General features: G+C 43.7%; 1 protein-coding gene across 3 annotated transcripts; it reads left to right on the top strand.

Annotated features, from left to right (window-relative positions):
- The first annotated feature begins 36,224 nt into the window (after positions 1–36,224).
- LOC124793848 (UDP-glycosyltransferase UGT5-like) lies at positions 36,225–112,777 on the top strand. 3 transcript variants are annotated; one of them, XR_007016581.1, is made up of 6 exons: positions 36,225–36,359; positions 36,459–36,918; positions 62,798–63,020; positions 65,868–66,087; positions 111,504–112,492; positions 112,621–112,777. XR_007016581.1 is itself a non-coding variant. In XM_047258053.1 (5 exons), exons 1-5 carry the CDS (start codon positions 36,280–36,282, stop codon positions 111,760–111,762), a joined length of 1,242 nt encoding a protein of 413 aa, XP_047114009.1. In that variant the 5' UTR covers positions 36,225–36,279; the 3' UTR covers positions 111,763–112,777. The 3 variants fall into 3 exon arrangements, 2 of the variants coding, with proteins under 2 accessions (XP_047114009.1, XP_047114008.1); XM_047258053.1 differs by having other exon boundaries at positions 111,504–112,777; XM_047258052.1 differs by lacking the exons at positions 111,504–112,492; positions 112,621–112,777 and adding an exon at positions 78,470–79,105.
- Positions 112,778–144,179: the final 31,402 nt, after the last annotated feature.

Below are 144,179 nucleotides of genomic sequence, written 5' to 3'. Positions count from 1 at the left end.
GCAACAGTCCATTTATCATGCATTGGCGTCGTGTAATATAAACTATGGAATCAAAGTGTGGGAGCGAAAACACAGGCAAGACATTACAAACCTTTACTGTCACAGAAAAAGATTATTGCTATAATTTATGGTGCAAAACCAAGGATTTCGTATCGTGATTTTTTCCTTAAGACTATGATACTAACCATTACAACTATGTATATTTGTAAATCGATCATAAGGGTATAAAACTCAAAGTGTCAATTCTGACCTGCCCAAACGAGACGGGAAACTAAGATCAGTTTCATCACGTAAGCCATAGAAAACATATAAACCAACCATAAACAGGACAGATGCAGAATACTACACTGCCAAGTTCAATCACATCTCTTCCCACTGCAAAATTTTAAGCCAGAAAGGCTACTGATTACCAGCCGACAGTAACATTTCATATTGGCTACATATGTGTGCAGTAGAGTTACTTACTGTAACTACTTAACATACAGTTTGGTTCTGAATCACTTTTAAAATTAATAATCTTGAGTGTCTCAGTTGTAAAGGGGAAATGTTTATCCTTTCAAATCGAGTCTCTCATATAAGAAGTTAATAAAATAACGATTTCAGAGAAATTAGCTTTGTATCATCCGACGTTGCGTTAATTTAACAACGGGTTCGTTTACAAAATAACTTTCTGCTGCCCGTCACGATTTGCTCATTTGTTACTGGGAAATGAGTCCCTTCTTGTGATTTTTTATCGTGTGTGCCATTTATTTGAGATGGTGTGTATGTGTGAGCTGCTGCATCATTCAGTTGCTTTTACTGTAATATATAAACTGGTTAAATAAATAAATTGGCGGATTACAATGGAATTTGGCATTACCTATCTAAAGAGCTATCATTAATTACAATATTCCATGTTTATAGGCCTCAGAAAAGATAACAAAAGAATGCGGCACCTCACATGGAAAACATAACTAATGAATATCATAATATACAAAAAAGCACTTAAAAATGAGAATAAAATCCCGGAAACCGACGTAAAAATTACACAGAAAAATGAAATTGCAGTTGGCAGCATAAAAAAGTTAAACTTAGGTTATTTTTATTCGCTTGCTAACAGAGCACCAAGTTTGGTACATGGATAATATGGACACAGAGAAGTCAAGAAGATGGCAACCAACTTCTACCTAACTCGATTCGACCACGAAACTCGACAGCAGTTGACAAGAGTGCTAGGTTAACATGGCCGACTTGTATAAGTAATTTTGACATTACTTCCGGGGATACGGGCGTATGAGTGAAGCTAGTATTACGCGACACGTACAAGTCTGGTGTATATGACTTGCCGTCCAGCGGCAGAGAGGGTGAAGCTGCAGTTTCAGCAAGCGGTTCATCCGCTGGGGAGAAATACGAACAGTTCTATTCTGCCGTGGATCCAGGCACGTGCAGTAGACGATGTATATGCGTGCATCCGCAGAACGCAACGTTTGGAGACAGCTTTCTGCTTGTTGTTTTCACTTGTGGTCAGCAGAGGAGAAATACGTGAGCTCTTGAGGACGGTGAGCGAGATGTTCTACACATTTTTTCAATGAGTACTTTTTTTTACAAATGCAGTAATAAAACAATTGAAAATGCTGTTTTGTTTGTATTACCGTTAAGAAAACCTGTATATCTAATAATATTTTCTTACCGTCGAAATGGAATGAAACAAAGAAAGTATAAGCACGCTTGTCGAGGCATACAGCGAGGGAAGGTGCCGATCAGCCTCTTAACATGAGACTTCTGAAACCGGATTTCGTAAACAGATTTCCCAATACCGCTTGTGGTTGGCCTTGTAAACACTCCGAAATCGGTTCTGGAAATCCGGTTCTAGCTGCTGGTTTTCCACTTCAAAAAATGGTTCAAATGGCTCTGAGGACTATGGGATTTAACTTCTGAGGTCATCAGTTCCCTAGAACTTAGAACTACTTAAACCTAACTAACCTGAGGACATCACACACATCCATGCCCGAGGCAGGATTCGAACCTGCGACCGTAGCAGCCGCGTGATTCCCGACTGAAACGCCTAGAACCGCTCGGCCACTCCGGCCGGCTATTCCACTTCCACAAGCGATTTTTGCTCCCATGTAAATCCACAACTGGTTTTGAAACCTGCGTGGGTTGTCTTGTTGCGTCTAGTTAAAAATATTCGGCTGATATGGACTCAGTGACTTTTTGTGCAGTGAAGGAGAAATAGGAATATTAGACTGAGCGTGAATCTGTCTACCTCTAATGTTTAGCTGAAGAGAAATGGCGATTGTGCTGGATAAATCAGAAACTGGAACAGCTGCTTTCAGACACCATATTCAACTGGGCTGGCAAATCCGCTTCAAGCTTTAACACGTAAACACAACAGCCAGAAACAGTTTCTGAAATTCGGTTTCCGTCTTTCGGAAGATGTGTCACATGTAAGCGTAGTGCTTATGATTCCCTGTGTACGCTTACCATATAGTAAGGTACGTCTACAAATGTTTAATGCTGAGATTATATGTTTTACGTAAATGTGGATTTAGTGTTAGTTTAGATGTGTCACGTATCACTTTGTGACAGTATCGCATGTGTTTGATTTGATTGCATCTTTTGTATTATTTTTCTCTGCCTCGTGACGACTGGGTGTTGTGTGATGTCCTTAGTTAGGTTTAAGTAGTTCTAAGTTCTAGGGGACTGATAACCATAGCTGTTAAGTCCCATAGTGCTCAGAGCCATTTGAACCATTTTTTTTAAAAATTATTATTTCAGCATGTGGGGAACGACAGAGCAGGGAGAATAGCCGCAAAGAGTCAGTGCAGCTGTGTCGGCCGCTACCAGTGAGGACTGTAAAATCCGTTTTGCATCTTTGCGGTCGCACTATTGTCAAATAGCTTCCGTCATTACTGTGTCACTTGCTCGAACCATGTCATGTGCGATCGACAAGTCATATCCATTCCAACAAAGTTCATAAATTCCTGTGGATCTTTGGGCCTCAGTTCCTTCATTACAGTAAACACTTAGTATATGTCCCTGCCTTCGCCCCTCTTTCACATCCTGGCATTACGTCGTCGTCCTGCTCTTCTCCCAACGACTCAAGCGGATACTGTCACGGCAAATGCTACTCAGATAACTGCGTCCTCTGTCTCTAAAATACACTAAAACGTAAACATAGACAATTATTTGCTTGTACCAGCATCTCGTAAAACAATTTGGTCCATGATTCTGTATAATAAAAACATAATTTCATTATAGCTGCAAAAGATAACATTATGTAATTGCTTTACAAATGCGAAGCTAAAACTCTCAGAAGTTTCAGTATGAATAAATACCACATTTACAAAACTATCAAATTTCACACCCCACATTATAACCGACGTAAACAGGTCTGTGGTTCAGAAGATGTACTGTTGAGGCACTGGCGCAGACTTAACGTGTTATGTGTGTTGTGTAATAGGGCCAACAAAAAGATACCAGTTCGGACTTGTTCGCCTGGTGCTGGTGCAGACTTGTGTACGATAGGTGTGTGGTGTAAAATCGGCTTAGCACTACCTGTGGCTAGGTCGTGATCGCTGTTTATCTGACTTGTCACGCAATTATATCTCCTCTCGCCTTGCTGGGAGATATGGGTCACCTCTTTGTCAATAGAACATTGGCTCAGAATGCACGGTGACTTTAAGGTAATATTGTATGTATGATTACATGAAATCTGTCTCTTATTGTTGTGTGAGGTAACAGATTTCTTATTAATCTGTAAGTTATTAACGCTGTGTTCTTCGCTACTGATAAGGTTCATTGTTCTATATAGCTCTATTTGGATGTCAGGTAATCCTTGTAATCTTCGAATGCTGTTCTGTTCTTTAGAAAGCACTTCTTTATGCCCTTAGGCTCCCTGTTTCCTTCACAGTCGACACTGCCTACACAGATATCTCTCCCCGTAATTTCGTGAATACTGTGGTCACTTTACTCGGATATGTTTCATTATCTTTAGTACTCTCGTAGTTTATATGTTTTATCCTGAAGGCATTTATACAGACTCTTTGAACCATATCTTTCACACTTTTATAGATACAAATTGTTCATAATGATCTGCGTAGTTAATTTATTTGTACACAGATCGCTTGTTGTTGTTGTCGTTATGCCTGGTTTGATGCCGCTCGCCACGCTAATCGTCTTCTGCACGCCTCTTCATCTCTGCATAGCTGCAGTAACTTACACTAAAGTGATAAGTCATGGGATACCTCCTAATGTAGTGTCGGACCTTCTTTTGTCCGGCGTAGTGCAGGAGCTCGATGTGGCGTGGACACAATAAGTCGTTGGAAGTCCCCTGCAGAAATATTGAAACATGCTGCCTCCGTAGCCGTTCATAATTGCAAAAGAGTTGCCGGTGCAGTATTTTGTGCACGAACTGTTCTCTCGATTATGTCCCACAAATGTTCGATGGAATTCATGTAGGACCATCTGGGTGGCCAGATCATTTAGCTCGAATTGTCCAAAATGTTCTTCAGACCAATCGCGAACAACTGCGGCCCGATTACATGGTGCATTGTCATCCGTAAAAATTCCATCGTGGTTGGGGAGGTGAAGTCCATGAATGGCTGCAAATGGTTCCCAGGAGCTAGACATAACCGTTTCCAGTTAAAGACCGGTTCAGCTTAACCACCCAGTCCATTCCACGTAAACACAGTCCACACCATTACTGAGCCACCACCAGCTTGGATAGGGCATTGTTGACGGGTACATGGCTTCATGGCGTCTGCCCCACGCTCCAACAATCTGGCTCATCTGACCAGGATACTCGTCTAGGGTCCAACAGATATGGCCATGAGTCCAGGAGAAGCGCTGAGGCGATCTCGTGCTGTTAGCAAAGGCACTCAGGTCGGTCGTCTGTTGCCCCCATTAACGCCAAATTTCGCTGCGCTGTTTTAATGGATATCTTCATCGTACTTCCCACATTGATTTCTGCGGTCATTTCACTCAGTGTTGCTTGTCAGTTCTTGGCACTGTGGATCTCAGTATATTGAATTTACCAAGAATACACGAAATAGAATATCTTGCTCCAACTACCATTATGCATTCAAGCTCTATTAATCCCCCGTCGTGTGGCCATGGTAACGTCGGAAACTTTTGCAGGCAACAGTAGCCGGCCGACAAACAAGCAGCAACAGGGACGTAACCGATATTGTTACTTTTACGAGTTCCTAATCAGGAGTGAATTTTATAATAGCATCTTTCTGCTTTAATAATTTAGTTTCTTGAGTTTCTGCGTGTTAATGAAATATCTTATAGCCACAGTTCTCGAGTTTTCGTTTGCGTCGGAAAGTAAACTGATTTTCTGACATATTACCAGTTCCTAATCAATGCGAGATGCTTACAACAGTTTCCACAACGAAACTTTGTCTCGAAACTTGGCAGAAAACACAAAGAGATTTTGGTCGTATGTGGAGTATGTTAGCGGCAAGAAACAATTAATGCCTTCTCTGCGCAATAGCAATGGAGATACTATCGAAGACAGTGTTGCCAAAGCAGAGTTACTAAACACTGCCTTCCGAAATGCCTTCACAAAAGAAGATGAAGTAAATATTCCAGAATTTGAATCAAGAACAGCTGCCAATATGAGTAACGTAGAAGTAAATACCCTCGGAGTAGTGAATAAACTTAAATCACTTAATAAAAGCAAATCTTCAGGTCCAGGCTGTATACAAATTAGGTTCCTTTCAGAGAATGCTGATGCATTAGCTCCATACTTAACAATCATATAGAACCATTCGCTCGACGATAGATCCATACCTAAAGACTGGAAAGTTTCACAGGTCACACCATTATTTAAGAAAGGTGGTAGGAGTAATCCACTAAATTATAGGCCCATATTATTAACGTCGATTTACACCAGGATTTTGGAACAAATATTGTGTTCTAACATTATGAATCACCTCGAAGAAAACCGTCTATTGACACACAGTCAACATGGGTTTAGAAAACATCGTTCTTGTGAAACACAACTAGCTCTTCATTCGCAAGAAGTGTTGAATGCTATTGACAAGGGATTTCAGATCGATTCCGTATATCTGGATTTCCGGAAGGCTTTTGACGCTGTACCACAGAAGCGGCTTGTAATGAAATTGCGTGCTTGTGGAAAATCGTCTCATTTATGTGATTGGATTTGTGATTTTCTGTCAGAGAGGTCACAATTCTTAGTAATTGACGGAAAGTCATCGAGTAAAATAGAAGTGATTTCTGACGTTCCCCAAGGTAGTGTTATAGGCCCTTTGCTGTTCCTTATCTATATAAACGATTTGGGAAACATTCTGAGCAGCCGTCTTAGGTTGTTTGCAGATGACGCTGTGGTTTATCGACTAATAAAGTCATCAGAAAATCAGAACAAATTGCAAAACGATTTAGAAAAGATATCTGAATGGTACGAAAAGTGGCAGTTGACCCTAAATAACGAAAAGTGTGAGGTCATCCAAATGAGTGCTAAAAGGAATCCGTTAAACTTCGGCTACACGATAAATCAGTCAAATCTGAAGGCAATAAATTCAACTAAATACCTAGTATTTACAATTACTAACAACTTAAATTGGAAGGAACATGGAAAATATTATGGGGAAGGCTAACCAAACACCGCGTTTTATTGTCAGGACACTTAGAAAATTTAACAGATCTACTAAGGCCTAAACTACCCTTGTCCGTCCTCTTTTAGAATACTGCTGCGCAATGTCGGATCCTTACCAGATTGAATTGACGGAGTACACTGAAAAAGTTCAAAGAAGGGCAGCACGTTTCGTATTATCGCGAAATATGGGAGAGAGTTTCACTGAAATGATACAGGATTTGGGTTCAAATGGTTCAAATGGCTCTGAGCACTATGGGACTTAACATCAGTGGTCACCAGTCCCCTAGAACTTAGAACTACTTTAACCTAACTAACCTAAGGACATCACACACGTCCATGCCCGAGGCAGGATTCGAACCTGCAACCGTAGCGGTCACGCGGTTCGAGACTGAAGCGCCTAGAACCGCACGGCCACGCCGGCCGGCTCAGGATTTGGGCTGGACATCATTAAAAGAAAGGCGTTTTTCGTTGCAACGGAACCTTCTCACGAAATTCCAATTACTAACTTTGTGCTCCGAATGCGAAAATATTTTGTTGACACCGATCTACATAGCGAGAAACGATCAGAACGTTAAAATAAGGGAAACCAGAGCCCGTACGGAAAGATATAGGTGTTCGTTCTTTCCGCGCGCTATACGAGATTGGAATAATAGAAATTGTGAAGGTAGTTCGATGAACCCTCTGCCAGGCACTTAAATGTGATTTGTAGAGTATCCATGTGGATGTAGATGTAAATGTAGATGTAGATATGAATCAACTGAGTTCAAACAACTGCTCCGCCAATGCACTGCCCTTGTATACCTCGTGTGCGCGCTGCTACCGCCATGTGTATATGTGCACATCGCAATCCCACGTCTTTTATCACCTCAGAGTACATCCATGTGCGCCTGCGAACGGTAGTCAAGCCTAGATCTCCCTCTACAAATTTTAGCCAGCGGCCTTCCTTCCATTAACAAACTGACGATTTCCTGGTGTCTCAGGATTTTTCCTATCAAGTGATCCATTGTATTAGTCAAGCGATGCCATATTTTTTTTCCCTCTCGGTTAGATTCCTCTCTATAGGAGGCCAGAGTTCAGACAAAAATCCTAATACTTAAGTTTATATTCGATGTTAGCAAATTTCTCTGTTTCAGTAATGTTTTTGACCCTTATTGGCGCTCTGCATTTCATTTTCTCTCTACTTCGGCCATCGTCACTTACCATGCTATCTAAACAACAAAATTTATCTATTATTTTTACTGTCTTCTTTCCTATTGTGGTTCCCTCAGCAAAACTTGATTTATTTGAGCCATTCCATTACCGTTGTTTTATCTTTGTTCATGTTCATTTCACTGTCCATTTCGTTCAGCTGCTCTTCCAAGCCTTTGCCATCTCTGACTGTATTATAATATAAACTTCAAACGATAGAGCTCCAATTTTTTCCCCGACCTTTAATCCTAATGTAAATATGTCCTTAATTTCCTTCACAGGCTCTTCAAGGTACAGACTGAATAACATTTGGTGTAGGCTACAACACTGTCTCACTCCTTTCTCAACTACATTATCCCTTTCACGCCCTTCGACTCTTGTAACTGCAGTCTCGTTTCTATATAAGTTATAGATAATTTTTGCTCCATATATTTCCCCTTCGGTACCTTCAGAATTACGAAGAGTCTACCGGGTCAGCATCGTTAGAAGCGTTCTTTAAATCTGCAGATACGAGGAGAGTTCAATAAATAATGTCTACAGAGACCTGACAATGAACAAAAGCACGGTGTTCGGGCGAGGGTGTGTGTCATCATTGCAACGTGATCGCGCAAACCTCTCCGGTCTACCGTATGACGGCCGGTCGCACACAACTGTGACTCTTGCAATGTTGGAATGTGCCACGAAAATGCAAGCGAACTTCTCCTTCTACATGGCAACGCAAGGCCTCACACAAGTCTGCGCACCCGAGAGGTACTCAAAAAACTTCACTGGACGGTTCTTCCTCATCCATCCTACAGCCGATCTCGTACCTACCGCCTTCCATCTGTTTGGCTCAATGAAGGATACACTCCGCGGGAAGCAGTACGTGGATAGTGGGGAGGTTATTGATGCAGCGAGACGTTGGCTCCAACGTCGACCAGTAGAGTGGTACCATGAGGGCATAACAGCCTCAACCCCCCCCCCCCCCCCCCCCGCCCTCCAGTAAGGTGGCGTAAGGCCGGCGCATGGAACGGAGATGACGTTGAAATTAGGGTTTTGTAGCCAAAAGAGTGGGGGAATAACGTGGTGTTATTGGAATACTGAATTAAACCAATCTGTATTCAGAAAAAAAGTGTTACACCACTCATTGAACGCCTCTTGTTCTAAAAACGTAGGTTAACCTTTCTTCGATAAATCTAAGATAAGTCGCAGGATAAGTTTAGCTTTATGTGTTCCTACACTTCTTCCGAGCCCAAACCGTTCTTCCCTCTTGTCGGCTTCTACAAGTTTTTCAATACTTCTGCCAATAACTCGAGTCGGTATTTTGCAGCCACACTTATCGAAGTAACGGCTCGGTAATATTCACACATGTGAGCACCCACCCTGTTTTCAATCGAAATTATTACATTCCTCTTGAATTTTAAGGGCATTGCGCCTGTCCTACATATATGTAGCGCACCGTGTGGAAAACTTTTTCATGGCTCGCTTTCCCAAGGGTCTCAATATTTCTGACAGAATATCGTCTATTCCAGGGGTCTGATTTCAGCTTATGTCTTTCAGCACTATTCACACTAATTGCAGTATCGCATCTCTCTCTCCTCTTCATTTATTCCCACTTTCCTTTCTATAAAATTGTCTGTAAGTTCAGTCCCCTTCTACAGATTTTGGTATTCCTACTTATGTGTCTCTTTTTTCTAAAGGTCTCTAATAGTCCTATAAGCGAAATCTATGATCCCCTGTCACTCTCGCCCCCCTCTCCCCCCCACCCCCAAAAGTAAGGAAGATTAGAGTTAAATCTCGATGAGATCGAGGCCATTAGATACAGGCACAAGCTCGGACAGGTAAAAGATGGGGGAGGACATCGGCCACGCTCTTTCAAAGGAACCATCACAGCATTTGCCTGGAGCGATTAAGGGGAATCACGGAAAACCGATATCTCGATCGTCGGTCGCGGATTCTAACCGTCTTCTTGCCGAATGCGAATTCAGTGTGCTAACCAGTGTGCCAACTCACTCAGTCTATCATTGCCGTAGCCATACATACTCCTTCAGCTTTGCATATAGCCATTTCAGTTCTGTCATTTTGTACCTCCCATTAATATCGGTTTTTAGACACCTGTATTTCCTTTTGCCTGTATTTCCTTTTCTGTTATCAAAGAATATCTAATGAAACTTGCCTTTTGACTACTGGCATCTGTGCTACCTTCACATTTTCATGTCTCAAAGCTATCCAATCACCCTGCAGTGTATTCCTTTCTCCTGTTTCAGTTAATCGTAAGTTACTACTCCCTTTCTTTGAAACACGTAACAGCTTTTTTTCAACGACAAGGTCTTCTTAATTTTCTTACTTCTTAATTATGCGTTCATAACCAATAACTTAGGGTAAGACTACATCCGCACCTGGAAAAGTTTTGTAGTTTGAAATTTGGTTTTTAATCTGTGTTTTACCATTCTATAATCTATTTGCAACCTTACAATGTCTCTATGCCATTTCCACGTAGACTTACTTCTTTCATGGTTCTTTAACTAAGTATTTAATATGATTAAGTTGTGCTCTTTGCAAAATTTTATCAGGCAGCTTCTCCTTTGATTCCTTTTCCCCACTTCACGTTCTCCCACCAGTTCTGCTTCAATTAAAATTCCATCTCCCATAACTATACGACTCATTTCTTTTTCTTTTAATCCCCCCCCCCATCTGCAGAGCCAGTACTCCTAAGTTTACCAACTTACACTACTGTGCTGGGCGTTGAGTTTGTACGAGGGCTATCCACAAAGTACATTACGTTTTGGAATTAAAAATAAACAATTTATTGGAAATTTTTTTTATTATATACAGATGAAAGCCACACTTAAATACTACTTTGCTACATAGTTGCCATTTAAATGAAGGCACTTATCGTAGCGATGGACGAGCTTGGAAATTCCTTCGTCGTAAAATTCGGCCGCCTGCGCCTTCAACCAAGTGGTTACCTCTTCTTTTGGGACAGAAAAGGTGTGATTTTTGTGGATTTCCTGGAAAGAGGCACTATAATAAACTCTCAAAGGTATTGCCAAATTCGGCACAACCTCAGAAGAGCAATACAAAACAAGCGCAGGGGAAAGTTGGGCTCAAAGATCTTGCTAATTCACGACAACGCCTGGGCTCACACGGCAAATGCCACTCGTGAAGTTCTCGAATCTTTTAAGTGGGAGTTGTTTCCTCATCCGCCGTACAGTCCCGACCTGGCACCGAGCGACTTCCACTTATTCCCAGCAATGAAGTAGTGGTTGGCTATGCAGCGTTTTGATGACGACGCACAGCTTCAAGAAGAGGTAACCACGTGGTTGAAGGTGCAGGCGGCCGAATTTTACGACGAAGGAATTTCAAAGCTCGTCCATCGCTACGGTAAGTGCCTTCATTTAAATGGCAACTATGTAGAAAAGTAGTATTTAAGTGTGGCTTTCATCTGTATATAACAAAAAAATTTTCCAATACTTTATTTATTTTTACTTCCAAAACGTAATGTACTTTGTGGATAGCCCTCGTATATAGGATGTTTCCATAAAAGTGAGAAAAAATGTAACAGGACATGCAGAATGCTCCATGGAACAATCTGAGGTGGGAAGCCTGGGTTTGGAGAAGCCAGCTAAAGGATATATGCTTTGTCTAGCATTACTGTTTTCCAGCTTATTTACAACTAACATGTGTAAAAATTTACACGTATTGTGCCGTTTATTTACGTGTCATTCTTTGTTTCCTTGCTTGTCTGTAAGGTGGCTTTGTTGTATCGTATTTACATTGTCCTATGACAGAACGTGTTGTGAATCAACGACAGATCCATTCATTACTCAGAGCTGTTCAGAGACGTACAGTACAGTACGATGGAGCAGTACCAGTACAGTTTCGGAGAACTCACTTGTGTATGGGGAAATATAAGGCTGCATTGCTCACGCTGCCGAAAAGTTATAGAGGGAGCGATTTCCTAATAGGAACCATCCCTCACGACGAGTGTATTTCTCACGATCAACGAATGCAGGAGCTGATTCATTGGAAAGGAGAAACGAGGGACCCGGTTTAGAAGAGGAGGTGATGGAATGTGTTACAGCGGACACCACTACAAGTACTCCTCGTACTGAACGTGAACTCCACGAACAACAATTACATCCATATCACCCACAACGAGTCCATGCAATGCTTGTGACTGACTTTGCACCAAGGGTCGCATTGTGTCAGTGACTGCTTCAACAATGGATTGAGTGACCAGAGGGACCTGGCAACATGACGACCACTCGCACCCCCGGTTTTGAAGAGAAGGTGATGGAATGTGTTACAGCGGACCCCACTACACGTACTCGTCGTATTGCACGTGAAATGGATAATGGCGTGTGGTGAGAACTCCATGAACAAGAATTACATACATATCACCCACAACAAGTCCATGCAATGCTTGTGACTGAATTTGCACCAAGGATCGCATTGTGTCAGCGATTGCTTCAACAATGGATTGATCGACCAGATTTCCCTTGATACTGCTGTGTACTGACGAGGCCTCAGTTGATCTTGATGGTATTTCGAACAGCAGGAATGGCCATGTGCGGGATGATGAAAACCCTCACGCTGTGGTAGAGACATACCATCAGGCATCTTTTCTGTGAATATCTGGGCCTGCACTGTAGGCGACAAACTCATTGGGCCATATCTTCTACGGCCGTCTGAATGGCCACCTGTACTTGAGGTTCGTGCAAAGAGTTCTACTTCAGTTGTTGGAGAACGTGCCCTTGGCTTTTCGTGAGAGGATAACTATACAGCATTATGGTGCAGCGCCTCATTTCAGTGTGGATATCCGCAACCATTTCAGTACTGTATTTCCTGGTCTCTGGATTGGAAGGAGAGGTCCTACTCCATGGCCTGCGAGGTTCCCTGACCCGAATCCCCTTGATTATTTCCTATGGGGATATGTATAGTCATTGGCATATCAGATCCCAGTGGATATGGAGATGGAATTAGTTACTAGAGTTGTAGCTGCCTGTGATATTATTCGAAACAAACCAGGGATATCTCCCAGAGTGCTTCAGACTCTTATTCGCCGATGTCATGCTTGCATTGAGGTTGATGGCCGTCAGTTTCAGCACATTTTGTAAGATACAGTACAAATGCTACGTTCATAGTGTCAGTGATGGTATTTGCAGGTAACTGTAACTAATGTAAATAAAAAAGTACACTGTAATATCATTTTATTCCTATTATCTCTTTAAGCTGGCTTCTCCGACCCCAAGTTCCCTCCCTCAAATTATTCTGTGGAGGGTCCTTTATGTTCTGTTAAATTTTTGCACTCTCTTACGGAAACAACCTGTATATCTTGGCCAAAATCTGATCCCGTACATTTCATAGCAGCTTACTCACTTTGCTATTTTCTTACTCATTACTGCATCTACAACTGCATTACCAATACTTTATTTTGTGTTGACAACTCCATACTTCTATGCTCAGTAGTTCCAGTCCTTCTGTCACCGAACTACACTAATTCCCACAACATCTAAATTCAACCCATCCATGTCTCTTTTTATGCTTTCTAACCTACGTACCCGATGAAGTAATGTAACATCCCACGATCCGACCGGTAGAATCCCAGTTTTGTTTTTTCTGATGACGACGTCTTTCTAAGTAGTCGTCACCATGGGATACGAATGGGGGACTATTTCACATCCAGAACATTTTACCCACGAGGATGTCGTCGTCATTAACCCACACTGTAAAACTGAAAGACCTCAGGAAATATAACGGCTGTAGTTTCATATAGTTGACATTGCGTCAGTTTAGTGAGACCTATACGTATTTAGTCAGCAATTTGACCCAGTTCGCCGAAGAAAAAGGAAAGATCTGGAAGTTTCGTCAATAGTATGTCGTACTTACAGACAAGGTCTCAATGTATATGTGTGTCTATGTTTTAGTTGACTTCTCACTGGTGACAGTTATGTTAAGTATATAATATATAAATTAATTATAGACATGCCACCATTTAACGATTGATTGACCTTGCCCGCTATATGTAATCTTTCTTGGTCGACTTGAATGCTTCGACAGGGGTTTGTTTTGAATTTCCACGCTTGGCTTTCACATACGCGTAGGGAATCCAAGGTCGAAATTTTGTGCCTCTTTCGTTAGGAGAACAAATATAGGCTCTGTGAGCAGTGACAATGTGTGTCTAAACATTTCCAACTACAACAACGAGATATGTTGCTCGTTTAGGCGCGCAGCGCGGCAGTTGTGGTTGTAGTTGAGAGTCAGCCGGTCGTTAAGATAAACTGATGTGACAAAAGTAATGGGATACGATATGCACATATGCAGATGGCGGTATAATCGCGTACACTAAGTATAAAAGGGCGGTACTTTGGTGGAGCTGTCATTTGTACTCAGGTGATCCATATGAAAAGATTTCTAACTTGATTATGGACGCATGACGGGAATTAACATATTTTGAACGCGGAAAGGTAGTTGTAGGTAGATGCATGGGACACTCCCTTGCGGAAATCGTTGGGAATTCAGTATTTCGAGATCCACAGTGTGAAGACGGTGCCGAGAACATAAAATTTCAGGAATTACCTCTCACTATGGACAACGCAGTGGCCAACGGCCTTAATTTAACGAGCAACAGTAGCTGCGTTTGCTTATAGTTGTCAGTGCTAACAGACAAGCAACACTGCGTGAAATAACTGCAGAAATCAATGTGGGGCGTACGATGAACGTATCCGAGTGAAATCTGGCGTTAATAGGCTATGGCAACAGACAACCGACGCAACTGCCTTTGCTAACAGCTCGACATGATATACAGGGTTATTACAAATGATTGAAGCGATTTCACAGCTCTACAATAACTTTATTATTTGAGATATTTTCACAATGCTTTGCACACACATACAAAAACTCAAAAAGTTTTTTTAGGCATTCACAAATGTTCGATATGTGCCCCTTTAGTGATTCGGCAGACATCAAGCCGATAATCAAGTTCCTCCCACACTCGGCGCAGCATGTCCCCATCAATGAGTTCGAAAGCATCGTTGATGCGAGCTCGCAGTTCTGGCACGTTTCTTGGTAGAGGAGGTTTAAACACTGAATCTTTCACATAACCCCACAGAAAGAAATCGCATGGGGTTAAGTCGGGAGAGCGTGGAGGCCATGACATGAATTGCTGATCATGATCTCCACCACGATCGATCCATCGGTTTTCCAATCTCCTGTTTAAGAAATGCCGAACATCATGATGGAAGTGCGGTGGAGCACCATCCTGTTGAAAGATGAAGTCGGCGCTGTCGGTCTCCAGTTGTGGCATGAGCCAATTTTCCAACATGTCCAGATACACGTGTCCTGTAAGGTTTTTTTCGCAGAAGAAAAAGGGGCCGTAAACTTTAAACCGTGAGATTGCACAAAACACGTTAACTTTTGGTGAATTGCGAATTTGCTGCACGAATGCGTGAGGATTCTCTACCGCCCAGATTCGCACATTGTGTCTGTTCACTTCACCATTAAGAAAAAATGTTGCTTCATCACTGAAAACAAGTTTCGCACTGAACGCATCCTCTTCCATGAGCTGTTGCAACCGCGCCGAAAATACAAAGCGTTTCACTTTGTCATCGGGTGTCAGGGCTTGTAGCAATTGTAAACGGTAAGGCTTCTGCTTTAGCCTTTTCCGTAAGATTTTCCAAACCGTAGGCTGTGATACGTTTAGCTCCCTGCTTGCTTTATTCGTCGACTTCCGCGGGCTACGCGTGAAACTTGCCCGCACGCGTTCAACCGTTTTTTCGCTCACTGCAGGCCGACCCCTTGATTTCCCCTTACAGAGGCATCCAGAAGCTTTAAAGTGCGCATACCATCGCCGAATGGAGTTAGCAGTTGGTGGATCTTTGTTGAACTTCGTCCTGAAGTGTCGTTGCACTGTTATGACTGACTGATGTGAGCGCATTTCAAGCACAACATACGCTTTCTCGGCTCCTGTCGCCATTTTGTCTCACTGCGCTCTCGAGCGCTCTGGCGGCAGAAACCTGAAGTGCGGCTTCAGCCGAACAAAACTTTATGGGTTTTTCTACGTATCTGTAGTGTGTCGTGACCATATGTCGATGAATGGAGCTACAGTGAATTTATGAAATCGCTTCAATCATTTGTAATAGCCCTGTACATAGCCTCTCCTGGGGTCGTGACAATATCAGTTGGATCATAGACTACTCGAAAACCTGCTGGTCTGATGAGTCCCGATTTCAGTTGATAAGAGCTGATGGAGTGTTCGAGTGTGGCGCAAGTGTCAACGAGGCACTGTGTAAGGTGGTGATGGATCCATAATGGTGTGGGCTGTGTTTACGTGGAATGGACTAGGTACTCTGGTCCAACTGAACCGATCATTAACTGGATACGGTTATGTTCGGATCTTTGGGAACCATTTGCAGCCATTCATCAGTTCATGTTCCCAAACATAGATGTCATGTAACCGGGAAAGCGTTGTTCGTAGCTCGTTTGAAAGAACGTTCTGGACAATTCGGGCGAAAGATTTTACCACCCAGATCGCCTGATACGATTTCCATCGAACATTTATGGGACATAATTGAGAGGACATTTCGTGCACAAAATCATGAATCGGCAACACTTTCGAAATTATGGACGGCTATAGGGACAGCATGGCTCAATATTTCTTCAGTGGACTTCCAACGACTTGTCTATGCCACGTGGACCTGTTGTACTACGCCAGGCAAAAGTAGGTCCAGTGTAAAGTTGCCGTAATATGTCTTTAGCTGCGTGCCGGAATAATGTTTACGTTGTTGGTAGTGTATGAAATGTCGTCGCAGACGAACCATTTCAAAACGCAATGTGTTGTTAGAATCTCGTGCCACGAATTCATTAACTTAATTTCGTAACTGTCAGTTACAAAATCATTAATAAATCAGTAGTTTGAGTCTTTGTCTGTTGTACTTATTAACAGAGACGAAGAAGGAGAAAGTGGGGATCCCACAATATTGTGATGCTGATCCTCTTTCTATCGCTTCCCATGTATTTTAACACATCAGTAACTCCTATTTACTAAACATACTCTCAGTGACGAAAATTAGTTCCAATACCGCGAGGCAGACCTCTGTGGTACTGGATTACAGTTGATACTATGATATACATTTGTGAGTTCCTTTGGTGCAAATACTAATAAAGTATTTTAGTGTTTGTAGTACTTTTTAAATGTGGTCTTAGAGGTTTACACTCTCTGTGCACGGGTAAAAATGTAATAAACTGTATTCTGTTCAACTAACACTTGTTTATTACTAACTAACTTTCATTTTACCAGTAACAGGTCTAAGCCAGAGACCAGTAACAATAAACAACTATTAGTGTGACAAACTGTTGTTTAGTTTTGACACTTAAATGTCAAGTTATTGTAGCAAGTAGCGACAGAGGACTCCAATACGATTCCTTTTCCGTCACTTGCTGTTGTGTCTCGGTCACATAATCTGGATGAGTTGGAACGCCGTGTTCCATTTGTGTATTCAGGTACGGAGCTGCCATGAGACTGTGCACAGTGCTGGCAGTTGTTCTGGTGCTGGCAGCTGGTGCATCGCAAGCGGCCAGGATTCTGGGCATCATCCCGACGCCTTCCATCAGCCACCAAACGCCCTTCCGCCTCATTGCGCTCGAACTTGCCAGGCGGGGACACCAAGTTACAGTCGTCACTACAGACCCAATAAGGGTGAGTACTGGAAGTAACCTGTTAATACCCTCTCAATTAGTCTGGAAACGTAGTCCAGTGGAAAGTGCTGTGACTCACAGAGGTTTGTTGCTACATTTCCGAGAGTTTTCTCGCTAGAGGTTCGAGTCCTCCCGAGGGCATGTGCGTGTGTGCGTGTGTGTGTGTGTGTGTGTGTGTGTGTGTGTGTTGTTCTCAGCATAAGTTAGTTTAAGTAGTGCGTAAGTCTAGGGACCGATGACCTCAGTTTGGTCCCTTAGAATTTCACACACATTTGAACATTTGGATGATGACGATGATTATGATGATGATTGGTTTGTGGGGCGCTCAACTGCGCGGTCATCAGAGCCCGTACAAATTTACAATCTGTACACAGTCCAATCTAGACAGTTTCATAAATGGTAATGAAATGATGAAGACAACACAAACACACAGTCCCCGGGCAGAGAAAATCCCCAAACCGGCCGGGAATCGAACCTGTGACCCCATGATCCAGATGTAGCAATGCTAGCCACTAAACCACGAGCTGCGGACTAAACATTTGGAGTTATCTCACGAGGATCGAGGGTACGGTGGTATATCGACAGTCGTTTTTCTCGTACAACATTCGCAAATGGAAATAAAAGTGGGGTGTGACGGTACGAGTAGTCGTCTCGGAGACCCAGAGCTGGTGGAGGTTGCATAACTGTGTCAGTGGTCAGCGCTAGGGCCAAGCAGGGCTACCCGCACGTAAGCAGAGTGACCGGTGGGCACGATGTTTTCCTCGACGAGTTCATGCAGGCATGGATGACGTAGTTGAAGAATAGACTGAGTCTTGCCGACTCACCGGAGGAGAAACACCCCTTTGAAGATGTCCAGCGCAGCTCTGGACGAAACGTTAGGAGCTGAAGAGTTTCATGGACCACGACCTTACAACGCGGAAGGTTTACCAGAAAATGTACCGTGTGTTTGACCCAGTTGAAGAATCCCATGTGGTGTTAACTAACGGATAACTTCCAAGATGGCAGCAGGTTGTCTACTGGAGGTAGTAAGAATACTCGAAAAATGCCTCAAACAGTCCTAAGACTCAAGACTGATGAGAGTTTATTAATGATATTCTTTCTGCATATAGTTTTAATTATCTTTTAAATTAAGATTATTGACACTGACTCCAACAAAGACGGCGTAAGTGTTACTCAGAAGTGTTAAATTAAAGCATGAGAAGCATACTTCTCTCAATGCCTGACGCTGTTCTCCACGATACCGTCAGATGAAGACATAGCTGAAATCGGATTGGTACTCATAAACTATATTTCACACAACAGAAGATCAGTATGGTACATCACGGTTACTGTTGTAATCGAATCATTAGGGGTTGCCGAAATCGCGCCCACCCACCAGTTCATATCTCATCGCTACTGGGTGTAGTTGGTCATGTCCATCACTGCTGAATCGTCCAGGGACGATGACAGCTCTATTTGACATCCAGCGAGCTTCTCTCGTCATGGTGCACTGGTTTTAAAAATATTTGAAACATTATTGCTTATAAACCAGATTTCTCTTTTCCAGGCACTGCTGGCTATTGCCGGCCGGAGTGACCGAGCGGTTCTAGGTGCTACGGTATGGAGCCGCGCAACCGTTACGGTCGCAGGTTCGAATCCTGCCTCAGGCATGGATGTGTGTGATGTCCTTAGGTTGGTTAGGTTTAAGTAGTTCTAAGTCTAGGGGACTGATGACCTCAGAAGATAAGTCCCATAGTGCTCAGAGCCAGTTTTGAACTGCTGGATATTGCTCTTAAGTAAATTAGTGTGTTGTAGAACCCTATTTTTCCCCTCTCTCAGTCCGAAATGGATGGGTTGGTAGCGTGTTCGTCAGACATTTTACTGCCGGGGGTCTGTTGCACGATGTTGAATCAAGACTGGGAGACATGCTTGTTATTTACGGTTTCTAGCATCGTAAAATGCCTAGCCTTTCTCAGAGATTTTCACTGGTGTGTTAAGAATACTGGGAAAAAGCCTCGTGGGAGTAATTACGACAATGCAAAGGAGAGACCTAACTGGTGGTTGCACAGATGTCTAAGGCTGTAATGTATCGAGCAGGCGTATGTTAGATGTTTGAAAGGGTAGTTATCCTATATGACCGAAAGTGCTTCCATCTTTACCCAGATGTTGTTTTGTGTCATCAGTACGAGTAAATGCCATCCTATGCTTAGCACACGTATACAAAACATGACACATGTGAGAGAGAAGTAGTAAATGCTAAGACAGGTAGATGTGAGATCTAAAACACAACATGCAGGGGAGATATGGATGATGCGAAAAGAGTCACACATACTCCTGACAATCAGGTCGGATAATCGGTTATGGAACTATATCCCTATAGTTTATCATTATTTGTTGAGCAGACTTAGACTATTAACTATTAAAGTTTTTCGTATATGTATCCTTAAAATCATTCTGGAACTTGTCTACTGGGGAGTGAATATTGATACCGTCATACGGTACTGGTTATGACTCTTAAAATTGTAATACATTTTTAGCTGGATGTGTACATGTCGTGGAAGACTGTAGTTTTAATGGGTTATTTGGTAATGGCAGGATGTAACATCTCGATACTCTACTTTTTTAAAAAACAAAGACAATCAAGAACTGTAATAGTTTATAAAACCATGCGCCAGACATGTGGTATTCCATGCTGCACGTTCAGATGACTGTCTATTCGTCATAAGCAAACCAGTATGGGAAATTCTAGTGGAAGTAAACCTGAGAATGCAAAGAACAACTACACGTCTGCTCAGGAAGGTCTGGTTGGTTGCAATATAAAATAAATTATGCCTTCCTCGTATCTACGGGAGCCGTTGTTTGTCGAGCAGGCGTATTAAAATTACTGAATATGTAAGCATAAGACCGTTCCGCAGTTTGTCTATTGGAGATGAGTAATAGTAGCTCCGATGGAATAATCGTGATGTCTTTTCTGATTGTGACTTTTAAAATTCGAACAGATCTTATGCTTTTGACTGGATGTCTGCATGTTGTGTAACACTGTAGTTTTAATGGATTAGTCGGTAATGGTAAGTTGCAATACTTTGATACTCTACTTTAAAAAAGGCGATCAGGACCTATAACGATTTACAAAAAAATTGTTGTGTACCTTTCGTTTTAACGTAAGAATCATTTACACAAAGCATCTTACTGATAGCCGAACTTATGGTGGAATTCGGAGCTACACACCAGGATGATTGAAATGATCACATCTGCCCATGTTACTTCTTATAAGATCAAGACTAAGAGCCCAGCTTTCTTATGATCTCGTAGCTACTGTTGACAGAAGCGTTATCTTTCAAGATCCGTCATGACTTCACTACATAGTGCTAACGTCAGAATGGTGGTACCTACGATTCGTCTTCGAATCAGTAATTATTTAGCGCGTACATAAAATGTTCCATGGCGTGTTACAACAAAATATGAAATTTCATCAACAATCTGAGACCCTTACTAGTTGTTTTAATGGCTGTAGGCTACAGTTATAACAAGAGCTGCTTCCATAAAAGTCTATTTTTTACTGATCCAGTGCTTACATACGTATAATTCTGAAGAAATATTAGACATAGGAGAAGTCATTCGCTTAGTAAGGAGTGTGCTACAACGAAAAACGAATCACTGCTACGAAGTCGGTCAGCGACCTTTTAGAACCCATTGGTTGGTGATAAGTCTTTATCTTCTTCGTAGGAATCAGAGTCTGAGGCTGTATTGTGATACATCGATTGTAATGTAACACTACATACGTTGCCAGAAAGCTTTTCTTTAATGAGTCCCATCACGACTGTATACGTGACCAAAGTTACTGCGTATGGGTCTCACAACGTTTTTTTATCTTCTAGTAAAGTTGACTTTATAAAATATCATTGTGCACACAGACTCTGCAACCGTTCCTCTCAGAAGTGTTAAGCTTCGATATTACCGGATTTGTGATTCTGTCATCGACAATATTGTGATGTCGGAGCTCTAACGATATGTGAGGGGCAGATTCATGGTGGAATCTTAATGTGCAAAATATGCTGATGTTATTATAACGAGTACAAGTATGGAGTGGTTTTGCTACTAAACAATGCTCTCTTTATTAAGGAGATTGTATGCAACAGCTCACAGGTTGTAACATAAACGCTCCAGGCGCTGGTGGCTCATCAGCTGTGGTGAGAAAGAATAACGAAAATAAGTACAACGTGCCAGACATTGATTAAAGTCGCCTGCTGAAGTGAGAGAAACATATTATATGTACTATAAAATATTATTGTATGTACTATAAAAATAAAGAACAAGCTGGATGTGTATATAAATTAGATCTGTCGCACTGCCTCCACAATGAAACCGTATCCCTGAGGTCGTCAGGGATCGCTTCCACCCACTCTGGCATCTCCGACTCTAAAGACGGGGATTCACGGCTCGAATTAGGGTGACAATTGTTTAAATTGTGTCCGCAGCTCGTGGTCGTGCGGTAGCGTTCTCGCTTCCCGCGCCCGGATTCCCGGTTTCGATTCCCGGCGGGGTCAGGGATTTTCTCTGCCTCGTGATGACTGGGTGTTGTGTGATGTCCTTAGGTTAGTTAGGTTTAAGTAGTTCTAAGTTCTAGGGGACTGATGACCATAGATGTTAAGTCCCATAGTGCTCAGAGCCATTTGAACCATTTTGTTTAAATTGTGACGTCAGAGGGGGTGGAGTGAAAACTGAATGATGGTCAGCAGTGAATGACGCCATGTGGTGGTTTGTGGCAGATGATGTTCTATGTGGAATGATGGTCAATTTGGAATGATGGTCTTTGACAGTTGCACTAAGTACATCAGACGCCGCCCTGAACTTGTAGCACTCGGCATTTCCGCGCGTTCATCGGGATTACGCTTCGCAGGTAGCTCCACTGGGCATATAGCCCATGCACAAGTGTTTCTTATGTCTTGCGGCAGTGATGCGAGCCGGAAAAATTGTGTGGTATTTGGCAGAGTTGTCACTGCAGCTCACGCGTAAGACCTCGCAGCCATGACCAGCGCGCAAGAGAAATACGTCGGAAATAAGTACAAGACAGCAGGTTTAGGCTTATCACACGACAATCCGTTTGCAGTGAAAAGAATAAATTGGATAAATTTAAAGATATTTTCGAATGACGTGAAATGAAACACTTCATAAAATATGTTTATGTTGATGATCTGTGGGTATTCCAAGATCTATTTGCTTTGCGTGCTTGCAAAATGTGGCAACCCGATAGCAGTCCCTGCGCAGTGCAGTATCGGTGTTTCTGCTCGGAGCTGTCAGTGGACGGCATCTGTACAATACCCCGAGATCGTGGAGCAGCCTCCAGCGGCAATTCGGTCGACACAGCAGCCATGTAAATAACTGACATAACGAACTGTTACAAATCGATTACTTCGAGGACAGCACTGAGCCAGACGTCCTGTAGCATGCCATTTGCAGTACATAGGGTGTGTGTTTATGGTATCTAGATGAAGTTCAGACGAAGTTTCTCACGATATTTGCAATGTGTTTGGATTTTTAGCTGTGCTTATAGGTGTATGTGATTTCTTTTTATGATTTGTACATAATTATGGCATCCCCCAACAGGATAACACTTGGATCTTCCACACCACCAGCTCAGCTTTTCCCAGCAATTTTCTAGGGGCGGAAAATCCATGAATTCACAATTTCGAGACCCCTTAGGCGGCGGTATTGTGAAAGACAGGTTCTTCCACACACACACACACACACACACACACACACACACACACACACACACACACACACACATGATTGCAATCGCAAAAAAGTGGATGTGGGGCACGGTGGAAAGTGGAAGATGTGGGATGATTTGTGAATTCATCTTCTAACAGGATAACACCGTAGCTTCCCCAAAAATGATGAAATAAATAAAATTCCAACCTATGTCGTTTCACACCAGTTCCCAGGTGGTGGGGAGCTGGGAAGGGGATGGTGTTTTGGAAAATTGGAAATTTGTGGTAAGATCCTATGGGACCAAACTGCTGAGGTCATCGGTCCTTAGGCTTGCACACTACTTAATCTAACTTAAACCAACTTATACTAAGGACAACACACACACCCATGCCCAAGGGAGGACTCGAACCTCCGACGGAAGGAACCGCGTGAACCGTGGCAAGGCCCCTACACCGCGCGGCTACACCGCACGGTGGTGATGTTCTGGTAAGGGGAACAGGAGGGGGCGGTATTGCGAAGTAGGCCAGTCAGTCTAGAGATGTGGGAAAGGACAGATTTCTGCAACCCCATCTGGAGGGAGAATCATTATTAGTTCAGCATATTACTACTATCCGTGTGCTGTCCATCACACGCTGTAGCACCTAAGAATAATATTGACCAGCTAAGTCGGCGACAATCGTCTTTTGCACCGCCATGGCCCCGGCGATAATCGCAGGCCGCGGGCAGCCGTGCAGTGACTTGGTAGTGGTCCCGGCTCAGTGCCGTAACGGTGTTTCTAATCGAGTGTACTAACGGTGTTCTATAGCATCACGCATCTGCACAGAACTGTTAGCGGAGAGCGCAAGTGTACAGACTTCATTTTTGGTCCGCCTTAGCCGTTTTGGCTTACTGTTTTCAAGGTCTTTGTAGGTGGAATTTAGGCGAAGTTTTTAGTATCGTTTTTCACAATATGTTTGGATCTTTATAGACGATGTTTGCGGTACCTTTTTTGCAGTATGTTTGGATCTTTATAGGCGAGGATTGTTTTGCTGTTTCTTGAATATGTTATTGGATCTGTAGCTGTGCTTTTGATTTTTTTGTAGATTGATGAACTGTAGCAGTGTAATTACGTAATTAGGGAGTGTAGTTGCTGGTCATTGTGGTACTTGCACCTTCCTGAGCTTTTCATGGTAATTGTTGGCAGTGTTGAGAAATTGGAAGTTGTGGTAAGATCCTATGGGACCAAACTGCTGAGGTCATCGGTCCTTAGGCTTGCACACTACTTAATCTAACTTAAACTAAATTATACTAAGGACAACACACACACCCATGCCCGAAGGAGGACTCAAACCTCCGACGGGGGAAGCAGCGCGGACCGTGACAAGACGCCCTAGATGGCGCGGCTACCCCACGCCGCCGGTGGTGTTGGAAAACTCTTCCTACATAACAACCAAAATAAAGAAAGAACCCCCTCCCCCCACCCCACTACATCCTTCCACACCAACAGCTTAGCTCAGACTGAGTTTTTCCTGCCAATTTGTAGATGGAGGATGGGAGGGGTGTGGAGGAGGGAGGGGTGGGAATGGAAATGGGAGAGGTGTGGGGGCAAATGGAAGGAGAGGAGAGGGGAAAACGCCTGAGATCATCCAGTGGCGTTTTCTGTGCGACGTTGCCATATCTTGAAAAAATTTGGCGACGATGGAGACTGTCCTTGCTTCGGCTCTCGCCTCTATTTGATGCTTCAAGCTGTTAGGCCATCTCCTTGCAGGCCATGTACAGCTTACACCCTGACAGCACTGACTTCTTCAAGTATCATAATGACATCTGCAGCTGACGAACAATAAATGAATATTTTAACAATGATGTTTTCTTGTCAACACGTCGGATGCCTGCCAGGCCTCCACCCAATGCTCTACTGTATTCCCACCTCACTGTTCCACCATATCCCGGTGCAGTAGGTATCGCACACCTGTCCCCCCCCCTCCCCCCCTCCCATCCCGCCGAATTTTCAGTGGCTAACGTGGATTTAGTAGTGTGTGGTGCGTGGAAACCAGTTAAGGGCAAGCAGCGGTGCATCATCGTTGGAAGTTTTGTCTTCTATGAGTGCATTGCTGGATGAACTTGGTGGCAGTCAAGATAGTCCAGGTCGCAAAGCAACCATCCTAGTTAAATATTTGGGCTTTTTATGGTGCGTCCAGAGAAATTTGTTAACTGCGAGTATAGATTTAAGTGTCAGGAAGTCGTTTCTGAAAGTATTTGTATGGAGTGTAGCCATGTATGGAAGTGAAACATGGACGATAAGTAGTTTGGACAAGACGAGAATAGAAGCCTTTGAAAAGTGGTGCTACAGAAGAATGCTGAAGATTAGATGGGTAGATCACATAACTAATGAGGAGGTATTGAATAAAATTGGGGAGAAGAGGAGTTTGTGGCACAACTTGACAAGAAGAAGGGACCGATTGATAGGACATGTTCTGAGGCATCAAGGGATCACAAATTTAGCATTGGAGGGCAGCGTGAAGGGTAAAAATCGTAGAGGGAGACCAAGAGATGTATACACTAAACAGATACAGAAGGATGTAGGTTGCAGTAGGTAATGGGAGATGAAGAAGCTTGCACAGGATAGAGTAGCATGGAGAGCTGCATCAAACTGAAGACCACAACGACAACAACATGGTTCTTCCAAGGAAGTGATCCAATCCGACATGTCGAAACCTAACCTGAAATTTTTCATACAGGAAGAATACACCAAAAGAAGTAAACTGGCAAACTTTTTGCTGCTAAGTCGCACAGGAAGTATTTTAAAAAATGTTGAAGTTACTCATACTTGCAGCAGGGAGAGGTCTCTTCTAAAAGCGGTTTGTACTGGTCTTCCTGCGTAGTGAACAATTTGACGATGCAGCCGTGACAAGAGCGTGAAGTCCAAAGTGTACACACATGAATTTTAAGCGTTTAAACGTACCAAACGTACCTCGATTCATTAACTTTTTTTAATAACTTGCATTTCATATCGACAGCTAAACTATTGCAGATATAGTTTTAACTGAGGTGACTAGTACAAGAAACAAAATCAAGGCAATGTATGATGTTCTATTACAGACGACTTCCATTAATAGGGACTTTAATTTGTTTACACGAAATCTTGTATAGCAATTCCTGTAGCACAGTTCTTATATAACCTTTGAACAATGTATAGTTTGTTAACGATGGACCAGTTCCTCCTTTATTCCCTGTAGTCCTAATAAAAATGCGAAGCGTCTATTGGACGACGAAAACAAACATTTTCCTTACATCAGGCGCATATGATAAAAGGAGAAAGTATCTGCATTCAGGAACTTCATAGTAATTGCTAGTTTAATTTAGACACAATTGGGATAGAGGAAAACCATGGTCATGTACGAGGCATTCTTGATCAAATTCATAAAAATGTAGTGATGCAAACTGATAAGGCACAAATATCTGAAGTTTAACAATACTGTTCCGTTTTTAAACCTAAAATGACGAAAAGATATCGGTAATTGTATTGCACTGTAGAATAATTCTCTATTGAAAGGCATAATCTCACTATTGGTTCCGGTTGGTATCCGAATTATATTAACGGTCTTTTCGTCGTCCTCCTGAGGACGGGGATGTTGTTATGTTCCAGGCTACGAGTCCCACAACAGCACTGAATTACTTTCTGCTTCTGGTAAGCAGACGTTTCAGCTGTAATATCAAAACTATTTTCTACCACTTTTTCAGATTTTCCTCTGTCGATTAAAAGTTTTTCTTCTAATTTGCCTTGAGGTCCTGAGAAATATATACATCTGCGGAAACAGTAATCCACTGACCTTATCACTGGCATTGTTGTATACAGATGTGTCATAGCTTTCATGAACTACAAGCGCTTCGTCTTTTTTCGCTCATAATAATAGAGTATGTTTATCGCCCAGTCCAAGCACGAAGCCTGACGGTTTTTATACATAGCATTTTTAGGAGCAACAAGAAGCTTCGTCTTACATCTGCTTCGAATTTCTCTGTTGTACGAATATTAACCATTAATGACATCTCCTCTATATGTTCACTTGAATTAAAGTAGTTCACTTAAATCTTTCATCCATTTACACAATTCAATTTCGGATTTTACGAAACGAAACCAGCTTAGTAGATTGCTTAACTATAAGCGTTTTCTCCCTCCTTCATTTGGCTAAAACATTTACAGCCTTTTTCTTTGTCGTTTCAAGCTATAACGGTAATATTTTACTTGGACGAGCGAGGTACTATAGTTTTGTTCTGGACCTTAATTAGCACAACAATCATGGTTCAAACCACAGTTCACAGAATCGTCAGAGCTATTTCCTGTTTCTTCTAATGTTTCCACACCTTCTAACGAAATGCTGGCATCGTTAGAATGAATGTTTAAGGAATTAATTAATAAATAACACATATCTAGGTCTTCAAAAGAAGTAGGTGGCTTAGATTGTGTATCATGTTCTTCATATTTCATCTTTGGATGGCTGGAAACATTAATCGAATTACACATCACTGTGAAACTCTAGAACCTGCACAAAGACAGACGCTATTAGCAAACATATACAGAGAAAACAAAAAAAAAATTAATTCCGTTTTATCTCCATTGGTTACTCTTACCGACATCGCACAGGCAACTGATAATTATTATGGATATTATAAGGGTTGCAAATACGAGCGGATAGTAACTGCGGCAATTGGGTCAGAGGAACTATCTACGGACACTAACATTCTATCTATCTATCTATCTATCACTTGCGCCTTGTCCCGCAGTGACGCAGAGTCGGCCATGGTTAACCGGATTTGGCATGTTAATGTTGAGGGATGGCCGGATGCCCTTCCTGCCGCCAACCCATACCCTGCGGGACGGAATTAGTGTACTCCAGCTGTCTGCGTCTAGTGTAAATCGTGAAATAGCGTGAATGTGTTTCAAACGTCTGCGAGTCGTGTAACTGAGGCGGGACGTGGGGACCAGCCCTGTATTCACCAAGTAGGCTGTGGAAGACCGCCTAAAAAGCACATCCAGGTTGGCCAGCACACCGGCCGTCGTCGTTAATCCGCCGGGAGGATTCGATCCGGGGCCGGCGCGCCTACCCGGGTTCAGGAAGCACCGCGTTAGCGCTCTCGGCTACCCTGGCGGGTCTACGGATACTAACATTCGTCTTGAAAATTACAATTGCATTCTGTCATGTAATCAGTTTACCGATCTCCCGTCAGCCAAGGCTATGAACCTGTCGTGTTACCCATGCGCTGTCTGCTACAGCTATAGTAGTGATGAACATTTCTCCACACGTCTGGCGAAGTATGAATTTGGTAATTTTCAACATTTTTTAAAAATAATTGCAGTTTGTCTGGGCAGTTAAAATTTCAACATAGTGTTTCTTTTGGCGTAGTCGTCGTATATAAAATATTTCAGAGAGCGTTTCGACATGTCGGATTGAACTGTTCCCTTGTTAGGTCTGTTTTCTGTAAGTGTAAGCTCATATTTTACCCTTTCACTAGACACAGAATATTTGACAGTGGTTTTTGGTGACTGAGCTTGAGCGCCTATGTGAACTTTAATTTTGTTTGTGGGACTAGAGGTATTTGAAAACTTGAACTGTTTTGCTGCAGTTAATATGGAGAGTCGTATGTAATAGAGTTGTTTCCTGATTTTCGCAATGAATATTTAGAATAATCAACTTTAACATTAGGTCACCATTAATAGTGAGGAACTGTATTTCCAGGCTCTGAGTGTTTGTTTTAGAATGTCATCATTAATGAGCTGCTAAACAAAATTTGCCCATGTGTGTTTAATTTTCGTTCTTGTGCTCGTTATGTTTGTTGTAATTTGAATCCATATTTGTGTAAGACCATCAGTCTCAAATGTGTGGGTTATTTTCAACAAACCTTTGTTTGAATTATACAATAATTATTTAGTTTAGACGCCGTTATTATTATGCCATATACTCAATCTGCTCCACTGTAGGGGGATCTGTACATATGTAACCTTGAGTGAGAAATACACCATTGCATTGTACATCTAAGGCGTCATCATGGTGGCTTTCCGGGTGACCGATAGCTATACAGATGTGTCAAAACAGTAAGACCGGTACTTTACTACCCACTGTATTCAAATATACATTCCATTGCACCTTGCTTTCAAGTGCCTGGTGACACGCTAAATTGCGAAGTACAAGTACCAGCCCACTGAAATGAACATTCCATAACTGGGCATTAAGGGCCACTGTCAGGTGTATAATTTCATCTATCGATAGAAGAAGGGCCTCTGACACCCATATATAACATAATTACGGAATGTTTACTTCTCTCAGCTAGTACTTGTACGTCACTGCAGCAAGTTGCAGTAGAATAGATACTTGTGTACAGCGAGTACCAAAGTTACAAATCCAACTACTATAGAGCAGATTGTTTAAATGGCATAAGATAACTATTCTGTGTATTAAAAAGTGGTTACTTGTGATTGTAGTAACTATAAGTCTATCTTTGATGTTGTCACGGTGTCCTCCCAGAATAATGTTCACTCAGTTTTATAGTACTGGCTTTTACTTATATAAATACAATAGTTTACGTTTTGATAGGTGTTTTGCCCATCGTAAACATTCCTTGATTCCAAACGAAAAGTTAGTTGCCAGAAGTAGGTGATGGTGGTTAACATGTAAGGTAGAGGTAACTGCAGCATTGACATTTTCTTCTTTAACTATCCATACACCATTGGTAAAACAAGATAATTCTGGTGATTTTAGCAATTTTTACTTTATTATATGACATTATTATAGGAGAAAATTCACATAATTTCACAGTTTCATTATGTAGCTCCTGGGGCATAAAACAGTTTTTCAATATACACTCCTGGAAATTGAAATAAGAACACCGTGAATTCATTGTCCCAGGAAGGGGAAACTTTATTGACACATTCCTGGGGTCAGATACATCACATGATCACACTGACAGAACCACAGGCACATAGACACAGGCAACAGAGCATGCACAATGTCGGCACTAGTATAGTGTATATCCACCTTTCGCAGCAATGCAGGCTGCTATTCTCCCATGGAGACGATCGTAGAGATGCTGGATGTAGTCCTGTGGAACGGCTTGCCATGCCATTTCCACCTGGCGCCTCAGTTGGACCAGCGTTCGTGCTGGACGTGCAGACCGCGTGAGACGACGCTTCATCCAGTCCCAAACATGCTCAATGGGGGACAGATCCGGAGATCTTGCTGGCCAGGGTAGTTGACTTACACCTTCTAGAGCACGTTGGGTGGCACGGGATACATGCGGACGTGCATTGTCCTGTTGGAACAGCAAGTTCCCTTGCCGGTCTAGGAATGGGAGAACGATGGGTTCGATGACGGTTTGGATGTACAGTGCACTATTCAGTGTCCCCTCGACGATCACCAGTGGTGTACGGCCAGTGTAGGAGATCGCTCCCCACACCATGATGCCGAGTGTTGGCCCTGTGTGCCTCGGTCGTTTGCAGTCCTGATTGTGGCGCTCACCTGCACGGCGCCAAACACGCATACGACCATCATTGGCACCAAGGCAGAAGCGACTCTCATCGCTGAAGACGACACGTCTCCATTCGTCCCTCCATTCACGCCTGTCGCGACACCACTGGAGGCGGGCTGCACGATGTTGGGGCGTGAGCGGAAGACGGCCTAACAGTGTGCGGGACCGTAGCCCAGCTTCATGGAGACGGTTGCGAATGGTCCTCGCCGATACCCCAGGAGCAACAGTGTCCCTAATTTGCTGGGAAGTGGCGGTGCGGTCCCCTACGGCACTGCGTAGGATCCTACGGTCTTGGCGTGCATCCGTGCGTCGCTGCGGTCCGGTCCCAGATCGACGGGCACGTGCACCTTCCGCCGACCACTGGCGACAACATCGATGTACTGTGGAGACCTCACGCCCCACGTGTTGAGCAATTCGGCGGTACGTCCACCCGGCCTCCTGCATGCCCACTATACGCCCTCGCTCAAAGTCCGTCAACTGCACATACGGTTCACGTCCACGCTGTCGCGGTATGCTACCAGTGTTAAAGACTGCGATGGAGCTCCGTATGCCACGGCAAACTGGCTGACACTGACGGCGGCGGTGCACAATTGCTGCGCAGCTAGCGCCATTCGACGGCCAACACCGCGGTTCCTGGTGTGTCCGCTGTGCCGTGCGTGTGATCATTGCTTGTACAGCCCTCTCGCAGTGTCCGGAGCAAGTATGGTGGGTCTGACACACCGGTGTCAATGTGTTCTCTTTTCCATTTCCAGGAGTGTATGTCAGTATCCTTTGAGATTAATATTCACTCGTGTTCTGCTTAGGGATTTGTTGTCAATGCCATAAATTTTCATTGCTTGTAGAGAGTAGTTACAGACATCCACTACAACTGGTTATAATTCAACTGTAAACTGGTTACAGATAATATGTACTGTCATGACATTAACATTATGGAAACAGAAAATACGAGGGTGAGTCAAATGAAAACCTTAAATATTTTTTAAAATATTATTTATTGTGCAGAAGTGGTATAAAGCTGTATCACTTTTCAACATAATCTCCCCCACGCTCAATGCAAGTCCTCCAGCGCTTGCAAAGTGCATAAATTCCTTTAGAAAAATATTCTTTTGGTAGTCCGCTCAACCACTTATGAACCGCCTGTCGTACCTCTTCATCAGAACGGAACTTCTTTCCTCCCACTGCGTCTTTGAGTGGTCCAAACATATGGAAATCACTTGGGGCAAGGTCTGGGTTGCCCGCTCTCTTCGTTTCCGGTTGGTGGAAGTGAACCCAGGTTTCGTCCCCAGTAACGATTCTTGCAAGGAAGCCATCACCTTCTCGTTCAAAGCGCCGAAGAAGTTCTTCACAAGCATCAGCACGTCGTTCTCTCATTTCAGGAGTCATCTGCCTTGGCACCCATCTTGCAGACACTTTGTGAAACTGGAACACATCATGCCCAGTGTGGTGTGCTGACCCATGACTAATCTGTAAACATGCTGCAGTGTCAATCCGTGTCACTCGGCGGTTTTCCTTCACTATGGCTTCAACTGCTGCAGTGTTCTGTGGAGTCACAACTCGTTGTGCCTGACCTGGACGAGTAGCATCTTCCACTGAAGTCACACTATTTGCGAACTTCCTACTCCATTCGTAGACTTGCTGTTGTGACAAAAATGCATCACCGTACTGAACCTTCATTCGTCGATGAATTTCAATAGGTTTCACACCTTCACTACGCAAAAACCGAATAAAAGAACGCTGTTCTTCCCTGGTACAAGTCGCAAGTGGGGCGGCCATCTTTATTCTGATACTGCGACGGTATGCGTGCATCTGCACTATGCTCTCACCTACAGGCCATTCTGCACGCTGTTTGCAGCACGCTTACCAACTTACAGGATAACGAAATTTCGATTTGTTATTACAAATTTAAGGTTTTCATTTGACTCACCCTCGTATTATTGGCTTAACTTTTTGCTTGGTTTACGATAATTGTAATTCCATTTATACTGTGTCATAAGCACAAGAATTAAAACCTGATCAGATGCCCGGTATGAAATTTCAATGAAATCCAGACCATTAGGTGCTTACAGGCGTTGATAAATATCAGCAGGGACACAGAGGATAGTGCGACTGCAGGGTCTTATCTCTGGCACGCTCCCCGTGAGACCCACATTTCCAACTTACCGTCCACAGACTACATTCGTAATGCCCCTGTTCACTATACTCATTACTCGCGGCAGGCAATCTACCGATTCCCGTAAGAGTTCGAGCAATGTGACTGTATCCGCACTGAAGAAGATCGTTGTCCGGTAAGCCTTATCTGTATGAAAATGGTGTATGAAGATACCATCTTCATGTAGATGCCCGATAGGTTTGGCACCTTGTAACATATACGTTGCCAGAACTGCTGTTATGTTGTCTATGCATTGATGTAAAGTAATTTCTGGAATTTTTTTGCCATGTGCACAGGTGTATCTAGAGATGTTATTTATGTAACCATGCTGCACCCACAGGTTATTTTATTTGTAACTCCTGATCATATACAGGGTGGCGCACGAAATGTGTTACCAATTGTTTCTTTCACAATTTACGACGCACATTAGATATCCCGCTGGGATCTGGAGCACTACCAGCAGAGCTTGGAAAAACAAATGAGTTACGAAATGACGTGTAATTCACGATACTGCCGCTAGGAGACTAGTAAGCAGCAATGGCTGACAATGGAAGGCTGACGACACAGCAACGATCGGCAATTGTGTTACTTTTTCATGAAACGAAAAGCCTTGTTGTGACTCGAGGCGTTTTCGACAACAGTTTAACGCACGATGAGTCCCTTGCAAGAAGACCATCCACAGGTTGTACGATAAATTTGTACAGGAAGAAACAGTATTAGAAGCGAAGCGACCTCGGCCTAAGCCTGTTTGTTCGCCGGAGAATATTGAAGCGGTACGAGTTGCTGTACAGAGAAGTCCCGGGAAATCGTGTAGATAGGCGGCAGTGCAACTGAGAATATCCAGACACTCCTTCCAACGCATTCTTAAAAGTGACCTCCATATGTACCCATACAAGATGACCTATGCACAGAAGTTCACTGAAGAACACAAGCAGCAGAGACTACCGTTTGCACAGTGGGCGGAGGATAGGGAAGAAACTCTCAACAACGTTTGGTTTTCAGACGAGGCGCATTTTCATTTAGACGGTGTGATTAACAAACAAAATGTACACTTTCGGGGCACTGAAAACCCACAAGTGCTTCATGAACGATAACATTATGCTCCGAGGATTACAGCGTGGGCAGCAATTTCCAGTCACGGACTTACTGGACCCTTTTTATTTGAAGAAACTGTGAACAGCGAGCGTTATTTGGGCATGCTTCGCAACAGCTTCATTCCACAGCTTCTTGCTACTGCCTTGCCCTTCAACACGCAGTGGTTCATGCAAGATGGAGCAAGGCCACATATGCAAACACTGTGTTGGAGTTTTTACAAGAGCATTTCGACATGCGGATCATTTCATTCAGGTTTCCAGGTCGCTTCAATGACGGACAAAATTGCCCCTCCCCCCCTCCCCCCACAATAGTCCAGACCTCAATCCTTGTGACTTTTTTCGGGGGTACCTAAAGGAAAAAATTTTCGCGTAACGTCCACGTGATTTAATGAAGCTCAGAAGACTTATTCTTCAAGCTTGCAGTGAAATTACGGAAGACATATGCCGTAGGGTAATCACTAACTTTAGTGTTCGTTTGATGGAGGTTAGGAAACGAAATGGTGGACATATTGAGCATGTGCTGGGTTAGAACAGATCTCCATGGACGGCTCTTCTTTATAGTATATGTTCAAAAATGGTTTAAATGGCTCTGAGCACTATGGGACTTAACATCTGTGGTCATCAGTCCCCTAGAACTTAGAACTACTTAAACCTAACTAACCTAAGGACATCACACACATCCATGCCCGAGGCAGGATTCGAACCTGCGACCGTAGCAGTCGCGCTGTTCCGGACTGAGCGCCTAGAACCGCTAGACCACTGCGGCCGGCTATAGTATATGTTCCTTTCAAATTGTATTGACAATAAAGTTTATATTCAAAAACAAAATGGTAACACATTTCGTGCGCCATCCTGTACAAAGATGTGATAGTATTGTGAATTTTCATTTCTTTCCTTATCTTATTTTTTAAAATTGCAACAAATGTATTGAAATTTTACATGTTTTTTAATCTACATCTTGTTCTTATAGAAAAAAAAAACCGCTATCCGAACAGGCCTTGAAGGTACAACGGTACTGACCGGCCGTTGTGTTAGCCTTAGTCAGGTGTCACCGGGTGCGGATATGAAGGGTCATGTGGTCAGCACCGGCCGTTGTCTGTTTTCGTGACCGGTGCCGCTACTTCTCAGTCAAGTAGCTCCTCAATTGACCTCACAGGGGCTGAGTGCACCCGGCTTGCCAACAGTACTCGACAGACCTGTACACTGACTCAGCCAAGTGTTGGCCAAGCCTGACTGCGCTTAACTTCGGTGATCGGTGTTACCACTGTCGCAAGGCCGTTGGCGCTGATCTTATAGATAGCGTGGTTAATTTCCAAGACAGTCTGCTCTACTGTATTATCATAAACGACAATTTTTCATCTTATGTGTTGCTTTTGGGTTGGGTTGTTTGGGGGAAGAGACCAAACAGCGAGGTCATCGGTCTCATCGGATTAGGGAAGGTTGGGGAAGGAAGTCGGCCGTGCCCTTTCAAAGGAACCATCCAAGCATTTGCCTGGAGTGATTTATGAAAATCACGGAAAACCTAAATCAGGATGGCCGGACGCGGGATTGAACCGTCGTCCTCCCGAATGCGAGTCCAGTGTGCTACCACTGCACCACGTCGCTCGGTTGTTGCTTTTGGCTTAGCAGTACAGAGCTTCATGTTATGTTCTTAAAACAGCAAACTCAGCCTCTGTGCAACGATTTACACTTCATCTTCATCGTAATTTGGTTTAAGAATATCATATGAAACACAAATGAACACTTGTTCAAAACTACCTCATAGATTAAAACAGTGTGCTGGACTGGACCTGGGCCCTGGGACAAAGACAGTAACTTAAAAACCATTATTTTGAGATTGTGATAAATAGGTACATGAAATTGCCGACCAGTACACAATAGGGACTGCTAGAGTTAGATATGTTGACGCTAGTGGTGACACTGTACGATACACAGGCAGTTGAGAAAGTCTGAAAGTGTCTGAAAAAATGAAAATTACAAGATAAAATGTGTTTTTCAGTGGGGTTCTGTATGTCATTGACATAGTAGTGAGGTTTGTATACGAGAATATTGCTCCTCATTGCATTATTAAGAATTATTGTTCACTTTTGAGAGCCTTTGGTATGATTTTGGTATGGCGTAATTTTTACAGTTTTAATTTTTTCCTGTTTAATTTTGCTCTATAGATACTTCAAATAAGATCTCTGATGGTGGTATCATAGCACGAAGATAAGCGCCAACGTTACAATGTTCCCATAGAACAATTTTGCATTATCTTGCTCTTTATTTTGCAGGAAAAAATAGTAAATTATACTGAAATAGATGTATCCGTGACGTACGATTTCTGGAGAGCGACGTATGACTTCAATTCACTGTCGGATGCCGTTCCACACGATATGCTGCGCCTTTTACCTCACATGGGGCAAAGGATATGTGAAATCCAACTGGACTCCCCAGAGATGAAAGATTTTATCCGGTAAGTGTGACTCTGCTCAACTATCATTACCTGTCAAACATGACATCAGTAACTCGTACTGCTAGACAGGTTATACAAAGTCTTTATTTTCGATTTCAGGTCGGCGCCTAGTTTTGACGTCGTTATTGTCGAGCGACTAATGTACCAGTGCTACTACGGCCTCGTACACAAGGTGGGATCACCACCACTCATAGGCTTTGTCTCGCTTACTGCGCCCGGTCCGCTGCACGTAATGCAAGGAAATCCCAACAACCCCGCCTATTGTCCTGATATGTCACTCCCCTACAACGACCACATGTCGTTCTGGGAAAGAATGTACAACGCATACATAATGGGCCTCTTTCTACACTCATGGAACTATGTAATTATGCCAGATCAAGAGCGGATAATGAGGAAATATTTTGGCCCTGACGCTCCATCTGTGTACGAAATGGAACGAAACTGCAGCCTCCTTCTTATAACTAATCATTACAGCATGAATTACCCACGGCCGCTGCTTCCCAACATGGTAGAGCTGACAGGACTACATCTTGAGAAACAGCGACGGCCTCTGCCCAAGGTTAGTGCTTAATATTGTGACCTATAGGCTAGAAAATTTTGTATTCCGCAAATCGCGCTTAACAACTAAACCCCGTTAAAGATGAATTGTTTGAGCGCGCCTACCGCGTACAACTACAGTGTTGCCAACGTAGCATTACTTTTGTTGTCGCTTCAACAATGAGGTGACAGATTGGCTCAAATGGCTCTGAGCACTATGGGACTTAACTTCTGAGGACATCCGTCCCCTAGAACTTGAACTACTTAAACCTAACTAACCTAAGGACATCACACACATCCATGCCCGAGGCAGGATTCGAACCTGCGACAAACTGTAGCGCCTAGAGCCGCTCGGCCACCCCGGCCGGCAGGTGACAGAAGTCACGCGATAGCAATATACACATATCACGTACACAAGGTATAAAAGAGCAGTGCATTATTGTAGCTGTCATTTGTACCTAGTTGATTCACGTGAAAACGTTTCCTACGTGATTAGGGCCGCAGAATTGTAGTTAGAGTTAAGACGCATGGAACATTCCATTTCGGAAGTCGTTAGGGCATTCAATATTCCGAGATCCATAGTGTCAAATTTCAGGCATTACCTCTCACCACGGAGAACGCAGTGGCCGAAGGTCTGCACTTAACGAGCGGGAGAAACAGCGTTTGTGTAGTGTTGTACTAACAGACAAGCAGCATTGCGCGAAATAACAGCAAAGGTCAATGTGGAAGATACAACGGACGTGTCCGTTAGGACAGTGCAACGAAATTTGGCTTTGCTGGGCTATGGCAGCAGACGACCGACACGAGTGCCTTTGCTAACAGTACATCTACATCTACATCTACATGACTACTCTGCAATTCACATTTAAGTGCTTGGCAGAGGGTTCATCGAACCACAATCATACTATCTCTCTAGTATTCCACTCCCGAACAGCGCGCGGGAAAGACGAACACCCAAACCTTTCTGTTCGAGCTCTGATTTCTCTTATTTTATTTTGATGATCATTCCTACCTATGTAGGTTGGGCTCAACAAAATAATTTCGCATTCGGAAGAGAAAGTTGGTGACTGAAATTTCGTAAATAGATCTCGCCGCGACGAAAAACATCTTTGCTTTAATGACTTCCATCCCAACTCGCGTATCATATCTGCCACACTCTCTCCCCTATTACGTGATAATACAAAACGAGCTTCCCATTTTTGCACCCTTTCGATGTCCTCCGTCAATCCCACCTGGTAAGGATCCCACGCCGCGCAGCAATATTCTAACAGAGGACGAACGATTGTAGTGTAAGCTGTCTCTTTAGTGGACTTGTTGCATCTTCTAAGTGTCCTGCCAATGAAACGCAACCTTTGGCTCGCCTTCCCCTCAATATTATCTATGTGGTCTTTCCAACTGAAGTTGTTCGTAATTTTAACACCCAGGTACTTAGTTGAATTGACAGCCTTGAGAATTGTACTATTTATCGAGTAATCGAATTCCAGCGGATTTCTTTTGGAACTCATGTGGATCACCTCACACTTTTCGTTATTTAGCGTCAGCTGCCACCTGCCACACCATACAGCAATCTTTTCTAAATCGCTTTGCAACTGATACTGGTCTTCGGATGACCTTACTAGACGGTAAATTGCAGCAACATCTGCGAACAATCTAAGAGAACTGCTCAGATTGTCACCCAGGTCATTTATATAGATCAGGAACAACAGAGGTCCCAGGACGCTTCCCTGGGGAACACCTGATATCACTTCAGTTTTACTCGATGATTTGCCGTCTATTACTACGAACTGCGACCTTCCTGACAGGAAATCACGAATCCAGTCGCACAACTGAGACGATACCCCATAGGCCCGCAGCTTGATTAGAAGTCGCTTGTGAGGAACGGTGTCAAAAGCTTTCCGGAAATCTAGAAATACGGAATCAACCTGAGATCCCCTGTCGATAGCGGCCATTACTTCGTGCGAATAAAGAGCTAGCTGCGTTGCACAAGAACGATGTTTTCTGAAACCATGCTGATTACGTATCAATAGATCGTTCCCTTCGAGGTGATTCATAATGTTTGAATACAGTATATGCTCCAAAACCCTACTGCAAACCGACGTCAATGATATAGGTCTGTAGTTAGATGGATTACTCCTACTACCCTTCTTAAACACTGGTGCGACCTGCGCAATTTTCCAATCTGTAGGTACAGATCTATCGGTGAGCGTGCGGTTGTATATGATTGCTAAGTAGGGAGCTGTTGTATCAGCGTAATCTGAAAGGAACCTAATCGGTATACAATCTGGACCTGAAGACTTGCCCGTATCAATCGATTTGAGTTGCTTCGCAACCCCTAAGGTATCTACTTCTAAGAAACTCATGCTAGCAGCTGTTCGCGTTTCAAATTCTGGAATATTCCATTCGTCTTCCCTGGTGAAGGAATTTCGGAAAACTGCGTTCAATAACTCCGCTTTAGCGGCACAGTCGTCGGTAACAGTACCATTCTGGAATATTCCATTCGTCTTCCCTGGTGAAGGAATTTCGGAAAACTGCGTTCAATAACTCCGCTTTAGCGGCACAGTCGTCGGTAACAGTACCATCGGCACTGCGCAGCGAAGGTATTGACTGCGTCTTGCCGCTTGTGTACTTTACATACGACCAGAATTTCTTCGGATTTTCTACCAAATTTCGAGACAATGTTTCGTTGTGGAACCTATCAAAGGCATCTCGCATTGAAGTCCGTGCCAAATTTCGCGCGTCTGTATATTTTAGCCAATCTTCGGGATTTCGCGTTCTTCTGAACTTTGCATGCTTTTTCCGTTGCGTCTACAACAGCGTTCGGACCTGTTTTGTGTACCAGGGGGGATCAGTTCCATCTCTTACCAATTTGTGAGGTATGAATCTCTCAATTGCTGTTCCTACTACATCTCTGAATTTGAGCCACATCTCGTCTACATTTGCATAGTCAGTTCGGAAGGAATGGAGATTGTCTCTTAGGAAGGCTTCTAGTGACACTTTATCCGCTTTTTTAAATCAACTGCAGCTTCTCTCCCGAGCTCGTGACCGTATCGGTTGAACACTAGACCGCTGGAAAACCGTGGCCGGGTCAATGAGGCTCCATTTCAGATGTTAAGAGCTGATGGTAGGGTTAGAATGTGGAGCGGACTTCACGAAGCCATGGACCCAAGTTGTCAACAACGCACTGTGGTGGTATCGGCTTCATAATGGTGTGGGCTGTGTTTACGTGGAACGGACTGAGTGGTTCAACTGAACCGATCATTAACAGGAAATACTTATGTTCGGCTACTAGGAGACCATTTCATGACTTCATGTACCCAAACAATGACGGAATTTTTATGGACGACAATGCGCCATGTCACCGATCTACCACTGTTCGAGATAGGTTTGAAGAACATCCTGGACAGTTTATCACGGTATAAGTGTATATTTTTATTTTTATAATTATATATTTTATGATTTTGGTTGGGTGGATTTAAATATTGTGGGCTAACATGAGACTTTTAATTAACTTATACCGCGGTAACACTCGTACGGACATCGGCTGCCCCGAAGTAGTACGATATAACATTTTTTTAAACACAGCGCGCGACTCAACGCCTTCTAATAAATATTTTGCGTGAGCGCTGCTATTTAGAAAATAAAATATGCGTACTCTTACGCAAACTGTAATTGTTAATATGGGTCTCAGGGGCTACTGGTTATTTATGTACCAAATTACATAAAGATTAACTGAGATACTGCGGAATGTAATGATTTTCAATGCTTCTTGTTCATTATTTGCAAGGCAAAACTGGAGAGAATCTCGTCTGCCGTTAGGCGGCCAAAATAAAACATACTGAACTCATTCAGTGCTGTGAATTTTGGTAACTGAAATTAATTTTAACTTCGAAATTAATGAAAGATCAAAATTGGGAATCTCTCGCATTTACATTTAATAAAATGCGTAATGGCTGCTAGGGGAGATGAGCTCCCTGCGCTACGTAGTCCTGTAAAACCTTTGTTAATTATAATTAAAGGTTGCGATCATGAGAGATGACAACTAAGTGAGTCACACACACTTTCTAATAACAATTCCTATTATATGTTTCAAAAACACAGATAAAACTTACGTTAATTATCAGACAGCATTACAATGGCGGCCTACCGCTAGACGAAACAAAACAGGAGAGATAGTTCAATCAAAGCATTGTCTCTGATCTTCATGGCCTATGTTACACAGAGATTATACCAAAAAAACTGTGTTTTGTTAATTACATCGATATTTGTGTCTTGATAATAATAACTTACGTTCTTTACTATTTGTCATACATCGCGCACACGTACACAGTCTTGAAATAATTTATAATTCACAAGTCTCATAACAAAAACTTCCTTTCCCGTTCTCCAAATGTCTATTTATGTGACGTACCGTCACAAGTTCGAGCGATTGGTTTGGCCACCCAGATCACCCCACATGAATCCCGTCGAGCGTATATGGGATATAATCGAGAGGTTGCAAAAGAAAGCCTGCACCGGCAACACTTTAGTAAGTATGAACGGCCATAGAGGCGGCAGGGTTCAGTACTTTTGCAGGGGACTTAACAACGACTTGTTAAATCCATGCAACGTCGAGTTGCTGCATTAGGTTGGGCAAACGGAGATCCGACTCGATATTGGGAGGTATCCCATGATTATTGTCTCCTCGGTGAAAGGACGCAAGCAAGACCACCGCCGCGCTGGGTAGCCGCGCGCTCTCAGCGTCTTGTCGCGGTCTGCGCAGCTTCCCCGTCGGAGGTTCGAGTCCTCCCTCGGGCATGGATGTGTGTGTTGTCCATAGCGTAAGTTAGTTTAAGTTGGATTAAGTAGTGTGTAACCTTAGGGACTGGTGACGTAAGCAGTTTGGTCCCGTAAGATCTTGCCGCAAATTTTACAAGATCATCAGGGGGAAGAAGATAAAAAGGGAGGAAATGGCGACTGTCTTCTTACTAGCTGTATACAAAATGTTTGCTGCATTGTCTTGAACGGGTGAGAACCGCTATACTCATAATCACGCTAAACTTCTTTAGTAGACGAGCAGCTTGCAAGGATGACGTTTCCTGTTCGACGCATCAGCAGTTACGCCCCTCTTGTGCGTCACAGTATCCTGCAGACAATTTCTGGAGAGCTTTTCCAGGCCTGACCTGGTCAGTTTCTCAACTTCACTGACAGTAAATTCTTTACTTTCGAGGGCGTCAAACTACGACGAGAGCGAAAATTTATTAGCGTCGCACACACATGTCGCTATCAACGAATTTCGATTTTGCTTGTCTATTTAACGTTCACCAATAACTTTAGACTATTGTAGTCGTAATGTGTGAATTATTTTGTTTTGTAACGATTTCTAAAGCAATCGTGTGGTGTTTGTTTTAATCAGCTTGTGTGGCGTAAAGATATGTTTGCATGCACCATAAAAATTGTATATTCAGACAATGTTATCTGGCAACATCGCGGCCAAACGAATTGCAGTCACATGTAACACAACACAAACGGCGACTATTCCCCAGCAATGTTTCCTGCAATAAATTTACGAGCCGGAAATGCTTTCAAGGAAGTACAACATGTTCCAAAAGCCGCGCGCGAAAATGGGAGTTTTCATGGGGTCATATGTCAGATATTATTGATCACAGACAAAAGGTAGCACTTGGCCTAGCGACCTTTTGTATACCTATCAGGAAACTAGGCACACTGTAGCTTTCATACAGTACAAGTTTAAAATTTAAACATTAGACACTTCCTCTAGTCCAGGTTCAAAAATGGTTCAAATGGCTCTGAGCACTATGGGACTTAACTTCTGAGGTCATCAGACCCCTAGAACTTAAAACTACTTAACCCTAACTAACCTACGGACATCACACACATCCATGCCCGAGGCAGGATGCGAACCTGCGACCGTAGCGGTCGCGCGGCTCCAGATTGTAGCGCCTAGAACCGCTCGGCCATTCCGGCCGGCCTCTAGTCCAGGCAAATTGAGCAAATCGATTGGTTGTTTTGCGTTATATGTGGTGTAGAGTGGACCTTAGGCAGCTTATAAAAGCAACATTTGCCCAAGGGCGATTCCTGAGAAAACTCAGAAAAACCATAGTTTTTTAATACGAAAAGTACCAGTTGTGGAGACGATCTGTTGTATAATGTCTATTCATGGAAGATTATTGAAATTTTTTCCATATTTTCTGAAGATGATATTCTCTGGGATTCAGATACTTTTTTCGATAACATTATCTGTGACCGAGAACCAGAAGTTCTAAGTTTCCGTACTCATGCAGAAAAACACAAAGACCGGTTTTTAGCCAGTTTTGGACAGTGGTCTACACTTATCTAAATAACTAAGCGTAGTAAATGGCTCAATTTTTATCTGTACATTCTTGAGACATTCATCTAGAAACGTGTTTTCCCATTTTCTAGAATCTATGTCCGTTCTCAATGTACAGCCTAAAAGCCAGGATTTTCGGGTTTCAAAAGTACCAGTTGTGGGAATAGCCACCCCTATAATTTATTTTCATGGAAAATCGTCAAAATTGTTACCATTTCTTATTATGATCCTTTTCTCGCGGAACAATGAAATTTTTTTCGAAATCATTATCCGTTAGTGAGATCCAGACGTTGAAAGTTACTGTACATTTGCACGTAAAATGCGGTCTAAGGAGTAAATGTATTTTAACTGACGAAGTGAACACGTGGCAAGGGTTCTAGGTCATCACAAGGGTTCTGAGAGCACCAAACTATGGTTTTAGTCTACATTTTTACACAGAATAAACTTTATGACACCCTGCCTCTGTATAACGGGCAGTGTACGTCTATATGAATATGCTCAAAGTCATACATCAGTGATAAAAAGTGGCCTAAAAAGGGTGTTACGATGTCTGAAAAGAACTTAAAATGACTGCAAAAAATTATCTAACACTGGAAAGTCTGCGAATTCAATAAAGTATTTCTAATAAAAATTTTCCTCTTTTAAGCTGCAAATCATAAGCCGGGCATTTCTGATGAACTGCGATCGATGAGCAAAGTATCCAGAAAAAATGTAAGGCGAATGAGTTAGTGTTATATTATGCGTGCTTATTTGCTCTTTTTATGTCAAAGTATACAAACGAACAGTCAAAACTTTACTGACCTATAGAATCCGTTTTACATAAGCGGCACATCCTTCTGTAGCAGGGAGAAGAAGAGAACCAGCGAAAAAAGGCGAATATGTCCTCTTTAAAAACCCTGACAGAGAAGTTCTCATACCGCCTTCCTCAACAAAAACTATGGCATGCAAACATATTCGCAATTTTTTGTGCCGAAACAGAGTAGCAGAGAGGCAGTGGCGATGAAGGAGAGCCGGCCGCTGTGACCGAGCGGTTCTAGGCACTTCAGTCTGGAACCGCGCGACCGCTAGGTCGCAGGTTCGAATCCTGCCTCGGGCATGGATGTGTGTGATGTCCTTAGGTTAGTTAGGTTCAAGTAGTTCTGATGACGTCAGATGTTAAGAACCAATTGAACCATTTGATGAAGGAGAGAGTCTTGGTGGAAGAGAAAGAAAGAGGAAAGAGTGATGGTGGGAGAGAGAAAGTGGCAGAGAAAGAGAGATGGATGAAGACAATAATATTGAAAACCAAAGGGAGAGGAGATATTGATGGTCAGTGAGAGACAGAAGGAGTAAAAGAGGAAGAGAGATGGGTGTAGGTAGAAGAAATGGGAGCTAGAGAAAGAGGAGACAGTGAAAAATAGAGATGAGTGGAGACCATATGTAGGCATCGGGGTCTGAATTCTCCCAATTTAACGTGTGGGTATAATGGAGAGCGCATTTTGAACAGAAATTTTAAAAAGCGGTTGTAGGGGAAAAATATGTTTCACGCCCCCCCCCCCCCCCCCCACCCCAGAATTTTTGACCTGCTATGATATGGTGGAGGAACGGGAAAGACACGCAAAAGGAGACAGTGCAAGTGAGAGAGGAGACAGTGGCAATGGGATGTGAAATGGGCACATTACGCTCAAGAGATTTCTAGGAAAAAATTCTCACGGAAGGACTCGACCCCAAAATTGTTCAACAGCATTCAGCGTTTAATTTTAAGCACGAATATATATGTATCATAATCATTCAGAAACAACAATGTACATAAACAATTAATCAATTAAAAGAAGGTGATATTGGAATGCAGGCTTTCTCGGCGAATCTTGGTGATAAAATATTCTCGGGTTGACAGCCGAGTCAATGCGTTGTTCTCCGGCAACGTTTCAGCAAGTTTCTTACTTGTCATCTTCAGGCAAGTAAAAAACTTGCTGAAACGTTGCTGGAGAACAACGCATTGACTCGGCTGTCAACCCAAGAAGATTGTATCATCAAGATTCACCGAGAAAGTCTGCATTCTCAGATAACGCACCTCTACGGGTAGGGCATACATTGCAGCGTCAAGTCGACGTAAAAGCTTCGGATCAAGAAGGAAAGTTTGCTCAGCAGACTCGCGTTCTTGCAACGTTGTCGGGACCAAGGACGTACTGCTTCAGTTCACACATCTGTGACATCCTATCCATACGGCAAGAACCAAACGCATCCTGCAACGTGCCAGCTCACTGGCGAGGAAGCGCATACACGTCACACGGTCTGAACTTAACAAAATTGGACGCGTCTTACTCGCATGCCACCTGAAATTGGCCTCGACACTCTCACCTTTCACGTGGGAATGTGTAGATGGCAATACCTTCGCCTCCAGTGAACTGTGCAAACGGAAGGCCGCCACGAAACAACAAAAGAAATTCCAACGGCTACCAGGGTCGCTGCAGGAGGCCGACACCGAGAATTCGAGGACCATTGTCAACCTAACCAGCAAGGAACTGGGCGAGGCGACAACGTCAGTACTATCCAAAGAATTAAACTTTGCAGTTCCGAGCACATTAGCAAAATTAGAGATCATCAGCAGCGTCGAACAGGCCATACGCAGGCTGGCGACCTGAAGAATCCTAGACAAAGCGAGAATGCCTAAAACCAACATCTCTGAGGCTGAACGTAGAGCGATACGCAGCCTCAGAGAAGATGAGGATACTGTAAACAGACAGAGGGAACGCGACGGCGTTGCTAAGAGCAGCTGACAAGATAAGATTAATTCTCTGCTGCAGGACCAGACCCATAAACAAGTGGAGAAGGACCCTACAACAGCTGTGACTAGAAAGAGCATCGGTCTTCTCAACAACTCAGGTCTGGACCAGGACCTGGTAAAAAGGCCAGAGCTCCGGTTCCACCACGGTTATATGGCCTCCCCAAGATACACAAGAGGGAGGCAGCGCTATGCCTGATAGTAGACATGATCAATTCTCTTAACTGTGGTATAGCCAAACACCTGACACAACCACTCAAGCCTCCCGTGAGTAAATGTCCCTACCACATCAAGAATTCCACGAAGTTTGTCAAGGCACTCAAGGAGTGGCGTCTTGACAAAAAAGGTATTATGATCAGCTTTGATGTTACTTTTTTTTCTAGTTCAAATAACTCTGAGCACTATGGGACTTAACTTCTGAGGTCATCAGTCCCGTAGAACTTAGAACTACTTAAACCTAGCTAAGGACATCACACACATCCATGCTCGAGGCAGGATTCGAACCTGTGACCATAGCGCTCGCACGCTTCCAGACTGAAGCGCCTAGAACCGCTCGGCCTCTCCGGACGGCTGATGTTACATCCTTTTTCGCGAGGGTACCGCTAGAGGATTCTTTGAAACTACTGGAGAATCATTTCGACGAAGACACAGTGGAATTATTCCGCCAAGCACTCACGACCATTTGCACCTTTTCAGAAAATTAACTGCGTCAAAATTACAAGAATAATAAACATTTTATCGATTATATTGCGTTAGAGAAATGAGTCAGAACAATACACAATTAAGGGATGACTAGGCACGGAAAACTGTTAATCAACACAGTAACAGACCAGATGCAAGAATATCAAATACTACAGTAACTAACTTCTTGAAATACACTCCTGGAAATTGAAATAAGAACACCGTGAATTCATTGTCCCAGGAAGGGGAAACTTTATTGACACATTCCTGGGGTCAGATACATCACATGATCACACTGACAGAACCACAGGCACATAGACACAGGCAACAGAGCATGCACAATGTCGGCACTAGTACAGTGTATATCCACCTTTCGCAGCAATGCAGGCTGCTATTCTCCCATGGAGACGATCGTAGAGATGCTGGATGTAGTCCTATGGAACGGCTTGCCATGCCATTTCCACCTGGCGCCTCAGTTGGACCAGCGTTCGTGCTGGACGTGCAGACCGCGTGAGACGACGCTTCATCCAGTCCCAAACATGCTCAATGGGGGACAGATCCGGAGATCTTGCTGGCCAGGGTAGTTGACTTACACCTTCTAGAGCACGTTGGGTGGCACGGGATACATGCGGACGTGCATTGTCCTGTTGGAACAGCAAGTTCCCTTGCCGGTCTAGGAATGGTAGAACGATGGGTTCGATGACGGTTTGGATGTACCGTGCACTATTCAGTGTCCCCTCGACGATCACCAGTGGTGTACGGCCAGTGTAGGAGATCGCTCCCCACACCATGATGCCGGGTGTTGGCCCTGTGTGCCTCGGTCGTATGCAGTCCTGATTGTGGCGCTCACCTGCACGGCGCCAAACACGCATACGACCATCATTGGCACCAAGGCAGAAGCGACTCTCATCGCTGAAGACGACACGTCTCCATTCGTCCCTCCATTCACGCCTGTCGCGACACCACTGGAGGCGGGCTGCACGATGTTGGGGCGTGAGCGGAAGACGGCCTAACGGTGTGCGGGACCGTAGCCCAGCTTCATGGAGACGGTTGCGAATGGTCCTCGCCGATACCCCAGGAGCAACAGTGTCCCTAATTTGCTGGGAAGTGGCGGTGCGATCCCCTACGGCACTGCGTAGGATCCTACGGTCTTGGCGTGCATCCGTGCGTCGCTGCGGTCCGGTCCCAGGTCGACGGGCACGTGCACCTTCCGCCGACCACTGGCGACAACATCGGTGTACTGTGGAGACCTCACGCCCCACGTGTTGAGCAATTCGGCGGTACGTCCACCCGGCCTCCCGCATGCCCACTATACGCCCTCGCTCAAAGTCCGTCAACTGCACATACGGTTCACGTCCACGCTGTCGCGGCATGCTACCAGTGTTAAAGACTGCGATGGAGCTCCGTATGCCACGGCAAACTGGCTGACACTGACGGCGGCGGTGCACAAATGCTGCGCAGCTAGTGCCATTCGACGGCCAACACCGCGGTTCCTGGTGTGTCCGCTGTGCCGTGCGTGTGATCATTGCTTGTACAGCCTTCTCGCAGTGTCCGGAGCAAGTATGGTGGGTCTGACACACCGGTGTCAATGTGTTCTTTTTTCCATTTCCAGGAGTGAATATATAAAAAATAAGTTTCAGTTATTTTATGAAATATTAAAGGTCCAAGGCCAGTTTTCAACCACAATGAACAACATCTTAACTTCGCTAATTAGTGTGTGTGGAGTAGTTGCAAGAGGCACAATATATAGACGAAGCGATGATCGGGGCCAACGTGATATTCGAGCCTTACGATGAACTTGTCACACTAGTCGGCTTGTCCGCCATGCTTCACGAACGCTCGGCTCTCTCCAGCGCCTACGGGAAATCAATATTTAATTTTAAAAGGTACCCACTAAAGGTCTTAATTTCGTCGTGTGATACCGAGAACAGGCACGCATTTAAACACGCAATCAAGAGTTACTAAACTCGCAACAAGGTCAACAAGGTGTGTCGCCCAATGTATAGGTGTCCCTTCCGGATCGAAATCTGTGGACTGGCCAGAACAACACTCTCAGCAACCCAAGCGTGGACGATCAACGCAAGCAAGGTAGCTCCACTTCTGCTCGTCGGCCGGTGTGCAACCAAAAGAAAGTACGACCACCAGGACAGCGACCATTGCAAAATGCTGCCAGCCGCTACAGCCCAGCATGCAGCATGCCCAGTAGGGCACATTTCCAAGTAAACGGTCTCGTCAGCCTTGGCGGACTCACCTCATCCTGCCTCGGGCGTGTATGTGTCTCATGTCCTTAGGTTAGTTAGGTTTAAGTGGTTCTAAGTTCTAGAGGACTGATGACCTCAGATGTTGAGTCCCATAGTGCGCCGAGCCATTTTTTAAAACTCACCTCACTGTCGCTACTCCAACTCTCCCTCGCTTAGCTACCCACTGGTCCCCGGAACGCCACCTAGCCACGCGGTGCGGCAGCGAACCAAAGGTACGCAATCAGCGATGATCGGGGCCAACGTGATATTCGAGCCTTACGATGAACTTGTCACACTAGTCGGCTTGTCCGCCACGCTTCACGAACGCTCGGCTCTCTCCAGCGCCTACGGGAAATCAATATTTAATTTGGAAAGGTACCCACTAAAGGTCTTAATTTCGTCGTGTGCTACCGAGAACAGGCACGCATTTAAACACGCAATCAAGAGTTATTAACTCGTCCGAAATAAGTTTCTCGCTCACCGCCGGAGACAGCTGCTGGCACTCGTAAGACCTGTAGTGTCACGTGCTGTGACGTACGCTCCATGGCCCGTCTTCCTCGTGGGCCTCGAAACGAGCCGCCACCGCCCAGGAAACGCTGTTTATTAATGAAAGGCAAAGGATACAGTGGAAGAGTTAATACAGACAGAGGCAGTGGCTCGGAAATGCTCAGTAAGAAGGTTAACTACAAAGAGAGGCTGGGTAAAAGGATTTACCATGTTATGTGTTAAAATAACGCGAATGTGTTCGCATACCAAATTTTTTGGTGAGGAAGACGGAATGAGGATTTAGGCAGGTGGCTCCCGATTTTTCTGTCAAAGTATTTCAAAGAGAAACGTTTCCGCCTATTTATTATGCTATTAGGAGCTCTTTTCCGCTGGTTGTCAGAAAATGGCGAATGCGAGCTAATGGAAGTGAGTGCGGTTCTACTGTTCTCACATCACACAATGAATCTAATGAAAACAACAGAAATTGGGCTTTCTGGATACGTTCCTTTTCAAGTAAACGGAAAGCTTCGAAAAATTTTCTAACTACTGGTAACTGATTCTAGACACATACCTGTTCCGGAATTTTACGAGAATGCTGAAAGGCAGTAAAATCAAAGGGGACAGAGTTCGCAAGAAGGAAGTTCGCAAGCCGTTGACCCTGCAGCTGGGACCACGCTGAATGATTCCCAGCCGGCCGAAGTGGCCGTGCAGTTCTAGACGCTACAGTCTGGAACCGAGCGACCGCTACGGTCGCAGGTTCGAATCCTGCCTCGGGCATGGATGTATGTGATGTCCTTAGGTTAGTTAGGTTTAATTAGTTCTAAGTTCTAGGCGACTGATGACCTCAGAAGTTAAGTCGCATAATGCTCGCCGGCCGAAGTGGCCGTGCGGTTAAAGGCGCTGCAGTCTGGAACCGCAAGGCCGCTACGGTCGCAGGTTCGAATCCTGCCTCGAGCATGGATGTTTGTGATGTCCTTAGGTTAGTTAGGTTTAACTAGTTCTAAGTTCTAGGGGACTAATGACCTCAGCAGTTGAGTCCCATAGTGCTCAGACTCATTTTTGAGCATAATGCTCAGAACCATTTGAACCATTTTTGAACCAATTATTCCCAAATAAATAAATAAAGTTAAGTCCGACTAACTGAAATGAAATCGTACCGAGCCTTCTTCCAGAGAACAAGGGTATAATTATAGCTAGGCAGCCAGTCCCAGAGTGACTTGAAAAATCTTTTCTAACGGTCGTTGCCACGAGGACCCATTTTATTTTCAGCAGGAAAGATGAGAATCTAAAGGGAAATACTTTACCAATATCTTTGGAGGAACTCTAAAAAGTTGAAAAATCTACGTGATAGAAAAGAAACTTTTCATCCTCCACCAACATATTTCAAACTCATGCACTCGTGCATTCACACTTACAGATACGATTTAGGATGGAAACAAATTACTGGTTTTCAAACTGAAGAAAACATGCTGATCCATATGTATTCCCTTTCGAAAAACTTTATTGTCGCAGAAGAAGCGTATATTATTCATAATCGTAAAAATAAAGAAATATGAGTGCTGGTTAATGAAAGATGGCCAAAGTAGACCCCTTTCAAGCTTATTGCCATCTTTGGGACTTTGAGAAAGGTTGAATCACTGGGATGAGGTCGGACAGGTACCAGCTAGTTACAATTAAAGTGCAGCTACTGACGTAGGTCCAGTGTGTAAGGAGGTCCAGTGTGTGCTGCAATTATAATTATGGGAGCGGGACTTGGTAGATATGCAGAACCGATGTACACTGGAAAGAAATTTATTCCAATTTTCGCCACAGGAACAAATCTGGTGCATAATAACAAAATCAACATTATGCCTTTCTCATCTGTTTGACCTTTCCTGCCAGTTCCTAATCCATTACGTATGGAAACTCCATCTTTTTTGTATTCACAGCGCCAGATTTGCACCTTGTGGCCAAAATGGGAATTATTCTTTTTCCAGCGTAAATCGGTTCGACATTAGAATATTTACCAAGATAACTAAAGCCCACACTGAGTAGCTGCACTTTAATTATAACCAGCCAGTAGCCGAATGTGGTGCAATGACTGCAGAAAGATTGGTGACGAGATGGCCCCTGCCAACAGTATGACCAGAAGAGACGGCAGAGGTACCTTTCAGAAGGACTACACCGTGAGAATATCGTAGGAGCATTTGTCTGCGTTTGACAAATAGATGGATGACAACAAATGAAAACTGGTAAGAGCTTACAAACAGATTGTCTCCACGAACAGTCTGGAGTAGATTGCGGGAAGTTGGGTTAAGATACTAACTTACCATGCGACGTTTATGATTTGCATTATACGAGGGTCAGCCAAAAAGTAGTGCCTCCTTTCTCATTCTAATTTGCCTAGGGTTTCAAATAAAACTACATAGGTTGAAAACCGCGTTATTTGAGATTAATTCATGACTTTTCAATATTCCCACAATTTTGGTCCATTTCTTAACAACGGCATTATTCCGTTGTTGGTAAAATTCACAGTCCTGCTTCCCAAGCTACTGACTCGTGGACGTTTTCACGACCTCCTCATCTTCAAAGTAAATCCCACGAAGAATTTCTTTTAGTGGCCCGAAAGGAAAGATGTCTGATGGGGCCAAGTCAGAGCTCTATGGAGGATGAAACAACACTTCCTATCCAGTTATCACAATCTCTCCCGTGGTGTGTCGACTCGTGTGGTCTTGCATTGTTAAGCAGAAGAACATCCGCCATAGCTTTTGTTTTGCTGACACGCTGAAGACGTACTTCAAGCTGTTTGAGGGTTCTGACGTATTGGGGAGGATTTATTATGCATCCCCGCACCAAAAACTCAACCACAATAATGCACTCTGCATCCCAGAATACTATAGCCATAACTTTCCTTGTTGATCACACTGTTTTGAACTTTTTGTTCTTCGGTGAGTTTCTATGACGACATTCCACTGTCTGCCTCATTGATTCTGGTTCAAGAAAATGAATCCACGTTTTGTTTCTGCTCACATTTTTGTCCACAAACTCCTCTCCCTTGAAGAGTTGGGAGGCAATTGTTTTTCTTGTCTCTTTATTCTGGTTGGTTAACATTCTTGGAATCCAAGTTGCTGAAACCTTTGAGTATCGCTGTTGTTGAATAATCGTCATCACACAGCCTTTAATGAGGGAGGTAATGCGGCACAAATCATCTCCAGTCACCCGGTGGTCGCCACGAATGATTTCATCGACCTGCAGAATGTTGTTTGCTGTTAATGCAGTCACCGGCCTGCCGGTCTGCGTTTCGTCAGCCAACAGTTATTGTCATTAAGCTTCATTACAGCCATGAACCTGTCGTCTAACAGTGCTGACATCCAATATTGTGAATGGGCCTTCAAAAATTCTATCACAAAACGCTTTCTAATAAGAACATCGATGTCCGTAATTTTGTAAACGACTGCAGTACTGGCATCTGTTGATGCAGAAAGTAATTACGCAGTAGTTTGGATAAGAAGCTTTGCAGAATTGCGCCAAATTCAAATTTCTGACTTAACAAACCCTGTTTAAGGAGAAACAAAGAGGGCAATACGTTTTAACTGACCCACGTATCACAAACAACAAAGAGTTGCATGATTACAGCGATCATCAACTGGAAAAATTGAGTGACCTTCTGTGGTGTTCAGCAAAGAGTTTCGCTTCTGGCTGTGGCGGTCAGACCGACCTCAGCGTGCCTGTAGAAGGCCTCGTGAAAGGTCACAGCGAGCAAATATTCCTGAGACGCAACCCTTTCGAACTCTTGGGCTAATGTAGTGGAGAGCTCTTGGACATGACAACAGGACTGATTTTGTAATAGCTGAAAAGGGAGATCGAACGGTCGCCATTATATGTCAAGAATATTCTTCGTGGTTCAAATGGCTCTGCATACTATGGGACTTAACATCTGAGGTCATCAGTCCCCTAGAACTTAGAACTACTTAAACCTAACTAACCTAAGGGCATCACACACATACATCCCCGAGGCAGGATTCGAACCTGCGACCGTAGCGGTCGCGCGGTTCCGGACTGAAGCGCCTTGAACCACTCGGTCACAGCGGCCGGCTATTCTTCGTGACCAGTGAACCAAAAAGCATTGTACAGCGGGATAATGCAATGTCTACAAACGCCCTCAGGGATGCGCAGTTCCTTGACGGGCCAGTTCTGCCCCTTATTTGTGAGCCACACAGAATGTCTAGAATGTTACTGGAAGACGCGTACTTTCATACCAACCTACAACCAGCAACATTCATGAACAGGCAGAGGGTAACATGTTTCGGTCGTGGCTGAAACATTGACATTCGGGAGCTTCTGGTTACATGCAACAAGGAATAAAAGAGTGTATTTGTACCCATGTAGCGTCACACATTATACTGGCGTTGATGATAAGCATCAGTTCTAGATGGAATGGAAGTCAAGTCATATAATACTGCTTGTGTGATGAATATTCTAGTGTAATACTTTCCACTTCTGTCAGTACGTATAAAATCTTTTAACGTAATTAAAAGGGGCTGTAAAGTCTCCGTTCGAAGGCCGTACAGTCCAGAATCGGTATACCAATTAGGAGAAACTGCTATGAGCATTGAAGCAATCATTCCCCAGACGCACCAGGGTGAAGCTACCCGTTTGGTAAAACAGCGTGTCCTGCTGCGTGAAGTCCGTGACTGCTAGCCGAAAATCTTCGTCCGACAAGAATCGTCGATCATTCAATACTTTTTTTAAGTGCTCGAAGGCGCGATAATCGCATGGGGAGAAATCGGGATCGTTGGGCAGCTGCTCGGGCGTAACTTCTGCGTTACGCCATTTGCGATATGGTGATGAGCGTCATCACGGAGCAGCGGTAGCTCTTGTCACAGGGAACTTGGCGCACCATTCCACGACAGTGGTTTTCGACACACATGCTGCCCCATACATATTATTCATTCTCTGATAGATGTACACCAGGGTTTTTACTTGGACAGACAAGAAAGAGTAACAGTACGTTTGCCCTGCTTGGACGCATTTGGTAATAACGTCACCATAGCTCTCGTTTCCGCATTTACAGCATGCTGAAATCTGCTTTTGCAGGACAGAGCGGATCAGGTTGTGGAAAGGGGCCAAGGTCAATTACTGTTAGTTATACAAGAACACACACAACTTTATTGCTCAAACCCATGCACAGTTTTCTCTTTAAAACAACAAAGATCAATTCACGGCTGAGGGCTCAAGTAACTTCGCCAGAATAAGTTTGAATGATTGCTGTTAAAACACCAGCATTTAAAATAACGGCTGAAGGCCTTAATTAAGCAAAATTACAATATCTTTTCGCCTAAAGGCCGAAATAATATTTCAGATCAGCTAAGGAAATTCTTTAAAAGCTAAGAATATACCAATTCCGGCTGAAAGCCATATTAAGGAAAATTCAAGTTAATTCTTTGGCTGAAGGCCGAATAAAAAAAAATTTGTTTACATAATAAAAGAGGCGATTTAAACATAAGCTTTTACACAGTACAACAGAAAAACATCTTAAGAAAACTTGAAGTATCTTGTCGGCTGATGGCCCAAACAATAACTCAAGAATAATTAAAGACAACCTTAAGATAAACATTTACAGAACACAACTGAAGGCCGTTTCAAGAATTCAAGATAATTAAAGAGAAACCTTACAGACAAGGATTAAGTTATTAAAGCCACAGATTCTGAAACAAACGCGGCTGAAGGTTTAAATACAGAGCAACAAGAGTTTTAAATAAAATACGGCTAAAGGCCTAATCTTAAAATTGTTATTAAGTCCGGCTGAAGGCCACATACTAAACATGAAACAGACAGTATTAATACACGGCTGAAGGCCTGGCACAGTAAATGTGACCAAATAAAATGACAATCACAAACAACAAACAGTGGTGCTCAGTAGTGTTCCAAGGGTCGGCCTGGGGAGGAAACTCTAACCACAGTTTTAGGTAAGACAGGCAGCCAAGCGTTACACTAAGCAATCGGGTTGCAGCTCGACCTATGGACGGCTGACGAATCAACCAACCGCCTGATCAATTCCTTTCCACCCGACCAACAGCACCTCAACCAAAGGTATCAGCGAGGACGAGGTTCGCGGCAGCATTATGTCTTAATAATTGGCATATGAACGTAATCGAGGCGCAATAAACACTCGAAGAGGAAAAGAGAACAACACCAAGCTGTCGTAATACACAACGTGCCGGACAGCATCAACATGGCGAGGAAAACACACTGCCGCGAAACTACGCTAATTACCAGGGCAGGTAACCGGAACGTTAACGGTCACAAGGCAGAATATACCGCTGGTGCACTTCACTAATAAATTATAATCATTTCAAAGGTTAAACACCATGTCGTTGCTTACACACCATCTTCGGAGTCGCGGTACGTTGCGTATGCGCTGCAACCCCCTCAAACGGAAACTTTTTTTATCACCCCGTATATAACTTATTTACATCAGTACTTCCTACACTGGATTACAATAATTGCCATGAAATTGTAATACAGACAAGCCTTTTATTTCAAAAGTATTTGTCTAAATATTTGAGAATTACATGTGTCATGCAACTGATTTTAGAACTATAATAGCAACAAACTCGAACTGCTTCGAGGACATCACAGTTTACGCGATGGATAATGGAGGTATGCACTCACAATTTTCAATATGTGGCTTAGAACTATGAGTGTGAAGACAGATGTGGAGACCATGGCTGAACGAGCGCGTAAGTAGTGCAGAGGGCTGAACCTCGCCAACTTTCACGCATATGTTCGGGTATGTCAACGGTTCTGTTACTTTTCTTCTTGCCGTCCTGCATCATACTTGCGGGGTGGTGGTTCTTTTCCTTTCTGTCCTGCCTTACACCCCCTCCTTCGGTTTGCCGGTTCTACACTCCTGGAAATGGAAAAAAGAACACATTGACACCGGTGTGTCAGACCCACCATACTTGCTCCGGACACTGCGAGAGGGCTGTACAAGCAATGATCACACGCACGGCACAGCGGACACACCAGGAACCGCGGTGTTGGCCGTCGAATGGCGCCAGCTGCGCAGCATTTGTGCACCGCCGCCGTCAGTGTCAGCCAGTTTGCCGTGGCATACGGAGCTCCATCGCAGTCTTTAACACTGGTAGCATGCCGCGACAGCGTGGACGTGAACCGTATGTGCAGTTGACGGACTTTGAGCGAGGGCGTATAGTGGGCATGCGGGAGGCCGGGTGGACGTACCGCCGAATTGCTCAACACGTGGGGCGTGAGGTCTCCACAGTACACCGATGTTGTCGCCAGTGGTCGGCGGAAGGTGCACGTGCCCGTCGACCTGGGACCGGACCGCAGCGACGCACGGATGCACGCCAAGACCGTAGGATCCTACGCAGTGCCGTAGGGGACCGCACCGCCACTTCCCAGCAAATTAGGGACACTGTTGCTCCTGGGGTATCGGCGAGGACCATTCGCAACCGTCTCCATGAAGCTGGGCTACGGTCCCGCACACCGTTAGGCCGTCTTCCGCTCACGCCCCAACATCGTGCAGCCCGCCTCCAGTGGTGTCGCGACAGGCGTGAATGGAGGGACGAATGGAGACGTGACGTCTTCAGCGATGAGAGTCGCTTCTGCCTTGGTGCCAATGATGGTCGCATGCGTGTTTGGCGCCGTGCAGGTGAGCGCCACAATCAGGACTGCATACGACTGAGGCACACAGGGCCAACACCCGGCATCATGGTGTGGCGAGCGATCTCCTACACTGGCCGTACACCACTGGTGATCGTCGAGAGGACACTGAATAGTGCACGGTACATCCAAACCGTCATCGAACCCATCGTTCTACCATTCGTAGACCGGCAAGGGAACTTGCTGTTCCAACAGGACAATGCACGTCCGCATGTATCCCGTGCCACCCAACGTGCTCTAGAAGGTGTAAGTCAACTACCCTGGCCAGTAAGATCTCTGGATCTGTCCCCCATTGAGCATGTTTGGGACTGGATGAAGCGTCGTCTCACGCGGTCTGCACGTCCAGCACGAACACTGGTCCAACTGAGGCGCCAGGTGGAAATGGCATGGCAAGCCGTTCCACAGGACTACATCCAGCATCTCTACGATCGTCTCCATGGGAGAATAGCAGCCTGCATTGCTGCGAAAGGTGGATATACACTGTACTAGTGCCGACATTGTGCATGCTCTGTTGCCTGTGTCTATGTGCCTGTGGTTCTGTCAGTGTGATCATGTGATGTATCTGACCCCAGGAATGTGTCAATAAAGTTTCCCCTTCCTGGGACAATGAATTCACGGTGTTCTTATTTCAATTTCCAGGAGTGTATCTGTGAACTTACAAACTGTGTCACATTTATGGTTGACAGCAAGTGTGGTCAGGCTTTGAATGGGCGTCTCTTTATATCTGGGACATGTCCCGCAGTCGACCAGGTAGGAAACCCATCCAGACAAGAAACTGGAAAACTTCCTCATTTAAACATAGCTTGTAATTTTCCAGGGCTTCTTTTCGTTTTAAAGACTCCCAATTTTCATGCTACTTTGTTCTCCGAAATTCAGCTGATAAACTTGAAATAACTTTTATTGCTAGTGTTCAGATACTATTCGCGCCATTTACATCTCTGATTTAATGTGGCGCCTTTTTGTAGTATATCTCTTTTTTATCGACTCACAACTTCTCCGACTGGTTTGATGCAGGCCGCCTCTGATTTCTCACCTGTGCGAACTTTGTCATCTTGGAGTAGCTCCCTCTAGTACCATGGAAGTTATTCCACTCTGTCTTAACAGATGCCATATTAACCTGTTCCTTCTTCTTGATCGTGTTTCCCATGTGTTTCTTCCTTCGCCAATTCTGCAGAGAACCTCCTCATTCAATAACAGGCCACCAAATTTTCAACATTCTTCTGTAGCAACTCATTTGAAACGCTTCGATTCTTCTTTGTTCTGGTTTTCCCATAGTCAGCGATTCACCACCATGCAACGCTGTGCTCCAAACGTACATTCTCGGAAATTTTTTCCTCAATTTGAGGCTTATGTTTGATACTAATAGACTTCTTTTTGCCAGGAAGACCTCTTTGCCTGTGCTAGTCTGCTTTTGATGTCCTCCTTGCATCGTCCGTCATTGGTTATTTTGTTGCCTAGGTAGCAGAATTTCTTAACTTCATCTACTTCGTGACCATTAATCTTGATGTTAAGTTTCTCGCTATTCTCACTTCTGTCACTTCTCGTTACTTCCGTCTTCCTTCGGTTTAGTCTCAATTCATATTATGTACTCATTAGTGTGCTCATTCCATACGACAGTTTCTATAATTCATCCTTACTGCCAGTGAGGATAGCTATGTCATCAGCCAGTCTTATCATTGATATCCTTTCACCCTGAATATTAATCTCACTCTTGAACCTTTATTTCCGGCGCAGATTCTTCCATGTAAAAATCGAAAAGTAGGGGAAAAAACAGCATCCTTATATTACAATCTTTTTAATCCGAGAATGTCGTTCTTGGAATCATGTCATATTATCCGCAAAGTAGCTGTTCATTTATTAACTGATAGTAAAAGTACACTGCAGAGAAGCCTATGCGCGAACATTCTATATACATTCGAGAGTCCATTCAGTTTGGTGTTTGTCGGAGGTAATTGTGCAACTGATTAGTGCGACATGCCGTGTAGTGCGGCAACATGTCTGCAAGATATATGAGTGCTTACGATCGTGGACGAGCTGTTAGACGGCTGGAAACTGGTCAAAGTGTGACTACTGTGGCCACAGTAATGGTAGTGTCCAAAAGTGTCAGCTCTCGATTAAAAAAGGCCGCTGGAGGTGGAAATGCTATGCGAAAGCATGTCGGTGGTCGTAGACCACCACATCGCAAGAGGGTCGATACGTAGCTAGTGGCGAAAAGGATCAGATGTCTCACTCCTGGGCACGTGACTGTAGGCCTTGCAGCCGCTACTGGTGCGCGTGTCTCTGCCAGAAACACACCTCGGCGATTGAATCAGACCGCTTTGTATACTCCGAAGCCTGGTCTGCTGCTTCCCATTTCAACCACGCCCTCTTCAAGAATGAGTTCGTCAGTATGGACCACGTTGGTTGGGGTCAGCAACAGTGGTCCAGAGCGATGTTCTCTGACGAATCCCACTTCACTGTGGCAAGTGATTTTGGCCATCAGTTAGTGTGGAGAAGAGGGGAACACGTTACAGACCACATAATGTTCATGGACGTCATCGATATGGCCTAGGCGTTATGGTGTGCCGGGCAGGCATAGTACAGAATGGTCGAACACCGCTGCATATATCTGTGTGAGGTACCGTTACAGCACAGAGGTATTACGGAGGAGATTATTCTGGATGATGTAAATTTGTTTAGATGTGCGATAGGACTCGACAACGCCCGCCCACACAAGACCACTCAAGCGCCGGATGCACTAGAAAGTGAAGATACCGAACGTATCGAACGTCCTGCGAACTCCGCAGACGTAACCCTGTAGAGAATGCCTGAGATTCTCTTGGAAGATGTTTTTCTCAACGAATACACCTTCCCCGAACGGTAAAAGAACTGAAAACCACCTAAAGAGAGGAATGGTATAATATTCCCCAAGGATACCTGAACAGTTCGGTAGCCAGCATGAATAACAGCTACAAAATGTGGAATAGTGCCCGAGAAGTGCTGAGAGTCCGATATCGACCATTCTATTGTGAGTCTGACATAACGTTATTTATGTCTATTGTCCTCTTTCCCCATATGGTGAAATCTGTACCATTTTTCGTTATAATTTATCACTCGACTTCCGCTGCGTATCTACAGCGTGACAATTATTGAACTACATGAAAAAAAACGTAAATTAGTCACTACACTTTACTCAACATGTAAACGTCACTACAGATGTTCGGATTTATGTTGTGACAAGTTCAATATGCCTGCCATCGTTGGCGATGATGTGGCGCAAACGAATAGCGAAATTCTACATGATCCGCTGAAGTGTCGGAACATCAATCGTGTCAATGACCTCCTGAATGGCTGTTTTCAGCTCAGCAGTTGTTTTGGGGTTATTAATGTACACCATGTCTTTAATACAGTTCCACAAAAAGGAGTCACATGTGTTCAGATCCGGAGAACACGCCGGTCAATCGAGGTCCATGTCAGTGGCCTCTGGGTACTTCTAACAATACCACCACTTGCAAAGTAGTTTAGAAATCAGATTAATAATGTTGCTCACGCAGCATATGTTCGCTTTATAGGGCAACAACAAAGTTATTGGCTGTGGATGGTATCGTCAGAATGGAAATAATGAAGTCACTGTAAAAAAGTCATTAATTTTGGCACTTATCTTGAATGGATTCCCACGTAGATTTCGTCTAAGTTGTTATGGCTCATCTTGTTGATTCTAGTGTGATTCCACTTTGACTGCTAGAAGGTCCAGATCTGTATTTTAGCAATATTTGAAGACCTAACAAATCCGTTTTTCAGGAAATTCTTAATGATCAAACAATCCCAGATCAGAACAATGGTATGGTAGAAATGATTTTTGACTTGGTGTTCACGATCCACATTTTTATTAAACTTCTTGTAAATTCACATATACTTCTTCTTAATTGTCACATCATCAAAAAAACAGTTTTGTTTCAATCTTCATATATTTCATTTCCACTTTAACCAAACACAAGACTTGACTGTTCTTTTACAAAGCGAAATAACAACTTCTACAAAGTGAAACAAAGCCTGCTCTGTGCGCATTCGCGCCAAAACTGTTACAAGTAAGTCAAAGATTATGACAGTCTCACAAAAATGAATACACACAAAAATCATATCACTGTAATATATCGATACATCGGAGTACCTATACATTAATAAAACTAAATGTGAATATTGTCACAAAAATATGTCTGTTACTTCGCAGAAAAGTTGTACGATATTACTGGTATCGAGAACTGGGGTTGGAGTGCCGTAATGGCCACGTAAATAAAGAACCATTACAGTACTCTAGAGCCAGAATGCTTCTCCAGTACATCAAACGCTCTCCTTCTTCGATGGGGTCGAGCTCCGTCTTGCACGAACCACACATTGTTGAAATCATGGTCAATTTGGATAATGGGGATGAAATCATCTTCCAAAACCTTCATGTACCATTTGATAGTCACTGTGCCATCAAGGAATATCGCACCGAGTATTCCTTAGCTGGACATTGCACATCTCACCATCACCTGTTGAGGATGAAGAGATTTCTCGATTACTAGCTGCGGATTCTCAGTCACCCAGATGCGCCAATTTTGCTTACTGACGAATCCATCCAAATGAAAGTGGGGTTCGTCACTAAACCAAACCATGCAGCGTACACTAATTCCATCATGCCCCGCAGCCAATCGTTCAGTTTGAACGTCGTGATGCAAACCATTCAGAAGTCATGACGATTTTGTTTCATGCAGTTCAATAATTGTCACCCTGTACTATATTTCATGTTGTCCATCGTTGGCTGTGATTATTGCTGTCCAAAAACGTCTCTCTTCCGCGGCTGCTGTAGCCGAACAGTTCTAGGCGCTTCAGTCTGGAACCGCCCGACCGCTACCGTCGCAGGTTGGAATCCTGCCTCGGGCATGGATGTGTGTGATGTCTTTAGGTTAGTTAGGTTTAAGTAGTTCTAAGTCTACAGGACTGATGACGTCAGATGTTAAGTCCCACAGTGTTAGAGCCATTTGAACCATTTGATGAAGGAGAGAGTGTTGGTGGAAGAGAAAGAAAGAGGAAACAGTGATGGTGGGAGAGAGAAAGTGGCAAAGAAAGAGAGTTGGATGAAGACAATAATAGTGAAAACCAAAGGGACAGGAGATATTGATGGTCAGTGAGAGACAGTAGCAGTAAAAGAGGAAGAGAGGTGGGCGGAGGTAGAAGAAATGGGAGCTAAAGGAAGAGGAGACAGTGAAAATGAAAAACAGACATGAGTGGAGACCATACGTAGGCTTCGGGGGTCTGAACTCTCCCAGACCGACGAAATTTAACGCTTCGTCGCTAAACCATAGTGTCACGTGGCCAATCGTGCAGTTTGAACGTCCTGACGCAAACCATTCAGAAGTCATGTTGATTTTATTTCATGTAGTTCAGTAATTGTCACACTGCACTACATTTCATGTTGTCCATCGTTGGTTGTGATTATTGCTGTCCAAAAACGTCTCTCTTCGCCGGCCGCTGTAGCTGAGCGGTTCTAGGCGCTTCAATCTGGAACCGTGCGACCGCTATGGTCGCAGGTTCGAATCCTGCCTCGGGCATGGATGTGTGTGATGTCCTTAGGTTAGTTAGGTTTAAGTAGTTCTAAGTTCTAGAGGACTGATGACCTCATGTGTTAAGTCCCATAGTGCTCAGAGCCATTTGAACCATTTGTCTCTCTTCCTCAGCAATTGTCAGGTAGTGTATTTACCGTCGTGTGCTTCAGGATATCCAGAAGTTTCTCGACGAAGCGGAGGACGGCGTGATATACTTCAGCCTGGGCAGCAACGTAAGAGGGAGCGCGATACCGGAGGAGAAGCGACTGGCGTTCCTGGAGGCTTTCGCACAGCTGCCGCAGCGCGTCCTCTGGAAGTGGGAGGCGGGCAGCATGCCCGGTCAGCCGGACAACGTCATGACGGCCAAGTGGTGGCCCCAACAGGACGTCCTGGGTAAGCTGTCCTCCGCAACGTCCTCTAATGCATACTTCAGTAACTGATGAGCCACTGGCCGCTGGAATTGTACCATATGCCTCTGCGATGTTTGTAAGGTGTCAGCCAAATCCAACACCTTCCATGAAAACCCTGACATGACAGCAAATCCGGCAGTATGTATCATAGCTCCGAATAAATCCTGACATTGAATTAACCAAAGTAATACGATCAACGAGTGAGCAAATGGAATACCACAGACTAACACAAGAACGCCTAAATGCATGTCATAACTTCCCATCGTGAAACAGACGCAGTTCCGAGGGGAGAAACGAGAACAGAAGCCGAGAGCAAAACCGTGTTAAGCTAGAAGGCCCTACGATAAGGGACGGACAACCACGTCGCCAGCCGACCGTCAAGACCACCCCCAGCCCATGTTAAAAGATAGAGCCCTCCAGAAGAACAGTATAGATCTTACGACAACACTAAAAGGGCCACACCAGCTGCAAGTTTTAGCGTGAGACTATACGCGTCTCTGTTACGTTGCAAACGTTAAAAACATTGTCCCACCACGAAAAGTATAACGTTTCTCATTGGACAGACAGAATTTTTGTAGGCGGAGCTTAAGGTTAACATTGAGACCCTGATTGGTCAGTTGAAAACACAGCCAGATAGCTTTTCTTAAACCAACTTCGGTAAATTGTAGTGAGGAGAAGTTAGAAAGAGTTGCTTCCGAAACGGCGAGGTGTGTGGAGCTGCGCCGCCGCCCCCCCCCCCCCCCCTGACGACAAGGTAATGAACGCACGCGATGCCGCATAACAAAGCATAAAGCTTCACTCAGAACTGCAGAAGTCTCATCTGTTACACCCCTTTTTACGTAATACTAGTGTCGATCGTCAATTAAACTTCGTGGTATTCACATTTGCTATTAGAAGTTAAAATCTGAAACGCGATGATTTTTCTGTTATATAATTATTGAGAAGCCACGTCAGCCACTGTAATTTACAACAAGTTAAATAAGTAATTAAAGATAATTGAGGGTCACTGTAGACCATTTTGATAGTTTTCTCTTTTATGAAACTTAACTTAAACCTAGATTATAGATGTGATATGGCATAGGTCATCCTTCGATCCATTATATAACTTGGAAACCCATTCAGGGAATATTCGTTCACATTTTTGTTGAACGCAGTTGGTTTTTATCATCCTGTATTAAAATATTTCCTTTTATCAATAGTGCAATTTATAAACAATGTTTTGTGAGTAGAATAAAAATTCCAATGGTAAACTTAACTGCTTTTTCGACGTTATTTTACCAGCTAACTAAAAATAGGAAAGACTTGAACCCCTTCCACTAATTTTAGTTAGTATTAAGATTCTTTCACAGGGAGTGCAGTGGAGCTGACGCAGAAATCATTAAGTATTTGATTATATCATCGCTAGTCTCACTGAACTCTTCCGAACTCTACATGTCATGTGTGGTCTGGCGTTTCCTTACCAGCAACAGGTCCCAGGTTAAAACTAGTCAATTCCCTAAAAAACACGCTCAGAGCGTCGTTGCGCGAAAGTGGTAGGGAGACACGACTTAGAACAAGCAGACACCACGCAGAATGTTAGATGTTTTCAGATCGCAAGAAGGGGCAGAGGGTACTGAATAAGGAAGCAAGGAATATTATGAAAACATGTGATTAAGAAGTAAGGCAGGAAAGTAAAAAAAAAAAAAAAAAAAAAAAAAAAAAAAAAAAAAAAAAGGTTATCTTCTCGCTGCTTAGTCCGCTGGCGTAACTGTACGCTCTGTTACAAAAATTTAGGAAGGGATAATCTCCACAGGTGTTCTCACAGCAGCTATTGAGACAGAATTCCGAAACCGAGTGCCTCATTAAACAAGTAATTGGCAATCACAAGGCTCAATAGCTTACGGAAAACCTCATATTGTCGGTTTGCAGTAATATAAAAGAACAAATTTCATGTTTGTTTTCATACTAGTAAGCTCTTGTTTCGCTAGCTGTCGATAGCTCTTAAAAAACTACAGTCTCTGTAGTGAAATAAATAAAAAGGGAAGTATAAGTATTGATATATACGTAAGTATTGATATATAGAAAAGGAAGTTCTGTGTGTTTAAGAACTGGCAAAACACTCTCCTCCTTGTGTGCTATCATTCGCCAAACTTTCGTTTCGATGTTTCGAGCGGTTTAGGAGACATGAAGGATGTTGCGAGTGTTTCATTCCCGCGCGCTACATGGGATCCATTTTCTAGAGATCGGAGGCACATAGAGACCGCCTCCCAAGTCTAAACAAAAATTCAACATGTTAGCTAAATTTCATACGCTGCAACATATGGTGTAATACGCACTAAACGCAAAATCATAGCCACCCCTAATTTTCATTGCAAACTTTTGAGCTTTGCATAGTGCCTTACTAAAATGTGTACATCACAATAAGAATGGTCAAGAGCGAGATCATGGGCACTTCGCCTCGGAGCTGACATATAACGCTAGAAGTAAGGCAAAAATCAAATATTTTCAGTGAATAGTTTCTGTAAAATAAAGCCCAAACGCCATGGTCATGTTGTGTCCCTGACCAGATCTTCCACTTTCACAGGCTTCTCTTCCAACCGATCCATTCGAGCGCCCTATTTGACCCGTTCACAGCTTCTATCTGCGAACGTTGAGTCACGTTCAGGTACGTCGATTGGCAGGGCGTTAACCACGAAGGTTAAAGATCAAGGTCGGAGCACCAGTCAGCAGCTCAGTATTGTTATACCTGTTGCACCATCTTCAGTGGACGCTCTGTAGCCAATTACGTTTTCAATCTGCCTAACTAAAATTTTGTCTCAACGACTGATCTTACCTTTCATTACCTTCACAGCACATAAGAATATGCGGCTGTTCATCACGCAAGGCGGACTGCAGAGCGTGAACGAAGCAGGCTACTTTGGTGTGCCGATGATCGCAATTCCGTTCATGGGAGACCAGAAGCACAATGTGGCCAAGATTGTGCAAGCTGGCATAGGATACCGCCTGATGTTCAAGGATGTCACCGTAGAATCGGTACTGAAGGCCGTGCGCACCGTTCTTGGCGATAAAAGGTGAGAAAATGATTTCTTACTACAAGAAATGTATCTAATTATTTATTATTTTACTTGTTCAGTTCAGTCATTAAGCAGCATGTTATGTCATTGTAGCGCAGCCTGCACAAGTTTCTTCCGCTTCGACGTTAACAATTCGATTTCTTTTTAGTGGTGCCGTTCTATATTTTTCCACGTGTTTATTTCAAGTCATACGAATTTTGTGTGAAGAATTTGTCCCCAGATCCAGAAATTTTTTAATGAAGCACATCTCTTATCAGTATAACTATTTTGAATCTAAATATGTGTTTACAGCATCTATTAGAAATTGTCCAACAAATGAAATAAGTGATTTAGTGAAGCAGGTTTGAACAATTAGACTTCTCTTTATGCAGTCGTTCTAATTTCTTCTAACAGAAAAGAGTAACGGTAAGGCACCACATTTCAGTTTTGGAATAGGTATGCTCATGACCAGTGCTTTTTTTTTCTAAAAAAAAATTTGAGGGTAATCCGACATTGGATATAATGCAGCGAAAATTACTTATAACTGAAGCATGGGATACCACTCGTCTGCTTTTAGCCATGACATAATTAACATGTCGAACTGAAAAAAAAGTGGTATCGGACTCTTCATTTGACTTCCAGCTCAAAGGAAGCAGGCAATACCGAGAAACCTAAACATACAAGAGAATGTGGTATCGAACAATTCAGCTTATATCACCTCAAATAATGCATGTGATTCCCACCAACCCCTGAACAATAAAAGAAAATGATATCGTACACTTCAATTGACCTATAAAACACCTCAAATGAAACAGGTGAGTCCACTCAACCCTCCGACATACAAAACAATACAAGGAAATATTACTGAACACATATTTTAACCTAAAAACACCACTAAAAGACACAATACAACAAAAACCATTCAGACCTATCATCAACAACAATAGAAACTACACTACAAAAATCTTTAGTAACCTTGTTTGGGTCCCGAAATGGCACAGGTGATAGGTGGTGTCCCGTGCTTCAACTGACCAAATTTTTAATACAGCTGAAAATTTATTTAACTATAAAACTACAGTGTAACTTACATTAATAGCATGCCAATGACATCGCTTTTCCCACCAAAAACTACACTGGTATCGTTCGTATTGCAATTACCAACACGAAAAAATGAAATAAAAATTGACGTCCGCTAAAATAAATCTCTGGCACTCTTCCAAGTTCTCAACATCGTAAAAAAATTACTTTGTTGACGAAAAAGTTAGGGGTACGCATCCCCCAGCCTTCCCCCAGAAAAATAGCACTGCTCATTCCTGTGCACACTATTTTGTCAGAAGTGACTGCGCACCTTTATGTAATGCAGAATTGGCCACTAGATGTCATAAGAGGCGAACCTGCCAACATAAAAGGAGGTAGGCAGTGGTGTCTGTAGAGAAGCTGCAACAGCGGCGTGGGTCGGTTACGAGAGGTTAGTGATTTTGTACGTTCACTAGTCGTTCGAGGTCACCCGAGTAACAAATCAATGAGGGACATTTCAGCCGTTGTTTATCCTCCAGAGATGACCGTTGACGACGTGATTGTGAAGTAGAAATGCGAAGGAGACGATGATTGAATTACTCTGACAATGCACTCTGTCATAAAGCAGCGACTGTGAGGGAGTGGTTTGCGGACAATAACATTTCTCTAATGACTGACCTGCTCATAGTCCCAACCTGAACCCAATGGAACATCTGAGTTCTAGAAGTCCGCCATAAGACCTAACCGTGCTCCATATGGATGGCGGGCAGTAACTAGTGATATCCGTGTGGAGCACGTATTGGTCTCACCGCGGACTTCTAGTACTCAGCCACACACAATTGATATCATCTAAGTGTAAGGGCCTGAAGATGGCGTTGACGCAACGTCGAAACTAATAGCCAAATAAATATGAAATCTTAAGTACAGCTGGAGGAGTATCATTTTTAATAAGAATAACAAAGTGGTTGACAGCTAGTTGTTTACACGACAGTTACCACAGCAACAACCAATCGGGGCACGAGTGTGGTTACACCTTCTATTCAGTGCACAGTTGTCATACCTCCCTGTCAGCTGCGGAGGAGGAAGAGATTAGTGTTTAACGTCCCGAGAACATTAAAGACGGAGCAGAAGCTCGGATTTCGGAAGGATGGGGAACGAAATCAGCCGTGCTCTTTTCAAAGGAACCATCACGGCCTTTGCCTCCAGCGATATAGGAAAACCACGGTAAAACTAAGTTTGGAGGGCTGGACGGGGGTTAGAAAGCTCGTCCTCCCGAATTCGAATCCAATGTGATACCCACTGCTTCACCTTGCTCCCTGGGAGCGGTGGCTAGAGGGATAATGGTATATTCTTAAATATCTCGTTTAAAGCTGGCTCTTGAAACTTTGTAAGTTGGCTTTCGCAAGACAGATGTCTGCCAGTTCACGTTTGTTAGTCTCTTCGTGACCATTTTCGCTACACCCTTTTGTACACTTTCAGTATTCCCTATTACACTTCTGGCCATTAAAATTGCCACACTAAGAAGATGACGTGTTACAGACGCGAAATTTAACCGACAGGAAGAGGATGCTGTGATATGCAAATGATTAGCTTTTCAGAGCATTCACACAAGGTTGGCGCCGGTGGCGACACCTACAACGTGCTGACATGAGGAAAGTTTCCAACCGATTTCCATACATAAACAGCACCTGACCGGCGCTGACTGGTGAAACTTTGTTGTGGTGCCTCGTGTAAGAAGGAGAAATGCGTACCATCACGTTTCCGACTTTGATAAAGTTCGGATTGTATCCTGTCGCGATTGCGGTTTATCGTATCGCGACAGGGCTGCTCGCGTTGGTCGAGATCCAATGACTATTAGCAGAATATGGAATCGGTGGTTCAGGAGGGTAATACGGAACGCCGTGCTGGATCCCAACGACCTCGTATCACTAGCAGTCGAGATGACAGGCATCTTATCCGCATGGCTGTAACGGATCGTGCAGACACGTCTGGATCCCTGAGTCAACAGATGGGGACGTTTGCAAGACAAGTTCGACGACGTTTGCAGCAGCATGGACTATCAGCTCGGAGACCATGGCTGCGGTTACCCTTGACGCTGCATCATAGACAGGAGCGCCTGCGATGGTGTACTCAACGACGAACCTGGAGGCACGAATGGCTAAACATCATTTTTTCGGATGAATCCAGGTTCTGTTTACAGGATCATGATGGTCGCATCCGTGCTTGGAGACATCGCGCTGAACGCACATTGGAAGCGTGTATTCATCTTCGCCATACTGGCGTATCACCCGGCATGATGGTATGGGATGCCATTGGTTACACGTTTCGGTCACCTCTTGTTCGCATTGACGGCACTTTGAACAATGGACGTTACATTTCAGATGTGTTACGACCCCTGGCTCTACCCGTTATTCGATCCCTGCGAAACCCTACATTTTAGCAGGATAATGCACGACCGCATGTTGCAGGTCCTGTACTGGCCTTTCTGGATACAGAAAATGTTCGACTGCTGCCCTGGCCAGCACGTTCTCCAGATCTCTCACCAATTGAAAACGTCTGGTCAATGATGGCCGAGCAACTGGCTCGTCACAATATGCCAGTCACTACTCTTGATGAACTGTGGTATCGTGTTGAAGCTGCATGGGCAGCTGTACCTGTACACGCCATCCAAGATCTGTTTGACTCAATGCCCAGGCGTATAAAGGCCGTTATTACGGCCAGAGGTGGTTGTCCAGGGTACTGATTTCTCAGGATCTATGCACCCAAACTGCGTGAAAATGTAATCACATGTCAGTTCTAGTATAATATATTTGTCCAAATAATACCCGTTCATCATCTGCATTTCTTCTTGGTGTAGCAATTTTAATGGCCAGTAGTGTAGTCATATTTGGTAGGGGTTCCACACATCTGAGAAATATTCTAAGATGGAATACCTCTCTGTCCATTTCCTTTGTCCCCTCTCTCTGTCAAACTGCGCCACCCCCCCCCCACCCCCCTCTCTATCCATATCACCTCCTACCACTCTGTCCATTTCATCGTACGACTCTCTCTGTCCGTCGTCTGCTCCTGCCTGCCTCTCTCTGGCAGAAAACGCCCCCCCCCCTCCCCCAATCAGTCCATCAGCTCCTTCCCCCTCTGTCGACCTCCTCTTTCGCCTCTAATTCCTTCTCCTTCCCCCTCCCTTTGACCATCTCCTCCTTCCCCTCTCAGTCCATCTCTTCCTCCCTTCCTCTCTCTCCACGTTATCACTCTTACTCCAATGCGAGGGTGGTAGTTCGTAGCCCCACACTTTCAAGATCGTCATTAATGCATGTGCCAAATTAGGCTGAAATCGTTCCAGGGGTTTAGGATGAGCTTTTTATCCGTGGATTTGTCCACTTCTACATCTACATTTATACTCTGCAAGCCACCCAACAGTGTGTGGCGGAGGGCACTTTACGTGCCACTGTCATTACCTCCCTTTTCTGTTCCAGTCGCGTATGGTTCGCGGGAAGAACGACTGTCTGAAAGCCTCCGTGCGCGCTCGAATCTCTCTAATTTTACATTCGCGATCTCCTCGGGAGGTATAAGTAGGGGGAAGCAATATATTCGATGCCTCATCCAGAAATGCACCCTCTCGAAACCTGGCGAGCAAGCTACACCGCAATGCAGAGCGCCTCTTTTGCAGAGTCTGCCACTTGAGTTTGCTAAACATCTCCGTAACGCTATCACGGTTACCAAATAACTCTGTGACGAAACGCGTCGCTCTTCTTTGGATCTTCTCTATCTCCTCCGTCAACCCGATCTGGTACGGATCCCACACTGATGAGCAATACTCAAGTATAGGTCGAACGAGTGTTTTGTAAGCCACCTCCTTTGTTGATGGACTACATTTTCTAAGGACTCTCCCAATGAATCTCAACCTGGTACCCGCCTTACCAACAATTAATTTTATGTGATCATTCCACTTCAAATCGTTCCTCACGCATACTCCCAGATATTTTACAGAAGTAACTGCTACCAGTGTTTGTTCTGCTATCATATAATTATACAATAAAGGATCCTTCTTTCTATGTATTCGCAATACATTACATTTATGTATGTTAAGGGTCAGTTGCCACTCCCTGCACCAAGTGCCTATCCGCTGCAGATCTTCCTGCATTTCGCTACAATTTTCTAATGCTGTAACTTCTCTGTATACTACAGCATCATCCGCGAAAAGCCGCATGGAACTTCCGACACTATGTACTAGGTCATTTATATATATTGTGAAAAGCAATGGTCCCATAACATTCCCCTGTGGCACGCCAGAGGTTACTTTAACGTCTGTAGACGTCTCTCCATTGATAACAACATGCTGTGTTCTGTTTGCTAAAAACTCTTCAATCCAGCCACACAGCTGATCTGATATTCCGTAGGCTCTTACTTTGTTTATCAGGCGACAGTGCGGAACTGTATTGAATGCCTTCCGGAAGTCAAGGAAAATAGCATCTACCTGGGAGCCTGTATCTAATATTTTCTGGGTCTCATGAACAAATAAAGCGAGTTGGGTCTCACACGATCGCTGTTTCTGGAATCCATGTTGATTCCTACAGAGTAGATTATGGGTTTCCAAAAACGACATGATACGCGAGCAAAAAACATGTTCTAAAATTCTACAACAGATCGACGTCAGAGATGTAGGTCTATAGTTTTGCGCATCTGCTCGACGACCCTTCTTGAAGACTGGGACTACCTGTGCTCTTTTCCAATCATTTGGAACCTTCCGTTCCTCTAGAGACTTGCGGTACACGGCTGTTAGAAGGGGGGGGGGGGCAAGTTCTTTTGCGTACTCTGTGTAGAATGCACACGTCAAAGATATCTCGCATATATTTAATATATTTCAAACGTGTTTGTACACATATCTCACCACCACATCTAGCGAACTTTGCGTCGCAATTTCGTTTTGACGCAGCTAAATATTTGTAACATTCGTATCTTCTGAGCTATAGTGATATAATTTGCAGGCACACCAAGTTGTGGTTTTCTTTGGGAGAAGGGGAGTTTGCTGAAAGAGAGAGGGCGGGCAGGAGCAGACGACGGACAGAGAGAGTGGTGGGGTGAAATGGACAGAGGAGTAGGAGGTGATAGACAGAGATTTGGGGGGGGGGGGAGGTGGGGCTGGAGGAGTTTGCCCACGGCTATTGCCTGCAGAATGTGTTGTGAATAGAATTAGTAGAACTAAGTACTAAATCCAAACGTCATGCATGATGCGGCAGTTTTTTACGCATCTCAGTGTTTGACATCATATCAACCGAATTGTGTGTCGTACAATGATATATTTTTCTACGTACATTCAGCGACATATGTGGAAACGGTCTGCGAGATGCAAATAGCATTAGTAATAAAAAAGTAATACATTAAAACGTCAGGCATGGAGCGACAGCTCTTTCACGCGCCTTAGTCTTTATGGCGTACATCTTCTGAACTACGAGTAGTACAACAATACGGTTTTGCTGGTACACGCAGTGGAATATGTCTGAAAAATGTATCGGGAATACAGTTAGTAGTAAAGAAGCTATAAACTAAAACGTCACGCTTCATGCGGCAGTTTCACTGCATGATCTTCGAAAATGTAGCAAATGATAAACTTTTGTCCTTTCACCATTTTGCGGGGGTCGTCAGAGAGAAAAAGTTTCCTAACGGTTTATGTTAGTGTAAAGTTTGATGCAACCCACTAAGTGCTCTCATTCTCAAATACTGGAAGACTAAAGTAACGGTATTTGCGCGTCATGGGCTACGCAGCTTTTTAACTCATGCACCCGCACCTTTTAGATAGGCATGTGGTTCTTACTCCCACAAATATTCCTTCCAGACGGGAAATGATATGTATATCAAGTTTGGTAGAAATCGGTCTACTGGTTGAGGAGGAAATGTGGAATCTACATATACAGATACATTCATTTTTTTAATATATGCGGATTGAAGCTGCAAAAAGCGCCGATCCTGTAGCATATGCTACATATAGTATGCAGCATGGATAAAGCGCCAGTATGGGTTTGTGTGTCTACCTTAATGCAAAACAATTTTGAATTTTCCATTTTTTTTCTAAAATTAGTTTCAGCAACAATATCGCCATCAACAATTGGTTTTGCTTCATTCTAAAACCTGCAAAATTAGCATCGTATGATTATTACAATACATTATTACATGTGCAGTGTTTGGTTCCGAGTATTGTATTCTGTGAGTAGTTTTATGATGTCTTATGTACTTGAAGTCAGAGCATGGTTTCTGCGTTTGTTGCCATTATTTCCGGCATATTTTCTGTGTTTTGTTGCCGTTTATTCGGCATACAGCATGTCATCTACAAATGTATGGACGGCTCTTGCTAATAAACACGAAAAAATGAACTTATGCATCAGCCTTATACTATTGGGAATTGCGGTAATGTTGTGGATACAATTTGGATGTGCACTAGGTTGTTACGTAACTTGTCATGTACTCATATTCGTTGATTGAATTGCAGTTTTTTTTTTAAACACAGAGAAACATAACTTTTACCCCTTGGACATAAGTCAAAACATTATGCAACCTTGCAGTTCGCATGTGTCGTGAGAATTTATCGCATATTGCGAGAAGGTTTTGAAAATTGTAGCAGGAGTTCTGACTACTTCTGTTCCATGTTTATGTCTCTGTAAGTGATGGGAGAGTGCTTTTGTGTGTGTGTGTGTGTGTGTGTGTGTGTGTGTGTGTGTGTGTGTGTGTTCTTCCTGTCCTGTGTCTTGTGTCAGTTCTCTAAGAGCTGTAAAGATTGTGTTGTGAAAAGTGTTATGTTTTCGTTTATTATGTTTTTCTGCTGCTATAGCCTTTTGTATGGCTCTGAGCACTATGGGACTCAACTGCTGAGGTCATTAGTCCCCTAGAACTTAGAACTAGTTAAACCTAACTAACCTAAGGACATCACAAACATCCATGCCCGAGGCAGGATTCGAACCTGCGACCGTAGCGGACTGCAGCGCCTTTAACCGCACGGCCACTTCGGCCGGCTAGCCTTTTGTATGTAATAATTTTCTTACCATGTAAACTGAAGGCAACCGGAGAAGAAATGAAAGGACGGGAAGGAACTAATTATATTAGTTTCATCGGGACTTTGTGCGGAATCAGCGGTGACGAGTGAAAATTTGTGTCGGAGCAAGATTTGAACCCGGGATTTCCAGTGACGTTAAACACTGCGCCAGTCGGACACAGTGTTATCAGTAATGCGCAGACTATCACGCCACAGTCCGCAGCCGACCCATATTCCCACCAGCGCCACCTGTTTGCAGTCCCCATCCATATGCTCCCAGTTAGCTAGCCGCGCGGGGTAGAAGTGGAGTCAGGGCGTCTTGCCACGGTTCGCGCGGCTTCCCTCGTCGGAAGTTCGAGTCCTCCCTCGGGCATGGGTGTGTGTTTGTTCTTAGCGTAAGTTAGTTTACGTTAGATTAAGTAGTTCGTAAGCCTAGGGACCGATGACCTCTGCAGTTTCGTCCCATAGTCCTTACCTCAAATTTCAAATTTCCTGTTAGCTACACGTAATTTTTAGATTCCCATTGGAGGTCGAACGTAAATGTGCATCCGCACTGAAGGTTTCGATTCGTTGGTCATCGAGACGAATCAATTATATGAAGCGTGATGGCTATTCTTTTGGGGATGTCCAAAGAACAGACACCATGCTGGGTTCCAACTGTGATACACATTGCATAAGTTGAAGGGGGGGGGGGGGCAAAGGAAAGAAAACGGGAGGAAGTAATGATATCAGCTGCATCGAGACTTTGTGCAGGTATCACATAACAATTTTCTTCTATTTTTAGTTTTTGGTGTAAACTGTTTCTATGTTTTAGGTTGTGCAGATCAGTTTCGATATTAGTGAGGTAGTGGTTTTTATTTATTACGCGTTCCGAAAACACTCTTCAGAGCTCTCATGTGCTTGTTCTGTGTAGGTTTTTCGGACGTTTCTGCTCGTTTCTCCTATGTATTGCGCTTGACAAGAGTTAAATGTGAGTTGCTATATTCCTGCGTTGCTCTGGTTTCATCCCCTCCAATAACCAAGTTTATACATCACAGAAAGGATGTGCTCTCGGACCCCTGTTTATTGGGTTCGCTTTTCTTGTTTTTGTGAGTACTTTCGCCTCTCAAAATACGAGGGTCACTCCAAAAGAAATGCACACTGTTTTTTTTTTTAATCCATCTTTTATCCTACATGTTTGAAAGTTTTACAGTATGTGGATACATCCTTTGGGAACAATATTTTCATTTCTCCCCATAATTCCCATCCCTCTCAACTGCCTTACTCCATCTTGGAACCAGCGCTCGTATACCCGCACGTGAAATTCTGGACCAACCTGTTGGAGCCAATGTTTGGCAGCGTGCACAAGGGAGTCATCATCTTCAAACCTTGTTCCACGAAGGAGTCTTTCAGATTCCCAAAGAGATGATAGTGACATGAAGCCAGGTCAGGACTGTAAGGCGAGTGTTTCAGTGTTGTCCGTCCGAGTTTTGTGATCGCGTCCATGGTTTTTTGACTGACATGTGGCCGTGCATTGTCGTGCAACAGCAAAACATCCTGCTTTTGCCGATGTGATTGAACACGACTCAGTCGAGCTTGAAGTTTCTTCAGTGTCGTCACATATGCATCAGAATTGATGGTGGTTCCACTTGGCATGATGTCCACAAGCAAGAGTCCTTCGGAATCGAAAAACACCGTAGCCGTAACTTTTCCAGCAGAAAGTGTGGTTTTGAATTTTTTTTTTCTTGGGTGAATTTGCATGATGCCACTTCCATTGATTGCCTCTTCGTCTCTGGTGAAAAATGATGGAGCCATGTTTCATCACCTGTCACAATTCTTCCAAGAAATTCATCTCCACCATTCTCGTACTGTTCCAAAAGTTCGCTGTATACCGTTTTTCTTGTTTCTTTGCGAGCCACTGTCAACATCCTGGGAACCCACCTGGCACAAACCTTTTTTAACGCCAACACTTTCAGTATTCTGCATACACCTCCCCCCTCAATCCCAACGTAGCGTGACAATTCGTTCACTGTGATGCGTCTGTCAGCAGTCACCAATTCGTTAACTCTCTGCACATTGTCTGGAGTGTGTGCAGTACGAGGCCTGCCGCTGCGAGGACAATCCCGCTTTCATCACGTTACCTGCTTACCCACCGACTAACTGTACTGTGATCGATAGCAGCATCTCCATACACCTTTTTCGACCTCTTGTGGATGTTGCCCACTGTCTCGTTTTCACAGCACAGGAATTCTATGACAGCAAGTTGCTTCTGACGAACGTGAAGTGTAGCAGCCATCTTGAAGACATGCTGTGACGGCGCCACTCACGGGAACAGGTTGAACTAAGTTTGATAACAAGCAGGAAGGAGGTATCTACACACTGTAAAACTTTCACACATGCAGAATGAAAACTGTATTTTTACAAAAGTAGTGTGCATTTCTTTTGGAGTGACCCTCCTATTAGCCACATTTTTTATCGCCTTGTTGTAAAATCGCGGGCGACAGTTTCAACTGATGTCACGATTGGTGACGGCAGGTGAGGCGGCCATACCATGTCGCGGTTTCGCTGTCTTTCCACGTCATGGCTGTTGTCTCGTCGTGCTCGGTTGATGATTCCATTCCGACGGGACTTTCTTCTGACCAGTATATTGTTGTTGTGGTCTTCAGTCCTGACACTGGTTTGATGGAGCTCTCCACGCTACTCTATCCTGTGCAAGTTTCTTCATCTCCCAGTACCTACTGCAACTTACATCCTTCTGAATCTGTTTAGTGTCTTCATCTCTTGGTCTCCATCTACGATTTTTACTCTCCACGCCGCCCTCCAATGCTAAATTGACGATCCCTCGATGTCTCAGAACATGTCCTACCAACCGATCCCTTCTTCTAGTCAAGTTGTGCCACAAGCTCCTCTTCTCCTCAATTCTATTCAATACCTCCTCAGTTAGGTGGTCTACCCATCTAATCTTCAGCATTCTTCTGTAGCACCACATTTTGAAAGCTTCTATTCTCTTCTTGTCTAAACTATTTATCGTCCACGCTTCACTCCGTACAAATACTTTCAGAAACTACTTCCTGACACTTAAATGTATACTCGATGTTAACAAATTTCTCTTCTTCAGAAACGCTTTCCTTGCCATTGCCAGCCAACATTTTATATCCTCTCTACTTCGACCATCATCAGTAATTTTGCTCCCCAAATAGCAAAACTCCTTAACTACTTTAAGAGTCTCATTTCCTAATCTAATTCCCTCAGCATCACCCGACTTAATTCGACCACATCCTCCTTTCAAGACACTGTCAATTCCGTTCAGCCGCTCTTCCAAGTCCTTTGCTGTCTCTGACAGAATTAGAAATTCGTCGGCGAACCTCAAAGTATTTATTTCTTCTCCATGGATTTTAATACCTACTCTGAACGTTTCTTTTGTTTCCTTTATTGCTTACTGAATATACAGATTGAATAACATCAGAGATAGGCTACAACCGTGTCTCACTCCCTTCCCAACCACTGCTTCCCTTTCATACCCCTCGACTCTTATAACTGCCATCTGCTTTCTGTACAAATTGTAAATCGCCGGGCCGGCCGGAGTGGCTGAGCGGTTCTAGGCGCTTCAGTCTGGAACCGCGCTACCGCTACGAGCGCAGGTTCGAATCCTGCCTCGGGCATGGATGTGTGTGATGTCCTTCGGTTAGTTAAGTTTAAGTAGTTCTAAGTTCTAGGGGACTGATGACCACAGCAGTTAAGTCCCATAGTGCTCAGAGCCATTTGAACCATTTTTGTCAACGACTGCACTGCTCTCCGCGTGCCCACGACAAGCCTAATATTTGAACCATTTTTTGTAAATAGCCTTTCGCTCCCTGTATTTTACCCCTGCCACCTTCTGAATTTGAAAGAGAGTATTCCAATCAACATTGTCAAAAGCTTTCTCTGAGTCTACAAATGCTAAAAACGTAGGTTTGCCTTTCCTTAATCTTTCTTCTAAGATAAGTCGTAGGGTCAGTATTGCCTCACGTGTTCCAACATTTCTGCGGAATCCAAACTGATCTTCCCCTAGGTCGGCTTCTATCAGTTTTTCCATTCGTCTGTAAAGAATTCGCGTTAGTATTTTGCAGCTGTGACTTGTTAAACTGATAGTTCGATAATTTTCACATCTGTCAACACCTGCTTTCTTTGGTATTGGAATTATTGTATTCTTCTTGAAGTCTGAGGGCATTTCGCCTGTCTCATTCATCTTGCTCACCAGATGGTAGAATTTTGTCAGGACTGGCTCTCCCAAGGCTGTCAATAGTTCTAATGGAATGTTGTCTACCCCGGGGACCTTGTTTCGACCCAGGTCTTTCAGTGCTCAGGAGTGAAAAAGTTGTCTTACGTGTTAATTTGCAGGTACCAGGAGAACATGAGACAGTTCTCGGCGGTGTTCCGCGAGCACCAGGAGACGTCACTGGACCGCGCCGTGTGGTGGGTGGAGTACGTTCTGCGCCACCGGGGCGCGCCGCACCTGCGCAGCGCGGCTCTGGACCTCCACTGGTGGCAGCTCTGGCTGCTCGACGTCATCGCATTTGCTGTCATTGTGCCGACTGCTGGGCTCTACCTGCTGTACAGGGCCGCCCGCTACGTCACCACAAGACGTGCCACTCTGAAGAAGAAACCACACTGACACTCCGGACTACTGCCTGACCACGGTGGTAACTGCACTCGGCCTCCAGTGGCCGTTATCGGAAACACGCGGTAACGGTGCAAAAGACAAATACAGTGACGACTGAGGAAAGAGCATAGGACTGTGAACGATTTCAAAATAGCTGTGCATATAGTAAGGTCCCCGCAGGATACGGTGGTCGATGCGCAGTGTGCAGTTTTTCCCCAAATCTCCGGGCAGGTTCACTCGTATATTCGGAAGAGGAGGCCAACAGTGTCTGCCCCCTTTTCGGCATGTCGGCGATGAGAGAATCGAGACGCATGCCCTCCAATCTTTCTCAAACGATTTTACAGCAACCATTCGGTAAAAAAAGAAAAAAAAAAGTGCGTTACTCACAGCGTTATACGCGAGCTTCATGATGACGTGCCGGCTGGAGTGGCCGACCGGTTCTAGGCGCTGCAGTCTGGAACCGCGCGACCGCTACGGTCGCAGGTTCGAATCCTGCCTCGGGCATGGATGTGTGTGATGTCCTTAGGTTAATTAGGGTTAAGTAGTTCTAAGTTCTAGGAGACTGATGACCTCAGATGTTAAGTCCCATAGTGCTCAGAGCCATTTGAACCATTTTGAACCATAATGACGTGCCCATGATTTCCTTAATAGTCATAAATGGCTCTGAGCACTATGGGACTTAACATCTATGGTCATCAGTCCCCTAGAACTTAGAACTACTTAAACCTAACTAACCTAAGGACAACACACAACACCCAGTCATCACGAGGCAGAGAAAATCCCTGACCCCGCCGGGAATCGAAACCGGGAACCCGGGCGCGGGAAGCGAGAACGCTACCGCACGACCACGAGCTGCGGACTTATCAGTCATAGTTATTGTGATACATGCATGGAAGTAACACTGAGCACGAAATTCGAAAACGTTTGCAATGAAAAATAGGGGTCGCTATGGCTTTACGTTTGGTGCATATGCGTAATATGACGCTGTGTATGAAATTTGTTTGTTTACTAAATTTTTCTTTAGCTGGGTGCAGGTCTCTATTTATCACCAATCTCGAGAAAATTGTTCTGATGTAGCACAGTTATTTGCGATCTTGAGCGCCGGCAGTAAAGACAGAGTGAAATACTCGCAACATTCCTCATGTTCCATGAACGGTTTGAGATATCAACATGAGATTTTGGAAAACGATAGCACACGAAGAGGAGAGTGTTCGTCATATGTTTATTACGCAGAACTTCATTATCAGTTGTGTTATTCCACTAACTACAGACTTTTCGATGAAATAATGTAATTTTTAAGGTCCTTCGATAGATGGTGAAATGATAAATGCTGTGAGTTTTGGAGCAACATAAATGAAGACTTTACTCGATTATTTTTGCGCCGAGTATGTGCTTTTTCGTAAGCTACTGACCTTGCTTTTATCAGTTCCTCACTTAATAAACCCCTGTTTCGGAATTCTCTCGCAGTTAAGTCTGCACAACCTGTTAGTGAGGTGACACTGTGTAAACGCCGGCCGTTGTGACCGAGCGATTCTAGGCGTCAGTCTGGAACTGTGCGACCGCTACGGTCGCAGGTTCGAATCCTGCCTCGGGCATGGATGTGTGTGATGTCCGTAGGTTATTTACATTTAAGTAGTTCTAAGTTCTAGGGGACTGACGACATCAGAAGTTAATCCCATAGTGCTCAGAGACATTTGAACCATTTTTGAACTGTGTAAACTTCGCTGTGTTTTGACAAAGGAAACAAGAGATATGTGTAGGTTTCGCTCAAAATTCGCCAGTCATAACGCTTCTGTGAAAGTTACAAATAATCAACAAGCCAACCGAAAATAAATCGCTGCTTTTGTTGCATATTTTCAGCGGAATTCTTTTTAGATACTAAAAAATCAGAGGTGACAGATCTTTTTGAGTGTCACCATGCAAGTGTGGGTGTGTAGGGTCTTCACTTAACATTTACAAAAATTTTCAGCGTAGGCTTCAGTTTAGAACGGCACTTCCCCTCCAGCACTCAGCACTTCCCCTGCAGCGCCTGCCTGAAACCCCCACACTACTGCTCTCCCCACATATGCCCTGCCGATTGCGCATCTACCGGCCACGTTTGTGCGCACGCACTCAATCAAGTGTTTCAGCGTTTCGTGAAATATCACGATAAATACTCGCGATACGAGAAGCCGACTGAAGCTCCCTCACTGCCAGGTGCCGGCTAACATACATAGCTGTCCAGCGGTATTTCCCTGTAGAAAACAACATCGATTATGTATATTCCGAACACTAGAAGTTGTTATTGTCGTGACCGCTTGTTTGTATCTGCCGTTCAGGACTGTGCCAACTGTTGAACAAAAACACTGAACGACCGGAACGAAGAATAAAATGCTTCTGATTGCCTGGGGACTGTGTAGGGCACACCTGTCCAAAAATTATATGTCTAGTTGTAATTTTTTTTAAAAACTAAGTATAAGTCACGTGAAAGGAAGCGAACATAAAATTTGAACATCCAGTCATATGCAACGAACCTTAGTCAGTCATTTGTATTGATGAACAAGGAAATAAATACATCCATAGCGATAACAAATTTGAAAAAATGGAGAATTTGTTCAAGGGCTACTTCAAAAAGTGTTCGTCCACTGATATTTTTTTAAATTTACAAACTGAAAATATCATTTCAATTACAAAAAATATTATTTAGTGGGGTTTCCCTTTGCAGCTATTACTCCTTGTAATCGTCTGGGCACCGACTTGGCCAAGTTTGCCATCAGAGAGGGCGGAATTTTGTCCCATTCGTCGTGAAGTGCTTCCTTTAGGTCTCTCCTGTTAGAAATGTGTCTTCTCCTGATGCTATCTACTGGTACTTTCAAAAGGTGTTCAATAGGATTAATGTCTGGGCTCTGAGTGGGTTCGTTGTTTTGGGGTATTGTACAGGAGCCACAGCCTTGTATTTAGAGGCGTATGCTTTGGATCGTTATCTTGTTGAAAAATGTAATTTCCTTGCAGATCTAATTTTTCGGCGCTAGGACTCAGATTGTCCTTTAAAATATTGATATACATATGGTGATCCATTGTATCTTCTATGAAATATAATTTTGCAACGCCTGCAGCGCCCATATAGCCCCACACCATCAGGGAGCCACCACTGTGTTTAACCGTTGCCACAAGATTGCGTGGCAGTATCTCCGCATTCTTATTACGCCACACCATTCGCCTATCATCCGACCCGAATAAGTTATATTTACTCTCATCAGAAAATATTATTCTATTCCGTCTATGTTCCGACGCAAAATGAAGACGTTTCTTTCGATTCCGTTCACTGACCCAAAATATCTTGCGCGCTACCCCGCCATGTTACCCATACGTTTTGAAGGTATATCTGTCTGTGTTGACACATACCTTCTTTCCTTTAAATTCTAACTCCCCAGCCAACTTAGGAGCGTTGATTTTAGGTTCCTTCTTCAATTCCCTCATGATAAATCTCACGTCTGCATCAGTCAAAGTGTGAAGGCGACCGGTACGTGTTTGGTTTCTTAGTGATTTTGTTGCGCAAAATCGATCTATTATCGACTGAACCGTCGATCTAGGTCTACCGACTACTTTAGCAATCTAGTAAGAAGATTTGCACCCATTATGTAAGCGCAGAATAAGTTTCCTTTCGATCAGTGTCGTCTCACTACCCTTACGGCCCATGGCGCTAATTGCACTGTATCGGCGCCGTATTGAAACACAACAGGTGATAGAGTGGGGCCGCGCACGGTTGACTCTAGTGTGTGTCGTGGGTCAGCGTTATAGTTTAATCACTGAATTTCGGCATGTTCAGATGGCGAACGAATACTTTATGAACTAGCTGTTGTATTACATTTTCTAATTTGTTAACCTTACTGTCGATTTGGATGTATTTCTTTCCTTGCTTTTCAACAAAAATGACTTACCGAGGTACTTCTTACATGACTGGCTCTTTAAATTTGTGTACATTTCTTTTCATGTTGCACAGACTTTGTTTTCTAAAAGATATGCAGCTAGACGAATACTTTTTGGACTCACTGTACACACTTCTCAGTCCACCATATGGTGTGTCGTGAAAGGTACCTTGTGCCTTAGTCTTTATCTTTACTTTTACAGTAGATACACCAAATAGCTGCTTATAATGAGGAATCTTTATTTACAATTACAACAGAGTGTTTCGGCTTTATTGCCATTTTCAGGTGCCTGCAATTACAATTTTGGTGAGAATAGGTATGGATGTCATTGTCATTCATATTAAAGTAGCTGTCTTGTACTCACGTCTAGATTGATGTGACGTTAGTGGATTGCTTTGTAACTGTCACTGCTTTAATAAGATCGTAAATGTTGTTGTCAAGATATTAAAATTAAATGTTAATTACGACGTGACAGCAGTTTGACAGTTCCACTATTACGACGTTATATGTCTACAAAGATTGTGCAGATGAACAGCGATATTATTTTACTAACTAAATTTTTAAAGCCACAAGTATTCCACTAGCCTTTCGAACTAATAGCAACCATTCAACAAAATTACCTCCCGCCACCACTAAAACATCGAAATATGATAACCCAGTCGGCCGGAGTGGCCGTGCTGTTCTAGGCGCTACAGTCTGGAGCCGAGCGACCGCTACGGTCGCAGGTTCGAATCCTGATTCGGTCATGGATGTGTGTGATGTCCTTAGTTTGTAATTAGTTCTACGCTCTAGGGGGATTGCTGACCTCAGAAGTTAAGTCCCATAGTGCCCAGAACCATCTGAACCATTTTTTATGATAACCCAGGCATATATAAAATCACATGTGGCAGCTGTAATAGCTTTTAGATTGGCCAAACAGAAAGAATTTTAACGTGAGATATAAAGAACATACTAGAGAGAGCGCATATAATCAGTCGAGCTTCTTTCTACACTTGAAAAATCAAAATCACACTGCTGACACGATCGAAAATGCACTACAGATTCTGCACAGAATACCGAAAGGTTTTGCGATGAACATTCTTGAGGAATTAGAAATTTATATGTCCACGAGAAAATACCCATAGGAAATATTAAACGAACATGCAGAATGTAGACACAAATACTGTACTACCTTAAAAACGTATTGAACTTTTAGAACACGAAAATGGATAAATCGGATGTAACATATACAACGACCAAAGATATACGTAACAAATTTTATTTAGTAAAATAATATCGCTGTTCAAATGCACAATCTTTGTAAACGTATAACGTCGTAATAGTGGAACTGTCAAACTGCTGTCACGTCTAAATTAACATTCAATTTTATCATCTTGACTACAACATTTACGATCTTATTAAAGCAGTGACAGTCCACTAACGACGCAATACGGACGTCACATTAACCTAGACTTGAGTACAAGACAGATGTTTTAATATGAATGACACTGACATCCATACCTATTCTCAACAAAATTGTAATTGCAGGTACTTGAAAATGGCGATAAAGCCAAAACAGTCTGTCGTAATTGTAAATAAAGATTTCTCATTACAAGCAGCTATTTGGTATATCTACTCTAACGATCATGTCGTTATCAGACATATATTACGACGCTGGCCCTAAAGAAGAAATAATTTATCTTTACTGTTCCACTTGCAAGCGGAGTGTATGAAAAATAATTGTCTGTATGGCTCTGCACTAGCCTTGATTTATCTCGCAATCCTCACACAATTTGTATGACTGTGGCAGTGCGATAGTTCTGCAGTCTGTCGCAAGTGCCAATTCTCTAAAGTTTCCCACTAGTGTTTCGAAAAAGTCTCCTTCCCTTCAGCGATTCCCATTTGAGTTCAAGGAGCAGTTCCGTAGCACTCATATGTTGTCCTAGCCTACCAGTAACAAATCTATGAGCTGTATGCGTCTGAACTGCTTTGGCGTCTTACTTTAATCTGACCTTGTGGAGATCCCAGATACTCGGCCAGTACTCAAGAGTGGGTTGCACAGGTGTGTTCAGTACAGACGAGCTGAGCTACACTTTCTTAGAATTTTCCCAACAAACCCAAGTGGACCACTGGCCTTCACTACCGTCGACCTCACGTGCTCACTCCATTTACTGATACTTCGCAAGGTACACTTCGATATTTAACAGAGGTGACTATGTCAAGCAGCACACCACTAATACAGTAGTCGACCATTATAGAATTGTTTTTCCTACTCATGTTCATTAATTTATATTTTTCCAGGGATGGAGCAAGTTGCCGTTCACCAGAACAAATAGATATTCCATCTAAGTCTCTCTGTATACTTCTACAGTCTCTCAAAGACGACTCTTCCTCGTGCACAGCAGCGTCATCAACAAACAGTCGCAGATTACTGCTCACCTATCCATCAGATCGTTTGTGTAATAGAGAACAAGGGCGACTCTAAGATACTTCCCAGTGGTATTCCTCACGAGACCTTTATCTCAGATGAACACACGCCGTCCGAGACGATGTACTGGACTCAGAGTCTTTGGGCAACTCACATATCTGAGAACCCATTCCGTAGTCCTTATGCTCGAATCCTTATGCTCGAACCTCCATTAACAGTATGCAGTGTGACACTGTGCCAAATTCTTTCGCGATATCTAGGAATATGGAATTTGTCTGTCGCACTTCGTCCACGGTTTGCAGCAAATCCAGCATGTTAGTCGACAATGGATTCATTATAAGTGAACAGCAGTGATGTGCACGTCGCATCATACGAGACCTCTGGCGAAAAATCTCTTGAATAACATGCCAAGTATGTTCTGTTACACTAAAATGTTCGTCTATAACTATCCAGAATTGTAACTCTACTATCTACATCTACATCTTTATTCCGCATACTAACTTACTGTGTGTTGTTGAGGGTACTTCTGGCATCACTATTTCTCCCCTTCCCCCCTCCCCCCTCCTTTCGCAGATCCATTCGCGAATGGCGTGAGGGAAAAACGATCGTCGGTAAGTCTCCACATGTGCTATAATTTCTGTGATTTGTTTGTGGTGGTCATTTCACGAGACATACGTGGAACATGCCTACCAAGACTTTCGGCCACTCAGTTTAGTATGTAGCCCAACATAGATTAGAATGCACACACTTGGAATTGCAGCAGTAAATCTCTAAGCGATGCACAACACCTGTCCTGTAAAGTCTGCCATACAAGCTTGTTGAGCAACTGGAAGCGTTTCGCGCCGACTAAACAATTCTGTGACGATATAGACAGCTCATCGTTGAATCTTCTATGTCTCTTCTATTAATACAACTTGTTAAAGAGTCCGAGACTGATGAGCAACAATATCGGTTGAAAAAGCGTTTTGTACGCCACTTATTTCGTGGGTGAATTGTTTCCTCAAAGAGTCTTCCTCTTTATCTCAGTCCAGCAACTTCTATTCCTACGTTCCACATTAAGTCTCTTCGAATACTTACACTTAGATATTATATGGTAGCTACTGTGTAAAGCTCCTTGCGTGTAAAAATATTTATCTTGATACAGAAAATTAACAACCGGACACGCCTTCAAGACCCAAGCTCTAATTGTTGTGCACAATGGAATGGATAACACGGATAATTTAGAAGCCTAGCTACGGATGCTAAAGTGGAGAATTACAAATAAATGGAAATGTCGTATGGCTAGGGCCTCCCGTCGGGTAGACCGTTCGCCTGGTGCAGGTCTTTCGATTTGACGCCACTTCGGCGACCTGCGCGTCGATGGGGATGAAATGATGATGATTGGGACAACACAACACCCAGTCCCTGAGCGGAGAAAATTTCCGACCCAGCCGGGAATCGAACCCGGGCCCTTAGGATTGACAGTCTGTCACGCTGACCACTCAGCTACCAGGGCGGACACAAATAAATAAATGTGATACGAATGGAAGCTAACAGAAACAAGCTTTGGATTAATATATTAAGTTGTTCATTTAAAGCACACATGAAACGGATCTGGCTCTGAAAGAATATCAGCTGACGTTACAATGTTCCTCATGTGGAAGTGAACTTACAGTTTTTTTATCGTTTCTTGCACGAACAAGGAAACATGCTCCTTAGACACGCCTGACATTCCGAAAACTAGTTATTTAGAAACTCATGCATCTGCTAAAGCAGTGCTAGACTTGAGACAGATTGTCGCAATGACGTGAGCAAATCTGAACCAAGAGTTGTCCTATGATGCCGATGTCGCCAATTATACTCACCATAATTTATCAGCATGAGACCTGCAGAACGTCGCTGTCGTGGGTGTGGCTCTACGGTACAGGAAAAGGGCCGAGCTTCCTTCAACACCAAATATGGACTCTTCTCATCTGCTGAGATGCGCGCCAAAAGCGCACTGCTCTCTGTCTCCGAACAAACGCTACGGATGTGCACAAGATGCGCACACTTTCCTGTCTTCTAGGTATTTAGCCCAACAGTACAGCCTACTGTTCCTGCCCTCCAAACAGGACATGCCCGCCAGTCGCAAAATAAGAAAACTCAGCTGGCCGATGCCGAGGTTCCTTCATGCACAAAAATACCGCCAGGAAAAACACGCCACGATACCACTCCGATGACTTCTCCATCTCTCTTTCTTCTTCCAAAAAGCTGCTGCTCCATGATGTCGCAAGCATATTTATCAGTTGTACATTTTCGCATTCAGCAACTAGCCTCGCATCAGAGATGCTCTGAAGGTAAAAAACTTCACCCCTGGCTAGGATCTTATATTCCTGCAAGCTGTGATTCTTTAGGAAAGCATGACATCGTTATCTCCTGTAGGCACTCTTCAGAATATGAGGAAGCACCAGCCTCCCGCTGATAGAGTTCCTTTCCTGGCTCCTCGCTTCATTTCGGCCACAGGGCAGAGCTCGGTCATGAACGCACAATAGTTGTGCCTCCCCTCCCCCCTTCCTACCGTCCGCTGTGGCAGACCCGGCGTGGCGACGTTTATTCAGTCTGTGCCGTTACTCCAGTCACCATATTGCCTGCCCCAGCTGCAGCGTTCTTCCTGTTCGCGTGTACTCACAGAAAAAAACCAGAGAAAAACGAGGGAAACCTGCACCATATTAAAAGTAACTGATATGAGGTTAGTTGGAAGTCAGTACCTGCAGCCACTGTAACCCAATTCACCTTAACAAACCATTACTAGCGATTTCTGCTCCATCATTCTCCTATAACAAGTGTGTTATTCTCTAATGAAAAGAGGACTACAAAATGGCTTCCTGCTTTTCAGCTATAACCAGTCATTTGTCACTCCATTTGCCGTTTATGCTTAATGTTATATTTACAGTACTTTTGTTGAGCGTCTACGGCTAATCCCTGCACCAATTGCCAATCCGCTGAAAGCCTTCATGTAAGTTGCTACAGTTTTCTAGTGTTGCACCCTTTATATATCCGTCGTCTGTGAACATCCTCTTGCAACTTCCCGCATTATCTATTAGATCACTTACATAACCATAAACAAAGCGGCTCTATCTTAACTTCTTGAGGTATTTCCGAAATTACCTTTACATTTGTCGGGCTTGTTCTGTTTAGTGTGTCATTTTGAATTCTATCAGCAAGAAAGTCCTGAATCATGCGGAAGGAAAAGTCTGGTTTTACTCACTGAATGACAGTGCAGAACCGTATCAAATGACTTACAGAGTGACAGTGCAGAACGGTATCAAATGGCTTACTGAAATTAAGGAACGTAATCTCAATATGGGTGGCCCTGTGTACCGAGCTCTGGATTTCGTGGACGAACAGAGCGAGTTAAGTTACACAAGACATCCGTTCGCAGAATCATTGTCGACTTTTCCCTCACAGCATCTAGTGTTGAAATCTGAATAATTCACTGACGCTTATAGAAGAATGTTCACTAGAATAGTTAATCACATTGATTTATGAAATTGTCAATATTTGCACTAAATAGCGGTGATACAACCTCAGAACTGCCAATATATATGACCTTGAGTTCTTAGTGTGAGTCAACTTCATTGCCAATTTGCTAAATTGGGTAAATATTAAGAAAGTGTTACTACTTATTAAAAAGTTTGTAGTTGCATTTCACAAGACTTTAATTATCCCAACGTGTCTCTCAAAGTTGGGGGAACTAAAAATATTATTATTTGGTGCATTTGAAAAATATCAACACTTCGTGGTGCAAAGTGAAACGTTATGATTAGAGAAACGCGTGACGCATCCTATTTCTGTCTCCTAGCACTTCCACGATCAGTGAAGGAGTGAAGTCCTTTCTCTGTGCCCAGCCAGTATTCTTCACCTCGTCGAGATACGTGAAAGCGAGACGACACAACACTATTTGTGAAAAAATGGTTCAAATGGCTCTGAGCACTGTGGGATTTAACATCTGAGGTCATCAGTCCACTAGAGGTTAGAACTACTTAAACCTAACTAACCTAAGGACATCACACACATCCATGCCCGAGCCAGAATTCGAACCTGCGACCGTAGCGGTCGTGCGTTTCCAGACTGAAGCGCCTAGAACCACTCGGTCACACCGGCCGGCCACTATTTGTCATTGCAGTCAATATTTGTTGATCAATTAGATTAAATTCAAATTATTGACATCAGCAAGCTGCGTTGTTTAGCGGCTGTCGCTAAAGATACTCATTAACAGTAACTAGGCGGGCGATTCGTGTTTCAAAGTCAAATGATATCTTTGATTTTGCGTTGCACATGTACACCAAATTAATTCCTTCAAAAGTCACAGAGTTCGTGTAACACAGTTTATTTGATATGATTCATTACGATGGCTAGTAATACTTAAGATAATAAATGTCCAAACAGTGTCTATAATCTAAAGTCAAAGAAATTTACTTTTAAGTAGCCCAGCTTCCAATGAGCTTAACTATTTCGCGTTGCGGCGCATAAACTTAAGGGTTGCGAATATACAGAACTACAACGCAAAAAGCTCGGACACTATAATCTCGAACACAAAGACTCCCAGACGCTAAAGACTCACAGACGCTAGAGACTAACAGACGCGAAAGATGTTAACAATAAGTGCGTAGAGTTTATATAATAGTTATGAAACGAAAGGGGCGTCCGTTGGAAACTCTTTGAATAAAGTCCCTTGCTACTTTGCACATACTATTCTATTCCATTGTCTCTTATTATTCTCGTATTTAATTTTTCTGTTTTAAAACAAGAATTCGTGATTTTATATGAGATATGGGAATTGTTCATGGTCAGTTCGAATAACTTTTAGTTTAAAAAAAGACCAGATATATGACAAGGTGTTACAAACACACACAATATACAACCTCTCTAAATGAACTGTTACAGATTAAATTATTAAGTATTTGACCCAAGTCATTTTCAAATGTATGTAGTCTTGTATGAAGCAGCGTTATCAACTTATTGTTATAAGCATTAGAAGCCACCCACTTGTTACTTATTTGTGACTATTCTTTCACATCAATAGTTGGTTTCCACTGAGTACCATACTGATAGGTTTTAGAGAACTTTTGTTGATGGTATTTTATATGTTCATATGCATCCATTCAATATTCTCATATTCATTGATAATCATTCTGACTATAATAGATCCTATTACTTAATTTTACAACAAATTATCCATTATAATATTCTACTGTTGTCCTTACAAAGCATTGAAGGATATATCTGAAAGATCTTTCATTGTGAGTTAGTACAACTCAATACTATGAAATTACAGCATTTCTGTATATTGTGTATTTTTTGTCATTGAGTTTAAATTTTGCTCATTACCTACCATTTTTACAGCTAATTTAATCATAGTATCTGAAATGCCATACTAGTATGCAAATACATACAAAATTTATTTAACATTATCAATATTTGTGGCTATTCATCTTGATTTTCAGATTCAATGTTGTTTAGTTTGTTATTGAGAATAAGGTTTACTCATCTTTTAAAATAGAGTTTTATATTTGAATTATTGGTAATTTCACTGAACATGTCAGTTTTAGACAAAATAGCATAAAAGATTCCTATGATATTTGTCATTACTAGTTAGTGTGAGTTGAACTCAATAGCCTTCCACAAATTCTGTGGCTTGGTTCTAGTCTAGTCTAGGACTGCATCAATTTGCTCAAAAAGGAAGTGTAAAATGACTGTTTCTTTGAGATATGAAAAAAATCTTGGTGTAGATTGTAATGAGCAGTAAAATAAAAATGGCCCAAGTCACTTTCAAATGTATATAGTCTTGTATGGAGTAACATTGTGTTTGCTGTTGATGAAGATCAAAGAACAGATTAAATATGGGCTCAGTGAAGGAAATTATATTTCTTGAATAAAATTTCAAAACTGTACCTTACTTAGAATTTTGCGACTCTATTTCAAAGCAAGCAAAGCTATTGATTAATGTTAGTTCTGCAGTGAAATATAAGTACAAAAACAAGAAGATAATTAATGTCTACATGTACCACTCATGTGATACTTACTATTTAACATGATCAGACAATGTATTTGAAAATTTAGTTGTCATTATTAAATCCTCTGCCCTATCTCATTGCCCCATATTACGTCCAGCATTTTGAACCTTTATGTCCTCCGCTTGCGTGTAATGTCCTATGTTTTTCACATTTCATTAAAACAATCTGGTAACCCTATGGTTTGTAGACATTTTGGGTCAGCAGTGGAGGACAGTAACAGTTGTGAGCTTGTGGAAGCAGGACATGGTAGCTTCACACGCTGCTGAATTTTCAGATAGATACCATGTACAGTTCTGTTATCGTCTTATTGTAAAATTTGTTATTTTCGAGTTAAAGTTCATTTTAGGCACACGTGCCTTTCCTGGTCGCGCGATTTCTATGAAAGTTAATATGTAACTTGTTTTTTGTCACCTCTGAACTTCAAGTTACAGCGTCTTTTAATCCTGTATTCGTTAACGATCAGAACTGCATCTAGTTTCGCATAATCAGCATAAGATTAGGCAAATGTCACATTACTAACATTTTGTCGCCTTATTTTGGGGCGTTGTTAAGGATTTAAAAATCTAGCAACTAAAGTATAAAAAATTAAGTAAACAACAGCCTGCAAGCGCTCAGTTTGATAGCCTCACGCTTGGTATGTTAAGGTGCTGCTGGAATGAAGGAGGTATTTGTGAGTTGCGAAAAAGCTGTAAATGGAAAGAAAGCAGTAAAAAATTCTCTGCGATGGATGTGAATGCAGAAAGTTGGTTCTAATCTCTGTCTCCATACTTTGTTTCTCTTCGTTTTAACCCTTCCGTTATTTCCTCTTTACTGTTCCCTCGAGTTTAAAATTAAGAATTCCTAGATGTTTTAGTATATACGTCTTTAATGCGTCTGTTCCTATAATTATATTATTACTATAAACTCGTTTTATCGTCTGATGTCTCTACTGTGTCTTTATTGTTTAGTTTTTAACATCTTTTAGTAACGTAGGGTAGTTGGAAAGTATGAATTAGTTTACATTCACATTTCTTCGTGGTTCATGTTTCACTTCTATGTATTGTTTAGCTGGTCTTAAAAAAGTGTCAGGACATCAGTGCTTTTATTATGAGGAATGCCAGTAGAGATGGGAGGATAGACACAAATCGATACGTCTTTTACATCGAAATGTATGTCGGAAGCAATGACATATCACAAGCAACTTGACGAAGACGAGACCGGAGTGAAATTAGAAAAATTCCTTTAGACGGTTCTTCTGATCCTTCCTGAAACTAATTAAGTAAAACATTATTTCTTGAAGGTTATTAGTGTCACAATCTAAGTTATTTACCACCAATACTTACCACGCCTTTAAGACTGTTACTGACTACAATTATAGAAGTTTTATTATATGGGGTGTTTCAAAATTACTAATACAAGCTTCTAACGGTTTCAAAGGGGATTTATACATAAAGTTTTATAATGAACGCATGTACGGAAATGTACCATCTGGATGTAAAATAAGTTTGAAGATCGGATCACTTTCGAATTTCCCGCTACACGGAAAACACACAAACCGACACGATGGTGCCGTCGTCAGTTGCTGTTGTAATTAAATCGTAAACCATTTTCGTCCGAATACAAATTTACCTTCGAGAAACAAGTACATTGGCGACAAGGCGAGCTGACTGGTGGTCCGCATTCTCGACTTTGAAGACGGCATCCTTCGTCAAGTAAAGGAGAACATAACGGCGAGTATTGAAAACAATGCCTATACCATGGCCTCCTGTAGAGCACACAGGTCAGAGGTCATAGCCGCCGCAGTGTGCGTACTGTGACACCGGGATTCGAAAGCGATCCGACCTTCAAACTTATTTTATCCAAACGGTACATTATCTATTAAGTTTTCAACCCTAGAAGCCTGTACTAGGAACTGAGGAACACACTGTATAATGGTTTAAGAATGGTCTTGTTCGCTTATAGCTGCTAAGTTTATCCATTTAATTTGCTACTAACCAATCTCAATTTAAGGGTAATTATAAAGAAGCTTAAAACGGACCGTGCTGAATTTCTCCCAGTAGCAGATTTTGATTTCACAAATATGCAAAGATAGCATTTTCTAACTGACTGCCTTTATTCTCGTTGATGTTTCGTTGTGAACTTAAAAATAAAATTATTTTTCGGTTTTATAGGCTTACTCGTTCAATCCCTGCTTACGATTTATCTAAGTCCACACACGTTTGTAGATAAGCAGGTGCTGTAAGTTTTTTTTGAGGAGTTAATGTTGCTGCTGGTCGTTTCATACGCATGTCTGTAGGTCCGAAGAAGCAGTTGACCATGAAGCAAGCAGCACAAACGAGTTTCGCTCCTACATCTCGTTTCGTAGCATTTTTATTCCCAGCACACGTGCGACCTGTGAGCCCGGACGATTTGCATGACGCTGCAGATTTTCTTATAAATCCAGGGAGAACCTTTCTCGTACGAAAACAACGGATACTCTCACTAGGCGCTGACAATGCCTGTCATAATCCATTCAGTGTGATCTTCCATCGAAAGAGCCATCTGGTAACATACAGCTGTGATCACGTACAATCTCGTAACGGAAACTGTCCGCTGTTGGTTGCATATGAATAGTTGGTTGAAAATCGACACTAGTGAGAGTTCCAAACACACGTGGAACGTTTATAGAAGGTGCGTTGTAAATATAGATTAGGCTCTACGTGACGTGTAGCGATAAAAAGAAGTAACACTTCTAGTGAGGTCCAAAAACAATACGACTGTGAAGCTAAATGGACAAGAATCACTGGCGTTGTTAGACTTAAGACTTAGACTTAACAGTATGTTTCTGCAGGTCGACAGATACAGAAAAATGATGCCGTCGAATAATTCAAAGATAGCATAATTTCAACAGCATGGAATTAGTTTAACGATACAGTAGTAGTAAGGGGGTTACCTTAATTTGCCTAGTATCGACTGATAAAAATAAGCGGACGATCTCAAGTGCTCAGGGAAGACAGTTTGTGAAATAATGCTAAACAAAGACTTTTTTTTTTTAGAAGTACATCAAAGAGACAGCGATTAGTGAGCACTACGCTATCAGTTCGGGCTATGGGAAACTACTCGTGTGATACACAGCTCGATATTTCAAACACCATATCTTTTAAATAGTAGACGCAGGTGGAAAGTATGTTCTGTCTTCCGAGAGTTCCTAGGGACCATGGATTCTATACCACACTATAGACTGACCATCGACATAGATCGATGCAGAGTATATTTATAGATTTTGGATTGGTTCGATGAATTTTTGAGTGATAGAGGACTCTGTACGGCGAATGTTCTACAGACGCGAAAGAAACATCTGGTGTGCCTCAAATGTGCCCTACATAGGCTGCCTGACAAAAAAGTGAAACGTCCAAAAGACACGGTCAGATGTCAATGTAAGTTCATAGACGTACACACCATCGGGGATCACGTAAATGATTAGAGCTTCAATTTTCTACAGTCGTTGGTTCGAATCCTGCCTCGGGCGGATTAGTTAAGTTTAAGTAGTTCTAAGTTCTAGGGGACTGATGACCTCAGAAGTTAAGTTACATAGCGCTCAGAGCCATTTGAACCATTTTTTTTTTCAATTTTCTGTGACAGGAAGAAAGGCCACCAGAGTGTTTTAGTGTTATCTGTGTTTATTGTTGTTACCAGCCCTGGTAGGATACATAAGGGGCCTGAACAGCGTCACATGCTGAATGATCACTGCGAATGACACGGAGATTCCGAGTACTCGTCTGAGACAGCGTTATCAGCAGCTGATACAGTTTGAAAGGGGCGTAACTGTGAGTCTCTATTCGACCGGCTGGTCAAATCGCGAAGTGAAATAACCAGGTCTGTGGGGCATTCATATGTGACATTGGCCCAGTGTTGGACTGCATGGGAAAGCGTGGACAGGCGTCCTCGTCATCAAAGATCCAGTCAAAGGGCTCTGGGTAGGTTCTGGACCAAACATTGTTCTTCTGATGCAAATAAACCAGCACTTAGCCAAGCACCCTTGTGTAAACAAACTGGTGTCATTACGACCTTAATGAAAACAAATTGCGCACTTGTGCTCTTAGTTTTGTTGATTTAAGATCGAATTAATTACCCACAACCATCATTGTAATTAATGTAATTTATGCTCCAAGGCACTTGCAATGTTTTTCGCATGTCTAGTTTATGACAAAAAGGCTTCAGTCTAATCTTAACTGGGATATGTTATGATCCAAAATGGCCGCCTCCCCACACCACTGCTGTAGAACATTCCTATAGGTCCTCCAACGCCAGCCCCCCTCCCTCCCCCCTCCACACACATACACACCACCCATCTTCGGGGTCCTCATCTTCATAAGGTGGATCTACCATTCGAGCTCTGTATGTTGGTCGATCACTATGAAGCGTCTGCACCAAATTCAGATGATACCTGCAGTTTGCAGCCGAGTATTGTGCCCAACGGCATTTTCTGCAGTGTATGATGCTATTTACAATTTTGGAGCTATTTGTTACAATTTCACCGATTTCCTTCCAGTATTGCAGAGACACACGTTAATGCGACATGATTATTTAAACAAATACACTGATATCCCAATAATTTAATGTTTAACAGCTAGCTTAGAGCAACAAAGACACTCTTGCCATGTAGCAAGTCTATGTTTCCGTAAGGAATTCGCCCCTTTATTATTAGTGTGTTTAAAACAATGACGTCACTATCAACTTGTCTAAGAGGAGTGACGCCATAAGATCACTATGGACCTGTAAACATCAGCGGGAAATGTAAGTAGGAATATTCCTGTAGACACACACACACACACACACACACACACACACACACACAATATCTTCTGTGCAGTATATTCCTATCGTGCCATCCAGTGCTGACTGAGGGCTTAACTTGTCTTAACTAGAACCACGATCGTTGTCGTCTTAAGGCCTGCCACTGCAGCTTGTGTCAAGCCTGTTGCTTGCTCCATACGCACATAAACACATTAAGGGCATTAAGAGGCTAGATCTCACACTGGTTTGATCGGAGGCTCATCTCTCCCCCCTCCCAAACTTTGAGGTGCCAGAAACAATAATTGGGATTAAGGGACAAACTTCATGTTAGACGTGATGAAGAAATTGTGTCAACAACTGAAAATATTAAGAACGACCACTTCATCCACAATCAAATGGAAGTATAGAGGAGGTTGATCAGACGATTGGAAGGATGCTTAGTTGTTATGTTAATTCCCAACATAAGTGTTGATGCATGTATTTATCTTTTGTGGTAAGACATATAATTCGAAATTACACACCAGTATGAGGTTGTCGCTATTCGAGGTTGCGTATGTGATAATGGCATCACCACTGATATGATTAAGCAGAAGGGGAGCAACATCAGAGAGTCAATCCAAGAATTTGCAAGTTTGGAGAAAGAGGTGTGGAAGAAGGCATTGGAAGGGAAAGACGAGATACCAAAGTGTAACGGAACCTTACCTCAATATAAGGTGGACCAGTGGGAAGACAAAGAACTTTATGACATGGCAACAGGCCCCATAACAAGTGATTGAAACTATGTCACCTGTGAATGTGTAACTACAGTTGCCAATGAAATAAAAAATTGTATATGTCGGATATTTATGTCGTCCATTCAAGGGTGCACCAGAAGCAATCCAAGTGGGAGTGTTAGTGATACCAAGGAAGGAAGCAAAAAAGTAGGAGTGGAAGAATGGGCAACAGGAAAAGGACGTCCATGTATCGTGTACACTGTATACATTAAGGCCAAGAAGGTATCAATACGTTTTGTGTTTCGTTATGGTTCTTGTTTTCTCTGTTACCTTCTTTTTGTGTGTTGCGTAGATTATTAAATTAATTTTGTGTTCGATCGTATATGTATGTTACGGTAAGGATTATCTTTAATTATTCGGTAAGAGGTGATGTTCAGAGGCTGCAGACTTCTGGGGGAGGGAGGGGGGATGTGTAATGGTCTTTGTTCTCAGGCTGCCTTTTGGAGACTCCGAGGGAAGAGGAATGCTAGTTTTGGCACTGCTACACCTCTTCGCCTAGGAAGAGTGGGGGTGCTGGAACATCCTCATCTGGACGGAGGAGTTTGTTTTTCAGGAAGAGGGAAGTGGTATTATCTGGTCACAAACGGTCGTTAAGTTTGATATTCAGTGTATAGGAACTGTGGAACAAGATAAGGAGGTTGGAGAGATATTTTCGAGTTTGCAACAGTTAGCAAGTAGTAATGGAGTATTCAGGAAGATGGAGGGAGAAGACTGAGCGTGTGGCTCGATCAGCGATATTCCCGCTGCCGGTATGGGTCATCTTTCCGGCGGTGTGCGCAGAGCGCGCGCTGGCGCCACCTACCAGGCCGATCGGGAGCGAGAGGAAAAGCTCACAAAGAGGGAGTTATTTTTGCTTTGGACGCCGAGCAGTAACGGCGTTTTGGGAGCTATGGCGGATAGCTAAGGTTCGGCGTCAGCCAGCAAGCAGGGCACGTCTAAATGGGGCTGTTACCCGGGTGACGGCGCCGTGGCAAATATCGTCGGCGTGGAAAGAGAGGTTACTGGAAAGCCGTGGGTGTTTTTTCCGCTTGCTTCATGTCTCCTGGCATCGGGATCTGCGGCGGCTGGCTTCGTCGAACAAGCAAGAGGGTAAGGGCCTTGCTTGTCCTGTAAATTGTGGCCGGAATACGGTTGACTATTTTCTGGGGCGGCCGTCGCTACTCCTACTAAGTCTGGCCTTCAATGTGTTGATTTTAATTGGTTTCATACGTAATGTTTTAAGGTACATGTGGTGTGATCATTAACAATTACGAGGGCCTGGAGTGCTGAGACATCCGTTGTACATCCCTACTGTCAAGGTTTAACCACCATTGAAAGCAGTTTGCTGGCCCTTGCTTAAGCACCGCCTGGTTATTGTATTTATATCACACCACGATTTGAGATTGTCAGTCGCGATTGATATATATAAAGATAAAATATATCTCTGGATACATTTATCTCTGAATTGTAATAACATTACTGCTACGTTTCTGTTTGAACTAATAGTGTGTCTGAGAGACACGTGTTTAATTTTGAAATCAGTAGTTTCCTAAATTCTTATCAGTTAATAGGGGCCAGATGTTATTGTGTGTTTAATAGCCTGAAACGGATTCTATTGATGGTGGTACTAGAATTCCTTCCATGACAGTAGATCGATATTGTAATTAATTTCATGTATTAATTTTACTGATTATGTGTTGTAATGAGTTATTGTGTTTCTAGTTATTTAAGGCAGATGTCAGTCTGTTGTAGATACCCACTACTTTTGGGATTTTCTTGTGCCCATTCGTGACCGTTGCTGCTCCGGTCTGGGGTCTAGCAAGACCAAATGGGCCAGGTCTTCCCCTTGGAGGGGGGCACTATAGTGGCAGTTTTAGTGGTAGTTGTTAGAAAGCCACGGTGTAGCACTGCAGTAGCTACCTTGGGATGGAAAGCACAGCGTGGCCAAGAAGAGTCGTAATAACACATATGCAAATGACTGCGAAATCGGCTATCTGTGCTCAGTAAAACCTGCACTCTGTAGTGCTCACAGCTGGAGCAGACAGGGTGATGTCACCACACCATGGGAAGACCCTTATTGTGAGCTACTTGACTGAGAGCCGGGTAGTAGTGCGACAAATGCGCCACAAGCCATATAAAAAGATGTAAATTTTGAGGCTGATCATTTAGAGTCCAGTAGCACCACCATGACGCCAGATCCATGCTGGACAACTGGGCACCGCCAGCTGTAGCCATGAGTTCAAGACTGGGTCAGGCCAACCCTCTCCTACCCTGAGTCTCCTTGCAGAACTAGGTGCTACAGCGCCTCTGACCTGCCACCTGTGCTTGCCATTTCCAGGCTCCTGCCAGGGAGCAGAATCGACACCCCCGGAGGTGTCGGCAGAATGCCGCGTTCCATGCACGGCAATCTCCACTCGCCTCCACGCTAGACGCGTGTGGGGCCCGAGTCGCCAGGTACGGCCATTCTGCAATGGAACACTGTTGCATCAGAAGGAGGAGAGCGTCAGTGACGTCAAGGCCATGGCCTACTGCCAGGCTGCCAGCCGTTGCTCGGCCCGACATCAGCAACGCAGGCCGCCTACGCCTGCATCTCCTCACCAGGGTGAAGCCAGCCACCTGTGAGCCGATGCCGGCCAGTACCACTGGAGCTGAACGTGTCTACCTGACCTTGCTGGCGATGTGATTTGTATTTGGAGCTGAATAAAACATTTCTCTCGACCATCAGTGTGTTACTGGGTCCACCAACCCTTCACTCCGCACACTCACCACCTGGGCTCTTCACACTATTTTCAGTGATGAATCGCAGTTTTCGGCTACGCCGAATGACGAGTGTCGGTGAGTATGGAGGCTTCTGGGAAGAGGTCCCATTCTCACAATATTTTGGAGGGGCACAGTGATAATATTCGTGAAGCCATCAGATATAACCATCTGGTAGTGATTTAGAGAACTCTTATAGCACAACAGTATGTTGTGAACATCCTACATCCTCTTGTGTCAAGTCTCATGTGACAATATCGTGGCACCATTTCTCAAGAGGAAAATGCTCATCCACACATTGCACATGCATCTATGAACTGCCTCTGTGATGTTGCGGTACTTCTAGGTGGGAACATCTTCAGATCTGTCTGCAATAAAATATGTATGGGACGATGCTGGATGTCAACCCTATCCCAATGACAGTATCAAGGATTTCAAGGACCAGTTACAACAGTTTTGGGCCAGCGTGCCTCAGGAGAATATATAACGTCCGTATGACACCCTTCCCAACGAGAGTCAGCGAATATGAGGCCTATCAGAAAAGTATCCAACCTTTGCCCAGGAAAAAAAACTGGCTTACCTGGAGCGTTGGGCACCTAACCACCCTCAAAGTAGTTCCCGTCGGACTCCATACACTGCATCCAGCAGTTCTGCCGTAGTTGGAAGCGTGCCGAAAAAGCCTCTTGCGGAATATAGTTTAGCTCTGCTGTCATTGCTGCCATAATGTCCTCTCCTGTTTGAAATCGCGTTCCTTTCAATGGCTTCTTGAGTTTGGCGAACAGCCAGAAGTGTCAGGGGGCCATATCAGGAGAATAAGGCATCTGTTGAAGCACAGGAATGTGGTTCTACGCTACAAAGGTCTTCTGAATGGTTTTCACGTGGTTGCCGTCTCGCTTCTGGCAAAATTTGATGCAGTAGCGCTGCGCCAACCGTTCCATCATTTTCCTTGCAATGAGTAAGCGACTCGAGCACTACACGCTACCTCACTGACTCACTAACTCTCCTAGTCAAGTTGTGCCACAAATTTCTCTTCTCCCCAATTCTGTTCAACACCTCCTCATTAGTGATCTACCAATCTAATCTTCATCAATCTTCTGTAGCACCACATTTCAAAAGCTTCTATTCTCCTCTTGTCCAAACTATTTATCGCCCACGTTTCATTCCACTCCATACAAATACTTTCAGAAACGACTTCCTGACACTTAACTCTATACTCGATGTTAACAAATTTCTCTTCTTCAGAAACGCTTTCCTTGCCATTGCCAGTCTACATTTTATATCCTCTCTACTTCGATCATTATCAGTTATTTTGCTCCCCAAATAGCAAAACTCATTTACTACTTTAAGCGTCTCATTTCCTAATCTAATTCCCTCAGCATCACCCGATTTAATTAGACTACATTCAATTATTCTCATTTTGCTTTTGTTGATGTTCATCTTATATCCTCCTTTCAAGACACTATCCATTCCGTTCAACTGCTCTTCCAGGTCCTTTGCTGTCTCTGACAGACTTACAATGTCATCGGCGAACTTCGAAGTTATTATTTCTTCTCCATGGATTTTAATTCCTACTCCGATTTTTTTCTTTTGCTTCCTTTACTGCTTGCTCAGTATACAGATTGAATAACATCGGGGATAGGCTACAACCCTGTCTGACTCCCTTCCCAACCACTGCTTCCATTTCACGTCCCTCGACTCTTATAACTGCCATCTGGTTTCTGTACAAATTGTAAATAGCCTTTCGCTCCCTGTATTTTACCCCTGCCACCTTCAGAATTTGAAAGAGAGTATTCCAGTCAACACTGTCAAAAGCTTTCTCTAAGTCTACAAATGCTAGAAACGTAGGTTTGCCTTTCCTTAATCTATTTTCTAAGATAAGTCGTAGGGACAATATTGCCTCACGTGTTCCAACATTTCTACGGAATCCAAACTGATCTTCTCCGAGGTCGGCTTCTACCAATTTTTCCATTCGTCTGTAAAGAATTCGTGTTGGTATTATGCAGCCGTGGCTTATTAAACTGATAGTTCGGTAATTTTCACACCTGTCAACACCTGCTTTCTTTGGTCTTCTTGAAGTCTAAGCGTATTTCGCCTGTCTCATATATCTTGCTCACCAGATTGTAGAGTTTTTCAGGGCTAGCTCTCCCAAGGCCATCAGTAGTTTTAATGGAATGTTGTCGACTCCCGGGGCCTTGTTTCGACTTAGGTCTTTCAGTGCTCTGTCATACTCATCACAAAGTATCATATCTCCCATTCCATCTTCATCTACATCCTCTTCCATTTCCATAATATTGTCCACAAGAACATCGCCCTTGTATAGACCCTCTATATACTCCTTCCACCTTTCTGCTTTCCCTTCTTTGCTTAGAACTGGGTTTCCAACTGAGCTCTTGATATTCATGCAAGTTGTTCTCTTTTCTCCAAAGGTCTCTTTAATTTTCCTGTAGGCAATATCTATCTTGCCCCTAGTGATACACTCCTCCACATCCTTACATTTGTCCTCTAGCCATCCCTGCTTAGCCATTTTGCACTTCCTGTCGATCTCATTTTTGAGGCGTTTGTATTCCTCCCTGCCTGCGTCATTTACTGCATTTTTATATTTTCTCCTTTCATCAATTAAATTCAATATTTCTTCTGTTACCCTAGAATTTCTATTAGCACTCGTCTTTTTACGTACTTGAGCCTTCACTATTTCATCTCTCAGAGCTACCCATTCTTCTTCTATTGTATTTCTTTCCCCCATTCTTGTCAATGGTTCCGTAATGCTCTCCCTGACACTCTCTAAAACCTCTGGTTCTGTCAGTTTATCCAGGTCCCATCACCTTAAATTCCCACATTTTTGCAGTTTCTTCAGTTTTAATCTACAGATCATAACCAACAGATTGTGGACAGAGTCCACATCTGTCCCTGGAAATGTCTTACAATTTAAAATCTGGTTCCTAAATCTCTGTCTTACCATTATATAATCTGACACCTTCCAGTATCTAAAGGCTTCTTCTATGTATACAACCTTCTTTCATGATTCTTGAACCAAGTGTTAGCTATGATTAAGTTACGCTCTGTGCAAAATTCTACCAGGCGGCTTCCTCTTTCATTCCTTACCCCCATTCCATATTCACCTACTACGTTTCCTTCTCTTCCTTTTCCTACTATCGAATTCCAGTCGCCCATGACTATTAAATTTTCGTCTCCCTTCACTATCTGAATAATTTCTTTTATATCATCACACATTTCATCAAACTATTCGTCATCTGCAGAGCTAGTTGGCATATAAACTTGTACTACTGTGGTAGGCGTGGCCTCCGTGTCAATCTTGGCCACAATAATGCGTTCACTATGCTGTTTGTAGTAGCTTATCCGCATTCCTTTTCTTTATTCATTATTAAAGCTGCTCCTGCATTACCCCTATTTGATTTTGTATTTATAACCCTGTATTCACCTGACTAGAAGTCTTGTTCCTCCTGTCACTGAACTTCACTAATTCCCACTATATCTAACTTTAACATATCCATTTCCCTTTTTAAATTTTCTAATCTACCTGCCCGATTAAGGGATCTGACATTCCACGCTCCGATCCGTAGAACGCCAGTTTTCTTTCTCCTGATAACGACGTCCTCTTGAGTAGTCCCCGCCCGGAGATCCGAATGGGAGACTATTTTACCTCCGGAATATTTTACCCAAGAGCACGCCATCATCATTTAACCACACAGTAAAGCTGCATGCCCTCGGGCAAAATTACGGCTGTAGTTTCCCCTTGCTTTCAGCCGTTCGCAGTACCAGCACAGCGAGGCCGTTTTGGTTAGTGTTACAAGGCCAGATCAGTCAATCATCCAGACTGTTGCCCCTACAACTGCTGAAAAGGCTGCTGCCCCTCTTCAGGAACCACACGTTTGTCTGGCCTCTCAACAGATACCCCTCCGTTGTGGTTGCACCCACGGTACGGCTATCTGTATCGCTGAGGCACGCAAGCCTCCCCACCAACGACAAGTTCCGTGGCTCATGGGGGGGTTTTCAAGCATTTTATGGAAAAATAAGAATTGCGATATATTGAAGATTGTGGTTTATTTTCAGTGTAAATAATGTAAAATTTGAAAAAATTGTCCGCACTGGGGTTCCATCCCACGACCCTTTGATTAGTATTCTGTACTCTTTCCGTTGCGCCAACCGCTGTCGGGAATCAACACTAACATAAATGTCTCGTGCCTCGCTCGACACCCGCCAAGAAATTTATGTAACTGGCTGAGCACCTATAAAATTTCCCTTTTTTTTACATTTTACATTTCCCTATACTTTTTTTAGCTCTTTTATGGGTTTACATATGTTTTAATCCCATGTGCAGGACCTTCCACCATTTTTCAGTTGTCTTCAGGAATCTGAAGTAGAGTGCTTGTGTGGTTCAACGTGAGTGAGGTGGGAGTGGGTGAATGATAGCTGATAACCTTGCCGTTGAGCGCCCACTCACTCACACACACACACACACACACACACACACACACACACACACACACGCACACGCACGCACGCACGCACCAGAAATTGATGATGATGATGACGAGCAGATGCGGTCCCCTTACCTTACAAGATTCGGGTTTCATGTCACGCCGGCAGTATGCCCATCATAGACGGAGCGATAGTTCATGTTGGAAAACGACGAAACATACTTTCCTCGACTTTTTTCGAAGGACTCAGCCTGCCATTCGCTTTCAGCGCTTCAGGGACAGCATGGGAAATTAAAAAGTCCAAGACTTAGCACAGATTGGATATCGGCTCGTCCCGATATGAGCCCAGAGGCTTAACCACTTAAATAATTTGGCTTCAACGGCTGATTTAATTATTATAATAATTGTTTAATAATATACAAGCATATGACATACAAATGTCTCGCTTGTTTAACGCCCTTGCTAAAATCTAAAAATTATGTAACTTCTCTGGTCAAAAAAGGTATATGGAACAAAATAAAAATTAATACTTGCTATAAGCGAGCTCGATGTTATCAAGTGAGTGAACTTCCTTTTTGTATCTGACAGAACATGTGACACTTTCTGCGGTAGATGATAACTTATGAAAATTATTATTGCTTTTTGATATAGGGCGATCACGCAATCTTCTCAAGTTATCGCACCCGTCTGCGAAACAGTCGTATGCATATTTCATGCAGGTTCCGCTGCATTAAATAACACCCGGGCCCATCGCCTGCTCTCTTTCGGCGACAGCGTTCCAGAACTCTCAGGTAGACATACAGCTGCGCCTCCAGTTCTGGTGAAGGCAAATCTAAAGTAATTATTCGATTTCTATATACCATCTCTTCGAAAATAATTGAAGCACTGCTATGCTGCAATATTGATCGTTTTAGACGTGGTAATAATTTCAATGAGAGTTATTAGTGGGCAAGAATATAGCGTCTGCTCCCAGTTTTTCAAGTTAATGTGTGGCGCAGGTCTCATAAGATTTTTATGTATTCATTTATTTGTCATTTATGTTCTGTCGTTGTATAAGGCACTACTGATGCACACCGCAGCCAATGACTATCGAATTCAGTACACTCACACAATGCGTTTCAAGCCTTCATATTCGGACCTTATCATCAGTCATCTACAATTTCTGGTTGGATGTTTCAACTTACGAAATATATCAAAGAAAAACCATCACTGCTTAGTGTTTCTGGTCGCAGCACTACGATAACGCTGCTGTAGCAACAGAAGGTATTCACCACAAAACATGATGGTATAATCACAACATACGATGACACAAAGTCTACAGTAGCTACCCGCTTGGAGCGGCTAGGGATAGAAAATAATATATATATATATATATATATATATATATATATATATATATATATATATATATATATGACAGCATCCATTCCTTTATTTCGAGTTGAGATGCTGTGTATGCATTCACAGCCCAGTCACTGCTTCAGCACGTGCTGCTGACCCATTGTCGTTCAGACGGTAAGGACTGCTGATCGGGGGACGCTTTAGGTGGACTTCGTTCGCAGTCCCGGGCCAATAGGGGTGTGAGGGAGAATTAAGCACTGCACCAGACGCGGACAGCCAGGGGACGGAGCTTTGCTTTGCTATCCTGCTTGCCATCCTCTGACCCCCTAACATAGTCCTCTTCAGCATTTCCATGCCATCTCCAGTACTCCGGTTGTAGTGGCCACCGTTCCAAGCAACTGATTGCCTCTCCAGATGCCTCAGTTCACCCTTTTTATCAGCCCGCCCGGCTAGCCGGGCGGTCTAACGCGCTGCTTCCCGAGCGGAAAGGTGTGCCGGGGACCGGCACGAATCCGCCCGGCGATGTCCGGTGTGCCGGCCTGCCTGCAGATGGCTTTTCAGGCGGTTTTCCATCAGCCTCGGCGAATGCGGGTTGGTTCCCCTTCTTCGCCTCAGTTACACTATGTCGGCGACTGCTGTACAAACACTGTCTCCACGTATGCGAGCACCATAATTACTCAACCAAGCAAATATCTGGGGTTACAATCGTCTGGTATGAGACGTTCCCAGGGGGGGGACGGGGGGGGGGGGGGTTGTCTACTGGGGGCCGAACCGCACTCTGGGCTCGGTGTGGGGTGGCGGTGGGGTTGGTGTGGACTGCTGTGGCCTGTTGTGGGGTTGTGAACCACTGAGGGCTACGGCGGGACGAAGCATCTCCGTCGTTTCTAGGTCCCCGGTTCAATACACAATACACGCCCTTTTTATCGTGAATAAACCATTCGGTGTTCTTTTTTTGAATCTGCTACTTCATTATTTCAAGAAACCCAACTGATTTGGATGACCACATCTAATCCACTCTTGCTGTCCTGTACAGAAGAAAACAAGCACATTAAAATTTTTTAAGATATCTTTAACTTGAATATTTAGTTCATTTCACTTATACAAGGTGATTCAGCTGCTCCTAGCGATGTCGTTTTATACAAACCACGATTCCATATCTGGCCTTCAAACGCCACACGCGGGATTTTCATATTCTCCTGTTCGATACGGGCAAGTTATTAGTCCTACGGAAAATGTACAAAGGAGCTTCCTGTAGGAAATTTAATGTGGTCAAGTTTTGTACTGGGACACGTTTCCGCTGGAGGTCACAGTTTTTGAGTTATTCAAGAAACATGTACAAAAGGAGCTTCAAACGCTCCTCTACCCCCACCTCATCCCTCACCGGTCAGGATTTCTGGAATGTTGTTCGTGGCACTCCCTCCTACCATCGTACAAAAATTTCCGACAACACCAACTATTCCCGATATCCGACCCTTCTTTGCCTCTAATCATTGTGCTGTTATGCCAGTAGCATTGTCGGTTATTTCTTTAACATTACTAATTCAAACGTGCCCTTGAGCATAATGAACCGAAGACGTAAACGTTATGCTGAGACTAATTACGTTGACAATTCGATCCGAACTCAAAACCATACAAGCACAGAAGTTAGATGATCAGAAAACCTGACGAATACAGCGATGTAGCTGTTTATTTTGTGCTGTTAAATTTACAAATGTGTTAGGCAAAATTTGCATTAATACCAGTTTTACAATTGGTAGGTGCTCGACTAAACTGGTGGCTTAATGATAAAGACCAAAAAAGGTCGAAAGTGGGAAACGATTCGTGCAGCCGCAAACTTTTGCACACTGGTAGGAGGGAGGGCCACAAACAACACACTAGAAATTATGACCGGTGGGAGCGGGAATGCTTTTGGTGGTCACTTTTGTATGTTTTTCTTAAATAACTCGAAAACTAAGCACGAAGATAAACGGTAGAAACTCTCCTCGCGTGGGGGCGGGCATTATCTTTCTGAAATGTAAGCCAGGATGGCTTCCAATGAACGGTAACAAAATATTGCGTAGAATATCGACGACGCACTGCTGTGGTGTATGGGCCTCGGATGATACCAAAGTGCTATGAAAAGAAACGGTACCCCAGTACATCTCTCCTGGGATATCATTGCCTGGAGGTGAACTGCCTCCAGTTACGAGGCCCGCTTCGTACTGAGCCCGAAAACCAGCGAAGACGCTTCTGGAGACACTCCAGACAGCGGTGGGATACCAGTCTGACACACCGAGCGGGGTGGCGCCGTGGTTAGCACACTGGACTCGCATTCGGGAAGACGACGGTTCAATTCCGTGTCTGGCCATCCTGATTTAGGTTTTCCGTGATGTTCCTAAATCGCTCCAGGCAAATGCCAGGATGGTTCCTTTGAAACGGCACGGCTGACTTCCTTCCCCGTCCTTCCCTAATCTGATGAGACCGATGACCTCGATTTCTGGTCTCCTTCCCCAAAACATCCTAACCCCAAACACACCCAACCAGTTTGACTGTCGCCTGTTGTATGGCCCGCCGGCCAGGAGTGATGGTGTGGAGTGCCATTTCCTTCCATAGCAAGCCATCTTGGGTCGGTTTCCGTTCCTTTTGTTTTTTAGAGTTTATCTTAACACTTATCGAAATTGAAGTTGAGATTCTGAATCTTCAGCAGCATGTTTTGAAAAAGGATACTATTTTGTAATTTTTTTCTGCTTTTAGGCTCTTCCTACCTGATAGTGCTCATTTTATTTATGCTTACATGCAAGAAACAACATCGCCGATAATGTCTTACACGAATTCCAATCTGTTTCTGGCCTAAAGTCTCCCTTTGACGAATCTTCCAGGTTTAACTATTTTTGGCTGACCGAACAAATGCCTGTTCTTCTCTTTTTCTGGTAAGGTTTCGTAACAGATTTCTTTCCTTTGTGTTCTGTCTCGTTTAGTCATTTTCTTGTTTATTTGGCTTTTAGCATCGTTCTGTGCCGTCACAGGTCTCTTTTTTTTGTCTATACATCAGGCTTCTTTTCATTTCTATGCAATCTTGCGCCTATAATTACTGTTCTATAAAATTTCTCTCTCTTCTGTCTTAATATTTGCTACCAATAATGTCCTCTTATTCAAGAAACTTTCGTCACTAGCACCAGTTCTTTTCCAAAATTTATTTTAATAAACAGTATTTTATAATTTTGCTTACCGCTGTCAGGCTGGACCAGCACTTGGATGCGTGACCATCGGGTCTGCCGAGCGCTGTTGGCAAGCAGGGTGCACTCAGCCCTTAAGAGGTAAACCGAGGAGCTACTTGACTGAAAAGTAGTGGCTCCGGTCTCATAAACTGATACACGGCCGGGAAAGCAATGTGTTGACCATATGCCCCTCCTTCCATATCCGCACCCAGTGACCTCTGTGGTTGAGGATGACACGGCGGCCGGTCGGTACCGTTAGGCCTTAATGGCCTGTTCGGACGAAGTTTAATTCCTCAGTAGCGCAATCATTACTCTTTTGTACTGCTCTCGCCCAGTTTCTAGTTTTAACAAGTAACTAATCTCCATTCTACCATTTATCATTTTCGTCTTTGCCTTCTGTATCTATCGTTCCAGTTCACTGCTACATTTGGCTTTCCGTACTATACAGAAATTGCTATATATTTTCAAAAACTTAAAAAATAAGAAAAGAGGTTAGGATATAACATTTCGTTAACTTTAGCGTTACAAAGACGGAGCAGGACTTCTGTTTACCGTCGCCATATTTAAGGAACCATCTCAGCATTCGTCTCACGTGACTTAGCGAAACAAAGGACAATCTAAATTAAGATGACAGGAAGTGCTGCGCTCCTGGTTGACACGAATACGAGATAATTGTTGTATGCACTCCAATAACGATCGTGGTTAAGGCATTGTGGCCAGACTTGGACTCCGAGTCCGTTCACCACTTCCTCGACGCGATGTTAAGCCCTAAGGGTTCCTACATTCCTTACTACAATACCTCGCTAGTTCGAGGAAAAAAATCAGATTTTGAATTAACTGTACTTATTTCCACCCTGACAGATACTGGATAATATCCTTCAAACTAGTTTAGGCAAGTCCAATCTGACCTGGATTTGTGGAGAAGTATACATCTACATTTGTATCTACATCTACATGTATACTCCACAAGCAGCCGTACGGTGCACGGCGCAGGGTATCCTGTACCACTATTAACAGTTTCCTTTCCTGTTCCACTCGCAAATAGGGCGAAGGAAAAAACGACTGTCTGTATACCTCCGTATGAACCGTAGTTTCATGTATGTTATCTTCGTGCTCCTTACGCAAAATGTATGTTGGCGGCAGTGGCATCGCTCTGCAGTCAGATTCAAATGCCAGTTCTCCAAATTTTCTCAATAGTGTTCCTCGAAAACAACGTTACCTTCCCATTTGAGTTTCCGAAGTATCTCCGCAACAGTTGCGTGCTGTTAGAACCTACCAGTAACAAATATAGCAGCGATACCTTCCTTTAACCGGATCTGGTGAGGATCCCAAACACTCGAGCAGTACTCAAGAACTGGTCGCACTAGCGTCCTATATGCGGTCTCCTTTACAGATGAACCACACATTCCTAAGTCAGGACAAAAAGTGCTTTATCTCATCGTCGAGGAGATAAGTCACTGGACTCGTATTCAATTATTTGTCGGTAGTACAGATTTTGGGATTTTCTTAAGTCGCTTAACGGAATCGCCAATTTTTTTTTTTTTAAAAAAAAGAACGTAGGTTTCCTTCTCCAATCTGATCTCGCGCTCCGTTTCTAATGACATCGCCATCGACTCGATGTTAAACGCTATCTCTTTCCTTTCTTGCTTCTTTTTTTTTTGTCGTACCTCAACCATTGTATGAAACAAAATTTTGAAAAACACAGCCCTCAGTCGCGAACACAATTAATTTGTAACCTAGGTTTCGGTGTCACAAGGGACACCTCCGGACAAAATTAAAACTAAATGTTACAGCATAACGTACCAAAAGCTACGAAAGCTGTGGTCATACCTGACAGCATCAGATAGTCAGAATTAAAATAAAATGCAACAGAGGTGCAAACTACTAGGGGCTGCCATGTGTCCTCTGCTACAGTCAACACAAAACTGAAACATCAAGTGATTTGTGCACCACGGCAACTTCAAGACAATACCGCCATTGGTGGCCAATTGGTAAAGCAAGCGATTTTGTAAACATCTCTCGTAACTGCAGAGAGGGAAATAAACAAACACCTGAACGGTGTACATGAAGTAATGACAATAGCGGGATACAACATGATATAAAATACAACTAATGAATGACTGGCTGTAGTACAAAACATCCAAAATAAATGCATAAAGAAGACATATACGAAATAATCCATTAAATTACATCACTGCTTACTATAATAGATACGTTATAAAACAAAAAAAGTTTTTTTTTTTTTAATTTACGTATATGAGCAGTAAAAATTAGAAAGAAAAGGCATCTCTGAATCTGCAAGAAGTAGTACATCAGAATGTTAGGTCTCGTCAAGCAGCGGCTTTATACCATTGAAATAACTTCTTCTGCGCAACTGCACCTGCTCTTTGAGAAGAAGTCCGTCATTCGCAAGTAAATGCTTGAAAATTTCCAGCTCCTCCAAAATATCAAGTTTACGCCCTTTTTTCAGTATGCAAAATTTCCAGCTTCTCAACCCCTTTAGGAGAGTGCCCTGTGATTAACAGGTGATTGGCAAAAGAAGAATTAGGGGCACACGAACCGTTTTCCCTCAGAAAATGTTCTTTACAGCGAATTGAAAAGGCACGTCCTGTTTGACCAATATAATAAGCACCGCAAGTGTCACATGGAGTCTTGTAGACACCAGAATTCTGCAGAGGGCTAGTAGTTGACTTTAAATTATGGATGACATTTTTTCTCAAGTTGTTATTTGTAGAAAAGGCAATATTACATTTGTATTTAATCCGAAATAACCTTTGAATCTGGTATGACTGAGGGCTGTGTTTTTCAAAATTTTGTATTAGCCAGCCGCGTGGCCGAGCGGTTCTAAGCGCTTCAGTCCGGAACCGCGCGACTGCTACGGTCGCAGGTTCGAATCCTGCCTCGGGCATGGATGTGTGTGATGTCCTTAGGTTAGTTAGGTTTAAGAAGTTCTATGTTCTAGGGGACTGATGACCTCAGATGTTAAGTCCCATAGTGCTCAGAGCCATTTGAACCATTTGTATTATACAACAGTCGCTGATTGACAGCCATGTTAAAAACCTTAACATTGTATGATTGGCTCGTCCATGGTAACTTAATACCACGATATGACTATTCACTTTTTGTTTACCAGACTAGCCACTTTTTGATTACTGTAAGTCAAATGTATTCTGTGTTACAGACTTGAACGGTCTCCATTGTGGGGAAGAATATCTCGAAACCATGAACAGACGTGGTCTGCTACGAACTGCTGCTCCATACCACGCCGTCTACAGGATTATCGGCCTCACCCCCTTTACAGTGGACGCTACAGATTGCTGTCTGCGGCGATCACCTTGCACTGTAGCGTACGCCGCAATCATTCTTGTCCTGTGTTTGGCTGCATCAGTAAATGTGGTACACTTCTTGACCGTCGGTCAAGAGCACATTTCTGCCCTTAGGTTCTTGTGGCTAACAGGGACAGCGATAGCAGCTTGTCTGATGGCCGTTGTACCTGTAGCTACAGATCTCTTCTTTAATACCAGCAGATACCAGAGAATACTCAGCCTGTTGTCTTATCGAGACACTGAAATTTTGGAATTAAAGCACTCGTCTAATAAACGCGTGACATTTGGCTGCAAACCTCTATACGTAACTTCGTTTGTTCCCTTTCTGTGCATTGTAGTGAGGAATGTATTGCAGAAAAGAGGTCTTTACATTACAGCTTCTATGTTTCTTATGCAAGGTGTCATGCTGGCTGCAGTCTCAAAGTACATTATACTAGTTATGCTGGTGACGAATGACCTGCGATGCCTGGAGGGGACGCTGAGGGCAGTGAAGCGGCCGCTTCCAGGCGCGGCTCACTTCCGCGCTCTGCGCAGAGTCTACAGGGCGGTGTGCGGCGCCTCCCAGGAGGTGCTGGCGGCCCACGAGTGCTTCCTGGCGGTGTTCACAGGCACACTGCTGGTCTCCACGTCGTGGCACACCGTCTGCTTCCTGCTGTGCTCTGGCCACCAGCTGCAGCAGGTCGTTTTCCTCGTGTGGCACACGTCGCTGTTGCTCTCAGTGTTGGTGTCTTCACACGCACTCTACGAGGCGCAGGCGTCGATCGCCGCCACGGTGTGCAGGCGTCTGAAAGACGTCCGCACCGCCAGCCCGGATGCAAAGGAGCTTCGCCACTTCTTGTTACTGGTACGGAGTCTCCGTCCGGCGCACCGCATCTTCGGAGCGATCCCTCTGGACTTAAGGCTGGTAGCCGCCTTCCTGTCAACGTACACAACATACACAGTTATTCTAATGACTTTTTAACATTGTTTCAGTTTCACCAACTGTACTGTTACGGCCCAGAGAAGAAACAGTGAAGTACTTTGACCACAGTATAGTCTACAAACGTATGGCCCCAGAGTTAGAGGCATAAATAAAACCTTCTTGTATTTCAAGCCACATCAAGGATTAAAGAGCTCTACGAAATTTAAACCGACTTTTTTTCTTTACTGGTTGTTACTTTCCCCCTGTCTCCTCTACTCTCCCGACCTATATATTTTTTGTGGGATCTGAAATTTAAAAACCTCTCTCACACCGGCCTGATTTACCTTCACTGATCAGGATAGTAAAAAACATGCGTATATTAAGGGAATTTTCATTCACAAAGCACGCTTATCACATTCACACAGTTCAATACTGTTCTATCCTGATTAAATTGAGCTTAACTTAAATTCCATAAGGCAGTGAAGCAATTTCGAAGTCTCGGTGCGACGAAAATTGTCAGTCGATCTCCTGAAAACATTTGTAATCATTGTTAATTTTCGGTGATCACATGGGGAAGACCGGAGATCTGTTGGTAAGACCGTGTTAGCCCATTTATTGAAAGTAATCAACTGGATATCTTGAGCGTACAAAACGGCAGGTTCGTTCAGTGTAAATCAGACGTTCCCCACTGATCCCGTGCAACACTGCGTAGCAAGCAGACACTGTAAGTAATAATCAGTTAGATAATACGCGAACACACTTACTTTAGTTTAGTTCTTGAATTAAATTCCTTCTCATACAGAATCTCATCAAGATGGCGACTAGCTCAACAATACATACATATACATCTTCGTTCTTTCAGGGCTAATCTGCAAGATCTCTATCATTCTTTTCATAAGAGAAAACATAGATAGCAGAGAAGCTATTCCATGGAGTAAATGCACGCTCCAAGGAATAATAGGGCTTGAAACTACTTTGCACTGATAATCATCGTATATTAAAGTTTAGGAATCGGTAAGATAAGAAGAGATATTTCGAGATATGTACTCAATTATATAATTTATAAAAAATTTCTGAAAATATCGCGGAGAGACGGCTGCAAGAGACATTACAAGCTCTACGAAATTAAAACCGACTTTTTTTCTTTACTGGTTGTTACTTCCCCCCTGTCTCCTCTTCTCCCCCGACCTGTACAAAACACTACCTGTGTTGTGACCTGACGGGACTAGAATCGTCATGGTGTGTGGCTCATTTTTTACTGTAACAGATAAAATATAAGTGGGTTCAAAAAGAAACGAGCCGGAGGCATAATTACAGAAACCACTATCTTCTATGTTAGAAGTATTGACCCTGGCTGTTCAGACACTTGTCCCACTGTGAAACAAGGTGGTGAATGGTTGTCTCATAAAATTCCCAGGGCTGCGATCTTAACCAGTTCCGCACGTACAGCTGGACGTCGTCGTCCGAGGTGAATCGTTTTCTCCTCAGAGCCTTTTTAAGGGGACCAAAAATGGCGTAATTACAGGGAGAGAGGTCCGCACTGTATGGAGGATGCCCGAGAACTTCCCATTTGAATTTCTGCAGGACTGTGTTGGCCATAAGAGGCTTTGCACTGTCGTGGAGCAGAATGACCCCAAGGGTGAGATTGCCTAGTCGTTTTGATTTGATCGCTTGGTGAAGGGTGGTCAAGGTTTGCGAGTAATGCTGGGCATTCACTGTTGTCCTGTGCTGCAAGAAGTGAATCAGAAGGGGGCCATCTTGGTCAAAGAAGAACGTCAGCATAGCCTTTCCTGCACTCGTGTGGATGGCCTTGGCTTTTTTTGGTGGTGGTGACCCTGGATGCTTAAACTGGAGACTTTGTAGTTTTGATTCTGGTTCGAAGTGATGACACCATGACTCATCTACAGCCATCACTCGTGCCAGGAACGCATTCCCTTCCCGAGCACAGCGCTGCAGATGAGCAAGACAGTGGGCCATTCGACATGCTTCCTGGTGTGGTTGAAGACTGTGGGGCACCCATTTGGAACATACTGCGCATGTTCAGTCGTTCCCTCATGGTGGTGTGAACACTTCCGATGCTCAATCCGACCACTGTCACTCTGTGGTTCTGGGTAATGAACGCATCCACCAGCTGGACGATGTCATCGGTAATTCAGTGTGGTGCTCCAGAGAGTGCATCATCGGCTAACGACACCCATCCTTCCCTGAAGCGCGTGTGCCACGCCTTGACCCTTGCAAGGGACATGCAGTGTTCGCTGTACACCTGTTACATTCTTCGATGAATGTCCGTTCCTCCTACTCCCTCCGCTGTCAGAAAACGAACAACGCCTCTTTGCTCTTCTTTTGAAGCTTCCATGTCACTGTTTACAATGCGACTGGCAGTGTTGGACGATTGATGCATGCTGCTGCTAGCTCTGTATAGTCACGTGACGTGCACGTGTGCCATCTAGCGAGGGGCTGTGAATTTCCACGCTCTCATCGGAACCACGCCTTGTTACAAACGCAACTGTATTACCCTCCTGTCACCCGTTTGCGCATTCTAGGCTCTGGCTCGTTTCTTTTTGAACTCCCCTTATATTAGTTCAATTTATTAGATAAGTGAATAAAAGATTTACTTAACAGGGAAACACTTCTTTGCCACAGGAGAGAGTAGAATATTTTCAACTGTCATTGAGCCTGAAAGCATTACTTGATGCGTACAGCCACAGATTGTTCTCTTGCAGTACGAAATGCAACATTTATGGAAGTACATCAGAAACTCTTAACTGTCACTGTCCATGATGACGCTGACTGCTGTAGCTGAGGTCTCGAATGGGAGTGAGCTCTTGCATGTTCGACACTGTAATGACCTCAGTGTGAGGTTGCTACTATGCTGAAAGGGGAGGTGTGGGCTCCAGGAGCAAATCCGATTCGTCGTTGTGGCTGCAGCGAGTCCTCACTGATGTCTGTGGTATCGATTCACGTTGCCCACTTTGGTGTGGCACCGCGGTCTCTGAACAATACCACAATCTGTATATTTTTTTATCTTGTGTCAGAAGAACAGGCCGCCAAACGTTAAAATATATACAGGTGGTAGTTTTTACACGTAAAAGAGTAAAATAACAATTTTAAAATACATTTCTTGCAAAAGCAGTGAATTACCCCGAGTGGGAGAGAGGAAAAAAAATCGAAACTTCACAGACTGAGAGGTATCTGATGTTATTTTAGCGATTACAAAGAACTTGATGGCATGAGGCCCCTTATCTGTACGACTTTCCACTCCCTCTGGCCTTAACGCATGCAGTGATTAGGTTCAGTAGAGTGTCACAAAGACGTTGTATCCCAGCCCACATCTGTTGCAGTAAACGAAGGCATTTACTAGATATTGACACTGGGATGGAGTACACGTCTGCACTGGTCCCACACATGTTCTATCAGGAACTGACCTGCTAATCTCACTGGCCACAGGAGTACTTCAGTATCACCCAGGAAATTTTTAGAGACACCTGTCGTGTGTGGATGAACGCTGTCCTGTTCAAAAGTGGAACCACAATACTGTCACCTGGAAGGTAACACATGAGAAAGCAGGATGTTCGTGAGGTACCCCTGTGCCGTCAGAGCTCCTTCAGTCACTACATGCCGTGGCCGGAAATCACACCTCACAGTTCCTGCATTGTGACGCCAGAAGTAACACTGCCCTGCCTCTTCGTAACATTGGAAGAATAGTCATCTGGGATAGTGTAGAACCGTAATTCATCACTTAACACATCACCAGTTCATGTTTCACAGTCAGGGCAACAGATAACTGCAAACGTAGCAATTTATATTGTGAAGTTAACAGAAGTCTATGCATGGGGGGGGGGGGGGGGGTGATTCCATGGTACAGCTGCTCCTAGTCTCCGACGAATAGTGCAGAGTGACACAGAATGTTGGAGGGAGTCCGATACTTCTTCTCGGATGACAGGTCCGCACGTGAAGGGTTGCAATGTGCTTGGGAACAATTCAGTGTGGTCGACCTAAACCTTGACTACGAATATGCCTGCCCTCACAATCCCCGTCAGTTCAACGTCGGGCAGCTACCACATCTGGAAGCCCCAAAAATCTGGATAATGAACTATTCTACCAGTAGCCAAATGGAGACCCACAATGAGGTCCCTTTCAAAGTGTGTCAGTTGCTGATAATGCTGTCTCACACAATTGCCTGGCAGCACATGATATCTCCACGACCCTCACAGACATCATTCAACACCTGACGCTGTTCACACCCATTATACACTCTACCAGGCCGGGTAACACTAAACTTGAGCGATACTAACGCAGTGTACTGCCGTTCTACCATCCACAGAGAACTGCAACTCTGATCATTTACATATGTACTGATACACGTGTGTACATGTACGAAGTTATACTGATGTCTGACCATGTCCTCTGGATGCTTCACAATTTTTAGCTGGCATTGTACAATAAAAAATTATATGTGTAGACGATTTTCTCAAAAATTCAAATAGCGATAGTGATGAGACTTGTTCAGCAGGTCCCTCAAGGTCAGCTCCCACTAAATTCTTTGGGTGTACGAAGGAAGGAAGGAAAGAAGGAAGGATGGAGGGATCCTACAGGCAAATGGGTTGCCATGTCTGGGAGTTGAGGGGTGATTTTGGGCTGGGAAGTGAGATGGAGGCCGGAACAGAAAGAAGAGAGGGTGGGTATGGGGGCTGGGTAGGTACTGGAGCTTTGATCTAAGAAGAGGTTATGGGTACAAGAGCTATAGCTGGTAGGAAAGGTAGATGTCACGGTGGATTTCTGTGTCAACAGGCTGGAGTCTACTTTCGGATAGGATATGGAGGGTGTGGAGGTGGAGGCAGGGTGGCAGAAGCCCCGGATTGGCAATGTTCAAACATTCTATGCAAACAGCTTGGTTACGGCTGCCGAGTTTCCCTGAGGTTCATTACCAGTGACTTCTGTGTAAATATTGTCGATGAATCGCCAGAATGGGTGAACGTCGAAGAAAATTCGTTAAGAGGTATGGCAACAGTGCGCAATGACTTGGTAATCTCGGATGTTCTTGTTGAGGCTGTGAAATACATTGCATTCCAATTCTAATCCACTGATAACTCACTGGAGTTTTCAGAAGCAAAGAATGAAGTAGGAGCATGCATTGCACACTGTATATCGATTATATTTGGTGGGGATTTTCCCTTTCTAATGCCGACATGGACATACAAAGTAGCTGGATTTTATGGAAACAGATTATGCAAACAAAAAAGTCGCTAAACTTCTGTGCACAATTTTGAAACAAAAATTCCCCGAGATTCGTGACAGTTACTGCTGTGTGTGTGTAAGAACAAGAATATTTTGTAAGAATTAGGCATCTAAAGCAAGAAGCTAAGTTGGAATCCGTGAAGAAGTGTAACGCAAGAACGAAGCAACTAATGACTGCGCCCTAATTTTGTAAACGTGAATGGAAATCTAGAACCGGCAACATTAACGTCTGCTTGTGTATCAGAGGAGTGAGTTATTTTTCATACTAATCTTAACTACAGTGTCTAGTCGCATTAATGTAACCACCGCCTATGTTCGATGACAACGTGCAATAACCACTCCCTTCAGGCAGGTGGTACCACTAACAATGTGGAATATATTAGGCTTGTCGTGAGGACGCGGAGAGCAGTGCAGTCGTTGTCAAAAATTGTTCAAATGGCTCTGAGCACTATGGGACTTAACGTCTGAGGTCATCAGTCCTGCCGGCCGGTGTGGCCGTGCGGTTCTAGGCGCTTCAGTATGGAACCGCGCCACTGCTATGGTCGCAGGTTCGAATCCTGTCTCGGGCATGGATGTGTTTGATGTCCTTAGGTTAGTTAGGATTAAGTAGTTCTAAGTTCTAGCGGACTGATGACCACAGATGTTTAGTCCCACAGTGCTCAGAGCCATTTGAACCATTTCATCAGTCCCCTAGACCGTAGCAGTCGCGCGGTTCAGGACTGAAGTGCCTAGAACCGTTCGGCCACAGCGGCCGGCGCGGTCGTTGTCTTAATGCGGAAATGAAGCAATTTATCTGACGTCCAAAAGGGCATCATCTTTGGTTTTCGGGCCAAGGGTGTTAGCATTTTCGAAATGGCTAAATTTGTAAACTGTTCGCATGCCGTCATGGTTAGAGTACACCGTGCACCTCAAAATGGCGGTGTCCAAAACTGGCGCCGAGGCAGCTGTGGTGTACCACGGGCTATACATGATATCGGCGAACGACGGTTGCAGAGATGCGTACAAGCGAATATACTGCAACTGTTGAGCAACTGACCGCCCAGATTAATCAAGGGGCTGTTAATAATGTCTCCCTAACGACCGTTCAGCGAATATTGTCACATATGAGCCTCAGCAGTAGGCACCTGGCTCATGTACTCACGCTGACTGTGCCGGCCGAAGTGGCCGAGCGGTTAAAGGCGCTACATCTGGAACCGCACGACCACTACGGTCGCAGGTTCGAATCCTGCCTCGGGCATGGATGTGTGTGATGTCCTTAGGTTAGTTAGGTTTAAGTAGTTCTAAGTTCTAGGGGACTGATGACCTCAGATGTTAAATCCCATAGTGCTCAGAGCCATTTGAACCATTTTGAACCATGCTGACTGCTTTTCATCGGCGATGAAGACTGGAATTTCCACAGTACCAAACTGGATGTCCACTGAGTTGCAGCAGGCGGCCTCTTCAGATGAACCACATTTTATGCTCCATTGGACGAATGGCTGTTGGCGTATACAGCTCCAGGAGGGAGCGTTAAGGTGTGAGGAATGTTTTTGGTGGCATTCCCTGGGTGATCTCGTCGTCCTGGAAGTAACAACGGATCAACAATCAGTATGCATCTTTTCTTTAGGACCATGTCCACCCCTAAATTGAGTTTGTTTCTACCTGAACATGATGGCATCTACCAGCAGGATAATGCAATGTGTCTTAGAGCTCTTGGTGTACATGCGTGTTTACTGCACTTCCTTGGTCACCAAACTTTCCAGAGTTAAAGCCAGTCCAGAATCTGTGGGACCAGCTCGATCACGCTGTTCGTGGCATGGATTCTAGCGCAGAGGGTCGCGGCACTGGAGTCAGTATGGCTTCACATCCCTGTCGGTACCTCCCATAACTTTACTGACTGTCTTTCGCAAGTCTCGTAGCGGTCAGCGTTGCAAAAGGTGATTCTTCGGGCTTTTGACAGCTGATCACAATAATGTGGCTGGACAGTGTACTACACTCATGCGCATAAATTAAAGATAATGCCGATACATGGTGAAACAACCCCCTGGTAGGCGGTTTGCGGGTTTAAATCACCTCGGGGTATGACCATGCGGTGCATTTGACCTGTGGTCGTCGCACGGTGGCGCTGGAGCAGTCCACATAAGAAGAGGTGTGTTGGTGCATGTCAGAGTACGGGGCAGTGAGTAAGTGTGAAGACGTTTTCAGAGGTGGTAATGGTGAAAATGGATCAAAAAACACATATTGATGATGTTATGAGGGGTAGAATAGTAGGGCGACTGGAGGCTGGTCAAACACAGCAGGTCGTAGCATGGGCCCTCCGTGTGCCACAAAGTGTGATCTCAAGATTATGGCAACGATTCCAGCAGACAGAAAACGTGTCCAGACGCTACAGTACGGGACTTCCACAGTGTACAACGCCACAAGAAGACCGATATCTCACCATCAGTGGCCACAGACGGCCACGGAGTACTGCAGGTAGCCTTGCTCGGGACCTTCCTGCAGCCACAGGAACAGTTGTCTCCAGACATACAGTCTACAGACGACTGAACAGACACGGTTTATTCGCCCGGAGACTTGCAAGGTGCATCCCACTGACCCCTGGTCACTGGAGAGCTCGTAAAGCCTGGTATCGAGAACACAGTACATGGTCATTGGAACAGTGGTCCCAGGTTATGTTCACGGACGCGTCCAGGTATAGTCTGAACAGTGATTCTCGCCGGGTTTTCATCTATCGCGAACTAGGGACCAGGTACCAACCCCTTAATGTCCTTGAAAGGGACCTGTATGGACGTCGTGGTTTGATGGTGTGGGGTGGGATTATGATTGGTGCACTTACAGCCCTGCATGTCTTTGACAGAGGAACTGTAACAGGTCAGGTGTATCAGGACGTCATTTTGCACCAGTATGTCCGCCTTTTCAGGGGTGCAGTGGGTCCCACCTTCCTCCTGATGGATGATAATGCACGGCACAACCGAGCTGCCATCGTGGAGGAGTACATTGAAACAGAAGATATCAGGCGAATGGAGTGGCCTGCCTATTCTCCAGACCTAAACCCCATCGAGCACGTCTGGGATGGTCTCGGTCGACGTATCGCTGCACTTCTTCAAACCCCTAAGACACTTCAGGAGCTCCGATAGGCACTGGTGCAAAATTGCAGGCTATACCCCAGCAGCTGCTCGACCACCTGATCCAGAGTATGCCAACCCGTTGTGCGGCCTGTGTACGTGTGCATGGTGATCACACCCCATATTGATGTCGGGGTCCATGCAAAGGAAACAGTGGCGTTTGGCAGCACATGTGTTTCGGGACGGTTTTCTCAAGTTATCACCATACCGTGTATTTACAGATCTGTGTCGTGTGTGTGTTCCCTATGTGCCTATGCTATTAGCGCCAGTTATGTGTAGTGCCACGTTGTGTGGCACCACATTCTGCAATTATTCTTAGTTTATGAGCATGAGTGTATTTATTTAATCCTAGGGTTTAATATGCACATCTATTATGCCTCTTGATTTAATTTGGCTTGTTATGTAGTGAACCTAACCAAAAGTAAAGTGAGTGAGTAATATATCATAGAGTTTGTGGTGCGGCGTATTTGCCGAATAACCACAGTGCCGAGCCTACATGCTACAACGTAAGTGAGTCACCTGAGAGACAGTCGGTAGCAAAAGTTTTCGCCGGAATCATCCAGCCTGAAGGTATTGCATCTACCATATGGAGATTAATCATATGAAAATCCAAAAGCAAGAGAGACACGCATTAGAGAACTCGACTTTGTACCCTCCGTAGGTGATCGAAATGCATATCTGTTGATTTCTCCCGACAACTGCCACAGATTTAAAAGTTGGTGGCAGCATTGTGTCGTACAGAACCACTCTGAAGTCATGAGAGGGGGCTAGTGTCAGGTTTACCTGCACATCGGTCTGGCGCAACGTTCTCGTCGCTTTGTCTCGTTCTCGGCTCAGCTGTCTGACATATTGACGGCAAGTTAGGCGACTTCGATAGCGGCACCTAGGTAGCGGTTGCAAGAAACCTATTCGCATTCCGAATATGGACAACCATCAGCTGTATAATAGAATGACGACAATGAAAATTTGTGCCGGTCCGGTACTCGAACCCGGGTTACCCGCTTATCACGAGCGGTCGCCTTACCTTTTGGTTATCGGAGCATGACTTGCGGCCAACCCAAACTTCCACGTCTGTTTGCAACTGTAGTCGTACATCCACTATGTACATTACCGTGCATGGGGGACATATTACCTGAACGTCGCTTGCCCGGTATCGGCGGATAAATACGATATTGAAGTGCCTGTGTTATTCCGTATTACAACGCAAAGTTCCTTCGGACATGCTGTTGGTCCTGTTTCCCATTGTATATCGCCACCCAAACTGCCTGTCTGCAGCAAGTCTACCCTGACTGGGTCTGTTGTTACCAAGAGTTATTGACTTTTCACTGCAGAGCCGAACTGACAAATAGGTTGGTGAAATGCCTGGGCTAGCAGGACAGAGCGGATTAGGTTGTGGAAAGAGGCCAAAATAAGTTGCTGTTAGTTGCACTCAACATACAAACTTTATTCATCAACACACAATATTACAACAAGGATGCAAAACACTCGAAACTTTAATCGACCTCCTTTGATTAACTTTAAATCGGCTGAAGACTACACTCAAAATCCAAGACACAAGGCCTAAGCAAGAAATTGAAGTACAAGGTTCTTCTGGAGGTTTCACCCAAGAATATTTTCTAAATCTTCGATCTAAACAGGCTGAAGGCCCTAGCAATTTAATTTTAATGGAACTTGGCTGGAGGCCGCATATTAAGCAATAAGAAGAGTTTCAATCAAAAGGCAGAAGTTCTTATCTTTCATGCAAAATTCGGCTGAAGGCCCCATACAAAAGCATAACAATCTTATGCCTTAAGGATAAGGCAAGGACATTAATTTAAGAGATATTAAAACTCGGCTGAAGGCCGCACATCAACAAATAATTTAACGGCTTAAGCCCTAGAAAGAAGAGTTTCAATTTTAAAAGGCAGAAGGCCATATCTTAAAACATTTCGTATAAAATTCTGCTGAAGGGTCCTATAAGAATAACAATCTCATGCCTTAAGGGCAAAACAAGAATAATTAATTTAAGAAATATTGATACTCGACTGAAAGCCACACTTCAATCACATAACTAAAACCCAAACAGGGAAATTACTATGTAACAAACAAGGAACGGCGCTCAGAAGTTTCCAAGGGTCGGCCTGGAACTATAACACTAATACCCCTTTAGGCGAGACTGGCAGCATGTTCAACGACTTCTTAATCTGGAGGCAACCCAACGGACAGACAGCTAATCAACCAATCAACAAGATCAGTTCCACTCCACGCAACCAGCAAAACGACTACAAGATTTCAATACAACGACACAGAATATTGGCGCCCACAACGACCAACAACACCTGAACTGTCGAACTACACGTCGCGCTGGACAGCAACAACACAACAAGGAAAATACACTGCCGAAAATTACGTCAACGACCAGGGCAGGTAACCGGAACGTCAACGGCCACAAGGCAGAAGATACCGCTGGTCAACTTCAATAACAGAGAATAAATTAAGTTAAACTCCACAGGAAGACGGCTGGAATCTTAGCAGACTTGAATACACAGATGTTGTTGCTTGCGGGAATGTCCCAAAAGTGACAACCAGGATCAAACGAAGAAATGTAAACAGTTGAGGCTCGATAGTAGATTATGCGAGGACTCAACTTTCATGTGCAAGATCGGTCGGTGACGAACTTCGTAGCACCTGCAAGCAGCACCTCACACGCCAAACAGCGCATGCACACCGCCAGCGGCCTCGGCCAGAGTACACGCGACGGAGACTTCCTCGCTGCTCCACGCCAACCGACCGACTGCCGAGGCCCAGAAGCGGTGAAAGGACCGAATATACGTCGGCCGATGAGACGACCAACCGAACGACCAACCAACGGTCGTCCCGCTCCAATCTCCCTCCGTCGGACAGTTCATGTGTGTCACTAGCGGTCGGCGAGCACTGGCTGGCCGCGCCTCACCGGCGCTCCGTCCCCGACTTCACTGCTGCCGCGTCCCGACTGCACTGCTGGTCCGTCTTCAACTCACTGCCAGACACACGACGACCCGGAAATACTATCGGTCGCTCCAGAGATGGTACGACAGTGCCGATACGCGCTGCTGCTGCCGCTCACGGGCACGTAAGGCAGGAAGTTAGTGATGCCAGTAAGTGGAATAAGAAAACGAGGCTGCAGTAACGTAATAGAAGATGACAAACCATAAATGGTATGAACACGAGCTGTGCACGGCTTAGTTGGGTATGGAAAAAGATTCATAACAAGCTGCATGTAATTACAAAAGGAAAAGGAGGTAGGCACACCAGCAACCAGCAGCACTATCGGTTGTGAATCGTTTTGTTCATTGCTCAGCTCATTTAAAGGGAGAGTGTTAATGTCTTCGCCCCTCAACTGTTGTATATTTGTGTTTTGCATCAGCTGGTGTACGTGTGTGAGCTATTATTTATAGTTTGATTTTTATATTCATGTTTTCATCTTAAGATACACTTCTTTCGTTTCTTACAGTGGATAATCCGGTCCATTGTGCAAGGTTGCTGAATAGTCTCTAATCTAAGTCGCCTTCATCTGTAGATCCGGCCCTGCATCGCCTCATTTTGCCGTCCACGACACCAGGTAGTCGCACCCGGGCCCGCTTCAGCTTCGCAATGGCCTGATCCCACGCTGTACTAGTGAGTTCGCGACAGGCTCAAGGCCCACGTGACGCTAGATGCCGCTAGAGCGTCCAGGTTAAGAGGGGCGCTGCAGGCGTCCAAGAGCGATTTGCATATACAAGGTGAATCATAACTAGTAGCAAGATCTGATGGGAGTGGAAGTGTACTAGGGTATGAATTACAGGAACTGGTCTGTGAAATCTGACGATAACTACAACCTTTTTCTCGGAAGGATTTTTCTAACGACGCAAACTTTCATTTCTTGATATTGTAGCCATCTGTCACAGCTTGAAGCTCGAGAAAATATTACGTTTTGAGGCTGATAGGCTTCTGAACATGGATGTGTATTGTTTTCCGCGAAAAAAGTCACGTATCATATGTGTGACTGACTATAAGAACGGCCGAGATTACGTACAATAGGTATGAATTTTACCTCCAACAGAAACAACCAAGCAAATCACTTATCTCTCTATGTTGACTAGGGTATCTAATTGTTCGAAATTCTGATAAAAATGGGAGTTAGCTATAGGCCAAGACAGATGCTACGCAATATGTACAAAAACCAAGAGGAATGATGAGAATAAAAGACCAGGAACGCAGGCCTCGGATTAAAAAGATTGCGAGACAGAGATGTAGTCTTTCTCCTCTACTGTTCATTCTCTACATCGGAGAAGCCATGACGGAAATAAAACTTAGGTTTAGTAATTCATTGAGGGAAAATATCAACTATAACATTCGTTGATAGCACTACTATCCTCACTGAAAACGAGAATGTGTTACTAGACATACCGAATGGAATAAACAAAATACTGAAAACAGACTATGGACTGAGAGTAAACTAAAGAAAGGCGAAAATAATGAGGAGTAGCAGAAACGAAATCTGTGTCCCCAGTAGAACTGGGAATCATGAAGTAGACAAAGTGAAGGTATTTCGCTACCTTGGAAGCAAAATAATGTGTGACGGACGAAGCAAGGATGAAAAAAAAAGCAAACAAGGTCAATTAAAGAGAGCATTCCTGCTCAAAAGAAGTCTACTAGTACTAAACATTGGCCTTAATATGAGGAAGAAATTTCTGAGGATATGCATCTGGAGCATAAAATTGTTTCGAAGAGCAGAAACCGAAAAAGAAGAGAATCGAAGCATTTGGTATGTGCTGCTATAGACGGATGTTTAAAGTTAATATGGACTGATAAGAAATGAGGAGATTCGACACAGAATAGAAGACGAAAAGAATAAACTGATGACACTGACAAAAAGTAGCGGCAGGATGATAAAACACCTGTTAAAATGTCGGGGAATAACATCCACCGTACTAGAGGCAGCTGTAGAGGGTAAAAACTGTAGTGGTAGTCAGAGATTGTAACATACACAACAAATAATTAAGGACATTGTGTGTGAGTGCTACTCTGAGATGAAGAGTGTGGCACACAAGATGACGTAGTGGAAGAGGGTGGCACACGAGATGACGTAGTGATAGGTCTCATGAAACCACTTAGAAGACTAGTGACCCAAAAACAAATCACAGAGTTTCCTAAAGTTTTCATTTGTTACAAAAAAAATCTATATTTTCTCTTTCATTACAAAATTATTGGTGTTTTCATTAATTACAAAGTTTCAAATGTTTTCCATTGTTGTAAAATCACTTACTTTTCATTAGCTTCAAAAATATTAACAGTATCTATAAACTCTTCACTTATTACAAAAGCCTATGTTAAATTTAGCGATCTGTGCAAAATAAATTTACCGCTGAAAGTCTCGTCTGCAGAAAGAAAGAAAAGGTGGATGGTGCTTCGATACTGGCGGCATCAGTAATTCAGAGGGTAAATTCGATAAGAGCCAATCATAATGCTCGGTTCATTCACAAGACATCCGTTGTGCTGGGATATAGGAGTCTGCACATAGTGGTGGGAACGTTTGTGTGTGTTGAAAGCAGGAAGGGTAACAAGTGATGGATGGGGTATCCAGTTAGGACTGCTGGGAAGAGTGCATTCGATCTTATTCTGCGCTATTTTTGTAAACAGATTCTGTTAGTACAAGAATTTCCGTGCACATAATCTGAGACATCACGAAAACTCCTACAAAAGTGCACGTTAAGTATTTCTGGGACACTAAGCAATTTTGCTAGAGTTCGACTTGGTTATTATTTTAGATAGCCATGTGGTTTCAGTATAACATTGAGGACATTGCTAGAAGCACTTGCGATGGTAAGTAGCTATGTGCGGCGATGCGTCAGCCACATGTCATGCATGATCCATTAGAATCGCTAGAGAGAAAGCAGCTTGTGCTATTCTGGTATGGATTTCTGCAGCGTCTTCGCCAGACCACAGGTAGAGGGAGGGTAGTGGCAAACCCATGCACACTCGTCCCAGCTTGGAGTGTCTGCGCTCTGTAAATAAATCTTCACTCCAGTCTGGTCACATTAGCAACGGTGCGTAGGTGAACACGTATTTCGAGAGGAATTTTTCAGGTACCAAGTATGAAAGGGAAGTCGCCGCCTCATGCATGCGGAACTCGAACGGGCACCTGTGTGTGGTTTGACAGCGGTCTAGTGGACAGGGGGCAGTGGGTGGTGTCTGTGTACGTTGTTTGGGTGTCTGTTGCATTATTTTGCGAGCGGGTCTGTGGGCTGTGCTATGCTTTATTTGGATAGTTTACTAGTTGATTTCGTGTCTGCACATATGTGTACTGCAATATTTAGGAGGAGTTGCATGTCTGTACTGAAATTATTTCGGTAATTTAGGAGCTGTTTGCGTGCCTGCAGAGCGTTATTTAGGAGTAATTTACAGGTCTGTGGGCTGTGTGGCGTGACCCCAAGCATGTCAGAGCGTATGTTCTGTATCAGTGTGATAAATATACTCCATCCCTAAATAAATTGTTCCAAAATAAATAGAGTACACTCCTTCCTAACTGCCCCCAGCAGCCCAGCACAGGCTGAGTCATTTTCATGCCATTTTCCCCCTCCAGATCACCATCTTGGATTACATCAGGTCAGTTGGACTCTAGATCTCATGATGGAGAGACTGCCTGCAAAATAAAGACTCATGTCCAGTACAGGCAAAGTCCTTTTCCCACCATTTTCCCCCACCCCAGACTGCCATCTTGGGTTATGTCACAGAACAGACGACAGCGCCCTCTGGTGGCAGCACCGTGTACTAGGTCAGTTAGACTCTAGATCTCTTGGTGGAGACACAGTCTGTCGCCATTTCCCACCGCCATCTTGGATTACATCATGGATGACAACACCCTCTGGTGGCAGTACCGTGTACTAGATCAGTCGGACTCGAGATCTCTTGGTGGAGACACTGTCTGTTGCCATTCTCCGTAGCCGTCTTGGATTATGTCACGCATGAGAGTGCCCTCTGGCTGCAGTACTGTGTACTATGTCAGTTGGAGTCCAGACATTGTGGCAAACACACTGGATGGCTGTACAGCATGAAATTGTTTAAATAAAATGCAAAATAAAGACTTATGTCCAGCACTGGTAGAGTCCTCTTCCACGAATCCCTAGCAGGAGGTGGCAGTTGGATGACTTAGGTTAGTGGAGGTAACCTTTCTTCCCAGGCATTTTCTTAGCTTAGTAGAGATATGTGAATTGACCTTTCTTTACCACCAAAATTAAAACTTGGTGCCAGTTCCTAGGAAGAGGTGGCAGTCGGGTGACTTAGGTTAGTGGTGGTAGACCAAGTGACCTATCTTCCTGCGATTTTCTTAGGTTAGTAGAGGTGTGATGCATTATCCTTTTGGAACTTGAACTTCCCGCCATTTTTCTGGGGGAGGGGGGGGGGGTTAGTGGAGGTAGCCAAATTGACCTATCTTCCCGCCAAAATTCGAACTTCCCATCAAAAGCCGCCATCTTGGATGACGTCATGGCCGCCATTTGGATGACATCGTCGTCGCCATCTTGGATAACGGTACTTTGGGGTGGTAGCACCCTTGCCCCAATACTGAACCGAAGGAGGAGGAAGCAAGCCCAAGGAAAGGGGAAAATGAGGGGTTAGTGTTGGTAGGAGGGGTAGATGTCAGAGCGAAGTTCATCATCTGGGTGTGGTAAGGGCTGGAAGTGCTTTGGTAAAGGAGGTGGAGGGTGTGGAGATGAAGAGAGGATGGGGGAAACAGTAAAGGTGTGCGAACAGGTGGGGGTAGAGAGGATAGGAAACACCAGGGTACGAGGGGGATCAACTCTGTGGGCAATGTACTGGGTTTGGATGTATCTGAGGGAAAGGAGAAGATGCCCAAAGGGGATGAGGTCATACAGGACCCTTGTGGGAGACTGGAAGCAGATACAGAAAGCAAGGCAGAGTGCATCGTGTTTGAGGATTTGTAGAGCATTATAGAATCTAAGTGGGGTGGAAATCTAGATGATGCTGGCATAGTAAAGGATGGGACAGATCAAGGATCTGTAGATGTGAAAAATGGTGAAAGAATGCAGTCCACATGTCCTACATGTCCGACTGGAGAGGAGTTTCACGAGGCAGGGTCTACTGTGGGCTTTGTGTTGTACTGTAGGGAGATAGGGAGTCCAGGTGAGCAGACGGTTGAGGGTGAGGCCAAATTATTTCAAGGTAGGAGTGCCATGGATAGGATGACCGTGGTAAGGTAAAAATCGTGGAGCCAGAAGGAAGGGGTGGTATGTCCTATGATGATTGCCAGGGTCTTGGAAGGGTTCATGAAAAGGAGGCACTGGTTGCACCAAGTGGTGAACTGGTTGAGGTGGGTTTGAAGAGTATGTTGGGACTGTGAGAGGGTAGGACAGAGGGCCAGGAAGACAGTGTCAACAGCAAAATGGAGGAGGTGAACAGGCAGGGAAAGTTTGGGCATATCTAAAGTATACAGGAGATAGAGGAGAGGTGAAAGGAGAGAGCCTTGGGGGACATCCTTGGTACTATAAAACATATAAGAGTTGGTATTGTGGATATGACATACAAAGGACGATGGGAGAGGAAGGAAGCAACAAGAAAAACGAAATTGATAGGAAAGGCCTAAGACTGAAGTTTAGAGAGGAGCCCAGGATGCCATACATGGTCATAGGTGTTCTGAAGATTGAGGGAAACGAAGATAGTGGAACAATGGGAATTCAGTTGGAGGGTAACAAGAGTAGTAAGGTTAAGTAGCTAGTCGTCGACTGAGACAGAGGACCGAAAGCCACACTGGGTAAGGGGAAGGAGATGGTGCTGGTTCATGTGGTGACAAATACATTGGAGAAGATGGACTCGAAAACCTTACTGAACATGGAGATGAGGCAGATGGGATGATAGGAAGAGGTGTCAGAGGAGTGGGATTGTTGGGTTTAAGGAACAAGAGGATGTGGGAAGTCTTCCATAGGGTGGGGTAAAAGTTGGTGGAGAGGATGACATTATACAAGGTAGCCAAGACAGCCAGGAAGGAAGGGGGAGGGATTCCTTGAGGTGAGACTGTCATGACCAGGGCTGGTGTGGATTTAGAGTGTGTTGTAATGGGAGTGTTTATGCATGAGGGGGGTAACTTATCCAAGTACTGGAAATTGGAGGCGAGTGAAGGGATGGAGGTATCAGTGCATCCAACGATGGTGGGGAAGAGGGAGTAATCAAAGTTGGGATCATCAGGAATGGAGAACACTTCAGAGAGGTGGGAAGCAAAATTGTTAGCCTTACTGAGGTTGTAAGGGAAGGAGCAGTTGACATGGAGAAGGGAGCAGGATGGCTACCAGTAAGGCAGTGGAAAGCAAGCCAGAACTTTGAGGAGTTGACAGGGAGGGTGGCTCTGATTCATGTACATGACTGGGACCAGTTCCAGCGTTTCTTTGTTGTTAAGAGATTGCATAGGTGTTGTTGTAATTGCTGTCAGAGAAGTGTATCCCATTCATGGGTGCAGGGAAAGGAGTAGTAGAGCCTGTGGGATTCATAGGAAAGAAGGACAGCCTGTGGAGGAAGAGTAAATTGGTGAGGATGTATAATTTTGGTGGGAAGATGAGTCTCCACAGTGTCAGTGATGGTCTTCTGGAGAAAGGATGAGGCATGGGTGATGTCAGTGGCATGTTGGAAGGTAAGTTGGTGGCTGTCAGTCTGTGTGGAAATGGGATTGCAGTAGACACCCCAGTCAGCTCAGTGGCTAGTAGTGACCCCACATCACACTAGGGGTGGGGCATGTCAATACAGTGAGGAGGTTTGGGGAAGTGAGGATGACATTGGGGTGTAGTCACTTTTGGGATGGGTGTGCCATAGCAGGAAACAAAATTGCCTTGGAGAGTGGCGAGGAACTGATGCCACTGCTGAAGGTTGGCAGAGTAGCGGTGGTGGATGTTGAGGTCTGCAGCAATCACATACATGTAGAAGGTGCAGTGAACATGGGAGATGAAATCATAGGGGAGAGGAACTACTGGACAGACATAGACTGTGGCACAGGTGACATTGAGGGAGGGAAAAAAGATGCTGAGGTTGAGGTGTTCAGTTGGGTCCTTAAGAAGGGGCTGTGACCAGACAGGGATATGCTTGAAGTGGCCATTAGTGACCCCACATCACGCTAGGGAAAGGGGCATGTCAATGCAGTGATAGGGGGAGATGTGGATAACATGGTGAGGTTATAAGAAGGTTATATTAAGGATGAAGGAGTTGACTTGGCGCTAGGACAGGCGATCCATGAAGAGAAATTTGTTGGCAGGGAAGAAGAGGAGGTTTTGGTAGAGGAGTCAATACTGTTGGTACCCCATGGTTGGGAGGGGGAAAGGGAGTGGAGGGAGGAGGAGAGAGGCTTAAACGAGGGTGTCAAGGCTGGTAAAGGTGAGTTGAGCCAGGTTGTGGGAGTAGGTGGCGTAGGTGTTCCAATGGAAGATAGAGCAGGTGGCAAAGGAGATCTGCCTGAGGGGCACTGGAAGGGGTGTATGTTCTGGATAATGATGGTGACGAAACAGATGATATCTTCTGCTGCAGAGTATGGGCAGAGGGAACTGTAAGGGTGGAAGGACTGATTGATGGGCTGAATGGGGATGGTAAGCTTAGGAGTTGTGGGACAGGGTTTGGCCTCACATTTGTAGAAGTAGGTGGGATGGGTTACATTGTAGATGTTGCAGGAAGGAGAAGAAGCGATGTTAGGACATTGTTTTAGGAAGTGGGAGGCCTTACAGTGGGGGCAGGTGTAGCAGTTTTTGCAGTTTTGGGTGAGGTGATCATTGTATAGGAGACGTCATTGGCAGTGGCAGAATTAAGGAGGAGAATGACACAGGTCAATTGGGTGGTGAAAATGAAAAATCAGGGCTCCCTGAGTGAGGAGGTGATCAGTAGAGGAGGCAGACTTGGTAGATACACGCATCAGGAAGGTAGGGCCAGAGTCGTCATAGATTTGTCGGGCTGAGCGAATTTCTAGGGCAGGATGGGCATTCAGTTCCACCAACACCTCTGCCTCTGTGACTACAGTGTTGAACTTTGTAATCATGGAGGTGATGATTGGAGGATGAAGAGGGGATTGGGGCTGATAGGGAGAGGAGGTGGAAAGGAAGGGTGTGACAGACATCTTGGGGCCAAAGGTGACATGGAGAAGTTTCTGGCGTAGATCAGTGTGGAATGAGAGAGAGGGGGATTTGATAAGGATGCTCTCTGCGGGGGTAAGCTGAGCAGTGGGGACAATGGGGACATACTTGCATATTTCTTGTGTCAGGGTGTTGGCTTCAAGGAATCTGGGATCGGGGCTGGAAAGGATGAATATGTGCAGAGTGGGGGCTAGGGATGTGGGAGGAGGAGTTGTGTCCATGGGGGGGGGGGATCAGAAAGGAGAGGGATGGGCAGTGGTTTCTTGGTGGCAGTGGTGCAGATGAGAACAGCACTTGCACACTTTGGTTTTTTTGGCAGGGGTGGCCTGGGAGGAGGGGAGTGGTAGGTGACAAGTAGCAGGCCCTCATGTTAGGCAGAGGCATTTGGAAGTGAAGGTGTTTGTTCCATGTTGGCAACTGTGGTGTGGCAGGCAATGACATGGGTGGGGGGAAACAGGAGTGAGCATTGTGGAATGTGTGAGGAGTGGAGGAAAGCAGTCCCGACAGGTGATGGCAGTGGGAGCAGGAGCATAAGCATGAGCAGGAGTGGGAGGAGGAGGAACAAGAGCCAGTGCAGGAACAGGAGCAGTATATAGGTGGGGATATAGAGCAGCAGAGGAGATGGAAGGGGAGGAGACTGTGAGGTGGAAAGGTGGAGCACATGGGGAATTCTGGAGGAGGCACTCCAGGATGAAGTGGTGTGTGCAGGTGAAGGAGAGGTGCAAATAATTTTGGTGGTGGGGTTGTCTATGGTGGACTGTGTGGAGGCCCACTGGCGACAGGTGTCACCAAGGTAGGAAGAGAAAACTAAAACAGGTCTAACCAGCAGTCAGAGACAGGAGGGCATGATGGTGACATAAATGGCGATGACGGTGATGACGGCAGTAGTAGGGCAAAGTTTGTATGAACCCAGTTTGTTAGTGCGAGTTCCCTACATCAGGGGCAGGAATGCACTCAGGGGCAAATCTATTGTTCTCCTTAGATAGACAGGTACTTAACCTATTATTCTGCCAAAAGGATCCTTCCTTTTGATTGACAGGCACTTAACATATTGTTCCCATGCCCTCTCCCACTCCCCTCCATCCTCAGGAAACGCCCCCCATCTCGCTGCTATAGGTACACTTTCATGTCTGAGTTATTGGAAGAGCCCCTCTCACTCTTATCAATTTCATTGACAGGTACTTAACCTATTGTTCTCCTTTGATTGACAGGTGCTTAACCTATTGTCTACTCACCCCCTCCCACCCCCCACCTCCCACTCCCAGGAAACCTGCAACCCACCCTCTCCCTCTCGCTGTTACAGGTACACTTTTGATATCAATTTGATTAACTATTTAATTAAAACTAACCCCCATCCTCCACCTCCTCCAGAAAATGGCGGAAGTTCAAATTCCAGCAGGACACTGCAATACACTATGGCTACATCCACTAACCTAAGAACAGCCGGCAAAAGGTCACTTGGACTACCTCCACTAACCTAAGTAATCCGACCACCACCTTCTCCTAGAAATTGGTGGGAAAAGGACTGAGCCTGTGCTGTGTTTATTTTGCAGACAGACTTTATTTAAACAATTTGAGGCAGTACCACCACCCATTGTGTCCACCATGTATTTGACGATATGTAGGGCACTTTGCAAGATTTAATTGTAGGTTCAATATGGTGATCTGTGTAAAATAGTTTTTTGCCGCTGGAAGTCTCATCCTAAGAAAGAAAAATAAAGGGGAACGGTGCATCAGTAATCCAGGGGGTAAATTCGATAACAGCCAATCATAATGCTCCATTCATTCACAAGACGTCCTTTGTGCTCGGATATAGGAGTCTCTACATAGCGGTGAGAACTTTTGTGTATGTTGAAAGCAGGAAGGGTAACATGTGACGGACGAGATGCTATATTAGGACTGCGAGGAAGACATTATTCTGTTATTTCCGTAAACAGGTTCTGTTAGGGCAAGAATTTCCATGTAGACAAGCTGAGACATCACAAAAGCTCCTACAAAAGTGAGCGTTAACTATTTCTGGGGCACTATACAATTTCCGAGAGGTCGACTTGGTTCTTATTTTACACAGCAAATTTCTTCAGATGCACTTGCGATGGTGTGTAGCTACATGCGCACACTACACAGCAATGTGTCAGGCACGCTGGGCAGGTAAGCACAGCTAGACACAGCTCGAATGTCCCTTTAGGACTGCGAGAAAGTGAAAGCAGCCTGTGATATTCTGTGAAGCAATGGAATAGAGTTCTATAGCGCTGGACCTGCAGCTCTGCGTCATTGCGCCAGCAATGGTGCCTAGGTGAACACGTAATTCGACAGGAATTGCTTGGGTGTCAAGTATGAAAGAGATGCTGCTGCCCCATCCTTGCGGGGGCCTGGACTGACACCTGTGCATGGTCCAGCAGCTGATGGCCATGTCGTTACTTCAAGGGGCCTCCAGTGCATCCTGACTCACGTGAGTATGTGCAGTAGCGTCCTGTGCAGTCTAGTGGACAGGGTGTAACGACAACTGTACATATGAAAATTTTTCCTTTATGAATTTAGATAAATTAATGTAAGCAATGTTTTGAACTTCTTTTTTGGTTCGTATCGTTATGTTAAAGAGACTGTGAGCTACTTTTGAAATGAATATTATTATTTATGTTGGATTTCAAATGATGTGGTAATCAAAGGGAAGTGCATTTAATGTTAGAACTATTGTAAGATGCGAAATTTGTAATTTATACACTTAGTCCATACGTAGGTAATGCATTAGGATATGTGTAGTAGAAAACCTGTGGTGAATACCCTACCTGTAGGGGAACGGGAAAAGGTGGAGGCAGGCGAGGCGGGAAAACGCGCACTGGCGCGGTTCGGCACAACGGGCTCAGTATTACAGTCAGAGGCGAGCAACAGTCGGAGTTGGGAATCGGTCAGAGGAACACGTACTGTACCCAGGATAAGTGGATTCTATTGAGCCTCGGATGGGCCGATTCCGACGACTACTTGGCATGGCTATATTCTGAGGCACAAAATTGGAAAGATTACGACGCTAAGAAGATGGAAAGTGCCGATGTTGTGTGAGCCTTAGCCGTGCTTGTATGTGTGCCGTGCTGCCCGATATCTCGCTGCCCGCCAACCGCCACATCGACTTGCACAGGTCAAACATTTATTTCATCTTTAGAAGTGTATCTGTGTGGACCAGTGTCGAAACTGTTTCTAACTGTTCAATAATAACGTGACTTTTACCAGAATTGCCTTAGCCATTACTGATCCTGATCACTGACCTAGACAGGGTCCTTACCTCGTATTGTGCAACCCGAGTATCCTGAACTGAAAGTTTAATGTTAGTGTTAATAAGAATTATCAGTAGATTAATCTATGCTATAAAGAAGTTTAAAAGTTCTGTGTGTTATTGCAAATGTTGGTAAAGAACAAAAGTATGACTAAATTGGAAGAGAGGTTTTTTTTTGGATTGAGTTAGCGATGTTATTTAATTAATTTGAGACAGAAATAATGACAGTTAAATTATTCAGAAGTAAGACAAAAGAGTAGTTATCCATAGATTGATAATTTTGAGTGTTAATTTGCCTTCAGTACTTAATAGTTTCAGTATAACGACCATAACCGTTTCAGGCCCCCCCCCCCCCCCCCCCTATATCTTGTCCATTCTTTCAAACCTTGAAGTGTGCTGATCAGATTTGACCAGTAATGCTAAGTTCTATATTAAACCTAAGTGTATTAGTGTTTTTTTTTCATCCTTAATAGTGACATTGTGTGTGTTCTTTCAAGATTGCTAATTCTAGGGTAATCCACGCCCGATTTCAGTCTGATCAATATACAAAATGCAGTCCGTAGTAATCATTGCTGTGTGGTGTTGTGTAAATTTAGCTCGTCCAAATTAGTACTAAAAGAGAAAACTTTAGTTCAGTGGATTTTTCCGGTTCCAAACTTTGCCATATAACGTAATGTTACTACGTGTAGTTATGCTTGTACATGCACCCACTTGTACAAGGAAAAACTCACTCATTGCCTAACTAGGCTGGCGACCGAATTATTAATTATAGGTAGCATCTACTGTGTGTACTTCTTGTCCATGCGAAAGGGTAATTATACTTTACATTTGCTTGACTGCATCACTGTAGTTACTGACTGAGTATAAGTCCGATCTTGCTTCTATTAGGTACACGCGGTCAACTTATGTACTAAAATCCTTGTTTATAAGGTGAATCCCGTGAACTTATTACAGTACAGGCTTTATAGAGCTAACGTACGTCCGAGCGGGGCGGAAGCGTTACAAGTGGCTTCCCGGTGACAGGACATCCAGTTGTTGTCGGTTACAAATTAATGTAAATACCGAACAGTGGATGTTCAGTGGCACGAATTACAATAATATTCAGTAAAATACAGTGAGTGTCAATTATAATAGTGTGGTATAGTTGGCATTCAATATGGATAGGAACGTAGGCAGGGTAGATGCGCCAAGTGAAATGGAGAATGCGGCTAGCAGTAGCAGGAGTTTACGCGGCCAGATAACAGATGGCGTTAGCGGAAGACAATTGGCGTACATACAATACCAAGAACACGTCAACGAACAGATTGAAATATCGAGATCGTCTCGAACACAGCAAGGGACAAAACAGAAAGAAAAGGGTGACTTTGCAGATGATAGTGGGTACGTGAACGAATCCACTGACATGTTTGATTCACAACAGATAAAGAAAGAACCGAAAGAAACTTCTGAAGTAGAACCGGAACACACGGATTCCGTAGAACAAAACAGTGTAAAAATTTTAAGTATGAACGATTTATTTGAACAATTAACCAAACAAATTGCAGGACAGAGTGAGCAGCTCAAAACACAAAATGAGCAACTTCAAAAACAAGTCGGCAATCAGGTTAATCAGCTTAAAACACACGTTGCAGAGCAGCTCAAAACACAGAGTGATCAGATTAAAGCACAGGTCGAAGGACAGGGAATTAAAATTAGTAAACAAATAGAACAGGTAGAACAAAAAGTGGGTAATTTAAGTTCTGTGGTAAATACTCTGAAATTCGAAATTGATACCATTAACAAAAATATGGATACTATGCAGGAGGAAATTGGAAACATTAATAGTAGATTCGATGTTGAAATTCTCAAGATCCAAGAGAAAGTAGAACCTCTGCTTGAAACTAAGGTAGACGAAAAAGTTTTTGGTCTTAAAACTGAGGTCGTAAACGAATGTCAACATGGAATATCACAGTTGAAAAAGGTAGTTTTAGAAACTGAAAGGGATTTAGATAAAAAAGTAACCCGATGTGTTCAAAATTGTGAACAAAATACTACGAAAATTCAAGGTAGAATTTTCGATCTGGAGAGCAAAATTAAAGATAGGCCTGGTGTTGTCTGTAATGGCACACCAATTACGAAGCTGTTAGAAGGCGAGGAACGCTTCGATCCAGCCAAGAAACATAACGGGTGGCATCCGTTAGATTTTATCAAAAATTGCGAGAGAGTTTTTCCTGAGCACTTGTCTGATCAGGAAAAGATAAATGTAGTAATTAGCGCCTTAGCAGGTGACGCTAAGCGCTGGGGAATAAATTTAAATACCGAACGAATGACGTTCGAAGAATTTAGGCAAAGGTTTACGGAAGAATATTGGTCTGAACAAAAGCAGGACCATTTATGGCGCGAGTTTACCATGGCCAAACAGCATGATAAGAGGGGGCAGGAATTCTTTGAAAGATTTCTACGAGTATTGGTACCGGAAATTGACGCATTTAAGAGGCCGAAGATCAGATTCAGAAATTATCTGGGAGTTATATAAAAAGCTTCCAGAAGATTCAAAGAGGTATGTAGGAAGCAATCATCGCAGCTTCCAAGCATTTCTCGAAAGAGTCGAAGACGAAGATCATTGGCGCGAAAGTCGTGCCAACTATCAAAATTTTGGTAACCGTAATAACCGACACAATGACGAACGAAATGACGGCGATGGATTTCGCGTCAATGTAATACAGAGAGGAAGAGGCAGAGGAAGAGGCAGAGGAAATAATCCAGGTCGCGGTAGAGGGTATACCGCGCAAAATAATAACGACGCGGGAAACTAATTTCCGCGAACGTTGCGGGCCAAACGGAAGCGGACAATACATACCGGCCCCGATTTAAGAAAAGATACCGGACCGACCGTAATGTAATGAAACAGGTTACAGACAGGCGTGGAACGATGCAACGTGTTGTGGTGAAACAAGCGTCAGGTGCGAGCCAGAATGAGTCATCTCTGCCGCACAGAGCGCTACATGTTAACAGGCGAGTGGAGCATCAGAGGGCAACGGCCCAGCCTAGCAGAACATCTGTTCGGAAAGAAGCCGCTAGCAATATGGCAGCAGTAGATACGAACGTAGCCGTCAGAGCTAAGGAAAATTTTACGAGTGATAATTCCGTGGCAAAGGAAACAATAAATGAGACTGTGAGTACACAGAGAGGTGCGGTTAGCAGTATTTGCAATGAGATAAAAGGCGAGGATGAATTAGCAGAAGTAACTGACTGGCGTGTGCAGATCGATAATCTGTACAAGGGCCTAAAACAATGTGAGTGGGAGGGTTTTAAGAAGGAGGATAAGGCGAAGAAATTAGTTGGTGGAAAGAGAGATAGTAGAGACGTCCATAAAGTGACGTGGCCCAAAATTGAAGAGGGGAGAATAAATAGCGCCGCGCAAAGTACGCGTGCTGCCGATAGGAGGAAGGTTAATGATAGGGAGGATTTGGAGGATGAAATCCTCAGCATTGACGAAGAAATAACTTCTGCTAACAGTCTGCCAATAGTAAAAGCTGCTACCGAGAGGCACCGTGGAGAAGGGGCAGATGATTACCTGAAAGTAATTAAAGTCCACGAGGATTACACTGAATATGAAGTCACAGTAGATGTAAATAAAGCTGATGATGAGGCTGTTTTGCCAAAAGAGGAGATTGAATTAAAATCTAAGCCTGATGACAATACAGAGGAAGAACTTAGTGCCTGTCTCAGAAAAGCTTTTATGTTAGAACCTGATAGCGATCCAGAATGGTCGGATTCCGACGATAGTTCAGATGATGAAAGGTACGCAAATACAAACAAAATTGAATGTACTAACCCTCCCTATTGTGCAAAAGTAGCGTACTTCAGTGAATCTGATGGTGAGGAAGAGAGTAGTGATGACTCTAGTGTAGATGAATTTTCAAGTGTAAAAGAAAGTGAATATACTTTTACTGAAAGAGGGTATGAGAAAATCAATGAAAATAATGGGGATGCAGTTAATTGCGATATTGTACCTAACGATGACGACGTATCAAAACAAAATCCAGATGTTGAAACAGAACAAAGAAAGAAAGAGCCACCGGACGACTCAGTGTTTATTTTACAAAGAGTTCAAGTAAATCAAGACTTTGAACTCCAGAAACCGAAAAAGCCGCCAGATATAAATGGTTTACAGGTCATGAACGTACCTTGGGACGATGTCACAGTCGACCAAGGTGCGTTGCGGAAAAAAGAGGAAGGGGCATGATGTAGAGCCTGGGGCAGATGTATATCGGATTTTGAGAATGTCATGAACACATTACATCATGAAACTACAGGATTTCCACCGGAATAAATTTTGTTAGGCAGAAGTAGTAAAAGTTTAATTGAAGAAAAACTAGAGTTTCCACCTTGTACAAGTCTGGGATTGGATCAAAAGAAAGAATTGGTGATAAAAAGGGCAAAGCAAAAAAACTGAATCTAGATCTAAAAGACACAATAAAAATTTAAAAGTTTCAAAATTTAAAATTGGAGATTATGTTCTTTTAAAAACCCACGAAAAGTCTAGTGAACTAAACCACGAAATTTCAAAATTTAAATATATTTATAATGGACCATATATAATACAGAACATTCCACATGACAATTCTTACTACCTGATCTACCCAAAATCCAAAAGACCTTTAGGTGTAAGAAATATTGTGGACCTGAAACTATATGTTCCTAGGAACGAGTAATTGTGCTGTATCTTATGCTGAACCCAAGTTATTCTAAATGTAACTAATCTTTATAAATGTCTGTATACCCTTGAAAGTGTGCTAATGTAGTTATGTGAGTTTCAGATTACCAATTGTACTGTAACTGTAAAAATGTATGGAGAAAAGGACTGAAATGAAAGGATAAATGCTATCAGCCAGATAAAAGATGGGAATGTCAAAAATGAAAATGGGCAGTGTATGAACCATAATATGAAGGACTGCCAAATACCAATGAGGGCAGATAAATAGTCGATGGAAAATTGTAAATGTGATCCAGGAGATGTGACGATATGAAGTGAAAAGGACTGCCCAAATCCGCATAATAGGCAGCAAATATGTGTAGTTAATTTTCTGAATATATATGTGTGTGTTTTGTTTAGTAAGTAAGGAAATGGACTGCTATTCAAAGCAAGCAGCGACAAATTATCTTATAGTGTATACAAAATATGCAATTGTTTTTGTAGTTAAATGTTTGTATTCCAGAATTTTAAATTATTTCTTTGAGAAATTTAGAAAAAATGATTAAATTGCTATTTTAGTAATGTTATGATGGGAAGTTGGACTGTGCAAAAGGCACTTGAGTAAATGACAAGTAATTATTCTTTATGTGTTAAAAAAGTGTAAACCTATATACAGTGAGTAAAAGGAAATATGTAGTGTAAATCCTTTTGGACATTTAAGTAAAGATTCAGAACCACTGCATAATTGTAAGATTTAGTGTTCCCATAAAATTTGGACTTCAGAAAATTTTCTGGAAACAGGGGAATGTGTAACGACAACTGTACATATGAAAATTTTTCCTTTATGAATTTAGATAAATTAATGTAAGCAATGTTTTGAACTTCTTTTTTGGTTCATATCGTTATGTTAAAGAGACTGTGAGCTACTTTTGAAATGAATATTATTATTTATGTTGGATTTCAAATGATGTGGTAATCAAAGGGAAGTGCATTTAATGTTAGAACTATTGTAAGATGCGAAATTTGTAATTTATACACTTGGTCCATACGTAGGTAATGCATTAGGATATGTGTAGTAGAAAACCTGTGGTGAATACCCTACCTGTAGGGGAACGGGAAAAGGTGGAGGCAGGCGAGGCGGGAAAACGCACACTGGCGCGGTTCGGCACAACGGGCTCAGTAACACAGTCGGAGGCGAGCAACAGTCGGAGTTGGGAATCGGTCAGAGGAACACGTACTGTACCCAGGATAAATGGATTCTATTGAGCCTCGGATGGGCCGATTCCGACGACTACTTGGCATGGCTATATTCTGAGGCACAAAATTGGAAAGATTACGACGCTAAGAAGATGGAAAGTGCCGATGTTGTGTGAGCCTTAGCCGTGCTTGTATGTGTGCCGTGCTGCCCGATATCTCGCTGCCCGCCAACCGCCACATCGACTTGCACAGGTCAAACATTTATTTCATCTTTAGAAGTGTATCTGTGTGGACCAGTGTCGAAACTGTTTCTAACTGTTCAATAATAACGTGACTTTTACCAGAATTGCCTTAGCCATTACTGATCCTGATCACTGACCTAGACAGGGTCCTTACCTCGTATTGTGCAACCCGAGTATCCTGAACTGAAAGTTTAATGTTAGTGTTAATAAGAATTATCAGTAGATTAATCTATGCTATAAAGAAGTTTAAAAGTTCTGTGTGTTATTGCAAATGTTGGTAAAGAACAAAAGTATGACTAAATTGGAAGAGAGTTTTTTTTTGGATTGAGTTAGCCATGTTATTTAATTAATTTGAGACAGAAATAATGACAGTTAAATTATTCAGAAGTAAGACAAAAGAGTAGTTATCCATAGATTGATAATTTTGAGTGTTAATTTGCCTTCAGTACTTAATAGTTTCAGTATAACGACCATAACAGTTTCAGCCCCCCCCCCCTATATCTTGTCCATTCTTTCAAACCTTGAAGTGTGCTGATCAGATTTGACCAGTAATGCTAAGTTCTATATTAAACCTAAGTGTATTAGTGTTTTTTTTTTTCATCCTTAATAGTGACATTGTGTGTGTTCTTTCAAGATTGCTAATTCTAGGGTAATCCACGCCCGATTTCAGTCTGATCAATATACAAAATGCAGTCCGTAGTAATCATTGCTGTGTGGTGTTGTGTAAATTTAGCTCGTCCAAATTAATGCTAAAAGAGAAAACTTTAGTTCAGTGGATTTTTCCGGTTCCAAACTTTGCCATATAACGTAATGTTACTACGTGTAGTTATGCTTGTACATGCACCCACTTGTACAAGGAAAAACTCACTCATTGCCTAACTAGGCTGGCGACCGAATTATTAATTATAGGTAGCATCTACTGTGTGTACTTCTTGTCCATGCGAAAGGGTAATTATACTTTACATTTGCTTGACTGCATCACTGTAGTTACTGACTGAGTATAAGTCCGATCTTGCTTCTATTAGGTACACGCGGTCAACTTATGTACTAAAATCCTTGTTTATAAGGTGAATCCCGTGAACTTATTACAGTACAGGCTTTATAGAGCTAACGTACGTCCGAGCGGGGCGGTAGCATTACAAGGGGACAGCGGGATGTGTTTTTTACTAGCGATCTTTTGTTTAAACTATATTCCATCGATATCACCAACCAATAGGATGCTGTGAATTAAAAGAACTACCGCATACATGTGAAGAACATCGATTTAATTAATGTGCATAAATTTTTTATATCAATGTGATGTTAGCAGTATGATAGTTAAGGGGAAGGTGTGTGTGAGTGAGTGACATGGAGCAGAACAGCAGGTTAAGTGCAGAACACTAGGTTAATTTGCATAATTTTTATGTAAAATGCAGTACAATAGTTTAAGTGGGAGGGTGACAAAGAAGAATGCCCCAGAAATAGCGTTCAAACGCATTTGAAATTCGAAAAGTGTACCAGAAAAGGGTGGGAGTACATAACTAATTACTTAATTTGGTATAAAAGGCTGTACAATTGCTTAAGGAAATGGGGGTGACATGGAAAACCACTTAACAGAACAATAGGTGAAGTGCTGACAAAGGGCTGAACATTATGTTAAGACACCCAGAGTACAGTGCTGAACATTGGGTTATGCAACATGTTTGCCCCAGAGTTGTTTGCGTCTCTGCATATCAGTGTACTGCATTATTTACAAGTAGTTTGCAGGCCTGTAGAGTTTTTACCGCGACCTCAAGCACGTCAGGGTGAGTGTTTTGTATCAGTGTAATAAATATACTACGTCAAATCTGTCCATAAATAAATTGTTCCAAAATAAATAAAGTACACTCCTTCCTCTCTTCAGCAGCCCAGCACAGGCTGAGTCTTTTCCCTGCCATTTTCCCCTCCAGACCGCCATCTCGGATTACGTCACGGGAGGGGCGATGGTGCCCTCTGGTGGCAGTACTGTGTACTAGGTCAGTTAGACTCTGGAAGTCATGGTGGACACACTGGGTGGCAGTACTGCCTCAAATTGTTTAAATAAAGACTGCCTGCAAAATAAAGACTTACGTCCCTCCTATCCAGCACGGGCTGAGTCCTTTTCCTGCCAATTCCTAGGAATAGGTAGCAGTTAGATGACTTAGGTTAGTGGAGGTAGCCCAAGTGACCTGTTTTTCCGCCATTTTCTTAGATTAGTGGATGTAGCCTTGGTGTGTTGCATTGTCCTGCTGGAATTTGAACTTCCACCATTTTCTGGGGGAGGTTGGGGATGGGGTTAGGTTTAATTAAACAGTTAATCAAATTGAAATCAAAAGTGTACCTGTAACAGCGAAGAGAAGGTTTCTTTGGGGGAATGGTGTGGGAGGGGGTGAGGGGGCAATAGGTTAAGGACATGTCAATCAAAGAAGAACAGTAGGTTAAGTACCTGTCAATCAAAGGAGAACAATAGGTTAGCCCCTCAGTGCACACCTGCTCCTGATGTAGGCAGCCTGCACTAACAAACTGGGTTCATACAAACTTTGCCCTACTACTGACTGCGATAGCTACAGCGACGGCGATGAAGGACAATGGTGGCAGCATCGGCAGCGGCGGCGACGGTCACCATCAGCAGGCGGCAATGGGCAGCAGCAACAGGTGGCAAGGGGTAGTAGAAGGCAATGACAGGCACCAGCAGCAGCCAGTGATGGGTAACAGTAGTGGGACGCAACACGCAGCAGCAGGCGCCGACGGGCGGCAGCAGCAGTCGACGGGGGGAGCTTCCAAAA

This window comes from Schistocerca piceifrons, chromosome 1 (assembly GCF_021461385.2).
Source record: "Schistocerca piceifrons isolate TAMUIC-IGC-003096 chromosome 1, iqSchPice1.1, whole genome shotgun sequence".
Taxonomy (NCBI): Eukaryota; Metazoa; Arthropoda; class Insecta; order Orthoptera; family Acrididae; genus Schistocerca; species Schistocerca piceifrons.
The sequence above is the reverse complement of the archived record's forward strand: the minus strand, read 5'-3'. Positions and strand labels throughout refer to the sequence as shown.

Coding starts and splice junctions, on each gene's coding strand:
- LOC124793848 (XM_047258052.1), top strand. CDS start 36,280: ATGCTGCGCCTTTTACCTCACATGGGGCAAAGGATATGTGAAATCCAA. Junction 36,360..36,458: donor GAGATGAAAGATTTTATCCG/GTAAGTGTGACT, acceptor TTTCGATTTCAG/GTCGGCGCCTAGTTTTGACG. Junction 66,088..78,469: donor ACCGTTCTTGGCGATAAAAG/GTGAGAAAATGA, acceptor GTTAATTTGCAG/GTACCAGGAGAACATGAGAC.